Genomic DNA, 135,658 nt, shown 5'->3' with positions numbered 1-135,658 from the left:
CAATGTATATGTATAATTGCATAACAGCAGTCAGCCACCAATCAAAAAACTAACTTTCTGCACCATTTCTTGACCTGATCTTAGTTTCAAAGATTAAAGCTAAACATTGTTTTTAATAGATAAGTGAACCAAAACAAAAGCTAAGACAGAATCAACAAAACATCGCATTATTATCAGTGATTTTTCTCTAGTAAATACCAGTCCATATCTATCTGTCAGTATATTAATTAATTACATCAATTAACAGATTACATTTTACATTTGGGTTTATTCCAGAGAAGGTTACTGAAGTTAACTAATAATAGTAGTGATACAAAAGTTTTTATAGCGAGACTAGAACAATTATGAGATTAACCTATTATCTTAATATTGCTTAGTTGATTGCTCAGTTGACTTATACTAGGAGCCATCAAACAAAAAATAAATTGCAGGCACTGCCTGAGAGACTCAAGAGGTTCAACCAACTGTCCCACACAAGAGGCAGGCTGGCTACCAAATCTGGCGAACATACAAATGAAAAATGCTACCTAAACAAACAGTTATCACTCAGAAAGAATGTTTAAGTCATAGAGCCTAATGTACAATTCACAATAAGCATACTGTACACACAAACAAGTGTTTTCTGCACTGTGGTGTACGTGTTAAATAAAAGACTACGTACTAGTCTGTATAAGCAAATCAAACTTCACTGTGCATTGACAGAAGAGAACATTCCTTTTTATATTTTGGCACTTGACAGATAAAAGATGTATTGATAAAGTTTTGCACATTGATAGAACAGTATACCAGTACGAGTCAGGACCCAGGTGCAGAACAGTGATGCAAGGCATATGAAAGCAAGGGGTTTATTTATACAATAAACAAAAGAAAACACTAGGGGATAAATCACTAGGAATACTGGGAGATCTACAAGGAAACAGGTGACACAAACTGGCAAGGAACAAAAACCACAGGGGAGTATAATAGACACCATTATAATAGATACCATTGACGGTAGTTCAGTCAGATAACTCACAAATAGATTTAACCAATATTTATTATAGAATGAGAATACAAGTGTGAATATAATATGTTATCTTGGCGTTCGGCTCTGCTACATTTTTCTCCCTGCTCGGCACAATTAAACACCATCATTAAAAATTAAGAGCAGGGAGATAGATATATACAAATACAATAACAACCCCCCATGGGGAACATAAATAACAGAGCCCACCGGTGGTGCTGGGGTGGTGGTGGGATTAAACATCACATAACAACAACCAGGAACCATAAGCAGAAGGAAGGCAGGAAGAAGCATGCAGTAAGTACTCCACCCAATTGGTCAGCTGACATGTGGGTCTTGCACACACTGAGTACACCTGCGTGAATCTCGTTTACGTCCGAGCATAGGCATGGCTGAGGCATGGTAACGCCCCGCCTGCCTGTGATTGGCCTACCGACACTGCCCGTCTTGACTGTCGGGATGCAAGGTTACTCCGTGGTGAGATTGAGAAATAAATAATACAACAAGAGAATGACAGCTTGGCACGCGCGACAGAATGCAGCCTTGTAACTAACTTGTACGTTTTATTTTTGTAGAAGAGGCAAACTAATATTGTTTAATAATAATTGATTTAACACGTACAAGTTGTACTATGATTTGATTTGGGTGTGTTCTGTATGTTTACACATACAAACAAATTCCCCCATAATCAACACAAACACTTTATTTTAGAACACACCCAAATCAAATCATATTACGGAGTGCATGTTCAATCAATTATTCCATCAAAGCAAACAGCATAAACAATATTAGTTTGCCTCTTCTACAAAAATAAAAGTTACAAGTTATAGTTCTCTTGTATCATACCGTAACCGTACTTGTATTATTTTCCACCGCGGAGTAACCTCGCATCACCGGTAGCTATATCCACCTCGGAGGACAGTCAAGATGGGCAGTGTCGGTAGGCCAATCACAGGCAGGCGGGCCGTTACCATGCCTATGCTCGGACGCAAACGAGATTCACGTGGGCGACGCAGTACACCCACATAGTAATGCAGCAAATTAACCCCTTGAGTATATGTATGCGCCCTTGAGCACAGCATGAAACCCCTCGAGTATATCTGACTGAACTAACTCAATGCCTTTATTGTCACTACACAATAATTGAAAATTGTATAGACCCCTACTCCTTATGTCTTATTTATCCCTCCTAACTATTAGGAGTGTTTGGGCATGTAATTATAATAGCGATGGAACAAGTTGTGGGCTTGTAGATCAGCAAAAAACTGGAAAAAATCAAATATGAAGATTCAATGTATTTGACTGACAGCAATGATATAGAGGTCATGTTGAAAATGATGATCGTTTTCTTTGACAAGCAGAACCAGAAAGCACATCTCCTCTCCGACTAAGACACTGGTATGACCTACAGAAAGCACATCTCCTCTCCGACTAAGACACTGGTATGACCTACACATCTCCTCTCCGACTAAGACACTGGTATGACCTACAGAAAGCACATCTCCTCTCCGACTAAGACACTGGTATGACCTACTAAAGCACATCTCCTCTCCGACTAAGACACTGGTATGACCATAAAGCACATCTCCTCTCCGACTAAGACACTGGTATGACCTACTTTTGCCAAAGCCCAGTCATCTTTTTCTGAAAGTGTTTTGTGCAGTTGCTTGAAATAATATTTATAAAAGGTACGTACTCTGATTCTGTATGCAATGGGTATTCAAAACCATGGTGATTTTCTACAACTGGGTAAATATGGTTTATCATGTGACTAACAATGTCTGTGTTATGAGAAAACAATGCAGTCCTATATCCAGTTGCAGACAAAGCTTCATAAATGGGGCAGTATGGCAAGGACAACACAGCAGACTACTGTAGGGCCTTTAAGAAAAAGAACTGTCTCTGCTGATTCTGAAGAGCAAGAGCACAGTTATGCTGGAATATCGCTCTAGAATGAGGCTCCGTGCAACCTATAACACAACATTTTCATGCAGTATGTATTTGGCCACGGACCATCTGAAAATATTTTGGGCCCATAAGAGATTTGTGTTGTACTAGGGACCCAGTATACCCCAAGGACCACTGGGGGCCCCGGCACCCCACTTTGAGAACCACTGAATTAGACCAATGGGGACTCATAACAGTCAGTGGTGGAGCCAAATGTTCTGAGAGGTTACCAACTTATAGAGGAAGTTTGTATTATTTAATACCCTTAACGCAAAAATCTGGTCTCCGTGTGAAAGAGACTTTGAAGACTGAGAAGAGACTTTGTCGACAAGACTCAGCATCATTAGTTTTGACACAAAATCCAAGCAGTAACCCAGTTCAATCACAGATGTTCTCAATGTCTGGTTAGTAGCCTACATTTTGCCATTTCATTCAATGTTTCAATTTCTCCTAGAAGTATCTAAAATGCTAGTAAATCCAGATGTCACATTATCAGAAGGTAATGAGAGATATCTGACAACTAAACAGAGATTGTTTTGGTGATTATGTGCATGCATACAGGAGTACTTTATTTTCTTCTTATTTTTTAGGGGAGCTTGCTATGTCCAGTTTGAGGGGCTGTGTAAACACAAACATTGAAGACAAAAGTGTGTAAACACAAACATTGAAGACAAAAGTGAGGATGCAAATTGTGATTGGCCGCCGTGATTGGGTGGGAGATGTGCCATTGGTTGAGAATGAGATGATGTATGATGACATACGATGATAACACACAGGTGTGATTTAAAAAAAAAAATCACACCCGTGTGAACTGAGTGGTGTAAGGTCTGTCTGACGTAATGAAATCATGTCTGACGTAATGAAATCACACCCGGGTGAACAGGGTGAACATAGCAACCATGCTCATTTTTTCTGCACAGACTAACAAAGCCAGTTGTAGGAGTGGTTTACACCACTCAAAATAAGTGTAAACTATCCATATATAATCATCGCTATAGACTCAAGTTTATGTTCAGTAAACAAAAATAAATGCATTTTCTCGGGATATACATTTTATCCAATCAGGAGAAAGAACTAATACATGATATACAGGTGAAATGTCTCTCCTGGTTGGCTGGAATTGTTAATCTACCTAAAATCCACCTCTAATTATTACTAAACTCTATAGCAATGAATATAGAGCTTTAACGTTTGAATTTAGTTTTAACTAAAGAAAATCACTTACTCTGCCTTTAAAGATGACATTGTTGCTGCAGATAAAGCAAAAGACTGGTTCCACCTCATCAGCTAATGTCTGAAGACATCAGAAACTTGAAATCATACCAGCCTGTGACTTAAGGTGGAAAGAAGTACCGTATGCCAACAAAAACATCATGTGTCACTGACTGTCCCAATGAGATCATTTAAGGAACTTGTTTAACAGTGTAAATCTCTAAGGATCAACAACCCTAAGGTTTGGCTGCTCGTGACAGATGCTCATGACAGATTAAGTCGATTAGCTCCATTGTTAACTTCAAGTCCTCCATAAAGAGCTGCTGGACCTAATAATCATCAATTAGTTGAGTGGAAGCAGGTTCCATTTACAGTACCATGTTGTTGTTTTGCTATTTTAGTTGTCTAGTATGGTGGAAATTGTATGAATGTATTTTTGTGTTTTATCATTTAGCGAGTATGTAAAACTATAGGGTTAAGTTCATATAGGAATATGCATTTTTGTAAGTACAAAAATCACACCTGTCACCTGTATGAAGTGAGGGGCGCTCTGGTCATCATACATCATCACATTCCGGCCAATCACAATTGGTTTAAGGGTTAGGTTTATGCAGAGCCATAGAGTAAGACAGAGTTATGACATTGAGGGGGCAGACAACTGAGCCCTCGAGCACTGTTCATGCAGCCTGAACTGGGACAAGCTGGAGTTTGAAATATATTGTTTTCAACGAGGGCGGCGCAAATAAGAGCAATTTAAGGCATGTGTGCAACATGACAATTGTTTTAAAGTATTGTACAGTAACAACTAAAGTCTCTGTAATGTTTATGTTGTACTATTACTAAAAAAACAATCTAAAATAAAGGGATTTAAGATCATTAAAGCTGGGCTGTTGCCTATGAGTCCAATGCATTTCTGCCAACTTCCGGTCCAGGACTGTCCCTGTTCGGGACGGTCCCTACTCGCAATGCTCTTCGCCAATAGAAGTCTATGTAGAAGAGCCGCCATTGGACTGGCCCCATGAAGTGAACGGAGTTGTCAGAACTCTGTCTTACTCTATGGCTCTGGGTTTAGGAATAGTTTTACTGAGGTTAGGACGGTTTAGGGTTACGAAGTGAAGTGGCCCTTTAAGTTCATATAATTGGTCCTCACTCATTTTCATTTTAATGGTACCATTTTTGTCTACTCGGTCTGTGTCTCAGAGGAGGGCTGTGGACAGTTCAGAAACCTGCCTACCAGTGCTCATCCTCATTGCAGGGGAATCCAAGTCAATAGAAAGTTACTGCAGGTTTGGACAGTTAGTATGTTATAATGGAAGCCATTGTTCTCGTGTTAGTAAAATAGTAGATAATGAAAACCCGCCAAATGATGATATCACTGGTAGGCTGAAGTGTCCACAGCCCTCTTATGAGACACAGACCCACTAGATGACTAGAAGGCAAATTGTACCGTTTTAGTGAGGAGTCTGATGACCAATTATATGAAGATAGGTTGAAAATGGGTGAAGTTGTTCTTTTAATTCAGCTATTCTGCACCCAAAAGAGAGAGTGAGTACAAATGGGACCAGAAGGGACAATTGGTACACTCTCTGCAACTGCCACAGGTTCAATAGAATGTCCAGTTGTCCACGCATCATACAGATGTCTTTATCTTGGTTTTATTTTAACATGCATGGGCCTTTAATCCAACTCCTCCAAACAGACACCAAGACACAGTGAAAACTAAAAGAAACAAGGGTATGTCCCTACGATCTGATTAGTGAGTCCACACAGGTTCATCCAATTCTCAAACAAAAGTTTACAGTTCTACATTACAGCAACACACAACAAACACATCACAATCAATAAAGAACATGTACCATCTGTGCCTCTTGAATCATGTGCATGTGAATTATTATTGTCTCTCTCTCTCTGACATTCCCATAAAAGTGACTTCTCTGCAGCAACTCTTCACGCTTCTGACTGACAGGTGACACTCTGATCATGTGACTCCTTTCCAAGGGTATAGCAGCCTATATAGCCTTTTAAATTGTGATGTGACCTTTTAACATATTTATTGTCGTTTTTAATACTATTTATTCATACACTCTCACAGTTACACTCTCAGGCGGCAGTGACTCAGGGGTAGAGTGGCCTGATGGGAACCACTAGGTTCCCAGTTCGAACCCGTGCTCCCCAGTAAAATAAGCTAATTAGTAATTAGTAATCCACTTCTGTGGGTGGTGGGCTCAGCAGAGAGATAAGTTCAATGCAACATGCCATTTGAGCAGTTGTGGGAGTGGCTTGTCGAGCAGGCTAGTCTAACACACAAATGCTGTCTCAGCACCTGCAGTGCAGAACTGAGGCCAATAAATCAGAATCCATTACACCTGCCCCTCTGGTCTCCCTATCCGGTATCATACATTACACTGGGGGTGATGTAGTGGATAAATAGAGAAACTTAATCCAAAAAGCTAATGTCCTGATAAAGATTCACAAAATGTGTGCAATGCCTAAGCACCAGATAACAAAAATAAGAACCTTCATCCTTCATCAAAGAAGAGCCTTCATCATTCCACAACTGTCCTGCAACTTTGATTGCTTTCCCTGCTTCTGCAAAATGGATTACTATCCTAAAATCAATAGTGCAGCCCACCGGAAGACCAGAGCAGCAAAGTATCTTCCTGGAGGAGGATCTGACATGATGACTATGGCACATCTGTGTCATTCAAGTAAGTTACCCTTGTAAAAAAATAAAAAGAAACTACAAAAAGACACACATGCACACACGCACGCACGCACAAACACAACACACACACACACACACACACACACACACACACACACACACACACACACACACATGCGCGCGCGCGCGCGCACAAACACAACACAGATTTCAGAATTCTGTGATTGGTTGACCGTTGACAGCAAAGAGTTGTTTAATGACCATGTCACTTTAGATTTTCAACTGAATGTCTTCGAGCTATATATGACAAACCATATACTGCACCTCAGCAAGTTTAGTTCAGTAGGCTCTTTTTGTCAGAGGGAGGACAGCTGGGTTCTTAGACAAACTTATCTTCTTCCACTTGTTGGTTATGTGTTTATTTAGAATGAATCCTATCCTACAGTACACAACCGTCCCCAACAAACTCTGACAACAGTACAATCCATGTGGACAGGGACTGAGAGTAATAGTGCTGAATCCTTGACAGGAAGCAGGCTGCCTACTGCCATTACTTTCCATTTGTACAGTAAATGCTTTGAATGTAATGGTCACCTTCGCTAAGCTGAAGAGCCACAGCATAATACATCTGTGCATGTGTGTGTGTGTGTGTGGCCCTGTGTGTGAATGATGACATTCCTCGTTTTACAGAGACAATTCCACCCACAACCCACACTGCACATGATACCCATCTGTGGCCTGTGCTGGCTTTCTCATGCTCTCCCCTCTGTTGTTTACCCCCACTGCTTTTATTGCCGAGCCTTTATGCTATAAGATTTATGCCCAGACCTCCAATGCGCTTCCATGATGAGTACGCTCCCTTCCCCCATCCCTCACCCACCTATCCTCCACTAACCTCACTACCTGCCTCCTGGTATAGGCAACATGGTGCATGGCCTAGACCTTCGATCATCAACACCCCTTGTCACATCTGTGCATGTGACAAGGGTATAGTGCGAGTATAGTGCATGCCTGTGTGTGTACGTGTGCGTACATGCGTGCATGCTTACGGCTTCCATCCTAAGTGAAATTACATCCATGCCTGATTTCTGAACTGGATCACAGATCGTGATAGTAAATTATCTGTGGATCTCTGCTTACCACTGAACTGGAAACATAAAATATTGAAGATGAGTGAAAATGGAAGCATACGGTATAGTACTCCTGACCTAGCTGCTTCCATACTGTCTTCTTTGTGTACAGCAACAACAACAACCCACCAACCAACATGAACAGACTGAGAGGAGATGAGTACAGAAACCGTTACCACCATTCCTCTGTGTGGGGCCTACTGTACATATGGAAACTGTGCATATAGGGTCTTCTGACTATCTGATACAGTGTGTACATTTCACCAGCCACTCATCTACATTTGTATTATTTGCAAAGAAACACTGGTCTGTCACTCACTGCTGCTCAACAGACACATCAAACAGCATGTGATTCCTGGACATGTACACACACACGTGCGCACACACGCACGCACGCACACACACACACACACACACACACACACACACACACACACACACACACACACACACACACACACACACACACAATCCAACAAGGATTCTTGGAGGATGACTATGTCTATGAGTATGATCAAATCACATTAGAAATCAGTCACTCACTTCATCATGCTGTCGTGTTTGTGTTCCTGATAAAGCATGTCCTGCAGGCTCACACTTGACCCCAAACAGTAAAGCCAGTTAGAGAACAATCTATTGGGATGATGTGTGACTTTTCTTGCTTTGGAACAGAGTTTAGGACAGGTACATAATACATATTCTTCCTCAGGAACACGCGCCCACGAACACACGCACGCACGCGAGCACACGACACACGCACACTTGCTTGATTCACATTCACCTGCATATACTGTACAATTACCTCCATGCAGGTTGAGTTGACTACAGCGACTGCAGCTGCAATTACAATATAAACACACATTCTAAATACGGTATTTACAAGAGTGTGTTAATACGGAGATTTGTTTTAAAATATTAAGCTAATGCGACATTCAGCAATCAGCAGTGTCGACAGTGCTCCACCTTTCTAGTTAATTAATAGGCCTATATGCTTAAAAAAATCACAAATATGAAAAGCCCTCGACCAAACGCATTCTTAAATGGAAAACATTTACCTTTTACATTCAGGAAATCTGTGCGGAAACAGCTTCACGGCACGGGACTAGATCCAGTAACATCTAAGGTACCATAATGCAGCATCGGAAGAAAATAGGGAGGCAGGAGAGTCCAGGGAGAAGGCAGGGGGTGGGGGGTTTCAACGCCCTTCTGAATGTGAACATATATCGCCCCCTGTTGGTGAATAGTAGTACACACTGGCACACTCACAGCAGATGCAGGTGCAGAAACTGGTGTGATGGAAGTAGGAACATTGATTGAGCCAATAATGAAGGAGGAATTAACGACCAATGACTATACGTATATATATTATATTATGTTTATTATATTATGTGTTTTTTAATATTATGTATATTAAAAAAACACTAAAATAAACAAACAAAAACAACTGTTAAGCTTGCATTCAGCACAATATTAAATTGGCTATACCGTTTCCAATACAGTGGGGCCTTGAGAAAAATGAGGAGCTAATCATGAGTGTTTAGACACTTGTATCATATGTGCACGCAAAGGAATTCAGGTCCACTCCAAGCCATAAGTTTGACCCAACAGACATAACAGCAGAAGACTAAGCACGTTATGGCTCCTACATTGTGTATGGCACATATTTTGGATTCATAACAAATGCAGAGCATGACAAACTTTCAAGCACATTACAACAAATCAATAACAATATTTGTGCCATTAACTTTCCAGCATCATTTATTTACAGCAGGACTTCAACCTTGACAGGAAGACGATTAGTCGAGAATGATTGAAAAACAAACACAGAGTGCAAATAAGTGTTTTCATTTAGGTGTAACTGAAAACAAAATAGCTTCATTCAAGTTTGCACACAATTCAACTCCAATGAAATGCACAGCATCAAAGACAAAATATTCAAACACAATGGTCGATCTGGCTTCACTCGAATGCTGGTTACAGCAGGACAATGCCCATATTCTAAACTATACACACTCCAAAACAACAAATGGTGTGATGTTTTTGAATGACACATGCATGGTGGTATGTGATTCTATTCTGTGCTTGGACTGGAAAAACAAATATATTACATTCAGAAAACGTGTAGTACCCCGCTATACATTTGGTATGGGAGAACTGGCATTCAGCTCCTTCAAAGTATTCTTGGCATTTAAAAGAAAATTTTTTTTTTCTAAAGCTGTACATTAAAGGGAAAAGAAAAGAAAAACATGTTTTGTACAATAAAGTCCAAAACACAACAACTTTGCAAGCAATGTTGACACACCCAAATACATCCCAATGATAATGAAATGGTTGTCTTTGGTTCTTGATAAAGTACAATGAATCACCCAGTTACATGGCAAAAATGGCAACAAGCATAGTATTTACAAAACATACAAGCCATGATGAACACAGAAGTGTAACATTTATGTAGCAACAGCTCATTTGATTCAAGTGTTTTTACCACTAACCTTTTTTATGTTTTACGTAACTGCTTAGTCTCCCATGACTGAGAATGTTGTTATCCATAGACAAGTCTACACTTGCATTTTAAATAAATATGATATATTTATAATAACAAAGTTATGTTCATAATAATAATAATAATAATAATAATAAGGGTAATCATTAATAATAATAATAATACATTTTATAAATGAATTTGGCCTCTGGTTAACAAGATGAAGAATCATAAATACCTAAACAAAAAACAAAAAACGAATTGACATACCAATTAAACAGGGTTCATTAAAGACATACTTAACTTTAGTGTACCTTTTATTTTATTTTACTCCACACACATCCCTCTATATGAATTTATCAACAGAATTGGACAACTGCCATTTTATCATACTTCTTGAGAAGCATGACTGGCTAACATCAGCTTCCAGTATTGATTGACTCATAGAGAGATGTGTATGCAAAAGTACAACAAAACAAAAAAAAGGTAAAATATGTCCTCACAAAAAAAAGAAAAAAGAAAGAAAGAAAGAAAAAAAAAGCATTAAATACACAATGTACAGTATTTACAGACACTGTCAATGCTAGTCAGAGATAAAATAGTTTACTCTTTGGGGTACCGGCAATATAGAAACAAACAGGCACTTAAATGTTTGATCATAATATTACTTGACTTGTGTAATGCGATGGCTGATAATCAATTCACATTATATAACATAAAGCACAGCACCAGGATGTGCACTATTCTTTGGCAAAATTCTAGAGTGACAAATCCCTTGCCAGAACTTGACATGTGAGATTATATTAAGCCTGACCTCAAATAAATAAGCAGGTGATGGAGAAACCAGATAAAGTCAGTTCAGCAGCAACTCGATGCCCCCTCTTTAGAGCACCATGCAACATACAGAAAGGGGCATACATACTAGCATGTCACTATATCCCCATTTAGTGCATTGTTTCCAGACAGAAATCTGTATCTTTGAGTATTATGGCCAAGTAGTGCAACAGCATCACAAAAGGCAGTGTGCATATTACTAGAAGCTTGTGCTACAGTTGGGTGCCACCGATATTGTCCCTATCATTTGACCCATTTAGGCCTGACCTAATTTTTTTTTAAAATCCTTCTAAATCCTCCAGTTTTCTGAAATAAATATTTTCACGATTTTTCAAAAATAGCAGACCTACAAGCTCGTAGCGCGCCACTCGGTGGTGCGCTATGAGCTTGTAGATCTGCTATTTTTCAATAGCTAAATTATAACAATGTTTAAAACAACAAAAGGGGTTCCCGCCCAAAATGGGTTAACTGTCCTTTTGCGCAGATCACGCAAACCTCAGCAAAAAGAAAAGGACAATATCGATGGCCTCCAACTGTATTACTAGAAGCTTGTGCTATACTCATCAATTCTAAATATACAGTAAGGATTTTATTGATTGGGGGTACTGGCACAACAAATGGATGTTGACTTGATCATTCTGCATAGATTTTGGACACAGTGACCAGCACTGTGCCACTGGACTAGAAGACTACATTGAAAATATCAGCGACAGAGGACCTGGATCTGAAAAGTGATCCATCTGCCTTTGCCAACTGTGATAATATCATAGTTGACTAATGCACATTTTGAATTTGTTATTGTTAAATAATTTAACAATGTTATGAACGATTGGTGTTTCTTACTTAAATTAAATGTATATTTTAAACTAAGGATGCACATTTTATGAGATGAATAGAATTGAATGTTGTTGCTCATAGAAAGAGGCAAATATGGCTCATTTGTATTGGTTGTGTAGTCATGCACATAATAACAATTGAAGGGCAGTACAATAGATTTGATATATTATCTTTTGTGCTGCCACCCACATACTTACTTTTGCTATTCTAACCATATCAAAGTGCAAACAATTTAGTGAATACATATACCAATAAATAACGTACTGTACAGTGATGACTTAAAGCAACACTATCAGGCAATTATGGTAAATTAAAAAAATACAAATTTAGCCTTTAGATCAATTCAAGGACAATAGCAACCAAATGGTGGCACAGGTTTGAAAGGTGCAATGAACGCTTCATCATGAGTAACTTGGGTTTGTATTACGTCCGAGAGGCAAACACCTGTGGGTGTCAGTGACAGTGAGATAAGCCCAATTTACACTATGGAGAGTGACAAAGTATAAATGAAGCTTCATTCATAGTAGACACAGAGAAGAACACCGGACCTCTCTTAAGAATCCTCGTCATCATCTTCTGCGGCTATATTTCCACTGTGTAGAAAGGCCTTCTTCTCTATGGACATGGGCTGTCCATTGAGAGAGCAAGGTGGTTTGTAACTGTCAGGGCTGCTCCTGCTCAGTGCTGCTTCTGCACTGTTACGAATACCATAGCCAAAGTAGATAAGGAAACCTGGAAAGAGTACAGAAACATTACTGCTGACACATAAAAAAACCCAAAACAAATGCATCCACCCACTCCACTCTACAATCTGTCACAAGGTAACAAACTCTCTTTTTAACGTTTAAATACAGTACATTGAACTTGGCATCCTGCAATTTTGGACAATGTTTCCAAATATATATATATTATATATATGTTTTTAAATAGCGAGAATAGCAGATCTACTAGCCCACATGTTAGTACATGTTGCCATACGATGTGTTGTGAAGTTGTAGATCTGCTATTTTCGCTATTTGTCGTATATAGGGCTCAAATGGTCACAACTCACAAAATGTGCATTACCGTATTAAAAATGACAACAACAGAACGTAGAACCAACATTTGAATTGAGGCCCTACATTTATGTTATGAAAATGGTGTGGCTTTGAGAAAATAAACGTACCCAAGACCATCCAGATGGCAAAACGCATCCAGGTGCCTCTGTCGAGCTGCATCATCAGATATACATTGATGAGCATACTAGCTACAGGGACGAATGGCAACAAGGGAACCTGAGGAAGTGAGGTTTTAAAATGCAGTAGTTAGGTAGTACGGTTTATTTGTAACATACAAATAAACTTTCCCTGTCTTACTATTACTGTAACATTCACAACCTGGCTGCAAACAGCAAACATACAGTACATAAATATCAAGTTTACATTCAAGATAACATTCATCCGAGTCTTGACACAGTATGATAGATCAACTATTTTCCACCGCTTCAGACTAACAATTCAGACTCACTCAAACAACTTACACACCAGGGGCAAATTTTCGACGTGAAAATGCGTTTTCACGTCTGCATTTCTTCGCGTCGAATTTTGCGGACATTGGCTGGCGAATGCTACACCTGCTGTGATTGTGAACAGAGCAGCAGCCAGCCTGCAGCTCTGCGGGGAGCCTACTGCACCCTCTACCTCTTCTCCACGTTATTAAGCTAACCTCCACCACACTAGAACTGTTGGGGGGGAGCTGGGCACCGCTGTATGTATTTATCATTTTATTTTACAGACGGCCGTGGTGGGTGGCCGTGGACCACAAATGACTCTGGGTCCCAACGCAATTGCGTTATCTGCATCAACTACTCAGGAGGAGTGGAGAGGAGTGGCGAATAATCAGAAGCAGGAGGAGGAGAGGAGTGGTGAATAATCGCATATACGCATCACACTTAAATGTGTATAGGCAGCCGCGTCCAAATTCGCTGGCCAAATATTTTGCATTTTCGGGTCGTTTATTCGTGTCACATCACAAATTTGCCAGTGTGTAATGATCTTTACTGTATGATAACTGACATTACCTTGAATGACAGTTTGGCTTTGCTCTCTGGCTGTCTCCATACAATGAAGGTGATAACCAGGATGGCAAACATAAGAATACTTAGGAGGGCGAGTGACCAGGGTGCGAATCCCCCTTGCACGGCTATAATACAGAAGACACACACCAAAACACCTGTAGAGGAAAAGAGACACAGCAGTGACTAGACAAAACAAAACAACAAACTAAAACACATGGAGTGTCTCATCGCAGTGGTGGACGAAGTATATACTCAAAAATATTCAAAAGTACAAATTACGAAGTACATTTTCATTTTAATATCAATGCATTGCTGTATTACAAATTTGAAAACAAACAAAAAACAAAAACAAATCATGAATTGGCTAACTCATAATACATTTTGGTAAGTTTGGGTCCCAAGAGTCCCATACTAGAAATGCAGTGGCGTCGAAAGTAAGTGAAAGCTTGCAAAAAAACAATGTGTCTCACCAAGTGTACTGGTGCACATGCTTGCAATAAAACTGGACAGTTGAGAAGGTTCTGTGTTGGAAGGGAGAACTAGGCTCTTTATGGTGAAACGGTCATCTGCCTCTGGCAGGAAGCCAATGGTCCCCTCGTTAATGGATTCGGTTTCATCTTGCGTGTTGGCCATTTCATAGGCCACACTCTGGCCAACCAGTTCTGGTTGGTACCTTACAAGTGACAAGAGGTTATTTTACTATGATAGTCAAAACTGTGGTACTGTGTGCTTTAGCATGTGTGTTGAGATATAAAGCATGTGATAGAGTGGTCATGATAGGGGAGGCATACAGTACACAGACTTAAACTAGAAAAAGTGCTCCTTGGAGCACAGGACTCTGACGGCTATACTGACTGACGCTATAATATATCACATGACTATAGTGATAGTGTGTACAGATTTACGGGATTTTGGGATAGAATGTGAAGGAGTAATATAAAAAAAGATTGTTGATCACGACTATAGAGTTGGTGTATAGCGATTTGCATGATGTATGGATAAACTCTGTAGGAGTAATATAAAAAAATGTGTTTTGCAAAAATCGGCCTCATGGTGGCGCTATAACAGGCCATTCTGGAAATTTTGGGGCAGAGATTCAGAATTGGCATTCAGGGAGTGTGGCCACAGTTTCGTAGCGACCGGGCCAATGGTGATTAGCTGGTAACAGACAGAAGGACACACGTCACACACACGGACGGACAGACAGACGGACAGGGGTGAAAAAAGTATTCTCCGCTGCTATCGCTTAGCGTTAACAATGACAACCCCTACCTGAGGACTAGGACACAGGCAGCCACCAAGCTGTAGGCCAGTAGGGTGCCGATGGACATCAGGTCCACTAAGTCTTTCAGCTCAAACAAGAAGGCCATCACGGCTGCAGGACAGGAAACAGAGAAATACAAATGGTAAATGGTGCATTTATATAGCGCCTTTATCCAATTCACCCATTCACACACATACACCAATGGCGGCAGAAACCATGCAAGGCACCAACCAGCACATCAGGAGCAATTAGGGGTTCAGTGTCTTGCTCAAGGACACTTCGACACTAACTCTGGGGGAGCCCGGGTTCGAACAGGCAACCTTGCGGTTGCCATCCAGCCACTCTACCCCTGAGCCACCGCCGCCCCAACACATTTACTGCTCAAGTCCCACATTTAACAATAATGCACAAAACACAAATTTCAAATTTGAACAGAGTTGATCATACATACAAATGAAAACAATAAATTAAGGTATTTTGTGACAAAAAATACCACAACACAGAATTCATTAAAGCAAAATCGCACCTGTTCGTGCGAACTGAGCGGTGCTGTGTGTGTGTGTGTGTGTGTGTGTGTGTGTGTGCTCAACAGTGCCACTTTAGGTCACCCAGTGGTATTGCAGCTGTTCATACTCCAAACATACATAGGGACACACTCATACTCCAAACATACATAGGGACATAGGGACCAGTCCTTGGAGCCTCCGCTCAAAAATGGGAGTAGGATATTTTCTCAAAATGAAATGAATATTGGCTGGAAATGTAATCACTTTCACGTACACCTGGAATTTGGGTGGAAGTGCCTTGTTCGATTCTTTGCTACACCAAAGCAGAATGCTCCTTTCTCTGAAGGGGTGCTCAATGTTGGGGATAGAGCGGTTCTAAGGAATCTGGTCACTGGCATATATTTCTTTTTTCGTAAATCAATGCCCTACTTAATCATACAAAATTGTCACACAAAATAAGTGAAAATATCTGACAAACAGCTAACAACGCATTACGATGTGTAGATTGGCTATTTTCATTATTAATATATATATTTTTAAAAGGAACGGTTTTGGACACCTGACAGCAGAGTGTCCAGTAGTACAGCTCTTCTGGGCAGAGTTCCATAAAGCATTAAAAGCATACTTAATACTGATCTGCTGTTGCAATTTTCCATATTTTGGAACGTGTAGATTTTTAGGTCTTCAAGATAAGTTTCTGGACTGAAAATCACTGGCGCTTTTGGAATAATTAATTAATTAATACCTAACCAAGTTATTGGTTACTTCCAGAGGCCCCACTATGCAGGAGTGGATAGATAGTAAATGATAGTAAATGCTTCAGGAAGATGTGTTCATTCAGAAGGTCTATTTGGGTCAAATATGTAAGGCCTTTACAGACATATTTTGTAGAGCGACGGATGAAATGACTATAGGCTACTATTTATAAACAAGACAATATATTTCGTGTTCTCTCGCAGGTCTTCTTGTGGCTATATTGAATTGCTTGTATGTACACAATTTATCTCTCCCAATAGTATAATGTTTTATATATGTTTTCAAATGTTTAAGAATGTGTGTATAACAGAATAAATGTATTTTTAAATAATGTTTGGTTGTAATGCTACTGATATAAAAAGAAAAAAGAAATTAGAAAACAATAACTTGTAGACTGTTGCTTTGAGTCTCCATCTGTTCGTATTAGCTTTTGTGTGATCATGTCACCTTCCCGCCTTCCATATATGGACATATAAGCTCCTCCAATTCCACCTTTGGGCTTACCGGACATGAACCCTGCAGCAAAGGTGGAGACAATCGGTGTCTTCCTCTTGCTGATACTCGCCAGAAACGAGAAGAGCAGACCATCACGAGCCATAGCAAAGATAATGCGTGGTAGAGGGAACATGGAGCCAAGGAGACTAGGCCAAGGTCGAACGAAGGAGGAAGAGGAGGAGGAAGATATTTATAACCCAAATACACTGTTGCTGAACTCTGGCTTCACACAAGGCTTCAACTGACGGCCTTATCAGCCCAACAACATGGAAGACACACTATGGCACAACAAAGTGTTTCAGCTTCCACTTCCACAGGGAAATGACTAGTGCGCCCAAAACTATTTAGAATGTAGGGTTTCAACCTGGAAAATGTTCAAATAAATTCCCTCTACAAGCTCTCATCACATTGCATTGCGCGTTTTGAGGTTGTAGACCGGCTGTTTTTGCTGCACGACACCATCAAAGTATAGTATTTTGAAAGGTGAGGGCAAAACTGGATCTTGAGGCCTTGTGTGGCTAGAGTGTTCCTTTAGGGTTCTGAGGGGGAAGTCAACAAGTTAGTAGGTTTAAGACGTTACCTCACCTGCTACAACGCCAGATGTTATTGTAGCTGTTAGGGGGGTTTTGGTTCTCGGGCTGATTTTAGCCAAGCATTTGAAGAGCAGGCCGTCCTCTGCCATAGCCCATATTACTCTGGGCATTGGAAACATGGAGCCTAGTAAGCTAGCAGGGGAGAGAAATAAAAGCAAGCCGTGCAAGTAAATTGCACATGGTTAGATATAGCATATCGTTGCTGTCGGGTGTAAACTTAATATGCCCACAACTGTTACTTTTCAGGATACAAATTCAAAGGAAGCTAAAATAGCATGTTTTGAACTATAATTTACGAAAAAACATAATTAAGGAGATAAGAGGTTTCTTTCTTCCCGATAGCAACGATATATTGAAGGACATTTCAAACATACTCCATCTTAAGACGTTTCATCAACATTATGTGAACATAAACAATACTGTTCCACATCCAGAGAGGCCATGACGCTATGATGTTCTATTTTGACACGTTTGGGAATACAAAAAGACAGATCCAGCAGGCCAGCACACTGTCTAGAACTTGCAATATTCTTTCATTACAAAACAACTTTTTTGCACTGATGAAGGTCTAAGGACCAAAACATAATTCTGTAATAAAGATTTGTGCAAGTTCTAGGCAGTGCGTGGGGTTTTCTCATTGTGTGCATTTGGACTTTCTTTCAGTACGTTCATAAATCTAAACTATTTAATTACCCAACATTATACTATAAGAAGAACCAATGGTAAGTTTTCTTGGTGTGAATTTACTGTTAGGGGACGAATACCGTTAGCCATGTTCCTAATGCAAAACAAAATGTAGCTTAACTTTAATTGCATTATTCATTATCTGAAAAAAGCATGCTGAATCATTAGAAAACTATAAGTAATTGTGAGAAAGGTGTCCCATGCATCTTACCTGGTAGACAGGGCACACAAAGATCCAATGGCCACTGCAATGTTAGCCCCACTCCAGCCCACATATGTAAAGGCCACAGGAATTGGGCTGTTGGGGTCCAGAAGGTAATAAGGCATCATCATGGTGAGGGCTGCAGACACTCCAAAGTAGGCCACAAAGCAGATAAGGAGGGAGGAAACTATCCCGATAGGAATGGCCCGCTGAGGATTCTTAACTTCCTCTCCTGTGGGGGAGGTTAACTGGTTAATGTTACTGGTTAACTGATGTTAATGTACAGTTACATGTTTACTGTTACAAAAAGTTACAAACAAAAAGAGAGAGAGAGAGATATTTTGATTCTCACCTGTAGTGGCAATACAGTCAAAGCCTACAAAGGCATAGAAGCACGTGGCTGCACCAGAGAGGACTCCTGTGAAGCCAAAAGGCATGAAGCCCCCCTCACCAAGTCTCTCTGCTGATACTATCGACTCTGCTATGCTGGAACGAATATAACAAAGACATTTTAAATAATAATTTATGGTTGTGTGGAAAGTAACTATCATCATCACATCACATCACATCCTGATAAAGGCGAAATGCCACATGATATTATTAGTTATTAGTTTATGAAGGACTCACTACTCTTAATGTTTAATGCTCCTCAAGATAGTTGTGTGTGTGTGTATATATATATATATATATATATATATATATATATGACCTGATGAAGGTCTACAGACTGAAACTCCATGGACAAGTGTGCAGTCTATTTTCTTTGTGCATGAACAAGGAATGACCACACAATTGGGCCTACTGCATTTTTTATGCGAGTATAAATACTGCATAAAGATTTTACTAGAATAAAATGTAGGCTAGCTAGCCTATATTGTGTAGTATTGTAATTTGTATTTATGTGTTATGTTTATCTGTAGAGTCTGTGTGTCCCTCTCATATCTCAAGTCGATTGATTTAACACTTGGCCCAAGGGAGTGCTGTGTCGAGTGTCACATCGATCGGATGTTCCCGAGAACACGGCAAGCAGCTCTTTCAGAGGCCAAGCAATAGGCCCGCTCTGAACTGAAGATAGTTATGCTACCTTACCTTCACATTAGCACCGACAAAAGCTACAAAATGCCAAGTCGCCATTGAAGTGTTGCACAATATGCTTGTTGATGACATTAAACTTTACTGCATCATTGGAGTGCTGAATGAATTTGAAGCCAGCTCAACTGTTTTCCCCTGATTTGTAGCTTGTCACACATACAAAGCAAGGCTTTTGCACACCTACAAGGGACAGGAGAGGGACAGCCAAGTGCCCGTCCTATACTGAAAAAGGAAAAACTCCAGCAACCTGGTCCTGTTAGACCTTCATCAGACTATATTTATAAGTGTTGGGTGTGAGTTTGTATATTCATGTAGCTGACTTCAATTGAAAATGTAGTAGTAAGCTGTCGCTTTGTCGCTGCTAGTGTGAATGCAGCGTGAAAGTGCATAACTATACCACCAATTTGGATATCTGCTTTCCATTTGAAAACACTCACTTAAGGCTGGAGTTGCTGGTAACGTTTAGAATTTCACTGGGATTCAGATGCCAGTTTTTTATGGTTCCTTTGACCAGACCTGAGATGACCACAAACACCAGCACCAGTACATTGATGCAGGTGAACACTTTGTTAACAAGTGCTGACTCTTTCACTCCGAATGCAAGTAAGCCTGTTGGACAGTGAAAGCAAAACAAAATGTGAGAGAGGAAAATTACGTTTCAGAGACAGACGTGAAATAGCAAAACACTACCATCACATTGTAGAGCCGTCTGACCTGTCAGTATGATGATGATGAAGACTGCAAATATGTCCGGATACTGTGCCAGAATGCCTGGAGCATTCATGCTCATGTATTGTCTGCAGAATTCCTCTATATGTTTTCCAATCAGTTCATCAAATGTTGCACTCCAGGCTCTGGCTACACTAGCCGTTCCTGTGTGGATGAAAAGTACGTTTATTTGTGCCATAAAGAAAAAAAGACATATAGACATGAAAACAAACGTTACACGTTTTGCTAAACGTTTATGTTATTTTTTGTATTTTATGATGTAATTTGTTATATGGAAAGCACTTTGGGTCAACTTCTGTTGTTTTTAAAATGTGCTATATAAATAAAGGTGACTTGACTTGACTTGACACAGCTGAGGGAAATAACATACTTGTACAAAAATGTATGTAAAGTATTAAGATGATGACTGGCAGTTAAAAGAGGAAAGAAACAAGATATAAAACGAGAAAACAAAATATTATAATGATACAAAAGGACAGAGAAAAACACTTTTCAGTATATTCGTCTCCTACGTGTACACCACATACTGTATTATGTGGTGTAGCTCCTCCCCTTCCCTAGGATGAAGTATCTTACCGATGATATAAGCAAGGATGAGGTTCCAGCCTGTGATGAAGGCCCAGAGCTCTCCGACGGTCACGTAGCTGTAGAGGTATGCTGATCCCGTCTTGGGAACACGGGCACCAAACTCGGCGTAGCACAGACCGGCCAGGACAGAGGCCAGGGCTGCGATTAAGAAGGAGAGGACGATGGCGGGTCCGGAGTTGTCCCGAGCCACCGCGCCGGCAAGCACGTAGACGCCAGCACCCAACGTGCTGCCGACACCCAGGGCTACAAGGTCAAAGGTGTTGAGGCATCGGGACAGCCGGGAATCCTCTGCGTTACAGTCCACCACCTTCACTCTTAGAAGCTGCTTCCCGATGTCTTTTAATGTCGCCAGAATCATCCTGGCACTCGCTGGTGAACCTGACGCCAAGAACACCAAGATGTTAGGACTGTGACATTAATTTCCACGTGTAAAACTCCTGCTACATTACAGTATGTAGAAATCCATCTTGAATGTCAGAAGACAAAGGTAAAGCAAAGGTCAACAAATTAAGATTAAGAACAAAGCAAAGTCACCCTCAGTTGAATGATCTCATGATCCCATGTATAATCTATTTAATTCTTACAACAACTTGATACTATGACGTACAGACAGTCTGTATGACATAGTACCATACATAATCTGTATGGTACAGATACTGGAGGACAGGGGTTCTCAACCCGTGGGTCCCGACCCAAATTATTAAAAAATAAATACAAATGTTTTGTTTTTGGGTTTTTTTGCAACTGAATGGCTGGAAAATGGCCAAATCATTTCCAGGGGTCCCGAACGTTGAGAACCCCAGCTGTAGGACACAAGACATACACAATATGTTTAATGAATATATTCTTGATCGGACATGGTTGAGTCGACAACATTACCACCTTTAAAAAGCTCAAGTGTGTACAATAGTGAGAATGCGACTGAAAAACAAGGAACAGGGGTAATACAGATGTTAATAATTAACCCTTTAACTGTTAAACGATACTACGAATTTTGACAGATTAATAGAAGTCAGGTAATAGGCCTACTATCAATGAATTAAAGGAGCATTCAGTGATTTGGGTGATTTGGAAAAACCCCCGGTCCGCCCTGGTAACAAGATGTGCACATGCACATGCTCTACAGTGGGGGAAGTACAACAGACCAACAGCACGTGCACCAAGGTCCGCCCCACTCGATCATGATTGGAGGAAGGCCCCTCTCATCCTGATTGGATGAAGGCTTTGCCACCCAAAGTCCAAACCGAAACTAGGGTTTTTTGACCCCAGGGGCTCACTGGGGACAGGGAGGAACTCCTTATATGGTCAGCACACTTTATAGTAGGGAGGATTATCCAAAAAATAAGAAAAAATAAGTGATATTTGAATTAAGTGAAATCACTGAATATACCTTTAAAGTAAATAATAAAAAAATATAACAAATAGTCTATTTCTTAATTATAACTCATGGGGCGAGTTGATACGTGCACATGCCTCTGGAAATATAAGATATGTTAGCTTTGCATTGACCATGACATGGTATGGTAATGGTAATTTCGTACAACAAAGAACATACACAGCATTGTAGATGTAGCATATAGAAAACAAGCTACATTCTCCAGCATGTGTAGGAAATCATTTCTTTCCTACTGGCCAAATTGGTGGTGGTCTCTAAAATGTACTTAACAAAACTTAATTTTCCTGCATTTATTGTCCAGGGAAAAAATGCTACAATTACTGTTGTAGCATCCCTAAACCCAAATATTAGGAGATTGGTCATCAGTACCACTGCCACATCCAGAGGTTTATAGTTCCATGTTAATTTAAACCCATCACTACACACACTTAAAAATAGTGATGAAGTCTTAAACTTGATTTTGTCCATATCATGTACAGTAGGCTTACAAAATAACGCTATCTAAAGATCATGCTCAGCCTGATCAAACATCCTGCTTCAGTCTCTCTCTGACAAACCAATGCAGCCGTGAAAACCACAGATATCCAACCCAGGTACAGCAACAGGTCAATGTGACTCAGTCATTCAATAGAAAAGACAAAGCGCTTGGGTACTACTCACAAGATTTTTGCCTCCTGATAATATTCGAAAGCAAAACAACAAAAATCCTCCTTCCTTGAGGTGAACAATTTCTCCCCTTACGATGTATGAGCAATCCTAGAGAATGTTCTTCATAGAACAGAATATATGTTCATCAAAGGGCAGTTTACAATCCCACAAGGATGAACACAGTACTGTAGCTGAGAGAGCAGCCACAATAGCGTGCACTAGGTTGACAACTACAAAACACAGGTCTGTGGCACTACAAACCCCTCAGGTACCAGTCTCACAAATAGAATGGTGACACATCACATGGTCAGGGACTCAGAACAGCTGTGACGACAGCCATGCATTCTGTCTCCCCCTCAACCCCTACCCCACCCCCACCACACCACCCGCCAGACCAACTCTTGACCTCTCCAGCTGACTGAACTGTTGATCATGAAAACACCACAGCTGTAAAAGTATTAGGCTAGGTCATGGTAATGATGATCGAATCAAATATGTGTTTCATCTAGATGTAGATTAAATATGGAGAAAGTGACAAGTCACAACAAAATGTCAGGAATGCTCAGAACTTAAAAAGAAGACAACTGTCAAAATCAAATCCAAAATTCATACTCAACGTTTGAGTGTCACACATTATCTAACAGGGTTTATGACAAGCTAGGAGAATTAAAGCTTGGCGGATGCTATCTTTAAGTCTCTGGTACAGTACATCAAATGGAACCATTTGTGTTTAACACCTCTATAACACATCCCTCTATAAATACCTCACATACCCAATCTTCTCCACTGACTAAACATAATGCCCAAACTCCATTGTCTAGACTAGCCACTGTACAGCAAACCGAGTCCAAGAGTTGCATAGGCTAATGTGTTGTGCACTCCTAATGAACAATCAAACATGGAACAAATTAGAAGTATGGAAACATATGTCCTTGTGCGAGGGAGATTTGTAGCTCTAAAGGAAGACCAGCCAGGGGTTCAGCACTAAGCACAAAGGCATGGCATTGCACATGCATTCATGATGTGACATGCTGCAGCAGAGCTAAAATAGGCAGGTGGGCAGAGAGAGGCCCTGCCCTCTTCTGCACCAATCAGCTTGGCCGAACACCTGTGACACAGAGAGGGGACGTGGGTAAATGCGGAATGGCAGTCAAGTCACATGTACAGTACTAAACTTTACTTAGACAAAATACTGGCACTTCTTCAATGTTTAGAAGCCATAGCCGTACACAACTGGATATGACGTACTGTACAGCACAGTATAAATACATACAAACAGAGCCTTGGAAACAGGAATGGGAATGCCTGAAACCACATTATCCATTTAGATAATGGTCTACATTTAATGTCTATCTATAATGGCTTTGTAATGTATTCCTTCCATGTTCCAGAATATGTGTTGCTCTGCCATTTCCGTGTCATTACCATGCTCATGCTTAAACTGCAAAATATTATTATCTGATAATATACAGTATGGGCTCCTACTAGAACTGAATTTGTTTCAAATTCTACCAGATGACATTACAATAATGTACATTGTACATGAGTCAAACAGATAAAGTATAAACAACTGGCAAGCAGTGCTAATGCAGTTACAACACAATTACTGGATTTGGATCTGGATCTGGATTTGAGGATGTGAAGAGTCTATTTTAAATGTGGACATTCATTGAAGCAAATGTTTAAATGTCTTGTGGAAAATCTTAATTTTGAAAGAAATTGTAGAGTTTGTTATAATGCAAATCAGAGATCAAGTCAAAGTGAGGTCCGAACGTTTAGGTCCCCCTCTGCCCATGTGACTGGGAAAGTAAAAAAAAAAAGAAAAAAAAAAGGTGCCATGTGAGAGTGATCTCTTCGTGTGCAAAGAGACCTTGATCCATTTCTGGGATTCTGGTCATAATGAACACCTGTGGATTCTGCACTGACCTTGAGACAAAAAAGCTGCAGTACAACACACAACAATAACAATGTATCTGTATACATACACTACAGTACAAACAACAATGAAGTTAAATAAAACCAAAAGGAAATAGGATTATATGCATTTATCGGCATAAAACAGGGGTTCTACGAGCCTTAAAGCAAAGCTTAATACAAAAAAGACAAAAACAAAAGATACTTTAGACTAAGGAATAAGATTTCCATATAAATTATTGCCCCGAGATAAGACATCTTAGAAGGAATACTCAAAGCTATTCCAACAGTCAGCTATTCCAACAGTTAAAACATCTGACAATTGTTCTTGGGACACCTGGGATAGACAGTAAAAGGCAGATAGGCAAAAGAGGGGGGAAAATTGAAGCTGACAGACCTATAAATGACCACTAGGAGCTGAACATTTTCGAAACTGTATTAAGTAAGAATGTAAATATTAAAACAAGGTATGTTGTAAATAATATAACAAAAATAATGAGGCAATTAAAACAAACATCTACTAACATTCTTGAATGTGGAGAATCAACGAGAACACGGCTTGTATGCTTCTCATGGATTGATTATTTTCAAGCCTGATAAATATGTTGTGGTTAGTGACTTTAGATTGAGCCACAGTTCATGGCACAGTGGTCCATGCAGCTTCACATAGACAGACTGTAGTCTCACTAGCGTACCATTGCAATTGTTTCAACAATAATGTTTCATATTGGACGCACAGAGCAACCAGAATCCTAGCCCCATTTGGAACCTCTCTGTCATTATGTAGCATCTCAAAGCTATACAGCGGAGGGAGAGGTTCCGATTGGAGCTACCATAATGTGGTAAAGCACTAATCTGGAACACAATGCCTTTCCAAAAATATCTTGGACATGGTGATTGACCTATTAATAGTGAGAAGATTACAATTCGGACATGCAAGGTCCAGGGGGAAAGGAAAATAAATAAATATATATATAGGGATCGTGTATATATATATATATATATATATATATAGACCTGATGAAGGTCTGCAGACTGAAACTCCATGGACAAGTGTGCAGTCTATTTTCTTTGTGCATGAACAAGGAATGACCACACAATTGGGTCTACTGCATTTTTAAATGCGAGAATAAATACTGCATAAACATTAAAGTATAGAATAAAATGTAGGCTAGCTAGCCTATATTGTGTAGTATTGTAAAAAATGTTTTTAAAACTGATGTAGGTGTAGGTATATCCTAGGTGTATTTCCCTTCCTAAATACAAGTGATCTGACTGAGGGAACATGCAGATAGCCTAAATAAAGATGTCAACACTGCAGTTCATAGGCTACTTGCTCCTCCTTCGTTGTATTGATGGGAAATTTACATTTAGTTATTAGCTTGCCTTACATAGTTTGCTGATATTATTTATAAAAACAGTTTTCCCAATAATATTGGGAAAACTGTTTTTTATTGCAGTGGCATTACAGTTAGGTTAAGTACTTTAACTCTATATATTATAGAGTTAAAGTACTTAACTTAACTGTAATGCCACTGCATGGCCGAATGAGTAGGCTACAGTCAACCTATTACATTACTGTGTTGTTATTACTTAGTTATTACTGTACCTGACATATTGTTAGATTGTTCAGGAGTCAGGACAGGTTTTTATGTTTCACTGGCTTTTATTTGTAGAAAATGAAAATCGTAGTCTACAATACTGCAGGATACTTTTTCTCATTGGCTTTTAGACCATGATGGCATCATGGTCAGTGTGTCGCTATAAAAGGCAATGTTTGGTGCCCGCTCCACGCCATCGCCCTGGACCGTATCTCTGACTCCTGTTAAGTTCCCGAAAGTCGAAAGAGCAAAAAAAAAAGAGAAGCTCCTCAGCACAGCGGCCAGTTGAACTGTAGGCCTATATATAGTCACTGATGCGCCACACTAATCCAACTGTTTAATGGATGCGAATGCGATGGATAACATAAAAATTAGAAAATGCATTACGATAAGCACCAGTGCACCACGTTATTATTGCATCAGCAGGAAGATCGCCGAAGATGGTTCCTTCCTCCGAAGCGAGAGGCCATGTGTGTGTGGCTCAGTGGCTGTGCGCCGTAGCCTTACGTGTGATTGTGAAGCCCCCTTTATAACCCGTACGACGGTGTCGCGTGCCAAAATATAACTAATCTACAAGCTAACAACGCGTTGCTAACTTGTAGATCAGTTCTTTTTTGGTTCACGGGACACCTTCGCGCTAGGAGTATATTGTATATATACATTATGCTTTACTGTGTTTGGTTACATGGTGGTGATATCTATTATCGATACTAACAGACTGCTGTAACCAATACAGTTCCTTAAACATGTGGCAAGAACATGAGAAACAACGTAAAAGTGACTTACCTCTTAAAGAAAACGCTGTGAAATGTTGCGGCTGTGATCCAATATGCCACGTAGCAAGGGTCAATACCTTTACAATCAAAATAAATTGCAATCACAATGTAACTTTTTGACAGTTGATCCCGATGTTAAAAGAAGGAGACAGATGGAAGTCAACCTGCAGAGCCAGTCTTTGGCTCCACCCGGCTGTCGTTTCGGGCTGCTGTAAGGAATGAGCCACTGGAAGTAACCTATGTCCACCACAAGATGGTAGTGTTTCCAAAGGAAAGGATTCCCGCCGTCCCCACAAAGCACTCAGAAGCGCTCATATATTGCATACAATGATACAATTACAAATGCAACAATACAGTGGTGTAAACTGTAAAGTAATTACCGGAGTACCGTAAGTACATTTACTTAAGTAGGCCTACTGTATTCAGGTACAACTTTGAGGTATTTACTTGAGTATTTCCAACTTCCAATACTTTTACTTACTTAATTAAGTTGTAGGCATGCACTAGAGGCAAATTTTGTAGGCTACTTTACTACATTTATTTGAAAACCTTAGTTACTAGTTACTTTGATTATTATTACAAAACATATAAACACTTCAGCCTTATACATTTCGGCCATCTGGAAATAGGTCACAATGGTCACATCACATATTTTCAAAATATTTGTATACATTTGAAAACTTGAAATGAGACATTCTTTTGATGTCAATACTTTTGTACTTTTACTCAAGTACATTTTGACTTTCTGACTACAAGTTCTATATTGCAGTATTTATACTTTTACTTAAGTAAAACAATTGAGCCCTAAAAACAAGGCTCCAGACATGAGACATCCCAAAACAAGTACAAAACACCAGAGGGAGTTCAACAAACCACGTTCAACCCAGATTCAGCTAAAACAAGGGATTAAATTCATTTCGCTCCAATGCCACAGTTGCCACTAAAATGTGGAACACCCTACCAACAGTCGTTGAGAAATGTGAATCACTAGACTCCTTCAAAACCGCCCTCAAAGAGCACTGTACCCATTCTTCAAACTGTTAATAAAATGTTCAATCAATCAATCAATCAATCAATCAGTACAGTATATTCATCATTTATATTTTGTATTATTGTACGTATGTATTTATTGCGACGGTAGGTTGCAGATTACTATGAAAACCTGCAAACCCTGTTCTGACATTCCATATGTTGATCTGACCTCATCAAAACCTGTACACTCAATACACACTCCATATATAGCCAGACCTCATCAAACCCTGTACACTCAATATACTGCCCCAATATATATTAGCGCTCGCGCACGCTCACTCACTCACTCACTCACTCACTCACTCACTCACTCTCTCTCTCTCTCTCTCTCTCTCTCTCTCTCTCTCTCTCTCTCTCTCTCTCTCTCTCTCTCTCTCTCTCTCTATATATATATATATATATATATATATATATTGTTAACCCCCAAATTTATTTCTGAAACAGTATTTGCCTGGGTAAAATCATAAATATTAATTGAGTTCTCATATCTGCACTTGTCAGCCCTGCTCTGTAGTAGACTGGGTCAGTTTTCCAAAAAGTTTGACCCCTAAGGCAAATTGCGTACCACATGCTGTGGTTTTTGTGGAGTTTTGATGAAATTTAAATCGGCTGAAGCCTATGCTCAGTGCCTCAAAAAAAGGAAAAAATAAGAAAAAAGAAAAGCAAGACGGCCACCAATAGGTTGCAATTTTCTTTTTGACTTAACAAGGTAGAAACATGTTATTTTGTACGTTTTCATAGTAAATGGAGAATTCAATCCCATATTCTGACACAGAGTGAAGAAAAAATAGGCTATGCCTATATTGTGAAAATGATTTGTCAACTAAATAAAATCCAAAGCAGGGTGCATAACGTCATTACTGGAAGTGGTATTGTGTTCCTACACCTACAGTATAGGAATACCAAAAGGGTTAACCTGAAGGCAAATTGTGTTAAATGATGGCATACAAGGTTTGTAGTTGTACTGAGCTCAACTCATCTTTATGGAAATACATATTTGAAAAACAAAGTAAGGAAATTATACACCTAGGATCAACCTGCAGGGCTTACAGCAGATTTGAATTCAGCGCCCTCAATACCCCTAGAAAACCATATAGCCTATGACATAAATTAACACAAATTGCCTTCAGCACGTTAAATATGCACATATTCAGGAATACTACATCAAAGTCTACATCAGCGACCAACAAAAAGAGCTCAAAAAATGTAACAAAAAATATTTGGATTGAGACCTCTTTAGCGTTTGAATATAATATGCATCCAACATATATCATGGCAGTGAAGAGGTCCAGTAGGTCCATTTGAAAGTGCTCTGTCCCCCTATTTATTGGCTTTATTATTGACTTTGTGACGATTGGACAACATTGGTGAGCTGCATGGAAGATCTGAGATGATCCGACGTTAGACTTGAAGAAAGATACCCTATTGGTCTGAATACATTTTTTCCAAAGGAAATATCCTAAAAAACAGGGTCGTATTATAATCAGGGACTAGACTATTTGACATTCAATGTTCTTTTTCCACAAATGATTCTTGAACGAATGATTCTTCGGCACAATACAGTAAAATACCTTTTGGTCAACAGGAATAAAAACAAACAGGAATGGCGAGGCGCTGCCACTGTATGATGCCAATTTCTTTTGACTGACCACGTCTGTCTGTCTGTCTGTCTGTGTACGAACAGCTGCAATACCGCTGGGTGACCAAGAGTGGCAATGTTGAGCAGCCTAAAAGGGCCATTCACACTGAGCACTATAACTGCAGCCAGCCAGTGGTGTTGTTTCTCATTACTTAGTGACCCATAAATGGATCCTATGGCACCAATGAAACCATTCATGGTTATGGGGGATTGAAAAAAGGATGCTCACAAAACTATTTCTGGCAGATACTGTAGTGTTTATACTATAGGAATTGAGTTATGATGTTTAACATGCACCCAGCATAGCAGTCACAATCCATATTTTTCCACATATGAGAGGATTGGATCATTAATGAGGAGATTTCAGTATTCATCCATATTAATACATACACATTGTGAGAAATTGTTTAACCTTATTTTCCACATCTTGATTTTCCCATGCCCAGAAAATGCTGTACCGAGACTCTCAGTCTGAAGGAGAAAATCCCGGGACTACACATATATGGGGCATTCTATAATCTGTAACCTGTAATTCAGTGTTGATCCGTCAGTCGATCAGTGGGTTAGTCTGTCCACCACTTTGGTCCCAACAACTCATCTCGAAAATAGCAGGCTGGATTGGCAAGGAATTCTTTGTGCCATTTCATGCTTCTTGGAGGATGAACCGTAATGACTTTTGCTGACCCCATTGCCCTTCCTCTAGTACCACTCTTACAAGATAGCTCATAATTTAATTGCCAGATGGGAGGTTAAAGCCTACAGATTTTGGTGATCCTCTAACTCCACCCCCCGCACGCACGCACACACGCACACACACATGTACACACACACACACACACACACACACACACACACACACACACACACACACACACACACACACACACACACACACACACACACACACACACACACACACACACACACACACACACACACTTTTTTTTACCTTACATTTATTTTGTCCCATGTCAATGCCAACTATAGTGAGATCAGTTCAAATCACTTTAGTCTGTTGGAGAGTAAGGAGCAGCATTGCCTTCAGACACCACTGACGGGCTTTTAAACTCATATAGTCTTGTTAAATTTGTTCTTCTTAACAGCTTGAGCTGTTTCAATGCTGTTAAATTATTAATATGCTGCATTTTTATGCTTTATTTCTAGGTGAGTGCAGAGACAGAAAAGCAAGGGCAAAGAGAGGAGAGACATGCAACTGGGAGACAGATTCCAATTCGAGTCCTCGCATCTCATGAACACACGGTCTTTGCCGTAACTGTCTGAGCCACAAGGCACCCATGTACTCATATCACAAATTACACGAGGTGTGAATCCTAAACCTTAAATGTGTGATTTCAAGATATGTAGACGGTATGCTGTCCATCTGGACTGTACTGTAGCCTACAGTGTACACATAGGTCAGTCCGGGTCCTTGGGTTTATTGAAAAAGGAGCAGCAACATGAGGCAATGTCATCACAGCCAGATGGAATTCTGGGGTGCAAATGCTGAGATGGCTCCATATACAGCCTCTCAAGGGTCACCAATGACAGTGGGTTGGAAAAGCACCACGTCGTGCATGGCATACCCAAATTCTGACTGAAGAAAGAAAAAGCACAAATATCACAAGCAGGGTATGAAATATTCTGCAAAACTGCTGAATGCGTCCAATCTGTCTGTTTCTATAGACTGGTATACTGTGAGTCATAATTAATAATTCTATAGGGACACTGAAATAAAAGACAATACAATACAATAAAGGGCTCACACAATCATATAGTAAGTGTAGCGTTATCCAACCTTAACACTGCAGAGCTCAAGAACCTGATGTTGGATAGGAATTTGTGGAGGGCAGCGATCCAGGAATCCCGAGTTGGTGTTGGCTAGACCTCACTCTCACAGCAACAAACAATATACTTCATTGACAGAAGTCCCCCAGGGATCTGTAGTTAATTGTACTAAGATTCTCCGCCTCTATACCAAATCTTGCAGAAAATAGCCAATCTAAAAGCTCACAACTTTTCGCCAAATGTTCACATATTGTTGATTGCTCACCTATTATGACATGCCCATTGTCCAGAATAGGGATGCTAGGGTTCATGTGGTTAATGGCATGGTACTGTATACCTCTATTTCAACCTTTCAGTATGTCTGTTACTGTGACTTAGTTCATTCCCTGTGCACAGCCACATTACATTACTCAGTGTAGGGAGAAAAGAAACAATCCGTTAAGCAGCATACCGTCCTGCTTTGTCAGTCAATCCATTCATTTATATGCACATTATCTTTTATGTTTTATAACTTGTTGTAACAAACAGGGATACGGTATCCATGAATGAATAAATATGCTACAGTATAACACTCGCATCCCTATTCTAACATTTGGCAAAAACTGTGTGGTCTCGGAGCTCACGCGTCGCACTGTGACGTGCTGTGAGATTGTAGAATTGCTATTTTCTGCAAAGATATTTAGCGTGGATTGAAAACAGGAGGGGGCTTAATATAGAGCCTTTGGGTATCTTTGATTGATTGATATATTTATTAACAGTTTGCAGAATTACAGTACATTTCAAGCACAACTCAATACAAAAAACTGTTAACTGTGAGTGGACGACCAATAAAGCACTAATGTCCACCTTGACCTTGTTCAATTCATCACAACATTTAGAGACATACAAATATACACTACTATATAGCCAAAAACAGGAAATCATCATCATAAAGGAGTTAAAAAGGGAAAAGAAAACATATAGTGAGGGGAAAAAGGGGTGGGTGGGGGATTCAGATTTTACGGGGGCCAGTTTCGAATTGCAGCCATCCGTAGGTGCCCTTTGAGAGCGGTTTTGAAGGAGTCAAGGGATTTGCATGTCTTAATGACCGTTGGTAGGCATTCCACATTTTGGTGGCATAGGAGCTAAATTAATTTAGTCCCTTGTTTGTGCCAAATCTGGGTTGCACATGGTTTGTAGAGCTCCCTCTGGTGTTGTGGGTGTGGACTTTGTTGACATTAAGGAAGTATTTAGACAGGTACATGGATCTTGGTGGTGTATCGAATCTTGTGGACCAGACCCATTGCAAGATGCTGTACTCTGTCATCAACCCTAAGCCATTCCAGCCTGTCAAAGTGGACAAGTAGTAGCCTGACCAGTTTGTTTTGGGAAGTCTGGAGCCTTGTTTTAAGGGCCTTTAAGGTGCTGTGGTACCAAGAGGTGCATGCATAGTCGAAGAAACCTTGTACGAGGGCTTCTGTTAGGGTCTTCAAGATGTTTTTGTCGACCAGTGAGGAGATCCTGTATAGGAATCTTGTTCTTTGGTTGACTTTTTTGATTACATTGGTGGCCATTTTATCACCGGAAATATTTACCTCCAGGATGGAACCAAGGTAGGTAATTTCATCTTTCCGTGTGATAATATTGTCACCCACTCTAACCAAGAAGCCACCTGCCTTGCTGAGATTATGATTTGATCCAAAGAGAATGGATTCAGTTTTTCCCAGGTGTAAAGATAGTTTGTTATCAGCGAGCCAGGTGCAGATTCTTCCGAGTTCGGAGCTGATGGCCTTTTCAACCTACAGTTTGATCCTGTCCGAGACCAGCAGTGCTGAGTCATCTGCGAACAGGAACAAGTTGCAGTCACAAGCTGATGTCATGTCGTTTACATATATTAGGAACAGTAAAGGCCCTAGTATACTCCCTTGTGGCATGCCACAGCTCACTGGGAGGCGGGGGGGACGGAGTGTTCCGTTCACCTCCACCATCTGTTCTCTCCCCTCCAGGTAGGATTGCATCAAGCTCACTGATGTGCTATCAAAACCAATTGCTTTTAGCTTGTTAACCAGTATGGAGTGGTTCACGGTGTCAAAAGCCTTTTGGAGGTCCATGCCGCAGTATTTGCCAGCATCCACCTCGTGTTTGATGTGGTCACTCAAATAGAGGAGGCATGTGTCAGTGGAGGCATCTGGTCAATTAAGTATAGTGTTTAAGTGGTTAATTTATCCATTTCTAATTCCATTTGGTTCAATTTCTACACTCTCAAGAGTTAATGTACACTGAAGATTTGAAGCCCAAACCAAAGGATCGGTCAGGACAAAACGTTTTTTAATGTAAACCACACCAATGCAACTCCTTACAATGGTGTGGTTTACACTACAAAATGCTTCGTCCCAACCCTTTGGTGTGGTTTGGGCTTTACAGTATATTTTCACAGGGTGTTCATGGTACAGTCAATATCAATGTATGTGTATAATACAACTGAGGCCACTTAAGTGGTGGTGTTCTAAAAACCTATTCTTGTTGGTTGCAAGTGGCACTTCAGATCTTGAATGCCACAAGATCTGAAGCCTGAAATGACTATGCAGATTTAGTGGAATTTCTAAATGAGTAGGAACTCATGTCAACGTAACAGTTTTTTTTAACACTTGGTACTTGGCAGGAAAAGTGAGAGACAGAAAAACAAACTGTCCATGCATACCTGCTTTCAAGGACACTCAAAACCCTCACATTTCCATAACAGTGGGTTGAAACAGCACCGCTGGTGACTGTACTACAGGCCCAGTTCATCCACACAATGCACGTGGGCAGAGACACAGACACTATTTTAATACAATCAGTCACAATAAAAATGACATCACACGGCAGTTACTGTGCATCAGAGTCAGACATCAATTTTACTTTTAAGAATAAATACAGACAATTCATTTTGGCAGAAGAAAAACGACAGTGACACTGGGTCAGACAAGAGCACTGATTAAACACTCACTTCAGGCTCACAACTGGGCTCTTCCACTCACTTGAAATGTATGCAAAGTGTTCCTCTCTATTCTTTTCAGGTGGCAAAAGGCATATTTTCAATGTTTGTATTATACAAAAAGAAGTGGTGTGCTCCAAGATACATTTGTTTAAACACCGGAGAATGGTCCGGAATATAAATGCCTTTTCTTTCGCAGCAGTGATAGCGGATCAAATCGTGCCATATATGCTACATTACACTGGTGTAAATTGCTCAGAACTTCAAGCAACACAGTGGGTTTAGGCCACAGTATTACATCATCCATGGCAGTAAATCAAGACATTAGATTTTATATAGGCTTGTCTCTCTCTCTCACACAGTGTAATGTTGCTCTGATGAGCACCAAATACTTATTTGTCCAGTAACAATACAAGTTCAATGCACAGCCGACATCTTATCTGGAGGAGTAGCTTTCAGAAGAAAACATTAGAACAGATTTATTTTTCTCCAACATTAATGCCACAGTTTGCAATAACCTGAAAAGGATGAAAGCACAAAGCCCATATGAAAGATCACATAATGACACTTCTATTGTGCGTTGGGGGGGGGGGGGGGGGGGGTTAAAGCAGTTGTAAGACAGGATACAAAGTGACCTACCATAGCAGACATTCTTAGATAGTATTCTATTTTAAATCCTCCATGGCCTTATTACACACAAAGAAATCTTATTCCAGATAGAACAGCACTTCCAAAGTCCTCCAAGCATCATTCTCTGTGAATAGGATTACACTGAACTCAAACCGTCAGAATTATTTCATCCGTGAAAGCTAGTGAGATGTGACACACGAACACTACATTACCTTTTTGCAAAAGGGAACAAAGACCAAAAAAAGAGACCAAATCACAACCAGTGAAGCACACCATCACCTATCGGTATGTAAATGAGGTGATTTGATCAAATTGCTTTAGCAGCAAATTGCTGGCTTAATAAGTAGGCTTTAAACGACTACTTAAATGTTCCCTGTAGCTGCATAAATCTAAACATTACAACTGTTTTAATGTAGCTACCCACAGTGAAATATAATTCAAAGCAGCTCATTACTTTGTGCAAATTATAATATCCTTATTCTTACAATACCCCACAGTTTGCATTAACACTAATAGAGTACAAGTGTTAAATACCCAGAAATGTCTTATTATTTTCCAATGCAGTGCATTCAATACATACACATCTTTTTCCATCTAAGAAATAAAACAAAACATGTGTTAAGTGCCATGACATTAGCATTTTAAATACAACACAACCACATCCATGAATCAGTGGAAGCAAGTGCAAAGTTTTATATGTTAACCGTGACAGTTACTGGTCAAGCGCTTCAGGTTATGTGCCAATTCGACAGAGCCTGTAAAAGGACTCTGGTTTACGGTGGACGGACTCAGCAGGATTTGGAGCACAGTAATAGCATCTAGCCACTGGGTAGGTTGGACTCTTCCTAAATGGACGTACAAAAATGACCTGGATGTGTTATTAAAACAAGGTTGAATTTTGACAACTAGAGCTGACACAGCATTTACTGTAAAGTTGCCTATGGTGTTTTTGTAACACATGCAGAAAACAAATTCTAAAAACTAAAACAAATGAAACAAATCAGAATAAGTGCTTTTGTGCAGTGTGTACGTGGTTGACATGCAGGAGGCGGCGAATTTCTTGAACACTGGGTTTGAGGTTGTAAACCATTCTTGATCCCAGTGTCTGCGGGGGCAAACACCCTCTAATAACAGTAATCTATCTCCTCGTTGGCCAGAACAATAGCTGTTCTGCAGGGGAGGTAGACCTGGGGAAAGACAGAGAAGAAAGCAAAAGTGTAGACGAGAGTAAGTAAATGCATACAAATATATACTTTGAGAAACTTTGCAAAACTTTGCTCACAGTGTGTCGCAAGTGAGCTTGTAGGTCGGGAGCGTATGTTCCCCAGGTTCTATATTCCCCACCATGCAAAAAAAGTTCTTTGTTCCCCACTTAGAATAAACCTAAACCTAAACCAGAAACCTAACCTAGTAATTTTAGTAATTCTAGTAAGACTAAAAGTATTTTAGCAACTCTTAGTGTTACTTTTAGTAGCAAATTCTGATTTAAGCTTAGTCTTTGAACAATCCATTGCACTTTAGGCCTGACTAGGCTACTTAAACTATCTAGTCTTAGCCAACTAAAAATGAACACTGAGCAATTATGTTTTATTTTATTGTATGCCAGACTCTTCAACAAAGATGGCGAAAACAAACATTCTTTGTTCTGTACTTATACATACAATTGTATAGTACAAAACACTGAAGTCCTTAAATCAAAAACCTATAATGCTAACCCTAAACCCTAAGGTAAGTGGGGAACATAGAACCTGGGGAACATAGAACCTGGGGAACATAGGGATGACCCCTGTAGATCTGCTAGATGTTCCCCCCAGAATATGGACACTGGCGTTCAAGTGGTTAATTGTGTTAATGACAGCCATTCTCAGCATTCTTATTCTTTTTAAACACTTGTTATGCCTGTTATTACTGATAGTTTTGACATTTTCTGAAAATAAATGTTTTAGAAAATGTTTGAAAACTCTTATGACATAATGACCTAAATGGGGATGGCAGGTTGAAAGTGTTAAAATGTGCAATGTGGGTGTACCGTTGGTCCCTTGATGATGTGGGATGTTCATTTCTCACAATCAAGATACGTTTCACAGGTGAACAAAGAGCAGGATGTAGAGAAGAGAGAAGGAGAAGTATTGGATATCTAACATATTCAAATTAGACTGCAACAGCTGATTTCCGCTCTTTAGAGGAGTAATTTCATGGAAGAAGACTCTTAATATACAACAGTATAGTAGAAATGGTACAAGTCCCAAACCTTTCGGCAGTGACATGACTCTAGATGGCACAGGAGTTAAACAACTAAACCACTGTGTATAGACAAAACAACAATGACAATCTACTGCTGCAACCCTAGATTAGGTAAATGAAATGGAGTACACACAAACACACACACAATATATTCACGATCAATATAAAAAAATGTGTGAATCACCCATGTAGGCTTCAGCAACTCCACTTCCCTCAAGGAGGAAATAATGGTGTAGTAAAGTCAGTACAGATCAATGAATGAGTCACACATACTTTGGCACTTCATTTTCACATCCTGGCTATGTTAGAAATGTAAGGAATTATGAGAAGATAGCGCTCACTGCTCTGCCTACTGATAACTTCAGAAGTTACGCTGAAAGGAGAAAATCATGGTGGAAATGTCATGAAAGAAAACAAATATTCAACATAGTAAAGGAAATCTTCTCTGCAGACAACAACACAGTACAAATAATTCCTCTGGAGGAACGTAGTTCAAAGTAGTGCATCTAATCATGTCTTTGATCAATCCTATTTTTATTCACAGTCCAGAGTGTAGTTCAGAGGCAGGGGATCCACTATGTATATCGTAAATCGCTTTAAGATTCATGTCAAAGCACAAGTCAACCAGACACAAATGTTATTGCATTTCCCAATAGAAAACACAAGACTGAAAAGAGCTACACAGCTGTAAACAATTCAATCACCCCCTGAACTCCTCAAACCAACCCTCTGCATCAGTTGTTACGTGTGGGTTCCTACACAGTTTCCATTTTAAAATTCTGTACATTTCCAGACTCAAGCGTGGATGTGTTTCTCTGACTACTAAAGAGAGACTACTGTTTGGTACCGAGGGAGGGGAGCATCTTGCCGCTCAAACACTGACACAGACATTGGTGACTAATTAAATAGTCACAGTGGGACAGTCACCATGCACGCAGCAGCACTACGGAGAGACAGAGGGCCGCAATGAATCATTGCACCTGTTTAGACAAAAGCTACTGTACCACTGTGTCTAACCTGGAATATGTCAACAGCTTTTATTTCCACCAAATGGATAACAATAGTGACAAATTCTAAATCAATCTACAAATATAGGGCAGCACAGAGTCCCAAATGTTAGCAGTGCAATCCCATAACATACAATATAATTAACATTTTACTAGTCGCCATCATGAAAATGGAGTCACAAACGATCTAGGACATTTCAGGGCTCTCACACATACAACCTTGAACAAACCTTACCGGCAGCCTGTCCGTAGGTGCTCTTTGACCCCAGTCTAGGGATTCACATGTCTTAATGGCTGTTGGTAGGGCATTTTAGTGGCATAGGAGCGAAATTAATTTAATCCCTTGTTTGAGCCAAATCTGGGTTGCACGTGTTTTTTTTTTAACTCCCTCTGGTGTTGTGAGTGTGGACTTTGTTGACATTAAAGGTAGTGTAAGTGATTTTCTTTGGATAAAATAAGTGTTTAAAAGCTCTTGTGATAGTACTCATTGCTATAGAGTGTTTGTTCAGTAACAGGAGACTCCATGTCTCTCCAGCTTTTTATTAAACAGAAAATGCATTTTCAGAAACCAAAACTGAAACTGGGATAACAATTTTATCCAATCAGGATAGAGATCGCAGTTAGGATACTGATTAAACAAGTGGAATTGTAAGTGATGATGACACAGAGAAATGAGCAGACAAAATTGGAACTTGAACACTATAAAAATAGCTACTCTCTCCTGATTGGCTGAAATTTGGTCACCTACCTGAAAATGTAGTTTCTGTTTAAAGAGCTGGAGAGACAGGGAGACCTTTGTTACTGAATAAACACTACGGCAATGATTACTATCAGAATATAGTGATTTAACCTTTAAACAAAAACAACTTTTGTTTTAACCAAAAAATATCACTTACACTACCTTTAAGGAAGTATTAGACAGGTAAATGGGTATCTACATGGGTAACAGTACATTGGAGTAGGTTAAATAGTACTGTACATTCTTTCAACTGGACACAACCATTACTATTTTTTTTTATTGTGACAATTTGATAAACGGTACACTTAGTATACGATTAAACGGTTACCTTGAACCCCTACAGTAACTTAAGTGATGTATGTTCATTCACCAGTGAACTAGAAAAGTGTCCACTAACTTTACTTCATTGGCTGTTTATAAAGTAAAACATACGTCAGCACTGTTTAACAAATAATCAGTCAAAAGGGAGACATCGAAGAGGAAGGATGGACGGGGAAGGATCAACATATGGAATGTCAGAATAGGTCGGGTGCAGTACTTAGTTTAGACTAGTCATTTGGTTAGACCAGTCATTAGTCCTACAACTACAACCTATCTCAAACCCTCACCCTAACCCTAACCTCCCACGGGGCAGCACACCTAAACCTAACCTTAACCCATGTCTAACCAATGACTAAGTATGCACCCCCCCAGAATAGGTCAGCTCCATATATGGAGATCTAAGGGTTGGAGGTTTGAGGTCAGATGTAGAGTTGCTGGCCAATATTGATGACATCAGGGATCTCCATATATGGGCTTAATATTGATGACATCAGGGATGTCCATCCCTGATGATGTCACATGATGTCACGCGCTCCATCCCTGATGATGTCACGTGGTCACTCACCCCGACCACCATATACTGTATGGTGCCCGACACACCAACTGACGGGAAATGCGCGATTCCATAGTTAACTGCGACCCCTGGTCGCAATAAAACGTAAACGGTCCTATCTATAGTCCCCTCAATAGATTGAAAAAACAATATTGTTCTCCCCATGAATCTCTTTTCTAAATAAGAACTGAAAATGAGTGATGTTCGCACCGTCTGTGAAGCCTCATTTAGTGTCCATGGACATGGCGATAAATGAGAGATATTGCTGCATTTTCTTTCAACAAATTTGGTGGAGAGGATGGGTCAATAATATGTTAAATTGTGGAAACAATTATTTTTGTATAGTATTTTTTCTTATTTCCATACTTATCCAGACCTGGAAATGACTACAATCTAATTGTCTCCACCAGGCCGAAGGCATGGGGAGAGAGTATGTTTTGCACTCCGTCCGTCCGTGTGTCCGTCCGTCCGTCCGTCCGTCCGTCCGTCCGTCCGTCCGTCCGTCTGTGAACAGCTAATCTCTGGCACCGTTGGCTTGATCGCAGCCATACTCTGCACACACACTCCCTGAATGCCAGAGCTGAACCTCTGCCCCAAAGTTTTCACATTGGCCTGTTATAGCGCCACCAGGAGGCCGCTTTGTGCAAAACAAATGTTTTGACAGTACACCTACAGATTTTGTCCAAACATTACGCAAATTGGTACACAGTCTCTCTAGAGCCATTCAACGAAACGGGTCTTTCAGATTTTTCAGACTCCATCCTGATTGGCTAAGATTGGCTTCCAAAGTTCGCAGGAGTGCTCCGTTTCAAACAAAATGCTGCAAATCATGAACACATGGTGTGATTTCCGTGAAATGTTGCACGCACATTCCCACTAGGTCGAGGAAGAAATGCCACTTGAATATTTTCAACTCAGCCTCATGGTGGCGCTATAACTGGCCGATTTGTGTTTTTACCTATAACTGCACCGATCTGTGTAAAACCATGTATGCACACTCCCTAGAGGCCAAGGAAAAACCTTTGCCTGGAATTTTTCACATCTGCTCTTTATAGCGCCACCAGGAGGCCGACATATGTAAAACACATTTTCTAATATTACTCCTTCGGATTTTATCCAAATTTCACGCAAATCAGTACACATGCTCTCCATAGTCATGTGATTTGTTTGATTTCTCATAATTATCCATCCTGATTGGCTACGATTGGCTTCTAAAGTTTTCAGGAGTAGCCCGTTTTGTACCTGTTTTGTACAAATTGCCACAACTCCGCAACGCAGTGTCCGATTGCGGCGAAACTGTGCATGCCTATTCCCACTACTAGGCTGAGGAAGAAATGCCACTTGACAGTTTTCAAATCAGCCTCATGGTGGCGCTACAACAGGCCAAGTCACGTCACACACACACACACACACACACACACACACACACACACACACACACACACACACACACACACACACACACACACACACACACACACACACACACACACACACACACACACACACACACACACACACACACACACACACACACACACACACACACACACACACACACGTTTATATTACTCCTAAACATTTTGCCAAACATCACACACAATCCTATCCTCCTGGTGGAGACCTGTGCCCAGAAGGGCACTTTTTCTAGTTCCATGTGTTTCCATACTTGTGTAGGAACCATATTCTGAGACACATAGAGTGAAGACAGAAATGGTATCATCTTATAATGAACAGGACAAATTATATTATGTAGATGTCCATGGTAGTCTGTGCGGGGGTCCACGGGTATAGCGGGGGTCTCCGCGGGGGTCCGCAGTAGTCTGCGCGGGTGTCCACAGGTACAGTGACTCACATACTGTTACCCATTCACAGCTATCTTGTTTTTACAACAATTTCTACATTTTTATTGTTTATAACGTCGGATGAGTATGTTTATTCTTTTTTAATAGCAGATGTACAACCTCACAGTGGCTCGGTAATGAAGTTACAAAGATGTATGCACCCATCTCTCTCCCCATTTCCTGTCAGCCTACGGTCTGTCCCTCCATAAAAAATAAAGAATAAATAAATAAAGGCGAAAGCCACAAAAAAAAATTATATATAAAAAAAAAAAAAAGATGTATGCACTATGCACATAGTGAAAGCAGCACATGTTAACTGAGCCATGTATGTAATAGACGGATGACAGACACGCATTTGTGCAGGTTGAGAAATAAAAGTGACACGTGGTTAGCCACTCTCTCTCCATTTTGATATTCATTTTTTGATATAATTTGATATTGTGAACATGATTGGTAGGCTACTGTAGACACTTAACCACTTTAAAGTCAGTTATTGTTATGTTACTACTGTTGTTACTGTGTTAAGTGAGTTCATTCTCTGCATATTGTACCTTAGTAGTAGGACTTTCTGTAGTGGGCTTTGCTGTCTGTTGTGTGCACTGCAGTCTGCACATATAGGTTGGGTTTGATGCTGTCACATCGCACACGTTGATTTGTGTGGTTTAATGTCCGCATGGCTGTCGTGTCGTTTAATGTACACATGCCGGGAGCGTGTCGGAGCATGTTCATGTTGAGAAATAAAAGTGACGCGCTGTCCACTCTCTCTCTGTCTAGTGAGGCAGCCTTGACTGTTCATGCCGTTGCTTGTTGTCCCATAGGCCAGAGGACTAGAGAGGCAGCTGCCTCTCTAGTCCTCTGGCCTATGGGACACCTCTGGCTTATGGGACAGCAAGAGACGAGGCAGCCAATCAGGACTAGGTCGTCACTACGGCAGCCAATCAGGGACTAGGTCGTCATTACATTTTCTGAAGCCTTATACCAGCAGCTTTTCAAGCAGCTGGTAAAAAGATAAACAAAGAACAAGATTCCTTTATCTCCTCACTGGTCAATACAAACACCTTCAAGACCCTAACAGGAGCCCTTGTACAAGGTTTCTTCGACTATGCATGTACCTCTTGGTACCACAGCACCTCAAAGGCCCTTAAAACAAGGCTCTAGACCTCCCAAAACAAACTGGTCAGGCTACTACTTGGCCTCACTCCCCTCACCCACCTCACCCCGGCCCATTTTGACAGGCTGGAATGGCTTATAGGGTTGACGACAGTACAGCATCTTGCAATGGGTCTGGTCTACAAGATTCGCTACACCACCAAGATACCCATGTACCTGTCTAAATACTTCCTTAATGTCAAAGAAGTCTACACTCACAACAACAGAGGGAGTGCAACAAACCATGTGCAATCCATATTTGGCACAAACAAGGGACTAAATACATTTTGCTCCTATGCCACCAAAATATGGAACGCCCTACCAACAGCCATTAAGACATGTGAATCCCTTGACTCCTTCAAAACCGCTCTCAAAGTGCACCTATGGCTGCAATTTGAAACTGGCCCCCGTAAATGAAGTCCCCCCCCTTTTCCCCATACTGTATGTTTTTCCATTTTTACTTTCTAAATATGATGATTTTCTGTTTCTTTTTTGGGGGCTATATTCAGCTATAGTGTAGATTTATGTCCTAACACAAACATTAAATGCAATTGACAATGAAAGGAGAATTTACGTCGTATGTCTGAGCAAATTGACATTACTTTATGATTGATGCTTCCCTCCTTTCCAATTTCAGGCCCATTTCCCAGCTCCCCTTTTGGTCCAAAGTCTTGGAGAAAGTTGTCTACTCCCAACTGCAGTGTTTTTTATTATCCCACGGCCTGCATGAGAAGTATCAGTCTGGCTTCAAACCTGGCCACAGCACAGAGACTGCTCTTCTGAGAGTTTTTAATGACCTTATTTTAACAGCCGACTCTGGTACCCCCGCTGCCTTAGTCCTCCTAGATCTTTCGGCCGCCTTTGATACAGTCGACCACACTATTTTATTATCCCGCTTAGAACATCATATTGGCATCTCTGGCACTGCCCTTACATGGTTCCATTCCTACCTTTCTGAGAGAACCTTCTCTGTCCACTTAGGAGAATTCGTGTCACCTGCGGCCCCCCTCTCCTGTGGAGTGCCCCAAGGCTCAATATTGGGTCCTATTTTATTTCTCCTTAACCTCTAGGCCCTATACTAGAAAAGCATAACATGGCTTTTCATTGCTATGCCGACGACGTCCAAATTTATATACCGCTCCAATCCAACTCCAATAATGCATTCCAGCCATTCCTTAACTGTTTACACGATATCAAGTCCTGGATGAATGCCAACTTCCTCACTCTCAACGAAAATAAAACCGAAAATCATAATCTTTGACCACCATTCCACCACATCCTCCTGCACCCTAGGTGCTTTAAATGCTAATTTACATCCCTTTGTTAAAAACCTTGGTGTCATTTTCGATAAAGATTTTAAATTAAATAAACAAATAAGCTCCGTTGTAAAAACGAGTTTCTTCCAACTTAGAACTATTGCTAAGATCAAGTCATACCTCCCCCCAACAGCTCGAGATGGTCATCCACGCCTTCATTTCTACACGAATTGATTACTGCAATTCTCTGTACATTGGTATCGGCCAGGCGTCATTTAGGCGCTTGCAGTTAGTGCAGAATGCAGCTGCCCGTCTTCTCACCGGAACCAAAAAACGTGACCACATCACCCCAGTTCTGGCCTCTCTCCATTGGCTCCCTGTTAAGTTCAGAATAGATTTGAAGGTGCTTTTATTTGTTTTTAAATCACTTCACGGTCTCTCTCCCTCCTACCTCTCTGACCTAATTGTGCCCTACGTCCCATCTAGAGCATTAAGGTCTGCGGACAAGCTGCTGCTGGTCGAGTTCACGACTAGCAAGAGGAGCAGGGGTGATCGTGCTTTTGCGGCTGCGGGCCCCAAACTCTGGAACATGTTGCCCCACCACATTAGATCTGCCGAGTCAATTGGGGCTTTTAAATCCCTCCTCAAAACTCATCTGTTCTCCCTCGCCTTTAATTGCACCTGATTTACCTGTATATTGATTTCCAGCTCTGTGCTATTGTATGCTCTGTTTTATATTTTATTGTCTCTTTTCATCGTTTTATATTGCTATACTCTACTATCTTGTTTTCACTCTGTTCAGCACTTTGGTCAGCTTTGGCTGTTGTAAAGGTGCTATACAAATAAAGTTTGATTTGATTTGATTTGATGTACGATGATAAGAGCGCCCCTCACTTCACACGGGTGTGATTTTTTTATTAGAATGTATATTTGTACTTCTCTAAATGTTCACATGAATTGAAAATGGTAGACCCTGTTGTAAACAAGTGTAATGCTTTATCATGGTTCGTCAACAAGTATCGTTTTTGTATCGACTTGTCGGGATGTGTGACGCTCTTCACAGCGCCCCGTCTTGTCTTTCATAAAAAGGTTGAGATTTGAAACGGCCATAATTATGTGATCTTTCATCCATTTTTTTAAATGTAAAATTCTCCATATTCCTTAGGAAGTTTGCTTTCATTCACTGTATCGTACCCGATTCTATTGTTATTCAGTCAAACGATACATAACCACAAAAAGCAGACATCGGCCTACAAGCACATCATGCACATGAGGGCTGTCGACAGCTTGTAGATCTGTTCTTTTGAGGCACAAAGGAGACAGCAGTGCAATAGGAATAATGTTATGATTTAACCCAAATGCGACAAAAGTCATTTCATGTCTATGGTGCCTGCGTGCAGAAATAAAATGGCTCAACATGAGTTATTATTTGTACACCATTGTGTGTGGAAAAAAATTAAAAAAATAGACTATAGGGATTTGGCCTGCACCCCGGTCTCAAGTAGGCTATACCACTCGCACGCTATTAAGCAACGCTTAATTTGCGCATAACGTACCGGGGGTCAGCTAACTTTTAAAGGGAATGGCACCCGCCACGCTGATTGGGTTGATGGAGGTGACGCCCTAAACACACCCATGACTAATTCAGGGCCGTTTTACGCAAAGCACCATGGCGGAGAGCGCAGATTACCCAGCCATTACAGCAAAATGACATTGGTCACGCCTCCATCATTTAAATTATGTAATAAAACATGGCGGAGAATATGATGCGGATATAGTCTACAAAAAAATCTCAAAAACGTACTAAAGGTAATCTTTAGACTCAGAAGCATTTGTTTGGATAAACAGTAATTACTGTATCTGAGTTGTGTTGTATATGATGATAAAGAGAATAGGGAAATCTAGCATAGCTCATTAGTAAAATGTAAACGGCAAAGTTCTTGCCTATTAAAAATAATACCAGTAGACATATCACTCCTAGGATGAAAATAGGACGGATCAAAGCTCTAGTTTTGCAAGCTTATTTGAACCCGACAGTGCTGGCAGAGGATAAAGAGAGCAAGTGTATGAGTATAAATGTAGAATCCATTACCGTGTCTGTCTCCAGCCCGTAACATCATAAAAACTGTCCCCACCAGAGATGTGAAGAATTCACCAGAAGCATGGATGTTACAAAGTCAACTTGGGGCTATTAAATAACACCCAGAATATATTTTTCTAGTTACTATATTCCAATATAACAGCCAATTAAGAACTTTCAGGTCTCAGTTTCAAATACTGTCTGTAATCATTATTGCTGATCTTACCTTCCATATTCTGAGACTATGGAACTCAGAAATTGATCAGATGTTAAGAGTAACAGTTCTCTGGAGAAGTTTTCCTTGCCATCACTGGCAGATGTAGGCTACAGTTTGTGCATTATTTGACTCTTTAAAAATAAAAGAAGTTTGTGCCAACTTTGAAAGTTGAAAATATAACAAGGCTTGAATTGCCACCTATTTTGCACACCCCCACACAGCTGTGGTGTGCAAAAATAAAGCCTGACTTTGCACTCTCCATAAGCACAGGAAACAAACAGGTCTTAGCACCACGGAGGGTTAAACCACCCCTGGTTTTATTTTAAAATATACCACAATGTAGAAATACTCTGTTACAAGTAATTGTCCAACATGAACAGTTTGCAGAAAAAGGAAAGTACAGTTAAATACAAGGTATAGGTGCTGAGAGCTTGTTTCAATTTGGGTCCTTCATACTCAATTCATCAAACCGAGTGAAAGTACCAAAGTAAAGTACTCTGTACTCAAATCCTTTAAATTTGTTGAACTTTTTTGAAAAAAAGCTCATCTACAGTATAAACTCACAACGTGTAACACAAACCATTGTAGATTAGCTATTTTCGAAAAGATGAAGTATAAAATAGGGCTTAAATAATTATAATCTAAATCTACAAATGTACTACAGTAGTAGCTACAGCTAGTACATCATTGTAGTGGAGTAAAAAGTAACATTATTTGCCTCCGAGATGTAGTGGAGTAGAACTTTAAAGTATATAAAAATAGAAATACCGGTACTCAAGTACATGTCCCTCAAAATTGTATTTAAGCACAGTAAATGTACTTAGTTTAATTCCACCAGTGTTCATTTCTCATACATCCCTGACAGTGCCAACATTAGCAGATGACTTGTTAACTAAACTTCACAATTTGGCCGGGAGAGATGACGGGGAGGAGGGGAAAATCGTTGGTGCTTGAATTAATAAGAGAGTGAGAAAAGATGTAAGAGAATGTGAAATTTCACTCCTTCACTGATGAAAGCTGAGCTAATATCGTGGAGGGGAAAAGGCTTTTAACCACGGCAAACTGCATCTTAAATAATGCTGAAAATAATGCTCTTAATGGAAGTGCAGAACATTGCCAAGTATGTTTCTGATCCAACTCTAAATACAGAGAGATATTCTCTCTCCACTACAGCCAGCATTTTGTGTACACATCCCTTCAAGATCCCTAGGTGAAGTTCAGCTAAGGTTCAGATAAACACATCGACTTGCACTTTATCAATTCTGGCACTAAATCATACATCATAACCCGCCAATAATTCATAGACCAGTTTACGGATATCAATATCCTTAAATTAATTGGATTCATTAACATAAAAATCATCATCAAATCATTTTTGACCTTATTCATAAACATCTAACTGCCTTTGGGGCTTTCGGCATGAAGGGAAAAAACTATGTCAAGGAAAATAGGGTTGCAAACATGAGAAAAGTCCTGGAGCGCTGTGCTTAAAATGCATATCAGTGTTTCTTTCTACATTTTCAAGGACCAACCTATTTCATGCCATTAGCCTTCAGCAGTCTCTATGATGGAAGCCCAGTGGTTGCACTCGCCCTGATATTTTCTCCCCGCAGTGAAGCTGTGCAAGTTTCAAGAGTCATAGAGATGAAAAGGTAAGTTCTAACACTATGAATAATGCACATTGTTTGCTGGAGAAATCTGAAAGTGCACTACATATCAGATGCACCTCAGTCTCATGACTCCATGACGACGGCCAACTTGAGTAGCACAAAACATGCATGCAAAATGTTATTCACAGACACAGCCTCACAGCCTGTGGCGAAACCACAAACAATGGCCTACCATCCCCAGTTTCACACAGCTAGCCTTTATTTTTTATATACTGTACCCATACTGGATCGTTTTCTTGAGGCTACATTAAAAGCTAATCATATTAATGAGGAAGTCAATAAATTATAGAACAATGGTTGAGTCTCAGTGGCATAAAGCCAGTGCTGGCAGCCACAACCCCAATCTTTGTTTCCCCCCTTTTCTCACAATTTGTTGTTAAGCGAATTCCCAATTATCGCCACACTTGTAGTCCCCTGTCACTGCTAACACCTACATTTGGTCGTGTGGGAGGGTGTAGAGTAGACAGCACATTATCTCCTCTGATACACATGAAGTTGCCAGCCGCTTTAATATTATGCTGACAGTCGGGAGTTTCACCAGAAGGGTCTAACGCATTCAAAGGAACGCGCTGTCCCAGTGGTTTCCAAACAATGGGTTGGGACCCATTTTAGGGTCGCAGGCCCATTTGTATCGGTCGTGAGTAAATATCTTTATTTTTCCTACAACAAATATATTTATATATTTCAAAAGATTTTCCAAAGAAAATGTCACACCTTTTTCAAAAGATATATTTTTAAAATATTTAATATTTAAATCATAAATTTAAAGAAAGAAATAGTGAAAATAGCATATGCAACGCTATGTGAGCTTGCAGATCGGCTACTTTCACTATTTCAGAAACAGGGCTAATGGTTAATTCATAATGTACTGTACCTAACTTTTGGGTCTCAAGCTGAAATAGTTTGTGGATCTCTGTGCTATCCCTGTAGTTCTTCTCCCTGCTGAACAGGGGATCTCTGTGCTATCCCTGTAGTTCTTCTCCCTGCTGAACAGGGGTTCTCTGTGCTATCCCTGTAGTTCTTCTCCCTGCTGAACAGGGGATCTCTGTGCTATCCCTGTAGTTCTTCTCCCTGCTGAACAGGGGATCTCTGTGCTATCCCTGTAGTTCTTCTCCCTGCTGAACAGGGGATCTCTGTGCTATCCCTGTAGTTCTTCTCTCTGCTGAACAGGGGATCTCTGTGCTATCCCTGCAGTTCTTCTCCCTGCTGAACAGGATCTCTGTGCTATCCCTGTAGTTCTGCTCCCTGCTGAACAGGGGATCTCTGTGCTATCCCTGTAGTTCTTCTCCCTGCTGAACAGGGGATCTCTGTGCTATCCCTGTAGTTCTTCTCCCTGCTGAACAGGGGATCTCTGTGCTATCCCTGTAGTTCTTCTCCCTGCTGAACAGGGGATCTCTGTGCTATCCCTGTAGTTCTTCTCCCTGCTGAACAGGGGATCTCTGTGCTATCCCTGTAGTTCTTCTCCCTGCTGAACAGGGGATCTCTGTGCTATCGCTGTAGTTCTTCTCCCTGCTGGGGATCTCTGTGCTATCGCTGTAGTTCTTCTCCCTGCTGGGGATCTCTGTGCTATCCCTGTGGTTCTTCTCCCTGCTGAACAGGGGATCTCTGTGCTATCCCTGTAGTTCTTCTCCCTGCTGAACAGGCGCCCTGACTTTAAACCTGTAGGAGTCACTAATGCACCCTCACCGCACAGCTTCTTACCTTTCAAGTACTGTCATTGGGGCTGGACAATTAGCCGAAAATATATCGAACCCACTTTTCACACTTGAAACATAATATCGCCTCTGTTGCGTGGAAACCCTATACGGCATGTAACCTACACTGTTACTTTTCAGGAAATGGGGAAAAAATAACCTGCGTTCCAATCGAACCGATGCTGTTATTTAGTCACAAGCTCTTGTTAATACTTCATTGGTTCAATATTTATAAAATCGACAGACACACTTAACCAATCTCCCTTACATTTAAAATGTTTTAAAGATAGCGAAAATAGCCTCATAATAACATCGCTACTGCGGTATTGTACGTTGAAGTACAGTAGGTGGGTCACTAGGGATTTACTAAATATAGATACCGGTACAGTACATCGGTGAAATATGGAGAAACAACGTTTCTACCTGGCAGCAATGACATGGACCAAAATCACAGAAAGACACTTTCATGAGATTACTGTTACTGGAAAACTGTACATTTCAGCAGTGGCGGAAGTACTCCAACGTTTTACTTATGTACAAGTATCAATACTGCAAGTAAAAGTACTCACTTCCTACACCCAAACTTTCTGATATGAACAATAAGGCTAGCACTTTCAATATCAAATGACACTGATCATCCCCTGTATCGCTTCTTTAACCTCATGCCATCTGGACAAAGATACAGAACCTCGCCATGGAAAAAGGTTAGTTTTAGTATGAGTTTCGTTCCCTCAGCCATCGCGACACTAAACAAACTGCCCCACCAATAGGATGGTTCTGTATACAGTGGGGATGTTTTTGTATTGTCTTGGTGTTGTGTGCTATGTGTTGTTTTTGATGTGGGTGTTTGATTGAACAGACTGTGAAGATGAATATCATTCGGGACTATAATTATTATTATCATTGTGCAGAATGTCCCATTTCACAAATTCAAAATGTATAAAAAATCTTTTGAAATGTGACGCATTTGAGCTTGTAAATCTGCTATTTTCAAATGGCCACAATGTATAGGGCTGAAATGGTTAATGTATAGGGCTGACGTGGTTAATGTATAGGGCTGAAGTGGTTAATGTATAGGGCTGAAGTGGTTAATGTATAGGGCTGAAGTGGTTAATGTATAGGGCTGAAGTGGTTAATGTATAGGGCTGAAGTGGTTAATGTATAGGGCTGAAGTGGTTAATGTATAGGGCTGAAGTGGTTAATGTATAGGGCTGAAGTGGTTAATGTATAGGGCTGAAGTGGTTAATGTATAGGGCTGAAGTGGTTAATGTATAGGGCTGAAGTGGTTAATGTATAGGGCTGAAGTGGTTAATGTATAGGGCTGAAGTGGTTAATGTATAGGGCTGAAGTGGTTAATGTATAGGGCTGAAGTGGTTAATGTATAGGGCTGAAGTGGTTAATGTATAGGGCTGAAGTGGTTAATGTATAGGGCTGAAGTGGTTAATGTATAGGGCTGAAGTGGTTAATGTATAGGGCTGAAGTGGTTAATGTATAGGGCTGAAGTGGTTAATTTATGTCACTACTGTATGCTTTACAGTACTTCAGTAAATGTACTTAGTTACTTTCCACCACTGAATTTCAGTTGGCCTTTGAATGAAAATATATTTACCAGCATAGAGTTGGAGCGGCCGTTGAATGGCTGAGCCTCTGTGATGAACTCTGTGTTGTGGTCCAGTCGTCCATGACCGCCATAATCGCTCACATCAGTGTCCAGCTTGATTTTGTATCTGACAAGGGCTGGAGTTAAGGAGCACTGGTGTACAAGGGAAAAGAGCCAGGATGTTGCAGTGTTTTGTCGACAAAAAATAAGGTGAACAATGTGAACAATCGACAACCCTTTTGCACTGACGAAAACTAAATAAAATAAACACTAAGCTATTATGACTAAAACTATGACTAAATATATTAATAAAAACTAGACACAAATGTTGGGGGGGACTAATGGAGAAGAGATCCAGTAGAACTAAGACAAGTCATCTTGGTTGCACGCGGGTGTTGCAGCCCAAAAATAGGCAATCTACAAGCTCACACGTGTTGCGAGCTTGAAGATTGGCTATTTTTGGCATGCAGATCAGCCATTAAGACATCACATAAAATGAATTTTAGTTGACTTAATCAACTGTAGATTTAAGTTGACTAAATTCTAGTTAGTCGAGGGCATTTGTAGATCGACTACTTAAAAAGCAGAGACTGCAAGGACTTTTTGGTGCTATCCCTTTTGGACTGAGTGTTTGACTGTACTCTGTTGTTCTGACTAATAAACTATTCAATCAATCAAAACGTTTACTTTGGTACTGTATGCTTTCATACCAATATTTTTGTACGATTTGTAAAGGCTTTTTAATTATATTTTCATATTGTGGTTACAAATGTGAGTACATTTTCCAGCACTGCGGCTCAGCTGCTTTTTCAATTCAACACAAGCAGCACGTACATGGCACATTTCATGCTAATCAGGACACTCCAACGTGACACAGGATATGATGTCCAAGATGAACACAAATAGAAAACAAAACCACCGTTCATCCAAGGAGCGTACCGGTCTAATGTATTCAATTCATTACATAAATAATGCATTTCATCAAAAATGTATCGAACTAAACAAACTTAATAATTCAATCTCTTTCTTCTCTACGCAACCTTGGTTCGGCAGAAACATTGTATCTCCATATTTCATCTTTTGTTTTAAATGAATGGCCTATTTTGCAGAAGTTGCAAAACAGATGATCTTCAAAATCATAATGCGGCACGTTGTGAGCTTGCAGATCTGTGTTTTTGGCCTTTTTAGTCTTTTAATGGATTTTCTTTTTTTAGTTTTCACTTACAGTATGACAAGCACAAAATCAGATTGATATATAAATATTATAAATATAAATATTCAACCAATTAACAATATTAACAAAATGACTAAATAACTTAATTGGATCTATAGGAACACAGGTTCATTTTCCTGAAAATAAGTTATCCCCATATTCTAATATTGTGTTTTTTCCGTACATTAATACCCTAATTGTGTGCCATTACAATGGCACACAAAAGCATCAAAAGTAGCAGATCCACAAGCCCGTAAAGCAAGCTTTTGATCTGCTGCTTTGTATGCTTTTGAATTAGAATCCTGCAACGGTTTTGGACATATAAGGTTTCCACCCAACAGAGACGATATGTCATACTGTAGTAATTGCTTCCAATCATGCATGAAAAGAAAAAAAAAGAGGCATTATTAAAAAGAAACAAATTACATATATTTTGTACCATACTTTAGATTAACCATCCTATGTTTATTTTATGCTATTCCTTTTAATGTCATATTTAAACCGTTACATTGCTGTGTGACAATGGTTTGCATGTACAACATAAAATGTCCTTTTACACATGAAGCAAATTGAATTACATTAAATAATAATAATCTTTCAACCCCCACTGTACATCTGGAGGGCATACTGTGACTTGCATCTATCTACAGTAAATATGAAACAAGTAGCCTACGGTCTAATTTATTTTCATGGTTTGAAATCAAAATTAAAGAGAAAGAATCTACACATTTCATTCACACAGGGCTTCCATAGCACAATTCCGACACATCATATAGAGTCAGAAGAATGGCCTGAGTGCATGAAACATTCACTCTTTCTCTGTGCATGCAATCTAAGAACATTTGACTCTCTCTTGGATTCACCAACATTCTGTTCAGCAACTTCAAATCTGTTTATTTTATTTTATTTTCTTACCAGAAAGGTGAATGAAAGTTAATAAACCAACAAACAAAATGTTTGTACACACACTTGCTAAAGGTACAGTACTAATGCCCTCCTTATTCGACAGTCAATAATGTGCTGTGCCTCACATCAGTAGCTTGATGTACATTGATTTTAACTATAAGTACCCCTGAACATCTGTGTAGTGCATTATTTGCGTTAGGCTGGAGCAGTCAGGAGTGACAAAAACCATGAGAGAGAGAAATCAGACATGCAAAGAGACCCCTAATTGGATGGGTGAATAATCACCTCATCTCCCCATCGGCTATGCTCTGAGGTCTGAGTGAGATCGTCCAACATTGCCTCATTCTGCCCGTAGTCAGGGAAATTCTGCATTTGCTGCCTGCTTGTCTGCTTTGATATTGATGATTAAAAAGAAGTGCTGGTCTATGCATTGTTTCTGGCTGGGAAGAAGACCCGCCCCCTCCTCTCTTTTCTGCCTCGACTTACTGACAAAAATAGTTACAATTCCAACATGGACACAGTAGAAAACTGTGTACTAATTTGATAAAGCAAGGAAAGCCTAACGTTCATAACTTTACATGTGCCTGTGGACTAGAATTGAATTGGAGAATGTCTGCAGTAATTCAATGCTCCTTGGCAAACTACTCTGTAGTAAGGAAGTGCAGAGCTTCAGCACAAATTGGTAGTTGGCGATATTTTGACCATTGTGTCTTTGGTAGTGTACTGTACAGATGGCTGGTACAACAGCTTGCAGTTCAGCTGTAAAGTAATGTAATCAATACTGCCTTTGTGAATAAATTGGGATGATTTAAGAACACAGTCAATTGCCCAATGAGCTGAAGGCATGGGAGGCAGTCCAGAGCATGGTGATTGGAGGCATTGATGACCTGAAAACAATCTGGCCATGATTATGATTGCACACCAAGCCACCACTTAATTTCTCCATCAGGCTGTTTTCTTGGTTTTTCTCCCCTTGGTTTATCTCAGAGCACCCACTGCACATAGACAATGCTGCAGTAACCGAAAATTTATTCTATTTTATCAACACTTTCTTATTTTCACTTTTCAACCTATCTTCATATAATTGGTCCTCACTAATGATCATGATAAAATAGCACAATGATGTTCTACTCAGTCTGTGTCTCATAGGAGGGCTATGGGCAATTCAGAAACCCGTCCACCAGTGACATCATCGATGAAGCAAATAGAAACTGCAGGCTTTCTATTTCCGAAAAGTTGCAATGCGAAAATGGAAGCCATCATTCTCGCGATAATAAAAATCGAAGCCTCGGACATGCCCGGAACAGCATCCCAAGAAGTCACAATATGCATTTTGGGGAGTGAGTGCGTGTTCTGTTGACAGTATACAGTAGGCACCTCCCGCAAACTTGGAAACAAATTATAAACTATATAAAAACTGTATGATACATGTTCATCATCCTAGTCCAGACAGAGATGATGTGTAGCAGGACAAAAGCTGTAGGAGCAGCAAAAACTTCATATTCACTGTATAAATGGCTTCCAAGTTACATAATGGCAGCACTACTAAGTGTGACTTCTTCTGCTGTAATTCTGTTTAGGAAATTGCTATCGGAGAATCGTTAGCTGATAAACTTGCAGCTGCCTAATCGCACAGTGTACATCAAAGACCCATCTACCCAGACAGGTAAAGCCTTCAAGACAAGATCCAACTGGGCTTTCAAATACTCTAACCCGCCAGATAAAGCTCACTGCCTGAGGAATGTGTCCATTGAGAGAGAAAAGAATAGACAACATACTGATGGTTTGAGTGCCAGTCCAAGAGCTGATGTCGACTGAATTTTAATGGCCGACATTGGTGAGGTTACTCTTGCTTTCCTGCTACCATACAAACAAAAATGTTCTCACTAGGGGGAAAAAGAACACAGTGAGCTCATACAAATGAAAAACGAGACGCATGTGCGCGCGCTCGCTCACACACACACACACACACACACACACACACACACACACACACACACACACACACACACACACACACACACACACACACACACACACACACACACACACACACACACACACACACACACACACACACACACACACACACACACACACACACACACACACACACACACACACACACACACACACGAGAACAATGAAATGCATGGTCCCTGTCCGTGAAGTAATATGCGTGGAGGAACTCTACGTCTGCTCCTTGCTGAACAGGCACCCTGACCAACCTGAAGGAGGCGCTAGTGCTGCGACAAAGATCACAATTCCCTACAACAGAGTTCCAAATCACAAACCTGTTCGTTGAAGACTGTGGTGGGTGAACACCATTTACAAAATAAAATATAACCAAAATGCAAAATGCATAAAAAAAAATAATGGTTCTGTGATACCAACGTTTGAGAGAACAGGGGAAAAGAAAAACGTATTTCGGAGATCCAATGCATGAATGTTAAAAAAGGCAGACGGTAGCCCATCGGTATAAATTATGGCCAGTGGGGGAAGAGACGGTGAAAATGTTAGGTTCGTCCAACCAAATTATATGCATATGCCAAACCATAAAATAATGCACTTGCTGTGCCTCCAAGGCTCCAAATGAGGACAGCCAGACACGCTGAATCGATTCACAACATGCTCAGTCGCATCCAGTTATCTTTTTCAGAGGCAACCGTGATGAGGAGTATCCCAGTGACACGCCTGACCCTCGCACAGGTTTGAGCAAGTTTAAGGATGTGACGGCCGAGTTTAATGAAAAAGCTCTTTTGGATTCTTGGAGCTTGTCTTGTTTACCTCCCCTGCCTCTGAGTGGCACTTTCATCTGTCTTCTCCCCCTAATTGGATCCTCTGCACACATTCCCATCGGAGGATCTGCATCTCCTCGCACACACATGCAGCATTTACCTTCCTCACACATTTGCCTGTGTGTTTTCTGCTTCTCTGTATAATGACAGCCAGAGCTTTGCCCTCACATTTATTTGCATTTCCTTTCCTCTCACCCCCCAATGTGCGCACACACACACACACACACACACACACACACACACACACACACACACACACACACACACACACACACACACACACACACACACACACACACACACACACACACACACACACACACACACACACACACACACACACACACACACACACACACACACACACACACACACACACACACACACAGTGAGGCCTGTCTTTAAATATTTAAATAATGCAGTGGGAGGGGAAAAAGCAGCGAAACCATCTAAATGAGAATATATCCTCAAACAGGAGCAAGGCCATTAGCAGAGTGCCCAAATTCACACACCAACACAAGTCAGAACCTACAATTAGTGCGATTCCAACTGCCCGATGGATTAGGAATTGTATTAGATCAGATTGGAAATGATCAGGAAAATGCAGGAATCACATCCAGTATGTTATTCCTAGCTTGGCATTAAAACACTATTGTACCACCATGGTAGATGGTACAGCATCATGGTAGATGGTACAGCATCATGGTAGATGGTACAGCATCATGGTAGATGGTACAGCATCATGGTAGATGGTACAGCATCATGGTAGATGGTACAGCATCATGGTAGATGGTACAGCATCATGGTAGATGGTACAGCATCATGGTAGATGGTACAGCATCATGGTAGATGGTACAGCATCATGGCATAGTACTGTTTTAATGATTGGTCGACTGGACAACCTAAATGCAACTCAAATAAATGCAAAAGTCTTCCCCCAGCCCCCCACCCCTTAAGTTGCTGCCATATTTTCATCCAATTAAATGCACATCATTTTTTACATTTTAATTGTTCTTCATATGGGCTGATTTGAAAAAGGCAAACTAATAAAGTTTTGCCATGCCATCAAATTACCTGAGCCATAGCTGAAAAAGCACTGCAATTTCCTATCCATCCAGAATACAATGTATTGACATGATATATTGTGAGCACCAGTTACTAATGTGCTTTATAATAAATCCAAATCTGTCGCCTTTCTGTCCCCATCCACATACCTAATCATTAAGCCTGCTGTAATCACAACTATGGGACTCATTAAATTCCTCTGTGCTGCTCTTTGGGAAGACAGACAGCCTGGCTGCTAAAGAGAGTGCTTTCTGAATCACTGCCTTCTGCTATTATTTCTCTCTAATAACATCATGCCACTATAAACAACCGACTCATATCTCTGTTGACTGCTAAAATTGTATCACAAAAGGATATTCCTCAGAGAAAACACCCCATTAAAATCAGGGGTCAATGCAAGTCACATTTACTTTAAATCTAAATAAAAAGCCTGACACAATCTTTACATTTCATCATCCATTCCCAAATGCATACATCTTCTCAAAAGATGATTAATTGGTTCTAAAAGGCCACTAAAATCCTTTCTAGTTCATTCTACTCACAATCCATCTATTATCGTGTGGGCGGCATGGGTAGAGTGGCCGGTAGAGCAGCCGGATGAGAACAGGCTCCCAGTTCGATCCCTTGAGTAAGTCACTGAACCCATAATTGCTCCTGATGAGCAGGTTGGTCCTTGCATGGTGTGTGTGTGTGTGTGTGTGTGTGTGTGTGTGTGTGTGTGTGTGTGTGTGTGTGTGTGTGTGTGTGAATGGGTGAATGTAATGCACAATCTATGTAAAGCGCTTTGGATAAAAGCGCTATATAAATCCATGCACAATGATGATGCACACAAGTTGTCAAGGCGCACCGTTGCTCCAATCGACCTCAACTTGATTCAGGGGTCTACCATGACAATAGACACACCAGAAAAAAGAAAAGTACAAATATGTGACCAGATCTAACAAAATGGTCCTCATCTCGCCTATAATGAAAAGGCAGAAAATCTAAAATAAACTTGATTTTTTTTTGTTGTGATTTTCGTTTTTTTTTCATATTAACACAGCTTGAATGTTGAAGGAGGTTTTCATTCCAGATTATTGATTTGGGCAAATTAAATGTATACATTTATAAGTCAAAGTAGGCTAGCCAGCTCTATGTTCTAGGGGATTTTCTCAGCTTTGGGTAAAACAGCACAATCATTTTAAAATATTTTCCAATTTCATTGAATGATACATCATATGAAAGCTTACATTCTGTACTTTAATAATCTGTAAAAAACAGAAAAATTACTCTGGTCGAGATGAGGGCCTATTTGCCAGACCCGGTCACATATGTGGTGCTACAACATTGTTATAGCAGTGGTTAACACTTCATAATGGCCATTGGCTCTGTGACCATTGCTCTGATCAGTGCAGGACTCAATACAATATGTATTGCATATGTAATATGTATACAGTCCTGTATTGACTCTGATCAATACAGGACTAGATTTGAAGGCTGCGTAGCGCACTGCCAATTTATTTATCAATGTATATTCTCTTCAAATGGTCAATCTGTCTGAAACTTCCATCAGAATTTGGCAACTTTACAACAAGCTATAGGAAGGAAATAGTAACTTAATACTCAGTTCACTTTGGAAATTAAGAGAATATATGAAAATAGAAGTACAGTACAGTTTCTCGCCAATCCTAAACCGATTCCATGGATGTGGCGTCCTGATGTGGGTGTGTCAGCAATATTCTGTTTCAGCACAGTGTGCAAGTCTGACAAATGACAGCCATACTGCAGTGTCGTGATTTCTTTTTGTTATTTTCTGTCATCATTAATTCCCCCATGTACTCCGTTTTTGCCAACCACACTGTTGGCCAGGGGAGGGAACGACATGCCTCCTCTGACACACACATGGAGTCGTTCAGCAGAAGCATAAATGTGCGTGGAGGTTTGTACATGTATACTGTACTAGTACAAAGAAACATTCATGTTGTTAAAAAATGCTTAAGTCAATGTTGCTGTGGCATTAAGACTGAGCACTGTACGTAACCTATTGATACCCTAAATCTTTTATCTAATTGTCCCTTTATCACTGCTAAGGGTTAGCAGTGATAATGCATTAACCCCAAACATTTTACCTTACTACAAACTGCAGTGTGCATTGCAGGTTGACAATCCATAGCAAACATGTGATAAGATAATCAAATCATCAAACATGCATTCACATGTACAGTATAGATGCAAAAGGATACTTTCCAGTGGCCTCCACTGCCACCCTGTAGCCCTGGTAGCTCTTAGTGGGATGGAAGTTGAAGATAAACAGCACATTTGCCCTCTCAAACACAATGACTTTGTCTTCTTCATGCTTGGCACTGACAAAGGCCTAAATGGGACAAAGAACAAAACAAGTCAAGTTATTGTTACTTTATGAGAGTGGTTATCAAATCTTTTCATTTCCAGGACTGCCAAAACTATCTGTTTTTGGGCACTATGTGAAAATATATTTTGCCAGGGACCCAGGGCCACTGCTGAGCCTTTGGGTGCCCTACGCATGATATGTTATGTTTATAATGTTTGTGCACTTTGAGAACCACTGCTTTATAAAATAATAATCATCTTCCACTTTCTTATGAAATACACCTCACATTTCCAAACATTTTGAAACTATTTCAAAAATAGTGAAAATATAGATAATGGTGTCTTGCAGACAGACAAGGTATAAAATAGGGCTTACGTGGTTAAGTGAGGTGAAGGCTGCAGTACACATTGTGTTTCCAATCCAAATATACCGGCTAAAACCATCTATACACCTAATTCCAGGTGACAATCATCAGCTGAGAGCAGGTGCTCAGGGCAATGAGAGGCACAAGCTGTCAGCCTTGGACAGCTGCAGATGATGAAGCCACCATGACTCTCGTGTGGAGCGAGCCACTGTTAACGTGCCATTAGTAGAGATTATCAATGTCACACAAACCCCTATTTTTAGCGACTTGTTCCCCCAGCCAATTTTCAGTGGAGAATATTCAGGGCTGAATAGGGAAATATGCCCCTTGACAATTGGACTGGCAGAGTTTGGAGGTTACAGGAAGAGGTGGCAGTCTTCAATCTTCAAGTAAACTCTTCCACCGGAACACCGGGTTTTCAATGCATGGCCGGGTGTGTTTCATAACTGGCTAACTGCATCTGCAAAGACATTAAACCTCATGGAGTGGCCGCATCCAACTGTATAAAATGTACAAATGCATATTTTATTCGTTTAGCTAAATATATATATTATATGCTATTCATTCAGGTATTCATTAGCATAAAACCATCCTATTTTTGAGTTCATGTATCTAGTGATACATGAACTGTAGTTACTAGCTGTAAAAAAAAAGAAATGAAAAACATATATATAATAAATGATGAGACCAAAATTACTTACGTTTTCGTATCATGAATATTTTGAGATTTTCTCAAGTTGGTTCAAGTCAAGTAGTCAACTTCCAATAAAAGTTACTATAACTAACAGATTGTGTGGCCCTGGTTTTGCCCTAGTGGGACTTATTGAGGGTAGCTACTGGGACGTAAGTCGCCGTATCACCCCGGCTGGGTCGCCTGAGTGAGGGGTATGATGTTCGTATACCCGAAACCCCGTTGACCTCAGGATACATCACTGAGGATACGTCCCAGGTGCATCCATGCGATGTATTTTTTAGTTATAGTTCTTCTATTTATAGTGACTCATAGGAATAGACTATGTGACAACCAGGTATAGTCTGGTGACCACCGGAGAGACGGGTGACAGCCGGAATGTAGACGGCACCCAGGTGAGCAGTATGGGATTAGCCTGGCTAATAAGCCAGACTCAAATCACACTGTCGTGTGGTATTTGAGTCTGGAGATGCTGTGTATGGATCTTGTTTCCTGGGGGGCGGGTTCAAACATTTTCTCTTTGACGCAATTGGTCAGAGCTACTGTCAGTCAAAGGTCTCAAGCATTGAACGTCACTGTACCAAAGCCCGCCCATATTGCATACCGTGTCCCGATTGGCCACACCAGTTCTCTGGTGTAGGAAATGGGCGTACAATTGAGCCTCTCCAGACCGTAATCCGCCGGCAGGCAATTTTCTTTTTGCCAACGGCTGATTCGGTCTGGCTTATTAGCCAGGCTAGTATGGGATAGCGCCCCAGCCTGTGTCCTCCGTGAGAAGGAAACCCAAAAAACCTCGGCGAGGCCTTTAGGAGGGCCATGCAAGCAGCAAGCGGAGCCGCAGCACCATTGCCCTGCGGAACCATTGCCCACCACTCCTGAATGGACTCTGGTGCAACGCACAGGTCCTGGGCCTGGTGAGAGCAGGAGTGGACCTGGTGAGATGTAAGAGGGGCCCGGACAGGAGACAACCCACAGAGCCTAGTCCTTCCATGTGCCAGAAGTGTACCTCCCAGCCCCGGCAGAGTAGTTCTGGAGTAGTTCCAACGGATTGTGTGGCCCTGGTTTTGCCCTAGTGGGATTGATCGAGGGTAGCTACTGGGACGCAAGTCGGAACTTGATCACCCCGGCTGGGTCGCCTGAGTGAGGAGTATGATGTTGGTAGACAACCCCGTTGACCTCAGGATACATCACTGAGGATACGTCCCAGGTGCATCCATGCAATGTATGTTTTAGTTATGGAAATAAGTCAATATTATGGGTCAGCTGTTGACTGTTGAGTTCTATTGTGATGGTCACACTGACTCACACATCTAATTGTCAAGTCACAACCCACCTGCTGCGAAGCACCAGTGGTATAAATAGAACATGAGCATAAACAGAGGCCTCCAGATGCCAGCGACCGCTCAGAGAGAGAGAGAGCACAGTTCTGTCTAGAGTACATCACAGCAGGGCACTGAACGGGGGCTTCCAGTCATGTACATTTGCCCCTTTGAAGTTCACTACTGCACATCTTTTCATGAGGCCAGAGACTGCTCAGAGAGAGAGCACTGGTCTGTTTAGTACATCACAGCAGGACCACCAGTGATGTTATCTCTGAACTAATGGGGGCTTTGGTTCATGTACAGCATTTGCCCCTTTGAAATTCACATCTTCAAAGGGGCAAGTGCATTGTGCACTTTTACGTGACGTCACCGTGTGTTATACTATATTCTTAACCACTTAAGCCCCACTTGAATTGTTGTTGTACAATGAATTTTTGAAAACCTTTGAAAATATTTGACAATACAGAGACATGACAAAATAGGGATGCCAGGTTGAAAGTGGTAAATTCACTAGCTCCTGTAGCAGCAACATTTTCACTCAGTACCTCGCCCCCCTTTGAGCAATGCCATTTAAATATACTGTAGAATGAAGTTATAATAGATTATCCTCATGACAATTCGTGTTGGGTTATCTGATGTTCTGCAGCTTTAAAATGTTTATTTAACCATTATTTAAAAAAAATCCCATTGATATACAGGAGGGAGCTTGTTCAGGGTTGCAGCAGGACAAAGTTGCAACATGCACAACATAAAACATAAACAAACAATATGAAAACAGAAACAACTTAAAGAAGTGTATACAATGTCATAAGGCAAGAGAAATAAATAGAGTATGCCATCAGCTTTGACAGTAAACTCCTGGAAGACCTAAGTGTGATCAAGTCCTTAAGCTTCAGATCAGTCTGCAAGCAATTCCTAGCTGCAGGGGCAGCACACATGAAGGCCCGTTTGCCAAGTTAAGTTGGAGCTTTAGGGGCATTAAGTACTGTATCAGGGAGACTCGCTTGAACGCAAACAGTAGATAGGAGGGGCTATAATGGCTAGAGAGGCCATCTGGTAATCAGAAGGTTCGCCCTCAGTCAGTCCACCCAGTCTATTTGTCGAAGTGTCCCTATCTGACCAAGACAGGGACAGACAAACTAGTAACTGCTCCCCGGGCACTGTATCAATAGCACCCACTTCTCATAATATTTCGTTATGGTGACGCAGTGACAAAAAATATCTCACACGGTATAAATTACAAGATGTCAGAGTAGTTTCCACTGTAAAGACAACCTTCAATATATGCGACTCTTTTTGATACAAAGACAGTCATGGCGGCAAGACTAACTGTTTCAGGAGAGGAGAAAAACTGTTTTGTTTTTTTGTTCTTATCAAAAAATGAGTTAATAGCAGAGGCTAGACTCTTCACATACTAGAGCATGTCTGAAATAAAGCTGAAATCGACATGTAAATATGAAATAAATGCTTAAACATGTATCTAGATGTAATGTTAGAGACCACAGAAGTGAACCTTTCAAGCCTGTTTTCTCAACTCGCTGTTTTCTGCAAGACATTACTCTATAAGCCATATCTTCAAAACTGGTGGGTCAAACTGAACAACCAATATGTCAATTTGAAGCTATGATTCCCTGCTTTCACATGACATGACAAAACGAAAATTAAAAAAATCTCAATGACTTATCTTCGGTCAGAATCGGTCACATAATATGTGACCGATTCTGTCATTGAGATTACAACATTACAGTATATGTCCACATATTATGTGGACATATATATGTTGTAAGATGATGGAAACATTCCATTCCACACCTTACAGTATTTAGGTCATCAGCACTGGGGGAGAGCATGACCAGACAATGATATAAAGTACCCGTTGCAGTGCATCCATCTACTGTACATGGCTTCAGGTGAACAGTATGGAAACAGGCAGGAAGGAGAGCGCCTGAAGTGTAGCAGGGTCAGTAATGGTGCCAAATGTATGTTCATTTCCCGCCAGCCGCCTCCTTGGGGATGAGCTTTTCCCACAGGGAGAGTAGAAACCAGCCAGCCAGCCTGCCTGCCTCTCCCTTCCCCATACATCTAAGGTTCATCTTCACCCAGCGGTGAGAGGCCCCACACGTTCAGAGAGTCAGAGCACACTTTTGATTGATAGACTAATATGCGGAAATGAGCCTTGTGAACCAGACATGGTCCTAATTAAGTTCTCTGATACATTTCCCCCTCCGATGCGTCCGTCTGGCTGGTGTGGAGAAATAGGTCAAAAAGTAACACAGTAAGGTGAAGTACACATTACCAATCCTCAGTGTTATGTTATTGTATCCATTTGTAACTATAACCCTTTGGTTATAATATTTGTACACTCTCAGAGTTAAAGTGTGTGTAAATTATATATTTTTGTTAAAAATATATACCTACAGAATCTAATCCGATCATGAGAGAGAACTCGACAATGATAATTATCAGGTTCATTGTCTCGCGAAGACTATGTTTTTGACCCTGTCCGTCCGTCTGTCTATTACCAGTTAATCTCCGGCACCGTTCGCCGGTCCCTACGAAACCGGATTGCATTGCATTTGACGAGCCTCTGCCATGGGTATTTTTGAATCAATTACACAGACACACTTCTTGCATCATCCCATTGCAGTGCCTTACCACCAGCTACATGCTACATCATCAACACATGTATCAATCCAAGAGCCATAGAAAAGCTGAAATCCATTACTGTTCACTTTGACAGCAGCCAGATAAACAAGACATTTCCAAAAATGAAACCTCCACCTGTCTGAGAACTGCTCCTCAATTTAGAGAAACAGAAAGAAAAATAAAGGCTAAAGGTACTGTATACCAAACGTAGCCTGAGAGTAGAATTACAGAGAACATGAAACAATGTTCGATAAGCTGAAGCATTTATGGCCACAACTATTCTGGATGTAATTGAAAAAACGCTACAGTATGTGATAAAAACATCCACACCATGTCCTTACACAATACGAGTGTGTGTGTATGTGTGCGTGTGTGTGTGTGTGCGCGTGTGTGCGCGCGTGCGTGCGCGCGCGCGTGCGTGCGTGTGTGCGTGCGCGCGCACGAGTGTGTGTGTGTGTGTGTGACGCAGGGACGTAACAGCATACACCTCTTGTGGATGTGTGAGTGCATTCCGGTAGTATGTTGTGTGTGTCCTACATACTTACAGGCATGCCGGCCAGCCAGCCGTACTTGTCCTCGGTGCGGTTCATGTCCCGGTCAAAGGTATAGAGTTGAATGTAGCGGAGGTGATCCGTTTCCAACAAGTTGAACTGCCGCCGGGCGTAGTGGTAACTCTGATTGTTCCCTTCTCTGGGGAAATCTAACCACTCTGGATGGCCAAATTCATTCCCTGCAATATAGGAGACTATTAAAATATGTACATAATGAAACAATATGGGGACACCTTCCCTATCAATTAAGATACCATACTGTTCTGTGCATTTTGTACCTTCTTTACGGCATAGAGGCGAGTCATCTAGAATAGGACGTGTGTGTGTGTGTGTGTGTGTGTGTGTGTGTGTGTGTGTGTGTGTGTGTGTGTGTGTGTGTGTGTGTGCGCGTGTGCGTGCGTGCGTGCGTGCACGACTGTGACATCTATAGGCTACTATAATTTATAGTTTGTGTGTGTCTGTGTCACTCTGTCCCAGGCATAATTCGGAAGGCATCAGACCAAAAGGTCTCAATGGTCTCATATGACCCGAGGTGGCAATTCGGACAGACCAACGGTTTCTGAGAACAAAAAACACAAATACCACAAAGACAAGTTCTAACTCGTTTTCGATGAATACATTTAAGTTCAGTACTGTATCTGCATGATGAAGCACCTGCCACATGTCACCAAATATGCCCTTTAAATCCCCAAGGAAATTGATCTTTCAAGAACAGCTAATTAGACAAAACAAAACAACGGTACATTTTGCACAAATTAAACCCCAGGATCAAAATGTTTTCAAAACATTTATGCCAAATTAATTCACCAGGCGTTATTTTCTATAATATCTCTCAATAAGTTCAATGCTGGAACTTGGAAAAAACTGCAGCTATTCATAAGCCCGACACCAGTAATTAAAAAAGAAAATGTTGAGGAGAACTATCTTTTTCTCTGCCTACATTAAGACTGTTGATTGTACACGCTGAATCAAAAGAAACCAAGAAAAGAAAAGAGTACATATATAAAACCAGCAGTAAAAAACTGCATCACAGAAGGAGACAGTCAAAAGCGAAAAAGGAAAGCTCCCAGAGGTCTCCGAGACAACAGCAGTCATGTCATCCCAAGGGATGAGATAATGAAGCCGTCATCAGATGTCAAGACAACATCATAAAACAACAGTCAGGATAATTGAATTCCAGGGAGGGAAAGAAAGGCTTTGACAAGCGGAGGAAGTAGCATGACTGTATAGAATATAGAATAGTGTTTATTCAGTGCTATGGAAAAGCACAGGGATGAAGTGGAACGGACGAGTGACAGCTAATTCAAAAATAAGTAACAAACAATAAGCCACCATGGGCTGCCAGCTGAACAAGCATGCCGCAGTGCATGCCTAGGAATTAGGACAGCTATGAAGTGAGGGCAGGCATGGATGGAGGGAGGGAGCAGTTAAGTTAGTGAGAAAGAGAGAGACATTTTGTCTTATGACTGTATGCAAATAATACTGTATAACTCTCACACTAATTAAAGAAATGTCAAGAAGAGAATTAAACCTCAGACTAACAACCAAAACAGAGGGAAACTAGAAAAAGTGCGGTCTCCACCAGGTCAGGAACGTTTGTTGTGTGCGTACATTGTTTAGTATTGAGCAATAGGGCAATGTTAAAGGGTGGTATTTGTTCCTCAATGTAGTGGACATGTGTGTGCAAGTTTCACAGCAATTGGACGCTGCATTCATGATTTGAGGCAATTTGTGAGGCACTTTAGATGTCAATCTTCGCCAATCACAATAGAATGTAACTAGATAAAGTGCCCCTCAGGGCACAGGTCTCCACCAGGGCAGGTCAGGTTGTGGCCTCCTGGTGGCACTATAATAGGTCAATGTGAAAAGGGTGCCATTTCTTCTTAAGCCTTGGATGGAAATTGGATGATTTTGCTCCAAAAATGTGTTTTGCAAAAATCCACCTGTTGGTGGCACTATAACCGGCCAATGTGAAAAGAGTGGGATATATTCCTCAGTCTAGTAGGAAAGTCCGTCAAAGATTTCACGTAAATTGCACGCTGCGTTCATGATTTGAGGCTTTTTGTTCAAAACGGGCCAATCCTACAAACTTTGAAAGCCAATGTTAGCCAATTAGGATGGAATATGAAATATCGGCCAGATCCGTCTTGGAAAGATAATAAATATTAGAAGATATTTCAAGTAATTCTACTAATATTATTTGCCAGAAATTTATATTTCCATTAGTTGAAAAGGATGCATATTTACAATTTTAAAAAAAAATCTAGCCCACTAACGTTCAATATTTAGATTCAGGTATAGAGGCAGGTAATACAATGTGAGTGTCATACAGGAGCCCATGTTACAGCACATGCAGTATAATGTATGCAAATAACAGATTCAGATCCTACTGGAGTGATCATCTTGACTCAAGAGTAACCTTGAATAAGATGATATATTGTCTTAGCCCACTTGGAAAAGCAAGTAGGTATGATAGCGATTGTATTGATGGGATTGAAGGGATGTCAAGGACAGCGTGTGAGATTGACAACGTTCCCTGAAGAGACAAAACACATGAAGATTCCATAAGCCTGATTTATGCTTCAGCCACATGTTTTGTTGAGCGATCTCATAGCCCTTCGTCACCAAAGCAAAGATCAGGCTTTAGAAATTGTTCAAAATGTAAATATGCTACAATACTGAATTATTATACTGATATTGTACTAATGCAATATTGGCATACTGGCATAGTAGCATACCTGCACATATTTGGTAAAGGACTCCACCCGTAAAGTACCACCTAAGGTTATGAGCCCCCTGAGGGGCACGCATGCACGCTTTGATAAAAGCTTTCAAAAGAACTTCACTTAATTGGCTGTATAAATTCACTAATCTCTAACTTCTGTGTATTTTCACTTCCCCAATGTTACAGTATGTTAGCCACCTGGAGTTGATTTCCAGTCATCCAGTCCATTTAGTCCGTGACTGTTTGCTCCTTGGTTCAGCTGTCAAATGTGCCATGCACACTTCCATTAGCTTTTACCATTTCCTTAAGCTGTGGCCATAGTTGAATGGGCAAAGAGGCCGTCTGGGAATCAGAAAGTCCCCGGTTCGCCCTCCGGTCTATTTATTTATTGCAAATTTATTCGCACAATAAAAAAACAGTACAAAAAAGGCAACGTTATTAAAAGACAGAAATAAGCGCAGGTGAGACCGTGAGAAAGGAAACTCATATAGGTCTTATACAAGGTTCTCACCTAAAACAAGTAGTAACTTAAACATATAATCAAACATATAATATAGCTGGAAGCTGCAGGGCAAAGCAATAAGAAATAAATCACACCTGTGTGAACTGAGCGGTGCAGGCTGCAGTTACAGTGCTCAGTGTGAATGGTCACCCAGCGGTATTGGAGCTGTCTGTACCCCAAACAGACCCGCTTATAGTGTGTATTGCATAGTCTTTTTGTTATTGTTGCATTCCTTGGCCCCTCTCATCGCTGCTTGCAGCGATGACGTTCTCTTCAACTAGGATTTCAGGTAATAGTCTATAGATTGTGTGTAGAACGTTGCATGCAAATTGCTCAAAGATCCCAGAAAGAAAATCTGGTTTAAGCTTTTTTCAAATTTATCAAAATGGGGGAAAATCTGAGGGCGGCGCTTACTGGTCAAAGTGACAGATGTGTTCCGCATGAGTCAAGGCACATGGCTTTTGGCCAAACGAGGCATGAGTTATGCCTGTTCAGTTTTTATTTTCAAACGATTGCTATAGCACCCTTTAGCAAATTGGAGTAAGACTGGTTTCAGCCCCTATTTGGCATTATCCTCTACCATACTGTAAAAAATAAATACAAATCATAAAAATAAATCATAAATATATACGTAATATGTATTATACGTAAATAATGTACTCCCGTGTTCAAGTGTAGAATTTTTGGTGCATTTTGATCAACAGTTTTCAAACAAGGATAACTGTTGAACGCATGCTCCAAATGAAATATTTTTTTCCCCGTGAACACAGCACACTCTCCATATCGACGATTGACTGGGGGAGCAAAAAAAGCCCAAAAAAACGCTAAACGGAACATGTCTTGAAAAGGAAACTGGCAGGCAAGGGGAGAACAGGGGCCGTGGGAGGGCTGGGGTGGCGTTCAGACAGTTTTGCAAGCTGGCTAAACCATTACTCCCCTGCACAGCTCTGCATCAGATAAGCACCAGACGGTGACACAGGCCCCTCAGTAATTAGCAGCACAAAAAGGAGCCATGGATCAATGTGCTTTCCATTGGTGGTGGGTTTCTAGCAAGGCAAAATCAGTAGATATTTTAAATACTGTAGTACTTTTGAGATTTGTAAAAATGTAAAGTGCTTTAAAATATAAGGGGGGGAGCAGGCAGAGAAGGCTTTAAGCACTGTGGAAGGTCTGCTAAATAGATTTTCTGTTACTTTGACTACACTTGTAAATTCAAAATCCAAGGTCTGCACAGTAAATAAGCAATTCTGGTAAATGTTATGGTAAAAAATAAATGTTGACATTTTCATCAAAAGCCAAATAATTGAAAACATTTTCATCTATTTGGAATGTCTGAGAAAAATCATTGCTTCATCCATTTGGAATGTCAGAGAAAAATACTAAAATATAATGGTTGATAGTTGCAATATAGGTTTGTATAATCCTGACAATCTTATTAGCTCGATAATGTAGACTGTAAATCTGCAAGGTTATTTTACGTCTGTGTGAGCTCTGAAAGTCAGGAGGTAATAGTGCTTCCTTCCATTGTATCCCTGCTGACGTAATGATAAACCCACTGAAGCGTTTCATTACTGCCATGCCTCTTGCCACTTTTATGTCAATGACACTCCAACAACCTTTACAGTATCCATCTCTCGACATCACACGTACTGATGCTCCCTGTGTCTTCTTGCAGTCTGGTGTTTGCTATTGGCCATGAGTAAATAGATGGGTTTCTGTAAGCTAGGCACTTCAAATTGATTTGCTTGCTCAAACGATTTGTTCTTGCTCAGCACTGGCTAAATGACTAGTAGTCATTGATCCATTGACATGGCGTGTCATCTTGTATTTACTTTGATTTTCTTTCTTTGTTGAAGCACTTCCCTAATGCTTTGCTTAATGCACAAAACTTTGCCATGTCTGCTGTGTTGAAGTTTTTTTTCTTCTTTTTACCTTTAAAGGCGAATTCCATACTAAAAGGCTTTCTTACCTTTCTGTGTAGTTGTTACGTCCCCACCAAAGAGGTCCAGGTGTTATTTTGTGCAAAAGCTCCTTATTGGCTATTTCCCCTACCATAAGCCCTAAATGAATTGCATTGAATGGGAATTGAATGGGGCTATGGGGTATATTTTTTTTGTATATATCATCTCTTCATAATGTAAATAATATCCCAAGCGGCACAATTTACTACTTATTTCGATGGAAATAAGCGACCCCATAGCCCCATTCAATTCCCATTCAATTCAATGCAATTCATTGAGGGCTTATGGTAGGGGAAATAGCCAATAAGGAGTTTTTGCACAAAAAAACACCTGGACATCTTTGGTGGGGACTACAAAGAAAGGTAAGAAAGCCTTCTAGCATGGAATTCTCCTTTAAGGATGTACATGAAAATGTATCAAGATTCTTGTTTTCCTTTCAGTCTGTTCAGAAAAACAGGGCGGCTGTGGCTCAGGAGGTAGAGCAGGTCGTCCAATGATCCATGGGTCGGCGGTTCGAATCCCGGCTCCTCCTGTCTACATGTCCTTGGGCAAGACACTGAACCCCAAATTGCTCCCGATGTGCTGGTTGGTACCTTGCATGGCTTCCGCTGCAATCGGTGTATGAATGTGTGTGTGAATGGGTGAATGTAATGCACAATCTATGTAAAGCGCCTTGGATAAAGGCGCTATATAAATGCACCATTTACCATTTACATCTTAAGTAAAGTTTGTCCTTTAGTTGCTGTTTAGTGTTATTGTTCTGCCAGACAACGCCTGAAAATAGATGATATACTTCAAGTCCTCCTACACACTGTTCTGCTTACCATATGCCGTCTCTTCTTCTTGTTCAAACCACTAACACAAGTTGACATTCCGAGTGATGTGACACTGTATATTATATGATTTGAAAATCATATATAAAAAAAATCAACAATTTTTAATCAATCAATCAGACCAAATCATTAAGGCTCTCCGGGGGGGCATGGAGGTGCACTGCAAATTTCACTGCAATCCTGTCAGTGTTTTGTGAGATATCTCGTAGAGGATCAAATGGACAGGAGGGAAGAACGGAGCTACATCCTTAGAGCCACTATCAGGGCAATTAAATGCAATTAAATGAGCATTGACAAAGCAACAGTTGAGACAGAGGGGAGGGCAGCAGACAGAGGGGAGGGCAGCAGGCAGAGGGGAGGGCAGCAGGCCGAGGGACAAGCACCACCTACAGTATATAACGGTGCAAACATAAACATATTTAGACTTCTACCAGCAGGACACCATTGATTGATTGATTGATTTAAGTATTTATTTACAGATTGGAGAATTACAGTACATTCAAGCATTGGATTTGAAAATAGCCATTCTTGGCAGTCAATGTGTAACTGCCTTCTTAAATTAGTCAGAAATTCAACCAGTGAAGAGGGAGCATTTCACACCATACAGCAGGCTACAGCAGAGCCTAACATAACCTAGGGGACTGTCCGGGGACAGTGTCATGTGTGTGATATAGTATCACTAAGGTCCTTCAGGGTTATTGGTGAAATTGAGCTCAACAAGTTTAAAGGCCACTATGTGGTTCACCGTTGTATTTTTGTCCCAGGCCGAAGGCATGGGGAAAGAGTATGTTTTACACTCCGTCCATCCGATAGTGTGTGTGTGTGTGTGTGTGTGTGTGTGTGTGTGTGTGTGTGTGTGTGTGTGTGTGTGTGTGTCCATCCATCCATCCATGTACAGCTAATCTCCGGCACCGTTGGCACTTAAATAATTTCAAATCAGACTCACGGTGGCGCTATAACAGGCCAATTCCTGTTTTTACCTATAACTGTACCGATCTGCGTACAACTTTGTATGCGCACTCCCTAGAGGCCAAGGAAATACATTTGCCCTGCATTTTTCACATCTGCCAGGAGTGCCACCATGAGGCCGATTTTTACAAAACACATTTCTTTAGATTACTCTCATTTTTAGATTTTATCCAAATCTCACACAAATCGGTACACTACTCCTTCAGAATTGATCGAATGATCACACAAGTTGGCACACATGATCTTTATAGTCGGTAATTAATTAATTAATGTAATTAAGCCGGATCCGTCATGTATAATGTATGCCAGCCATTTATTGAAAACACAACATGCATTCATCTTCATTTTTTATATAGTTGGTGTGAGCTCTGCCATCCACTTCACTTTTCACACGATTTTCAAAACTATATTTTCATAGTTATAGTGATCAGTACACCAGTCTTCATTGTGGTACATTTGGTATTCAACCAGGTGACATCTTAGGGCCGATTCATACTCCTATTTTACCGTTGTTTCGGCGCTGTAGTGCCGAAATGATTTCGGCTCGTCAGAAATTTTCAGTAGCACCGAAGAGCCGACTTTAGGACGGTACCCGCCCCCCCGAACCTCAAATGACGTCACATTGTAGGCTCTACAGAGCCGAACCGACTTTTATTCGGCTCTAAAATAGGAGTATGAATCGCGCCTTAGATCTGTGAGAATTCTTCCTGGTTTGGTGAATATGGTGAATTCTTATACTGGGTTAGACTACAATCCAAAAAGGGACACTGAGATTATTTTTCTTTTACTGTTCTACTACTATTCATACCATTCATATTCATGAATCATCTTGTCAGATTATTAGGTAAATAAATATATAATATACACTTTGTGTTAAAGCCAAGACCTTTAACACTGGTTGGAGAAATAGCACTACCATTATTGTACTAGCTTCTAGAGCTTTAAGATTAGTATAGTGAATGTGCTGCAGCTTCTACCCTGTCAATCAAAATTAAGTGTCTGTCACAGAACTCAAGTGGCTGAAGCACTAGATGGCAAAGGTTTGAGAGTAACCCGACCCAAAACATGTATTTCTGTCTTGGAATCAGATATAACTGCAGTCAACTGTCTAATCATTTCAGGCAGACAACTGAATGATATCTTGTTCACTGTGATCTATCCCAGTGGTTCTCAACCTGTGGGTCCTGACTTTTAAGACCTTTATATTAGGAGGCCACGTCCAGCCAGATGACCCAGATGACTTTTAAGACCTTTTTATTAGGAGGCTACGTCCAGCCAGATGACCCAGATGACTTTTAAGACCTTTTTATTAGGAGGCTACGTCCAGCCAGATGACCCAGATGACTTTTAAGACCTTTTTATTAGGAGGCTATGTCCAGCTTTGAGGGTGTGTGTAAACACAAACATTGTCCTAACACAAACATTAAATGCCATTGACAATGAATGGCCAGCTTTGAGTTTGAGTGAGGACGCAAATTCTAGTTGGCCGGAATGAGATGATGTATTATGATGTATATAAAGATGTGATGTGATAAGAGCGCCCCTCACTTCACACGGATGTGAAGAAAAGAAGGAAAATAAAAAGTTCATTACTGCAACAAAAGTAATCAACACACTGTACTATAAAAATCACACCCGTGTGAACTGAGTGGTGTAAGGTCTTATATAGACTGATCAGCTGTGGTCTGACGTAATGTCTGACGTAATGAAATCACACCCGTGTGAACTGGGTGACCGTAGCAACCATGCTCATTTTTTTGGCACAGACAGACAGACAGACAGACAGACTAACAAAGCCAGTTGTAGGAGTGGTTTACACCACTCAAAAACTTATCAAAGATTGGCCACATTGTTAAATAGTATAAGAAAGAGACAAAAAATGTGAAAAAGCGAGCTCTAAGCAAGCTTGTAGATTGGCAATATTTCACAATACTGATCTGTGGAATTGAGTCAAATTAAATTGAATGCCTCAAATGCCTGAAACATTATTTGGGGGGGTCGCAGCCTGAACAGGTTGAGGACCACTGATCTATCCCCCTGTACAGGGGATGTATTATATCTCAAATCCTACAATAGCAAACATACTGTAGTTTGGTGAGAACACCAAGTCACCAGGTGGAGCTAAAATGCTGTGGATACGACAGGCTATGCCAGGGGTTCTCAACGTTTTTGGACGGGGACCCCTGGTAATGCTTTGGCAATGTCTCGGGACCCCCGCCCCGCCCCCTCCCGACCCCCAATATAAATTGACTGCTACAATAACCTTAAACCATTTTGGGCGGGAACCCCTTTTGGTGTTTTAAGCATTATGTTATAATTTAGCTATTGAAAAATAGCAGATCTACAAGCTCATAGCGCGCCACCGAGTGGCGCGCTACGAGCTTGTAGGTCTGCTATTTTTGAAAAATCGTGAAAATAAAATTTAAAAAAAAAACTTTTGTTTTTTTTGAAAATAATTTGGGGACCCCCTAAAATATTTTGGCGACCCCCCGAGGGGTCGCGACCCACGGGTTGAGAACCCCTGGGCTATGGTATGCAGTATTTAAATTGATCACGAGACCACCAGTGTGAAAACACATTCAATTCAGCCAAGGTCAACCTCCAACATCATTAATTATCACTTTATTATCCTTACCAGCAGGTGTCAATGCACCCAGAACAGCTTAACTGTTGTGTTGAACATAAAGAGAGCTTCAACGGTGGCTGAGGACTAGCTGCTATTGAAAAAGCCTATCCGAGTCTAGACTGCCTTTGCCTTGAATTTCTACTTCAGCTCTGGAGATTGAATATAAACCAATGTCGATTACTCTTCAATACAGTTTCTTTGATACACATTGGAATCACAGGTCACAATTCTATTCAAGAGACATTTCCATGTTATTGCTATTATTTAATTATGTTTATTTATTTATTTATTTGAGTGGTGCAGCCACTCCAATGGTGTGTCCCTGGCTGGCTGGGTCCGAGCATGCAAATGGAAATAGCGGTTTTTTACAAGCTCATCTACAAGCTCACAACGTGATGCCGTACTGCATGCAGTACGATGAAGAACTCGTACTGCATGTTCTACAGTAGTACGAAGAACAGTAGTACAGTAGTACTACTGTACAGTAGTACGGTAGTAGTACAGTAGTACGAAGAACAGTAGTACAGTAGTACTACTGTACAGTAGTACGGTAGTAGTACAGTAGTACGAAGAACAGTACAGTACAGTACTGTACAGTACTATGATGAACACTACAAAGTACAGTACCATGAAGAACAACAGTTCTACAGTAGTACGAAGAACAGTACAGTACAGTACAGTACAGTACAGTACAGTACAGTACAGTACAGTACAGTACAGTACAGTACAGTACAGTACAGTACAGTACAGTACAGTACAGTGGCTAGTAGTAGTAGTAAGGTGGTGGTAGTAGTAGTAGTAGTAGTAGTAAGGTAGTAGTAGTAGAAGTAATATTTCATTGCATCGCAGCCTTCCAATCAGCCTTGTCTTATTATTCAGCCTCATCCTGTACGTCCACTTACTTAGTTGGCAGCAGCTAATAATCACTGCAGGTACTCGACCTGTCATGTCACATTGACCTGTGTTGTGTGGTTGTAATTGTTCCCACTTCCCAGTGTGTGCACTCACTGCACTAGCAGCGCTGAGAGTTGCGATTGCATCATTTATAGCCTATGCTGCCTTCCAGTTATACCTTAAAAGTAAAAAATTGTTTAATCAAGCTGCTGTTGTGTATTTTTCTACTTGGCTGTGTATGCTGTTCATGCTTTGAAGTCCGATAATACACATACAATTTGATTTTATTATTATTTTTTAATAATTATTAATTATTAAAATGATGACGTCATGAACGGGGCCTCCCGATCCTTAAGGCCGCCCCTGAGTACAGTACAGTACAGTACAGTACAGTACAGTACTACGAAGTACAGAACCAATAGTCAGACACTTCAGACGGTTCTGATTTTTAATAACATTTTTGGTATTCATTATTTTTTGTCAGTGAGTAAGGGGTGGAGGGAGAGACTAGGGAATGGGGGAATTACTTTGTACTGTGGGCCATGTATCTGCTGTACACCTGCTTCTCAAATAAAAACAAGTTGATGTTTTCTTTCTCCATAAAAGTAAAATAACACCAGATCACATTTTCCTCAACTGAAATTAAATAAATATTTATTAACAATTCAAAAATGTAAAAGTTTTTTTTTGTTTATTTGTTTTGTCTGCCAGTCAGTTTGGTAAAGTATGTCTTTTGTAAAGGTTTGTAAAGTAAGTAACTGTACGTGACATTTTTTTAAAACCAATACAAATATTAAAACAACAAAAATGTAAAAACTCTTCAGTAGCAAAGTAAGATGATATGGTGGCCCCCAATGTCAATGCATAACAATAAATGTGATCTTAGCATAAAGACATTTCTGATCTATTTGAAGGTTCACAAACAAGCAATATGAGATAGGATGACCTGATATCTGATGTGATGCAGAACTGTAGGAAATGCTCAAGGCTATGATTTAATAGATGGTGGTCTTCGATATTATGTTTGTCTACTTGAACTTAGCCAAGGTGGGGTCTCTCTGTTTTTGTTACCATGACGACAGACTCACCAATGAAGTTGAGGTAGCCCTCTCCGCCCAGGCCGTGACAGAGGAGGCGGATCATCTTGTGGAGTTGGATGCCGCGATCGATCACAGGTGTCATGGGCACTAGGGAGCTCATGTTGGTGTACATCTCCTTGTCCATCAGCCAGAACGCAAGCGTTTTGTCCCCAACCAAAGCCTAAGCGAAACAAACGTTCACACAGGTTTTATGATCATCAGCTGGACAATGGCTATGCTATAAAACGTATTGAGATGGCTTTACTCTACCTGGTCGTGGCTTTCAACATATGCTATGCACTTCTCCCCGTAGCGTCTGTTGGTCAGTGTGTGGACAATATTGCCCATGTCCCAGTCCTCATCCTTTAACTCCTTTATGATCTGTGCAGACAGAGGGGATGATAGATGGTCAGCTGGGAGAGCCTTTCTGAGTCTGACTGATGGCTAAAACTCATCATTGTGTTCTGGCTGTACACTATGTGCTCCTTCCACGACAAGTTCTGTCTAGGTTATACTTTCTTCCCTAATCCATCTGTTTTGACATCTCTATATCCCCACTGTGAGTTATGTCTATCTTTGAATGGTGGTAATGGAGTTTTTAATAACTTCCCTATGGCCCATGGATAGTCATACAGCAGCCCCCCACTCCCACACCTGCGATGGGCAAGGTCAAACCCTCTCATCCAATTGGGAGGACTCAACAATAAATCCAAGCCTGAAATCAATTCCCTGCTGTGGGCCCAACTACATCCATACTACCAGCCAAAGGGTCATCAGCAGAGGTCAGAGGGATATGCAGGATTGTAAGAAATGCATCACATCACCCGTCTACACAGTGCATTATTTCGGATAGTGTTGCAATCACAAATGCGTGCTATTTCCTCAAACCTACCGTACACAGTCAAGTGGGGGTACAATACACAAAAAAGGACAAAACCAGAGGATCAAGATCGACCTGAAATTAAAAACAACATGCGTAGAAGAGCGGGTGTGTGAACCAAGTTGGGAGGTGAGAGGGTTGAAAACTACAATATGTCCAGAACCAACCTTGATAGACAAGAAGTCTGTCTGATTGGCAGGAAGCTTGACTAGCCACTCTCTCTGACAGCCTGAAGCCTGCTCAATGGAGCAGGTCTTGACAGATGATTGACATGTGAGGAAACCTTTATATTACTTTACAGGACCATAATCCTTTGAGAAAAGAGGGTAAATTGTGCGGATCGATGCGGTAAGCTGAACTCTCTGGTTGGCCTAAATAGAGGCTATCTCTATCTAAATCTTTCTCTGCTCACAGTCATCACTAATGCCGCCAGCCAACCTCAATGCAGTGGTCATCACCTGCAACCACAATCAACCACATCCGATCTTTAAAACCTATGTGAGCAGTGTCTAGGGCCAAGCTTGGTATGCATATTAGGCCATGGACCCACATTGGAGTCCCTTTGGTTCCATTTGTACACTCTCTGAAATACAATCATATAAGGGTCCATTTGGTTCCGAATTATCATTAATTTAGCTGGGCCCCCCATAGAACACCCTCAAGGACCCCTGGGGGTCTCAAAACCCCACTCTGAGAACCACTGATCACTAACATAAAGACAGCACTAGGGCTCTGCCAGATTTGTTTATTTTCTTCCAACATATTATGTTTGCAGTTCCTGTCACTATCTTTATTAATTTATTTTTGTAGTAATATGAATGGTGTTATTTAAACTAGCAGTGTACTGTAAGGAGCATCCACCTAGTAGTGAGGAGCAGTGACTCTAGGAACATTCTATGTAGATAGAGATGTAGATATGGTCACACACTCAACAATTCCATGCAGTTTAAAGGGCCAGAGGTTGGGTGTTATCATCTGGGTGTTATCGTGTGGCTGTTATTCTTTGTGGTTTGTTGTAGCAGACCACATGTCCAATTTACAACACATTTAGCCTAAATGTATCATGGCTGTAGCCTTTGGATCGTGTCATTTTAATTGTTCCGTATACATTTGTTCTTTGGCCCATATTTTCGCTCAGTAGCACACCACTCCATCATGACCAATATTACGTTGCCGTCATTTTCGACCCGGAAGGGCTACGGAGGGAAAGACAAACGGTGTCTGGGCCTGGGCTGTAGCTCAACGGTCCAGGCACCTTGGCTGATAATCCAGTCTGGCAGTGTGCCGCGGGTTCGACTCCTGATCCCGACGGCCTTCACTGCATGTCACCCCCCCATCTCTCTCCCCATTTCCTGTCAGAATACTGTCACCCTGGCCTGGGCCATGGCTCAGTGGTCCAGGCACCTTGGCTGGTAATCCAGTCTGGCAGTGTGCTGCGGGTTCGACTCCCGATCCCGACGGCCTTTACTGCATGTCTTCCCCCCATCTCTCTCCCCATTTCCTGTCAGCCTACTGTCTGTCCCTCCATAAAAAATATAAAATAAGGCGAAAGCCACAAAAAAAAGAATACTGTCACCCTATCCCTCTATAAAAAAAGAAAGCAAAAAAAAAGAACACAAAAAAATGTCTGTCTGTGAATGACAAGGTGTGTGTGTGCGCGACAAATTACTTTTTTTTTGAGTGTGTGTATGTGTGTGTGATTGAGTGTTTCTGGGTTACTTCATCGACGTGTATGTGTGTTTGTGATGACGTGTAAAATATTCACTTGCGCGGCCAAAATAATTGTTGCGACTGTAGGCTGTAGATTACTATGAAAACTTGCAAAACCTGTCCGTCAGTCAGATCACGCCTCCATATATGGTTGTCATTCCATCATGACTCGTGACACGTCACACCACCATATATGGCCATCAGTCATCACGCCTCGTGATACGTCACACCATATGATCACGACACTGACCTAAAAAACCCTGTATAGCCATACATGGAGAAGACTGGATCATCACCTAGATCTGCATATATGGAGCCGGCCAGCAACTCTACATCTGACCTCAAACCTCAAAATCTGACCTCATCAAACCCTGTACACTCAAGACACGCTCCATATATGGCCAGTACAGAATTATATGCGAGGGCTATGTAGCGGCCCGAACCTCTAGTTTTATAAATTGTCAAGGTTGCACAAGAATAACAAAAATAGCCAATCTTCAAGCTCAAAGCGTTTCACATTGTGTTACGTTGTGAGCTTTTAGATCTGCTATTTTTTCAAAATGTTCCCTATAACGATGTGCCAAAAATATGGATGCCAGGTTGAGGTTGATATTGTTTGTATTTTCCACGATGTCATGATTGTCATCTCTCTGCATCATTTTAAGTGAAGATCCCCCTCAATGTTCTCACATTATCTTAAATAAAGTTGGAATGAAAAGGCAAAAAAAAGAACAAGCTTAATACAAAAGTTTATCTTTTCAACTCTAGTAAAACATCCATTTGATTATCCAAGCCATGTCTGTTTCCATGCAGTCAAATGCTCTGCCTTTCCTTATGAATCATTATGGTTCACTTTAACCACATAAGTGGCCTGGGAGCAATTAATCTAAGAGTGGAAGCATCTAAGCAGAGAGAGCCATGACTGGGCTAGCACCGGCTCACCCACATCAACCCAAACCAGCCAAGCTGCCTGCCACTACTGACACTACACTTCATCAATGATAATGAGCAGTGCACAAATCTTACTTTACAAGCCTGCTGTCAGCAGCCAACCAGAGAACCCGGATTAATTAGGCAGAGCCAGGACCAAATAAATAAATAAAATGCAGGTCCTACTGTTGACCTACTCAACAGCGTTCTCTACCTTTCTCACCTGGTACGGAGGTGGTGGAAATATTATACAGTGAAGCAAGTGTATTAGGTGTGATGACTGGCCTAGGCATGCTGACTCTCTTGCTTTTAACATCCACTTCTGCAACAGCGCATTGGCTGCTATGAGGACATCCAACTCACACGTGACGTAGGTGAGAAGAGAGAGAGCAGAATTAGACAATCCCATGGATCTAGCTAATGCCTCTGTATGTGTTCACTGTTTTTGAGCTACATGAACTTTCTGCCCACGCAACTGAGTCTGCCTGGGGCTTAGCTCTACTGAAAGGCACTGCCTGCCTGGCCCTCCTCGCTGTTTGCTTGCAATAAGCCAAGCCGAAGAAGCTTGGTGTCTAAATCGTGCACTGGAAGTTTACTCAATACGAGGAAGGCATCGGAGTGCAATTAGCTAATAGAATAAAGCAGGCTGAAGCAGAAATGCCTCCGTTAGAGCAGGCGAACTGAGGTTGACATAGGGCGAGGGGTGAAAGTGAGTTGGAGCCGCTCTTGGGCTACTAGCAAAGCCATGAGCACGTGCAGTCAAGGTGACATTTTGTATTCTATCATTACCTACCGGCAGTCTGAATGTCAGTAAGCTATAATTGAAAGGTTTATAATGCCAGTGTGATAGACAGACTAAAGTATCAGGACCAAAATTTCCTTTTCATCAAACTCATACAGTAGATGGAGATAATGTATAGGCTGATATTTTCATGGATTTGTAGTGAAAATCACACCTGTGTGAAGTGGTGTACGGTCTTATATAGACTGATCAGCTGTGGTCTGACGTAATGTCTGACGTAATGAAAACACACCCGTGTGAACTGGGTGACCATAGCAACCATGCTCGTTTTTTGGTACGAACAGACAGACAGACAGACACGTAAACTAACAAAGCCAGTTGTAGGAGTGGTTTACACCACTCAAAAACATCTTAATTAATAATTCTAGAGATTGCGTCCTCAAAATATGGTGGACAGCATGTCTGATATTGCACGTGGTGATTGGCCGGAAGGTGTCATTCTGCGCCACGATTGGCTGAGCATCGCTGAACGGGTGCGCCACAGAGGTTGGCTGGAAAGTGTATCACTATGTGCTATGATTGGCTCAATTCCACTCAAGAGAGGGCGGGAGAGGCGGAGAGAGAGTGTGCAGGCCTAGGTTGCTAGATGTGAAGGCCACGTAGCCCGTGAGAGGGAGGCTGAGCTTTGCATAACGTTTGTCACATGAGCCAATATAAGTGGCAAAGAGAAGGGGGGAGAGAGGTAGGGAGAGAGAGAGCAGAGGTCATGAAGCAGGATTCCCTATCCATTCCGATCCGACAAGCATTCAATTCAATTATGAAATTAAAGCTAAATATAAAAATCACACTTGTGTGAAGTGGCCACCACACAACGTCACAGTGTGCATACCGTCTAAAACGTCAATTTCCTTCTTGTGCTTTAGTGGTGTGTAAGTAAGTACATTTAATTGATATAGCACCTTTCACAGAGGTCTCACAAAGTGCTTTACATACTATAATCATACCCGTGTGAAGTAAGGGGCGCTCTTATCATCGTACATTATAATACATCATCTCATTCCGGCCAATCACAATTTGCGTCCTCACCTTCGTCATTAATGTTTGTGTTACGCAATGTTTAATTTGACGTAATTTGACTATGGCGTAAAATTCTCCATTCATTGTCAATGGGAATTTAATGTTTGTGTAGGACAAAGTTGGTGGCTTCCTCCTGGGGCATCCCGAGACGTTCCAAGGCCAGTGAGTCGATGTAATCCCTCCATCTGCGCCTTGGTCTGCCCCGGGGTCTCCTCCCAGTGGGACATGCATCGAGGACCTCCCTAGGGAGATGCCCGAGAGGCATCCTAACCAGATGCCCGAACCACCTAAGCTGGCTCCTTTCCAGGCGAAGGAGCAGCGGCTGTACTCCGAGTCTCTCCCGGGTGACTGAACTTCTCACCCTATGTCTAAGGGAGATGCCAGCCACCCGTCGGCGAAAACTCATTTTGGGCGCTTGTATTTGCGACCTTATTCTTTCGTTCATGACCCACACTTCATGACCATAGGTGAGAGTAGGAACGAAGATTGCTCAGTAGACAGAGAGCTTTGCCTTCTGGCTAAACTCTCTTTTCGTCACAACAGTGCGGTACAGCGACTGCAATACCGCCCCTGCCGCTCCGATTCTCCGGCTGATCTCCTTCTCCGTCCTCCCCTCACAAGACCCCGAGATACTTAAACTCCTTCACCTGGGGTAATGCCTCATTCCCTACCTGGACTGCACAATCCACCGGTTTCCTGCTGAGAACCATAGCCTCAGATTAGGAGACACTGGTCCTCAACCCAGCCACCGTACACTCGGCTGTGAACCGCACTAAATGACGACATGAACTGGACCGGTTCATGTCATCATTTAGTGCTCTATACAAACATTAAAAGTCCATAGACTTGGCTGCCACATGACATAATTTCGGTATGCTATTGGAGGGGCTAGCGCCTCTCAAAAATATATACAATATCTAAAACATAATGTGAAATAAAATGCATGGATGTACTTCCTTACAAGCAGTCTACAGGCAGAATGCACAAAACAAAACATACTACTGTATGGTGTTCAGTCCAGTATATTTTGTGAGATTAGCCTCGGACAAACAAACAGATTGACAGACTCACAGACCTATTTGTAGACTTGTTTCTTGCAGAGCATCACCATCAAAAAGAGATAATGGCTAATTCCCTACCTCCTCCACATCTAATTGTTGCAATTACGTCTCAATCTATTGTAGCTAGAGGGAAGGGCACTTGTTAATTTAGAGGGCTTTTGTCACATTATCCATTAGGAGTGACAGCATTTTATGCTTGTAATCAGATTGAATCATCCCAAACTTGATCAGGTTCTCTCATTAAGGTATCTTCATATTTCACAGCTAGTTGATCCTAACAGATTGGCACAGGCAGGAAATGAGTCATATGAATCAGTCAGGCAAAGGACAAAGCACAGCATGACACCCAGCTCAAGGAACCAGCAGGCTGTTGATTTGTTCGCACGTACGCACAATCGCACACCATGATTCTCTAAATCTACACATGGCTCACTCTCTGTCTTTGTCTCTGGTTTCCCTCGCTTACTCTCAAAGGCACACACCTCAGTCGGGGCTATACTTCAGCCCATTCAAAACCCTCCTAATTGACACTGTGAGGAGAGTCTAGGCAACCCTGAGTGCACTTCACTGGAAGCACATGAATGCATCCCTGCACAGAAATACATGAATAACACTGCTCGCTTGCTTTCCTCTGGCTTTACGTTTCACATGGCGTGGCCTCCTCAGGGAAGCAACACATATAATCTGAGAGGGGGAGAAGCAACCCAAAGAACGATCTATGTAATGAATATTACATTGCAAGCAATGTTGTTGCCATTTTTTTGTTTTTTTTTAAAGAATGAGCAGCAACTGCCTCTCCAGAGGCATCCAAAGGATTATCCCATGAACCTTCTGGGTAACTGTCAAGAAGGCTGCGCCTCAGTGGTGTACAGCAATGCTCGCTGCACAGCTAGCACAAGCGTCGCTGAGGAAGGTCAAGTCTGGGACTAAACCCCCTCTTCTTCTCCTCCTCCTCCTCCTCTTTCCATCTCGCTCTGCTACCGAGTAAAAACCACTGCTGTGAGAGACAGACTTGATTAACGATGCGTGGATATCCCCCATCGAGAGACAAGAAACACTGGAGTGTGATAGGATGCATGCAGTTACAAGGTCACACACTGTAGCTTCTCATGAAATCAAGTAAATATAACTTGTGTTGTAGTTGGTAACTTGGATTAAACAAGAAAAGAAAAACACTTTTAAGAGACATTATCCAGATATCCTTCAAGATCAAGTAAATATAATATTTGTTCTGTTTGATAAAATAAAAAGGTGTAAAAGAGACATTTTCCACATAACTTGTAGGCCATTCTGTATCTCAAACAGCATATTGCTACCTTTACCAGAAATGTAGAAAGCCAAAATAATGAGAAGCCTGTATCTACCCAGTCCCAGATACAGCAAACACAAAGGTTATGATTCAAGCGATCCGCAGCACCCTCGTCACCCAAACAGATACTCAAAACCCCCCAGAGAGAGGCCGCTATCTGCTTTCCCACAAACATTTTTTTCTGAGGAATCTAAAAAAAAAAAAAAAAAACAGCACACACACGTGAAAAAATTGATGGCCTGGATATGAATGAATACATTCAACATTCGAAAACCCCAAGGGATGAGAATATAATCAATTATGAATTATGTTGGGGCTCCTAACCAGAGTGCACACCAGTCTTCATTCATTCAATCATACAGTAAGATTGCAGATAGTCTTACAACATCCTCTCGAGTGTAGATGGCATGGGCAAAACAACATGTAACTGCACTGTGCACTGTACTGTATGTTAACTGTGATTTATCTAGGGATGTTTTGCAGAGGCTGGATATTGCTCTTTTACTGGAGCATGTTATGGTTAAAGCTGCAATCTGAAACTCATCTCAATGAATAAAATCTGCATGGATGAGTATGTTAAATAATGCAATATAGCATAGCTACCCCAGCAAGCACGGTCAGGACCTGGACGACTTAGTGACGTCTCGATTGGGGCCAGATCAAGTCAAAGCAAGACTAGTCAGATCTGGCCCAGAATATCACCTTATTTCAACAAACATAAATTCTGCCCACTAAGATGGACGTCCCTGGATGAATCCGAGAGACTCCGATCGAGGCCACATCAGCTTAAGTCACCATAACTAGTCAGATCTGGCCCAGAATAAGCTATATTATTTCAACTGGTGAAGACATACTGGAAATGACATAAAGATCATCCCCATATGGGCTGTGATCTGGCCTAGTCCTGAACGTCACCAGAGTCGTCATTTGGCTAGCTGGGACTGATTCAAAGCAGTACTGCCTGAAGCTCGTATAAGCTCAATATCTCCCCATACATATAGCGGGGATGCCTTACTGGAAAAGTGATAGAAATATTGTCTCTCATGCGGGTTTGAATCCGTGGTCAGATTCAAGCTGCTTTTGTTTCCCTAAACCATAGGCTGTAGCTGCCCCATATCTCACATCTTAGTCCCCTAAGTGCCACCCAACATGGAAAATGTAAAAACTACAGTAGTCAGTTTGGTTTGACTAATTTCTACTTATTATGATTGTATAAAATATTATACAGAAGTGTATGACAGAGTTCAAATGACAACCCCCACCTTCTTCTCTTTCCTCACAGCAGACAGTCAAATTCAACAGTCACTACTCCTCTAGCTGAAACAATTAGACTGGGGCACCACAAGCATCTATCATGCATCTCACCAGGCCTGTTTAACCTGCACACAGATGACTGTCAGGGCGATCAGACCCTGAGATATTGTACATCAAACTAGTAGGAAAGTCTGTGAAAGATTTCACATAAATTGCATGCTGCATGATTTGAGGCTTTTAGTTCAATCCTGCAAACTTTCAAAGCCAATGTTAGCCAATTAGGATGGAATATGAAATATCGGACAGATCTGTCTTGAACACATGACTATAGAGATAGTGTATAACGAGAAAAAAGTCGGCCTCCTGGTGGCGCTATAACAGGCCATTCTGGAAAATTTGGGTCAGAGTTTCATCGTTGGCATCCAGGGAGTGTGTGCAAAATGTGGCATCGACTGGGTTAATGGTGCCGGAGATTAGCTGGTAACAGACGGACGGACGGACACACGAACACACACACAGACTCACACACGGACGGACGGAGTGCAAAACATACTCTCTCCCCATGCCTTCGCTACTGATGGAGACAATGATCAAATAACACAGTTATGACTGACACAACTCAATCCACATTTTTGCGGAGTGGTGTGAGAACACCTGGACCTAAATTCCAGCAACACCAAAGAAACCAGCCCATTCGCCCAAGCCTGGAGATAAATGGCCAACATTACAGCGCATTGAGCATAAACCTGTCACGAGGAGTATAAACTTCGCACGACCATCGATCACAAGCTCACTTTTAAGACCAATGGCGAGAGGATACATTTCAAGTGCCAACAAACGCCTGTTCTTCCGCAGGAAGATGAGGTCCAGGTCCATCTATTGCCCAGAGCTACATCTGTGGCTTTTCACCTACCTCTGACTGCTGAACACTTCACTTCAATATCCCCTACTTGTACAATGTACAGTACACATGCATGCATACCGGTATGTTCATTATTGTGCACACACTCGGAGACAGTGTATGTAGATGGGATTTTAATTACTGTTACAGCTTTTACTTATTATTACTTGCGCGAGCAGAGTGGCGCAAGTACCGTTTTCGGCTGCGTATGTCCGTGACTGCTTCGGCCAATCGGGGGTTGTGAATTTTCGGTGACACGCTCGGCCAATCAGGGATTGTGTATTGTCTTTGGTGGCGTCGCTTGGCCAATCAGATCGTAAATTGCCAGTTTGCTGCGTATGTCGGTGGCCCCTCGACCGATTGGATTGGGTCCATGTGTTGGTGGCATCGCTCGGCCAATCAAGGATTGGGTGATGACGTAACTGTGTATGTTTATCTAAGAACGGACATACAGTATGTGGATGGCGCAACAAATTTGAGTTTCAAAGTTATATATAGGGGACTTAAAAAGTTCATGGATGCTAATGGTGTCCGTTTCTATTTACGCATTTGGACGGTAAGTTGCAGACAAGAGTCAGAGATAAGTTGCGCGCTCTGCTCGCGCACAAGTAGGCCGGCCATTCATGGCCAACTTGTGTGCGAAGCGCAAGTTGGCAGCTTGACAGAGTGCATTTCTAGTTGTTTTATGTATGGGAGCTTGTAGAGTGTCTATTTTTGAATAGCAGATGTATAAAACGAATAATCTAAAAGGAGACTATGTTGTCCATCTCTGTGTCCGTCCTTCTGCCTGTAGGTCCAACTGTGAACAGCTAATCTCCGGCACTGTTGTGAAATCGCTGTGAAACTTTGCATGGACACACTCCCAGTAGGCCAAAGAAGAACCACTCATGGTGGAGCTAAATCAGGTCGAGACATTGTGTTTTATTCAAAACACGTTTTGCTGCTACAGATGTAGTCCAAACTCATGCAAATCAGCACACATTGTATCTGACGTCTTGTGATCAAAATGTGTGGGCCCTGTGTAGGCCACAAGCCTGGCAGAGACCGCTTTTCTTGTTTTATTATTGTATACTATAGAAGTTTACATTGTCATGGTGTGATGTTTTGTTATGCAAATCGGTTGTATTTATTATACATGCCTGAAAGAGTCCTTCTTTTGGCTTAGCATCTCCCGGCCGACAAAGAGAAGTGTGTGTGCGTGTGTCAATTGAATTAAGCTGCAGAGCATCAGTAATTAGCAGAGTGAGAGACGTGTTAGCGCTCCTGTATATACTACAATTATTGAAGGGGTTCTCGCCCAGGCGTTTCCTTTTCTTTTGAAAGGAAAATGCATATGGTCTCTGAGGCTATTATACATGCCACAATCAAATGTCTTTTAACGAACATGTATGATTAGTGGTTATTTGCAGTTCAAATCAAACCACCTTTTGGAATGCATTGTGAGCCAGGCCTAATCACGCAACATCAGTGTCTGACCTCGTCACTGGGTCTAGTGCCTAATGGAAGCAAATCATGAGCATTGATATGGAGTTGGTCCCCCTTTGTTACTATAATATCCTCCATTATTCTAGGACGGCGTTTCACTAGTTGGAGCATTTCTGCTGCAATTTGCTTCCATTCACCAGCATTAGTGAGGTTGGACACTTCATGTTGCTACCCCAAGAACAGCAGTTTCAGAAAGAATAATGAAGCAAAGAAAAATCTTATGGTGAATACTGGTCTATTGAATTGCCTCCTCTTAAGAAGGCACGACAAAAGGCCTTTCAACCAGACCAGTGACTAGACTGAAAGCTTACTTTTCCCACTCTCGTTCCTTTTGATTTATTTTCTTTTCTTTGATTTCTTCTTCTTTGTGTCTAATAAAAATCTACATCAATGCAAAAAAGATTATTGTCAGTTTTCATAATTACTGATTAATTGACGATTTCCAGATGAATAATGAATCAAATGCTGTTGTTTTTCAATAACCATTATATGACTCGCTCTCTTTCATTCATAAATGAATGTCACAAGGCATAAATAATAGCTGGTTATCACCTTGACATTACGCTCTAGACAGCAGGATTACAGAGAAATACACTACTACACAAATAAGCAAAAGGAACAAAAGTGTATATACTGTACTAACCTCAAGGCACAAAGCAAAAAGAACCAGGGACAGCTTTGATGCACACACAGCTTAAGTCATTTAGGCCTGACGTCGAAATTTAAAAAAATGTTCGCTCTGAAAGAATATATACCTATTCAAAGATTTGTGCCGCATTTTTACGATTTCTCAAAAATAGCAGACCTACAAGTTCATAGCGCGCCACTCGGTGGCGCGCTATGAGCTTGTAGATCTGCTATTTTTCAATAGCTAAAGTATAACAGAATGCTTGAAACACCAAAAGGGGTTCCTGCCCAAAATGGGTTAAGTCATTCAGTAATTTCAACCCCCTTCACAACAATCCAAAACTCTGGAAAATACATTTGACTGTGTACAGTATGATTCTGACCGATTTCATGGACTATGAGTAATGTTTATTGGATGCCTCATTTCACACCAAAGGGCAATAAATTCATAGATTTGCATTGAAATTCATCTCCCTGCCTTTACCCTCCCTGAGAAACTCAGGCTGCTTTCACATTAGGTATGATTACTTCTTACTGTGCCAGAGTACGATTGCCCCTCTCCGGTAACAGTAAGCTTTCACATTAGTCATGTTATTCCGTATCCGAGTAGTTGTGATTGTATGCTTTCATCTGGCAAAGATTTAAGAAAGCATTTAAAAGTAAATAACAGTCGACGCTTTGGTAGCATTGGCTTTCACAATTCACACTGATACATAGTGTGAATATTACTGGTGTGAATGTGCCATGAGATACACTACAGTACACAGTAAACTCCTCAGTGTTCATTTATCCAATTTGTACAGAGTGTGTGCAAATGGACCTGTAACATTGATGACATCATCAAGATGTACTTCACCATGTTAATGATTTTTTTCAGACCTCCAGTTATAGGCAACACAGAATGGGGGGACTCTACAGCTCTAAGGTATATAAATGACATAGTAATGTAATGTTAAAATGAATGGTATTCCCCTTTAACACAGTGTATTTTACAGTCTGACCAAGGAGGCCACAGGTTCAGAGATACAGTGCTGTTCCACTGCTGCAGGCAGCAGATTAATGCAAATACGTTTATACCCAGCCTCAGGTTAAATGTTGGTCTGGAATCTGGATATAGCAAGTTTGTATTACCGTAAGTCATTATTTTCCCATCTCAATTATCTCTACTGTATGATATATTTATAATAAATACAAATACAAATATAATAAAATGATGAAAAGGACTAATGGCTTGTGTTTTTTATTTTTAAATACTAATAACAAAAATGTTAAATTTCCTATTTAAATGTATTTAACCCATTTTGGGCGGGACCCCTTTTGGTGTTAGCATTATGTTATGCTTTAGCTATTGAAAAATAGCAGATCTACAAGCTCATAACATTAATAACTTTGGGGCGGGCCTGTCTAGAGTTTGAATGGACAGGTATCAGTCACAAGGGAGACATTGAAGGGGAAGCACGGATGGGGAAGGATCAACATATGTAATGTCGGAACAGGTCAGCTCCATATATGGAGATCTAAGGGTTTGAGGTCAGATGTAGAGTTGCTGGCCAATATTGATGACATCAGGGATCTCCATATATGGGCATTCCCATATGGAGGCGTGGGGTGACAGACGGACTGACGGCAAATGTACGTTTTCATAGTAAATGCGACCTGCGGTCTCAATTAAATGAATCATTTAACAAATGTGTTGAAGAAATATTGAAATATTGAGTGAGCTTGTAGATTTTCTGTATTTTTTAAAGTTTGACACTTTTCACCTACAAGGACATGACAAAAATAGAGCATTATGATCGATTATTTTATCAAATTATCGATACTTGAATGTTTTTGTATAATCCAATAAATCAATTAGTTTGATTAATTGTTGCACCCTTTGTTGAGCTATTTATGGTCAATTTATATTATTGCCTTTCTCCAAACATGCTCACCTGGATCCACTTGTCTGGGATGGCCATAGCCAGACGGTAATCAAAACCAAGCCCTCCCTCTGCCACTCCTCTGCACAGCGCAGGCATTCCTGACACATCCTAGGATGAGACAAACATTCTAATTACATTTCCGTGTGTTTGCATCTGTGAGAGTGATTTCTTTAATAATTATTTTTTATTTTGCATTTGCATCTTTATCTGTGCGACAATATGCTAAAAATTACATGTTTACTACATGTACTACACTTGACAGCACACATACCAAAAAAAATGGTGGCAACCCCATTTACCACTGCACCATATTTTAATTAAACCAATGACAACTGGTGTGAGGGGTAGAGTGTTAGTCACTGTGCTCATTAATCTTAACAGTGGTCGGTGTCAGTGAGACATTACTGAATATTAAGTTTACGTGTGTGTGTGTGTGTGTGTGTGTGTGTGTGTGTGTGTGTGTGTGTGTGTGTGTGTGTGTGTGTGTGTGTGTGTGTGGTTGTGTGTGTGTGTGTGTGGTATGCGCGCAAACATGCAGGATTACAGTACACAGTTAAGTCCTCAGTGTTCATTTATGCATTCATAACTCTGTGAGTCGAAGATAACCAGATGGGCCCGGTTACATTTGTGTACTTACAGAGTCAAATGAACACAATTTTTGACAGAGTAGGTCGTCTCACCTCTGCGATGGTGATACAGTCAGGATAGAGTGTGTGCAGAATGTGGTTGGCCAGCATCAGGTAAACCAGAGAGTCCTCATCCACCTGTAGGCCGAAGTACTCACTGTAGTCCCCTGAGAAGCCGCTACCTGAGTGAACAGTCGTGCACACAACACACATCTGCCATATTACACCTGCGGATTGAACAGCCGTGCACACTACACACATCTGCTATAGTACGGCTTGAGCAATTTTCGCACGTCAGCTTATCTCGCTGCTCCACTTTCTATTCAAAATGTCTGGAATTCCCCACAAAAGAAAGAAGACTAAAGAATGTGGCCTTTCTCCCTGCAACACATCAGTTCTTTCACAGGAACATTGATATGAAGCACCAATGCATGTTCACCAGATCAAATAAACCATTCTTGTGAAGCCCGCTGGAATGGCACCGTTCAGCCCCGTCAGCCAAACCCTGCTGGCTAAACCCAACGCTTCAGCTGCCTTGCATTGCAAATGAAATGCTCAGTGCTACAATGCGTGTTGGACTATGGGATGAGCTGGCTGATATGCTTTGTGCACAGTGCACATCACTCCAGTCCTGTTAGCTAGCCTTACTGAAGACATGGTGGTGGTGCATGACTCCAGTCCTGTTAGCTAGCCTTACCTATACCATGGTGGTGGTACTGTACAACATGATTCCACTTCCGTTAGCTAGCCTTACCTATGCCATGGTGGTGATACTGTACAACATGATACTGTATATATACTCTCAATAGCATACACGTCATGGTGGGGGGTACATGCTTGCATGACTCCACTCCTGTCAGATAGCTATACCTATGCCATGGTGTTGGTTGGTACATGACTGTAGCCCTGTTAGCTAGCCTTACCTATGCCATGGTGGTGGTACAGCATGGAGGTCACGCCATCAAAGCGGAAGCCGTCGAAGCGGTACTCCTCCATCCACCAGCGCAAGTTTGACAACAGGAACCGCAACACTTCCCAGCTAGAAAGGAAAGAGTGCACGCACACGCACGCACGCGCACGCATGCACACACACACACACACGCACACACACACACACACACGACTTCAAGGTCAGACAAACAAGACGTTGTGAATTATTCACACATCTCTTCACACAGGTTGCAGGCTCCAGAGATTAATTTTCACCACTACAGGACATTCCCATATTGATAGGCAGAGCTGCACTATGTCAGAGATGGAGTGTGAGTGGTAAAGGATGGTGTTTTCATTAACTAAACTGTAGAGGCGAAGCCAAGCCATCCCTGATGTGTCCAATTGTTAGCACTGTCAGGAAGAGAAATCAATGGCTTTACAGTATACAGCCTTGTCTGGTTTCCATCAGCATGCCGACTCACTAAATGTTAAGTATGTCTCTGCGTGTTTGAACCGATATGTTTTCATGTAACACCTGGGTAAACAAAGACCATGCTGAGGAAATGGGTTCCCTCTCACAGTCAAGGATAAGATCAGAGATAATACTTCCACCTGCTTTTGGCGCCATTAGCGAAGTGTGACTGACATCTCAGTCCACACAACCAGGAAGACAACAACTCTGACAGATAACGTTGTTAACTAACTAGTGAGACAGAGATGGAGGGCCTTTCTGGCTGTTCTATGTCGGCACAGAATTTAGGAGTTGATTTTGATTGATGGTGTATTTTAGCCCCTATCCTTGAAGGTTGAAGAATCTGGGAAAAGGTGTCATCCCGACATGAACAAATAACTAGACACGTCCAGTCTATGTGATCAAGCACATGTTGCCATAGAATCATCAGTTAAGTGCTGGTCAGTGCTGATCATGTTGGTCTGGACATTCCAGAAGCAGGCTGCTGACAACAAAATAAATATTGTATAATTTTATTGAGTAATATCATTTAACCATTACTAGTATGTAAGTGCTGGTGACTATATGCAAATGATGTGTAATGAAGCAACATCCTTATACACATGCTGAAAATAATTTTAGGTAACAGTCTTCAAATATGATCTGGAATTGTAGTGACAGTAAATAAAATGTTTTACTGTGTAGCATAGAGGATGCAAGGCACATGCTATATTCATGACCACTGATCTACTGTAGTGTAGATCTGGCAAATGCTTAATAAATACTTAATAATAAGCCCTATATACTTCGACATTTTGTGAGCTTGTCGTACAGCGATGCAACTTGTAGCTGCAATTGTCACTATTTCAGAAAATCTTTGAAATTGAAAATGTTTGCTTATAATGACATGCCTAAAATAGAGATGAAAGATTGTGGTTAAGTGCTCTCTGTACTATACTGTATAAAGTTGCCTCTTCTCGTGTCTTGTAAATGGAGATGAGCATGAAGAGCATACCGTTTGGAGGCCATAAATCTACAATACATAACTTTCAAACACGTGTCTCCCCTGTGAGAGAACAAACCTCTACTGATCGGTCAAGAGCCAATCCCGGCTTGGCCAGGAGAGATATTGCACTTATGAGCTTCAGGCTGTACTATAAGTACATGTCAACCAGTACAGTAGGTGTCCTGCCCAATACCAGGATCAATATTTCTCAATGGAAGAGTAGGGTAAACTATAGGGGTGTAACAATACATTTTAATAGCGATACGATAAATATCACAGTACATGGTTGACGTACATGGACGATATTGGTTCATGATTCATGATTCAATGATTTAAAATCGTTACAGTAACTATTTAGCAAAGACATGAAATATGTGTGAAACATGTGGATATAGCAGGTTTTTTAGGGAAACATTTATTAGTATGCATATCAAATAAACAGTGTTTCTCTGGCAAATACATGGACATTATATTTGAACACATATGGACAAACCTGCACCTTGACATGAACACAGAGAATTCACACATGTACGTGCTTAGTATTGATACTATTATTTAAATTGCAAAACGATTCGATACCAATTATTAGCATTTCAAAATGATACGATACAAAGTCAAACGATACGATATGTTGAGTTTCCATTTCGATTCTTGAAATTAAAATGGATTTTTCGACCACTGCAGATGTTCTAGTTATATTGTATATTAACATAATCTACCATACAGATTGTTTAAGATATTGCTTTAGTGATTCAAATAAGATATAGACTGCATCTTTAATTGTCAAAATGACAAACAATGTACACAATATTGGGGCATATCAGAAAATCCCAAATTCCCAACGACATTACATTATCTAAAAATACATTTAGATAATGTGATGTTCCACGCTCCGTATTGTGGGGGCGGGAGGGAACACCCCAGCGGCACTGTTTGATAGGTGTAAAGCTGCATGCTTCCCCAGAGGAAATGCAACATGGGATCCTTGTAGAATCCGATATAGCAACCTGGCTGGGTGGTCACACAGCTCCTGTGATAAATAGATTAGGTGCACCACTCCACTGCACAGAGCCAACAAAGGCTCAGACACAATGTATCCTCACGGGATAGAGATAATAGCCAGCGAGAGCCAGCGGCTCAAGATGAAACCATACTGCCACATTAAGATCCACAATGCCATTCATCACCAAGTCCAATTACAGCGGGAAGTTAGATCCCTACACCTGATGCAATACGCTGCGTGGTGCTTATCTACCCTGTGAAATCCTGAGTGGCAATTCAACTCAGAGAGTGGACAAATGTAACCAAATGCGTTCATTTTGTTGTATGTGTACACTCGCTGAGTTACACTCTTTTAAAGTGGTGCATGCCGATTCTACAAGTGACTGCGTGTGTGTGCATGGCACAGCCACACGCGTTGTCTGACTCTGTATGTGCATGTGTAACGCCCGGGATTCGAACTCGGGACTCCCGCGTGAAAGTCCAACATATTAACCACTAGTGTTTAAGATGTTGGACATCCCTATGGACCGGGGGAGATATTAGACTTTTGAGGCCATCAGGCAGAGGCTCTGAGCCACTCTGCTACACTCACCCCCCCTTTGACCTCCTCCCACGGGGAAATCCGATCCGGGTCACAGCATTTTTGTGTACACTGAAAAATGTTACCAGGCATGGCCAGACCACTGCGTAGATATATTAGTCTTGGATCTGTGTGTGGAACCTGCATTTAGGGCCAGATTTTTAAAAAATGCCTCCGTTAAACCTGCCCCATATTTGCATGGTGGGCCTGATAGGTGCCTCACAACTTCAGGGGCAGGGAAATCCAAACACAACCGAGCGGGGCCAGACCAAATCTGCCACAGGCTTTTATTTTCACTTTTGTTTTGCACTAGACTAGCACATTTGTCTGGTTTCCAGTAGTGATGGGAGATTAATCGGCAAACACATCGGTATCGGACGATTTTAGTTGTTTTTAGATTAAACCGGCATTGGTTCGATTAATCAATCAGGCCGATTAATTAATCGGTCCGATTAATCGGTCTGTCTTTACAGATAAACAAGCCCAAAGTAACAGCTTGAACAGATCTACAAGCTCACAATATTAAATATAAAAGGTATTTAAGTTAAATCTGACCTGCCTGAAGTGCAGATACCCTGTTACATGTAATTTTCAGAATGGACAAAATTATCATAATTTTCATCGACATCGGTAATATCGGTTATCGGCCATAACAGCAATTAATTATATCGGATATCGATATCGGCCAAAATGTCTCATCGGCACATCCCTAGTTTCCAGGCTAAGTTAAATTAACATAGATTATTTTACAGGGTATGCAGTTAAATTAATTCGACCTCTGGTTTGTGATATTATTACGAAAGTGGGTCACACTTGCGGCTGTATTCATCATGCAAAACCTCACCAAAGGAAATATAGCCAATTTGTTTCTAACCACTATTGGAGTTGAAGTGTGAATGTTGTGAGTTTGCATGCAGCAACATTCAAAATAATATATTGACATGATCTGATAACAGTGATATTTGATATTTTAACTATAAGGCGTACCATGTTAAATGAATGTCAAACGGAGATAAACTAAGTGAATCTGCATTCATTCATCTTTTGTAAATCAGTTCGTATTTCATCTTCTCCTACTAGGCCTTATCAGAAGCTTATTCCCTGTGTCCATATTCTAGAATTGATGTGACAATTACAGCACAAAAACCTAAACATGCTGTGTTCCTGGATGTCCGTTTTATATAAAGGGTCAAGGTAACTTGTCATAGTGGCAGAGAGGAAGATTTAAGTGCCTGTAGTCACAACATTACAGTTAAGCTCCAGATAAGACAAAATAAATTTAAAAAGCGGACAGGTCATTCCACAAGAGTTGTGATGCTCAAACAACAACACTAGACAGCCTGATGGATGGTGTGCATTTGTTAGAGCGAAAAGGACATATAAGGTGCTTCATTTAAGGCATTTCAGGCTTTTCCCCGGTCCCCTGGTATTGATGCATCCAGGGACAGTGGCATTGACCAGAAACACAACTGCAATACATTTCAGTCCCAGTCACTTTCTGAGGCTATTAATTAGAACACCAGATACCAGCAATTATACTTTTTGAAAGGTAGGAATTGCTGGTGGTGTATAATCTCCTTAATAGATTTAATCTAAACAAGTGTGTAAGATCGACCCGCCGGCGGCGGCCGGCTATGACTTTCCCAACTAAACTGCGCACTCACAACTTGTCTCAAATGTAATAGATACAAAAATAAATCATATTATTAAATTAAGAAAAACTGTAACCGGGCACCATGACATGGTGGACATATGCTCCAATGGACTGTTTTCCTACTGGACTGTGTCATAGCAGGATCCAAACAGCTGCAGATAATAACATTCATAATGAGTCCGTTTGATTTAGATGTGCCTAAGAATTAAGCATCGACAACATAGAGGCTATGAGCATACCTGGAAGTTATGCGAAGATTATATGAAAATGGCTTGAATGTTATCTTTACTAGATAGATACAGTGTAATACTGTAGTGGAGGACCTCTACGTTCCTGTCCATTGGTAATGTGTGGTATGTAACAAAAGCTCATGCACGCACACGCACACATGCACACACACACACACACACCTGGAGCTACAGTTGTTGAGCTCATTACCTGGAGCTCAGCTCACCAGAGGCTGCAAGCTGTGGCAGGAAAAACACCTCACGGGTACAGGAATTACAGGCTTTTGGACTAGACTGGCATTTGAACCCTTGACCGTTTATTTTTGGCTTCTTGATTGATTGGTCAGCTGGATAGTGGCCCAGTCTTTCGAGGGACCGATGAAGTAAAAGGTGAAAACTCCTAGGGGACTCGGGAGCCTGCCTGGTTGTTTTGTTTCTATCTTGCCAAATTTCTATTCTATTCCCTTTTTCTTTGTTTTGTTTTGAACACAATAAAACCCCCAGGCCAGTCACCAGCGGGGAACTCTATCTCTTGCCTTCACATGTTACTCTTATACCTCCCCTTTACTGTTACATAGTATGCTGTGGAGAGAACCAGGAAATAAAGGGAACACAGAAATGACATGTAACGTTTGGCAAATTCACACATTGCTAGACACCGATTATGCTGTAAAATTTGTATAATTCTAGAGATGTACAGATAAAAGATTTTTTTTTATATCAATTTTGTATTTATTTTAAAATAAAACAGATGAAAGATTTGATATAAAATGAGATTGGCTAATTAGACTGCCAGTAGTCTACAATACGTATTTGAGTTATAATAAGGGAACTTTGATGAGATGATTAAATGAGATTATATTCACAAAATCCCACTGAGGAACCATTTTATTAGATTTTTCTTATTGGTTAAAAATATATTTTAACCATTGCACCATGGAGTCAGGTTACATAATACCAAACTGGCCTCTTTTTCACCATGGCTGGAGACACTCCATATACCACTATTGAAGTCCTCAGGCAGGTTGTACCCGAGTCTAAGCTCAAGACAAAGTATGACTGTGAATTTGATGTCAGGGCTCCTTGACTCTGAAATGACCTGCCTGAGGCTTGATAAATCACTGTTTTCTTACATTTATCAAAAGGCTGTTCCATAAATTTAAAGTGTGAAATTGTAATGCTCACTTCATCGTTATGGTATTTTTATTATGTTGCTGCATTTATTGTATTATTTCTTCATCGGTTTTATGTAAAGCAAACACAACAATGACTTTTAGAAGACATTAATACATGCAGTGCATGTCAGCATGCATGCTGCGGTGTGCAGTAATGTCAAAAAGAAAATGATTTCATTGACCATCAAACACTCTACCCTCATAAGATGGAGAAGAATTGAAACGATCTTTTTCACTCAAAAGCTTGGCCTTGGGCCTATAGTCATATCTAAAGAATATATACAAAGATACATGAAAAATGGATTCAAATGATTCTACTAGAGCCACAGTGTGAGGATTACTGGGGAAGCGAACCTCAAAACTGTCAGAAGTCTCACATCTGAAGGGCCTGATCTGCAGAAAGGTCTGCCATCAATGGCTGGAATGAGATGATGGCTGCCTGCCCCTTCAAACCATGAAATAATATGGGCTACATTAATTTACTCACTGTCTCAAGGTGTCCTTGCCCTCTTTGAAAAGGCTTATTAAAGCAGCAGTAAAAAAAGAAGAAAAAAAGACAAGACACGGGTCCTGAATATCCCAGAGCCAGTTAGTGTTCATCACATTGGGAGCACCATATGGACACAGTATGTATACTGTACAATACAATAAAGTATATGTTACCGTAGAGAATAAATAAAGTCAAAGAATGATGGTCTTGTGTGTGTGATGTGTGATAGGAACTATCAGCAAGACTGAAAGGGAAGGTGTAAAAGACTGTGGTGAGACCAGCTATGTTGTATGGTTTAGAGACAGTCGCACTGAGGAAACGTCAGGAAGCAGAGCTGGAGGTAGCAGAGACCATTACGTTGAGGTTCTCTCTGGGAGTAACACAGATGTATAGGATCAGGAACGAGTACATCAGAGGGACAGCGCATGTCAGATGTTTTGGAGATAAAGCCAGAGAGGCCAGACTGAGATGGTTTGGACATGCACAGAGGAGGGATAATGAGTATATCGGTAGAAGGATGTTGACGTTGAACTGCCAGGCAGGAGGTCTAGAGGAAGACCAAAGAGAAGATTTAATGTATGGATGTAGTGAAAGAGGACATGAAGTTAGTTGGTGTGAGAAAAGAGGAGGCAGAGGACAGGGTGAGGTAGAGGCAGATGATTCGCTGTGGTGACCCCTGAAGGGAAAAGCCAAAAGGAAAAGAGGAAGAAAGAATGATGGTAATAACTCCCGAGTACGCAATCCATGCATGGTAAAGTTAATTTACCTCAGGATTTTACAGATTAGAAGCATCAAACCATAAACATATGTCTATCAACCTTCATTGCGACCATAGGTCGCAGTTTACACTAAAACCTGTCAGTCAGTCAGTCACGCCTCGTGACACGCTCCATATATGGCCAATTCATTCCATTATATTCATCTGACCTCATCAAACTCTGTATACTCAAGACACTGCCCCCGCCGCCACCCTTAGATCTCCATTATATGGAGCTGATCTGTTCTGACATTCCATATGTTGATCTGACCTCATCAAACCCTGTACATTCAAGAGTAGTAAGACACTGCCCCCACTGCCAGATAGTAGTATTTTTCATTGTGTATTTTTTGGTCAAAGTTGATCCCATGTCAAAACGCCAGCGCTCGCCCAGCAGTCTACGGCAGAGGTTCTCAACTGTGCCTTATTAAGAAGCTCTGTTGTTTCAGCGCAACCTCGCCCTTTAGAGCGAGGTCACTTCTCAGTTCTCACCCTCAGGGTGACATGGTGGACATGAAACAAGGTGTTCTTTGACAGAGATGTTGATGGGGACAACTGAGAGAACAAGCCAGCAGCATGCAACCTGTATCCGCCTGTATCAGTGTCTGCATAATGATTCTTATATTACGGCTGCTTGGTTAAAAATGGATATCATTTTAGGGTCCTTGGTTCCTGACATCCTTCTGGGGTCTGTTTCCTCCAAAAAGGAACGTGTGACACAAAGGACACATCCAAACAACCGGTGAGAGTGGCTAGGGAGGAAATGAATCCATGTGATATGAGGAGACTTCAACAGCGTGTAACGCTGTCCTTATTATAGCCTCTATGCCTCACACTAAGCATTTTATAATGCATTAGAAGTTGCACATACTTATTAAACGCAAGTTCAAAGGGGTAGTTGATAGGTGCAGGTTCCCGTTTCCTTTTAATGTGTGGTGGGATCATTTCCCAGTGACAGACAGCAGAGGAGAGATTAATTAGAGGCGCAAACACAAACACCAATCAATGGCTTTGGTATACAGTGCACAGTGACAGGGTCAGATAATAACCACCTCCAACTTAAGTGGATTTGCGTGCACAGACTTTGATGTTTTTTCCCCCATCATGCTTCTATAATGATCTGAAAATATGAATATCACATGCATTGCTCAGAGCTGCCAACGTAACATCGTATCATGATTCGCAATTCTTTGAAATTGAACATCCATCTGGCCATGCATTATTGTATGATCTAAGAGACTCAGAGGAAGCTTACACGTACCATTAACACTGCATTCTAAGCCTTGGGAGTATCAAATCATCTTGCTACATAGCCACTAAGTTGAAAGATGTAGTCTGCCATCTCAGGAACATGCCATATCTTTGACCATCATGAAATTATGCAATATCAGTTAATCTCTGAAAGTGTGTTACATCAGATCACTCGTAGTTGCACACAACTGGGAAACTTTGTACTTTCTGTCTTATCACTTGATGTACCATTTCATTTAAATTAACTTGGCCAGTAAAATATGAAATGTATACACATTAGTGACATCACTGGCTGTGAGGAAATGCATACTGTACATTTCCATGTAAAGTTGTCTTTTGTATAGACATTTTGTATAGAAATTGCATAGTGCAATATTGTTGGCTGCTTGCAGCCAGCGTGATCAGTGACAAAATAAATAAACAAATAACAATTATTTTGCATGACCGTAGGAACCCCATGAACACATCCATCTTATCTATCTAACTATAAATGCACCAAGTCTCCAAGAAGGCCAGTGCCCAACCGGCACCGCGCTAGTGCACAGTACAATTTGATGTGTCAATTTATCCAGAGTGTGTACATGTGTGGACAAGAGTGAACGGAGAATACCTGGAGTAGTTGAAGAGGCGACTGTCCCACATGGCGTGTTCCCCTCTGGGTGGAGAGTGGAAGAAGCAGGAGTCTGAGCCATCGAATTGGTTGAGGCCATCGTCTGAGTTCTTGGAGGCGTGACTGTGGACCACGTCCAGCAGCACCACAATGCCCATGGAATGAGCCACGTCTATCAGCTCCTTCAGCTCCTCTGGCGTCCCATAGCGACTGGGGACAATTGCAAGGGTGCAGTGGTGGAAACATTTACTTACTAGGCATTTGTACTTTGCTTGAGTATTTCCAATACCATTACTTCTACTGCACTACATCTCAGATCCAAATATTATACTTTTTTTAAATACTTTATTTGAAAACTGTAGTTACTAGTTACTTTTTATTATTATTACAAAACCTACATTTACCACTTCAGCCTTTTACTTGTAACGGAGTATTTCTACATTACAGTATTGATACTTTTACTTAAGAGTGACATGTGAGTGAGTACTTTGTCCACCACTGCAAAGATGTGTAAAAAATACACACACATACACTACAGTACAGTACACACACAGTGTACGCATCATCGCATGCACACATATCAATCTTTTTCATTGCATATAAAGGTGCTTAAAACAACAATGACACTGTTTGTTGGTATATTAAGTACCCAAAGCCTTCTGAGGTTATTAACTGAACTTCAATTCATCAAAAGTACCACCTACATTTATTACATTAATTGAATACCATTGGAATGGTCATACGTGTAGAGGATATTTTTCATCTAGGCCACACCCTGCAAACCACAGACTATATTAAACACCATTATATGTACGCATGGGTACGGGCACGCACACACACACCTCCATGTACATTTCTCATATTGTCCTATGATGTCTCATCTGTCCTTCAGGCTATCATAATATCAGTTTCCTTGCAAACAGAATACACAGCAGAAGTATTATCCTGCTTCCCAGTATCCAACTGCTCAGGTTTCAAATGACTATGAGAGATCAATCATGGGTGAAATTACACTGTATACATTACAGTTTGGGCTTATGTGCCCCTCCAAGCAAGGGAAGGAGCCCTTTGGAATAAGGGATATACTGTAGATAGATTTCCTGACTAGTCCAGCTTTATCTGCTCCTCCTCCCTGGATTAACTGCAAATGTGCCTAGAGGGAGATTATTGCTGCTGTCAGAATACCTCACCTTCATTTCCAAGCACCATCCAGATAACTAGTTCCATGATCATGTAATATTTTAGAGTTATTCATTCAACCCAGATGAGCATAAACTTTCCCCAGATGTTCCTAAAACTTTGCCACGGGAGAATACCAAACAGTACCTGGGAGGTCATGTGGGATGAATTTCCAATTAGGCATTTAGCAGAGGTTTTTATCTAGTGTGACTTACATTGAAAGGTAGAAGTTAGTTCCAGGGTGGCCGAGGAACATCAAGTGGAACATCAATTATTTGTAAACAAATGCAAATCATTTTCACAAATAATCACGGAATTACCTGGAAGCAGCAAAGAAACTTGTAATCTGATATCCAAAGCAAGCATAGTAGGCATGTTCCATGATAGCCATCAATTGGATACAGTTGTAACCTGAATATAAAGAGGGAGTGTAAAAATATATTGATCTGTAAACCTCCAAAGTTTCTGAAAAAAATGTATTAGAAAAATAAAGTAGATACTTCAACAAAGGAATATTTGTATAGCTTGCCTACTACAACAGGATCAATTATTTTAATTCAGATAATATAATGTATACAACATGCAGTTATGTGGTGGCAGTTTGACATGTAACATGAATTCCTGTTAATATAATTCAAGTGGATAATTTATTTTAATTCAGATAATATAATGTATACAACATGCAGTTATGTGGTGGCAGTTTGACATGTAACATGAATTCCTGTTAATATAATTCAAGTATATTTCCCCACCCAACAGTGTACCTTCTCCTGTCTTAAATGTATCAATTCTCTTATGCAGTTAGGTTGTTTTTTCAAAAACAGAAGAAGTGGTTTCAATTAGCTATATGTACAGTAGGTCCCCTCATGATGCAGGAAAAATCATGTACAGTAGATTCATAGAATATAGTGAAATATTTCAAAGTAAATGTCACCTTTTCTGTGGCTGACAATTTACCTGACCTTAATTCTGCTCCAAACATTAGAACGATTTAAATGTATAATTTAAACCTATGTCAGTTGTACATACTGTATGAGCTCCAGGCATTTTCTGTTTTAAACCAGCTGTTGAATCCCCAAGACAAACATCTATGGTCAAACACACGCTGTCAAAGTCATGAGGTCATGTGTGAAACATCAAAACAGGTACTGTATAGTACAAGTTCCACAAATAAGAGAACATCAGGCATTTAAACTGACAATGAAGTCTCAGGGGGGAAAGCCCAGACATGTGAAGCAGATTTATTTATTTATATCTCTTCTTTTCAGACTAGTGAAATAAGGCATCCAACGGAACTGTGACAAAACAGAGGGGTGAGAGGATATCTCTCTTTAATATGCACTCATGTCTCTGCAGTCGGAAACAGCAGGCAAAAGCAGCCATCACTGGAGATGGGGGAATTTAGTCTCTTGGGGAATCCTATTGTGCAGCTTCATTCAACTGCAGGTAGATTTTCCTGACAGCATTTTACACTGGCAGTTTCTTTACCCATTAAAAAATGATGGCACAACACAACCAAGGAAACATTATCTGATTACATATCACTGCCTTGGTGCCTTACTGTCAAAGAAGCAGCTTGTACTAAAATGATAAATAATACTCTTGAAAAACTAAAAGTTGCATACAATGATGCATTACGGTTGCTGGTGAGGGTACCAATATGGCACAGTGCCAGCCAGCTGTTTGTGAACTTGGGGGTGCCTACCTGTCAAGTCCTTTTAAGAAAACTGAATGTACAAATTCTTGTGTCGATTAGAAGAGTCTGACAACTGTGTCATTGTATTTTAATCAACCTTGTGAAGTCTAATCAGTTCTCTTCCATGATTTGGAGACATTGGCGCAACAGGCTCTACAGACTGAGCATATTTTTATTATGTTTTTCAGTTGTAGTTTTGGTTTTTATTGTGCATTATATCATTTTGTATGCAATATGGACCTTGAGTCTGAAATGAAGATTGAATATAATTTCAAACATGCTGACAAAATAGTGTTCAATATGCGCATCCTATTGTAGTTGTTATGACATAGGATATACAGTAGGACACAACACACGTGTTGCAGGAGCATTGAAGCTATCATTTGTCTTTGTCAAGATCAAAGAAACAAAGACAAGCTGGCAGGTTTGCAGTCCAGGCTCTCAGAGCTGGGTGTGACTTATGCCATAGAGCTGCCCTGACAAAACCTGTCCAGTAGTAATGACCACTGCAGGTCATAGACCGTCATACTAGTACAAAGGATGTTGCCTTGTCGAAGTGGCGTTGCACTAAGCAAATGTGACAGGTCTGCCACTGAAAATACCTCTTAAAAGACTGGTGGCACTCAAAATCACATACCGTGAAAGAGATGACACTGGACACTGGCAGGCAGAAAATGGGTGCTGCAGCCCTGTCCTGACTAGAACTACTGTTTTTCAAATGATATCATAGGATCAGAATTGATAGTTAAGAGAGCTATATATAAAAAACAATGTCGCAATGCTTCAACCTGCTCTTTGTACTAAAGCACTTAAGGTGGCCTTACACTAGCCGATTTTTTTCAATCTGAAATCTGATAGCACCACACACTACAGGATAATCGGAGCGGGGCAGAGCAAATATCAAACATTCTTGATGTTGATCGGGCCGATCCCGATCGCGCTTTGAGCGGTCGGGCACCCCCCGAGCGTCAAAAATGCCCGATTATCGGCTAGTGTAAGGCCACCTTAAGTTGCAATACAACTTACAAAAGGATCCACTGACAGAAATGTTTCCCTTCTATGAAAATATTCACTGCACGATCATGCACTGCCATTTTGCAGACACAGCAAAAAATCACAGTAAATATCATGCTCCATAACAAAGGGTTGGTAAGTATAAAGGAAAAGGAAGTATTTAGACTTTAGGCAATTCTCTGTTGGAGGTATCTTACCCAGGTCTTTTATTCGGGGCAATACATTGGTTGTAAAGTTGGTATATGATGCAATCTTCCCTTCCGGTGAAGCAATGCCCACATGCGACTCATAAATTCTCAAACTCTTGGGCTTCTTTGGCCTGGGGTGGATGTGCTGAAGATGACAACCAAAACAGATAAATCATGGCATCTGAGGCCAAATTTTTGTCAGTGCTGAAATGACATTAATTCAGTAATCATACATCACTATTCCAGAGGTCTACAGCATATATTTGTATGTGACCCCTATGATCTATGAATCCCAGCATCCACTGATCATTAGAACCACTCAGATTTATTTACAGTGACAATCCAATGACAACTACCAACCAGGCAAGTCTGAAGTGCATAATTGAGTTTCTTAATAACAAAGTGAATATTCAGCTGACAGAAGGGTATACTTCTCAAATAAATAGTAAAACAGTGTAGTCATTATTACTCTCTTATTTTTGCAGACTTGTGCAAGGATATAAATAAACATCACAATCAAGCACCCTTATTAAGAATAGTCAAGATTTGATTTCAAGGTTTGGATGTCTCCATCAAATGCAATGAGGGTAGAATTAGGGATGCCAGAAAGTGACCATCAGCCAAATCGAATAATCGACAGCTCTGCCGATTAATAATTGATTAATTGACAGTTTTGATGAGTAAACCTTTGTGGAGATCTTCTCAGTTCATAAGGGGCTGGTATGAAGTATTGATATGTACAGAAAACGTTCAGTTCACTAGTCTACACTCTACTCTACAACTGCCTTCATTTCATCTGATTGTCTGTCTGGCAGGCACTTAACAAGCGATCGTTAACTGTGTCTGTTAGAGAGAGGGGCAGAGAAGAGTTAGCCTGGTTAATAAACCAGACCGAATCAGCCGTTGGCAAAAAAAAGTTGCCTACCAGCGGATTACGGTCTGGCGAGGCTCAGTAGCACGCCTCTTTCCTACAGCAGAGAACAGGTCGGACCAATCGGGACACGGTATGCAATATAGGCGGGCTTTGGTACAGTGACGTTCAATGCTTGAGACCTTTGACTGACAGTAGCTCTGACCAATTGCGTCGAAGAGAAAATGTTTGACGGGAAATGAAATCCAAGTGGAGCCAGCCCAGACTGATATACCGCGACAGTGTTGTGTGATATTAGTCTGGCTTATTAGCCAGGCTAGAGAAGAGTGGCTTTGCTCAACTTGATTTATACTTATATTCTCCACTCTGATGAAGGTACATGTTCGATATATCATGCAGCCTTACTTATTAGCCTATATTTTGTCTATTACATTTTTTTTCCCGATTTTCGATTATGAAATATTAAAATCGGAGACTCCGATGATTAATCGGAAAATCGATTAATCGGCGGCATCCCTAGGTAGAATGTGGATATGAAGAATCGTTGACTGGTTTCATCATGTATATTCTAAGTAATCCATACTGGGCATAACATATTGAGAAATTAAAATATTGGTGACAACACAGGGAAATAAATTCATCAAAACTTGTATTTTTGTGATCATACTGTACCATGCCAGAATCATGATGAGAAACTTACTACATAAGGCTGAACAGGGTCCCAGTGCACCCAATCATAGATGACTCCGGTCTCCGGTTGGGTCACATATTTTGCCCAGGGGGACATTCTGTACAGCCGTTCGCCTTCTGAGGTGTGGACTACCACCTGGGACAAAAGACACATGTTGGATTATTTTAGGGAGGGCACTCAAAATTAAGGTACAGAAAATAACCATATGGGGAAAGTAAAAGGTGTGTTCTGAGTAAAATATAAATAAAATATAATAAAGTTAAAAACAGAAACACTGTATAATGGAATTGGAAATTATGCCATAAAGCGTATAGGAGAGTACTTAGCTAAACCAAACAGTATTCAAGCATTAGACAGATGGTCATGAATCAGTAAATGCTTATTTCGATTGAATATTAAGAAGTTGTATAAGCGTGGTGTGCAGATAGATCAGACCGGACAGTGTGTCACCGACACATAATCACATCCATGGTTCCATTCACAGCTGTGTTGCATGTCCTTCCTCATCTCTCTTTCCAGTTCAGACCAAAGGTTTAAGTTTTAAGCATGATTTATCCTACCTTCCTCCTACAAAAGGTTACACAGGTTACAAACTGATTTGTTTGCTGATGCATGATCATGACAACACTACATATTTGGGCGTAGCCGTTACAGCTGTTAAGCCAAATTTAATTATACGATAGGATATTAGGAAGACTTTTTGTATGCACATCTTGTGTATTCATTTTGTTTATATGCTCCATCCACATTAATTTGGACCGCAGACAGTTCAACCAAACATTTTAGAGGGGCGCTAGCCCCTCCTATGTACAGCTTTGTGTGTAGGTGTGTTTGTAGCACGGAATGTGATGATTTGATTGGCTGATATATGATGATGTATGATGATAAGAGCGCCCCTCACGTCAGACAAGTGTGATTTTTCAATGCCATTACAGCATCAGAAGCATCTCTCTTGCAGCAAACGGTTCTCTCCTCTGCTCACAGCTTTTACGCTAATATAGTGGCTCAGAGAGCCTTTGAAAGATGATGGGGCAGTGGCCAAAGATCCATTGATCACAAGATGGAAGAAACCATTTAATACTTACTATACTATACTATACACTGGCAAGTCTGATTTATGGTAATCTTTTTCCTATTAACGTTAGTTTGTGGGGTGCCGTTATGTGTGGGAGGTGCAATTTCTATATATTCCAATTGTTAGAATGCAGGCTTAACGTCAGTTTGTGGGGTGCCGTTATGTGTGTGAAGTGCAATTTCTACATATTCCAATTGTTAGAATACAGGCAGACCCTATAGTATTTAAAGATACCTTAGGCCTGGGCCATGGCTCAGTGGTCCAGGCACCTTGGCTGGCAATCCAGTCTGGCAGTGTGCCGCGGGTTTACTGCATGTCTTCCCCCCATCTCTCTCCCCATTTCCCCTGTCCCTCCATAAAAACAATATAAAATAAAGGCGAAAGCCACAAAAAAAAAACATTTAAAAAAAAAGATACCTTAGCCACCAAGCCAAGCCACCAAGATACCAAGCCAAGATACCAACCAAGCCACCAAGATACCAAGCCACACAAATGACGGCCACAGCCAAAACCTTCCTCACAAACACACGCACGCTTACATGCCACCACATTTCACACGACACTTGCTAAGTACTCCGGCAAGGTTTGTGCCCTATCATCCCCCTCCTAATCTCTCCACAGACTGTACAAACAATATAAAACCGTTCTAATCTGGCGCCATGCAGCCACCTTTCTTGCCCATCACCACATCATCAACACGCACACAAGCTTCGGTCCGCAGCACATTTCTGCAGGTCACCAAATTCACCGTAACACCGCCATCCCCACAAAAGACAACAGAGAGCAGATACGTGGAATATATTTCACTTTCCCACCACCACAACTTCACAACGCATGCAACGTGCCACACAGCGGGACGCTAATATATTGTATTCATAGGCGACCATTTCCAAGGGTGCGCTCGTTTTACCCTGAGGAAAGTCAAGGAAAGCGCCACCCGCACGGGCGGAACTTCACCTTCTAATACAAACTAAAACCCCATTCTGACAGCTGCCTCATTAGCCTAGTGGACTACTACGCTGACTTGCAATCCATGGGTTGTGTGTTCGTGCCCTGCTGCTGCCACTGTTCTTTACAACCGCAGACTTTAATAGTTTTTGGATAGGGGTACGTTAATAGTTTTTGGATTAAGGTTGGTGAGGGGTACGTTAATAGTTTTTGGATTAATGTTGGTGAGGGGTACGTTAATAGTTTTTGGATTAAGGTTGGTGAGGGGTACGTTAATAGTTTTTGGATTAAGGTTGGTGAGGGGTACGTTAATAGTTTTTGGATTAAGGTTGGTGAGGGGTACGTTAATAGTTTTTGGATTAAGGTTGGTGAGGGGTACGTTAATAGTTTTTGGATTAAGGTTGGTGAGGGGTACGTTAATAGTTTTTGGATTAAGGTTGGTGAGGGGTACGTTAATAGTTTTTGGATTAAGGTTGGTGAGGGGTACAATAATAGTTTTTGGATTAAGGTTGGTGAGGGGTACGTTAATAGTTTTTGTGGTGAGGGGTACGTTAATAGTTTTTGGATTAAGGTTGGTGAGGGGTATGTTAATAGTTTTTGGATTAAGGTTGGTGAGGGGTACGTTAATAGTTTTTGGATTAAGGTTGGTGAGGGGTGCGTTAATAGTTTTTGGATTAAGGTTGGTGAGGGGTGCGTTAATAGTTTTTGGATTAAGGTTGGGGGGTGAGGGGTGCGTTGCTCCCCTGCTTGCGGTTATGTTTAGGTTAGAGTTAGAGACAGGGTTAGTACTAGTAGGCAAAACCACTTGTGTGCGGTCCAAATGAACACAGCACAGCACTCCCTACCCCACTGACAACGAATCACAAACCGAGTTTTGAAATGGTCGCCTATGAAAAGAAATATCGCCAGCGGGACGCTGCGGGAGAGCCCAGAGCCGCCCGCCGAGTCTTTCCAACACCCCGGCTACCTCACACAGCTGTGCTAATTACATCATGCCAGTCTGTTAGGGGCTAGGGCATGCAAACCTCGCACCTTTGGGGGAGGGTGCGCCATTTTGAATGTGATAACTGATAAGTCACTATACCTGGCCAACAGATAGGCATATATATAGCAGAACAACAGTGCATCTGTGGTATGATGGTATCTAGAGGAACCACAATTCACAATTCAATTCAGCCTGTCTCCAACTTTATTCTCCGTATTTCTGCTTGAGTATAAGTCAACTTAGTCAAGTCTTCAGACTTCATGTTTGTTTGTGGGCTACAAAGAGAAGAGAAAGCAGTCTCCTTCTCTGTTAGCTCATTTACTTCACATCAAAAGTATTAAGCCAACAATGTTATGAGCAAGCTTCAAAAACATTTGTCTTTAAAACAAGGCACATTTACATGTTACTGTACATAAAAAAGGAACACACCCTAATATATATTATATAAAACTAGTCGCTACAGCGAGAGCATAACCTCAGTATGTTATGCTGTATGCAGAATAATAGCATTTTTTTATCTCTGGGACCCCCAATTTATATTGTAAAATCTATAATTAACTCTGAGAACGTACAAATGGAACCAGGTCCATTTGGTTCCATTTGTACACTCTCTGAGTTACAGACCCATAAGGGTCCATTTGGTTCCAAATTATCATTTAGCTGGGTCCCCCCTGGAACTCCCTCAAGTACCCCTGAGGGTACTCACTTTGGGAACCACTGCCATAGGCTATTAAGATCTTAATAACCAATATAACATTTTAACTCTGTTGCTTTTCTGTGCTAATATGTGTAAAAGAGTCAAAGACTGAACTCTCTAACGCAAGGCTTGGAAGTCTGATGAGGCTGTGTGTGTGTGTGTGTGTGTGTGTGTGTGTGTGTGTGTGTGTGTGTGTGTGTACATAACGCTATGGTTAAACATGTTTACAACAACTAGCCGAGTGGAGTTGGACCCAGTCAATGCATTAAGCTTGGCTATAGGTGGCTAACAACAAAGTCACTCTTGTGGTGTTTTCCCCTCTCCCCTTTCAATAAGGATATGTCCGCGTGAGGTCCACGTTGGTCGGAGATATTAAATAATTAAATGACCGCGTGGTTGTTTCTGTTTGACACTGACAGACAGATGGAGCAGCAGCAGGTAGGAAACAGGTCGTAGTACTGCAGTATGAATCGGCCCGTAACGTATAACGTGTGAGATATGAGAGAGAGAGAGAGAGAGAGAGAATAGAGTTATATACCATAATATAGCGAGAGAGAGAGAGAGAGAGAGAGAGAATAGAGTTATATACCATAATATAGCGAGAGAGAGAGAGAGAGAGAGAGAGAGAATAGAGTTATATACCATAATATAGCGAGAGAGAGAGAGAGAGAGAGAGAGAGAGAGAATAGAGTTATATACCATAATATAGCGAGAGAGAGAGAGAGAGAGAGAGAATAGAGTTATATACCATAATATAGCGAGAGAGAGAGAGAGAGAGAGAGAATAGAGTTATATACCATAATATAGCGAGAGAGAGAGAGAGAGAGAGAGAGAGAGAGAGAGAAAAAAGTCACACTCGGAGGAGGAGGCGGCAGTGAGAGGAATGCAGTGAAACGTTATGTTAGTCCATTATCTATTTTATCCCCTTTATTCTGACCTTGTTTATGGTGAGAAGCCAACTCAAGTAGGCTTAATAAATCCCATTTTGGCGAACTGAAAGAGCTCTAGCACTGTGCACTAAACACTCAAACACCAACTTTATACACTTGACGCAGATCTATGTATGTATGTATGTATGTATGTATGTATGTATGTATGTATGTATGTTTAGGGTACCATGTCAGTTTAGGGTACCAACGGGTGACACAGTGGCGCTGTGGAGCTTCACACTGTGCACAGGTGCATGATGGGAAGCTGAGTTTTTGGGGAAGCTGAGAGTTTTTAGAATCAATCCATCCGTCACGCAATCAGGTAGGCTATCTTTGCCACGGGTTGCCAGATTTTACAGCTGAGACAGAAACAAGCAATCAGGTCTATGCTTATATTCCCCACACTCTTTGAGCTGCACGTTTTTGAATTACAATATTTACCTTCTACAAGCCACATGCATGTTTCTGCATTGCACATGCACACGCACACACACACAGAAACCTCACCATTAGGAGCAGCACGCACCCAGGGAGCTGTTAGGGGTTCAGTGTCCTGCACAGGCCCATTTCCACACAATGACAACAATGTGTCAACCGGGTACCTTCTGCTCCCTATGGCCTCCATTCAGCTCTGTATACATAATTAACCACATATTCCCTGCCCACCACTTTTTACAAACATCCTATTCCTCTAGCCAACTTCACTACATTTTAAAAATATTTATATTTTAGACATCAGACAAACTATAATCAAGAGTAAAACATGTCCCCATACCAGGGACGGATTAACAATCACATTTAATGACCTTCATATTCAACATCTTTGTCATTGCCTATGCTTTGCACTGTTCCCCTGATGCAACATACAATTGCACTTCACTGTTAATGTTCATACTACTGCTATTCAGCCTTCCTTACATTTCTTTACATATTGCTACAAACATTCCACGTACAATATGACAATAAACCATGTAATTACACAACACATGCCATCTTCTTTCTATGATCTTCTAAACGAGACTGCCTTTTAATGTCTTGAAAGGATAATTATACCACAGGTCGTTTCGAGGAAGCAATCTGATTGGTTGAAACAGCCTTCTAGCCGTGGGTTAACCAAGCACCATTCACCACCTAATCAAAACAAAGAATTCAGCTGCTCTGTTCTCCCAGAGTGCTAGCAAACTCGGTGGCTAGGCTAGCTAGTTTCTTGGGACATTTGTGGTCGTAGTGACTACATCTGTCATTAAAAAAATATATTCTTTCAGCGATTTTCTTAGTTTTAAGGGTAACTGTTGTATAATTGCAATATTACACTCGAGGGTGTGGGTTAACGTGATTATTGCCACTTCAGTGATGCTTGCGGAACTCGACTTCGTCTCGTTCCTCACCGCATCCCTGTCGTGGCAATAATCACGTTAACCCACACCCTCTCGTGTAATATTGCTTAAGTATCCATTTGTAATGCATTTATTTTGGGATAAAAAATGTATGCAAACACCCGTCTGCAGTGCAACATCGCACAGACAGACAGACTGACAGACAGACAGACAGATCTAGATAGCATTCTGACAGCGTTGCAAGGGAGCCAATGACGCGTGGAACTAGAATCGAGGCCGGTCGAGTTTCTAGTCTAACCAAGTTAAGAATCTAACAAAATAATGTTCTATAGCCACTTCTATAATGTCTTCTACTCAGTTGAAGGCAAAAACGAGAATCTATTTGGTGTAGTTTGGAGTTCTAATTGCCTAGTTACTTTCATGCCTTCGTTCAGAGAAGAAAAGAGAAAGCCGCAGAGAGAATCAATTCGGTAGCCCACAGTATGAGTGCGCCTGGTTCTGTCCCCTGCAGAAATGGGCATTTGAACACAACTAATTCTGTTGTGAGGTACTGACTGTCCCATCACCACCTGCTTGTGAGCCACTGGCAAGACCCCCCTCTGAGACTTTTTCATTACCGCCAAGCCACCTGGGGGTTAGAGACCTGTGCTTTATACTTTATATAGGATTAGGAAAAGATAGCTGGATAATTGGACTGCTGTAGGTTCTGACAGAGTGGTCGTCCTTCTGGCAAAATGAACAGACGTCTGAGCTGAACTGAAAGCTAATACTACAATAAATAAACATCACATGCAATGTTAAGATGAAGTTTGGACAAAATGTTGGGCACGTGATTACTTTAGCAAAACGTATGTAATGCAAATTTAAACACTGAACCTGCCATGGACATTTCACCCTTTGTCAAGTCCCGCCCGTGGTTGTGCCCCTCTTCGCACCATTGGTTTCCGTTTCGTGGTTGGATAAAAATCCTCTCTCCATCCGTTACCATTGAAATAACATGTTTTTCAGTTGCTTCATATTGATATTCTGTGCACTCAATACTTGGTGTCAGTAAAAAGGAACAAATCACAGATGCAGCATGGTGACTGGGCATATCATGTTTGTCTTTAGTTTTTTTCCCAAAAAGATGTTTTAGCAAATTCAACATAAACAAGACCGAACCAGGGCGGAACAAGAGCCTGCTGGTTAGTCAGTCAGGGACCAATCAGAAGGCTGACAAAGGGTGAATTCAATGCTCTGTCTGAACACAAAGCATGCAAGGGCAAGCTCAATATGAGAGCGATCGTAGCTAGGCTTTTGCTTTCACGAGGGAGTGCTGTGGAACTAATTCTAAAATGGAGCCCGCAGCAAGACAGCCATTCATAGGCTACAGGGGTGCCCAACTAGAGGCCATGTGCCAACATTTCCATCTGCTTCTTATCGTCCTTAGACTGACCTCCGCTGACAATGGGATTGCGGATGGCTGTCAATGACAAAGGTGTGTGCCAATGATGACCTGGTTCCAAGGAGATTGATATAGTGTCATTCTTTCACCTTCATGGCATCACATTCAGGCTCATTTCTCATCCATGCAGTTTGGGCCTGGGACTCTGGGAGACGCATTATGGGAGGTTGCTTCTTTGCATTTAACCCTGATGAATAATTTACTAGAGCTAAAACACAATCTTCTGCACACACAGTGGGCTGTGTTGTGTGAAAGAACAACACATCCTGAGAGACACCGGTCAGAGAGGGAGTTAAATTTGAATGTAACCAAAGGGACGTAATTTACAGAAGCAGGTTTCTCAGGAGTGCACTGCTGTGTCACATCTTGTACATACAGTAATCTCCCTCTGGTGTGCTGTGAGTGTGACATATTGTTGACGGCTACACGGTGGGGCTCCACTTGGATCATAATAAAGGACACCATGCATGAGAGCTAATCTCCATCACACATTACAACAACAAGGCCCCATGCAGCCAGACTGAGGTGACACCAACTGACGACATAAAAATAGACACTAAACTACCGTCCTGTACCTTGAGTTTGGTGTTGTGATCCACAGCTGGAGACCCATCAGGTTTGGGTGGCAGAGTGAGCTCCCACTTCCCGAATTCTTTCTTGTCGTAACGGTGAGAGAATTTGTCCCAGCCATCTACAAGTGTAAAGCAAAATGGGTCCAAGATGGATACCAAGTTAATACTGCACAACAACAAACAATCAGAGAATTTCTGCTTTATTGGAATCAGAAAAAGAATCGCTTCTTGGTCGACAGCAGTATTATCCAGCCAACCTGGCGTCCCTGGCATGTCATTGTAAGCAAATTTATTTTAATATTTTAAAACATTTTAAAGCTTGTACTGTAGTTTTTTAAACTTTGATCAAATCTAAATCATAAACATTGATTATGCACTTTTTGACTGAAAAATCGGAATCGGCATCAGACCCAAAGATCTGGCATCTGTCAGACTTTAAAAAGGGTATCTTTGAAAAACAAAGAAAAGGTCCCGCACACTGTCAGACACTTGCCAAAATGTTGCCCTTTATTGCAGGGGTTCTCAACCCGTGGATCGCGACGCCTCGGGGGGGGGTCGCCAAATTATTTTGGGGGGTCCCCAAATTATTGTCCCGAGACATTGCCAAAGCATTTCCGGGGGTCCCCGGCCAAAAACGTTGAGATCCCCTGCTTTATTGGGTCGACGTTTCGGCCGATTAGACCTTCATCGGGACAGACTTTAATTGTCCACCCAGGTATGTTCATATAATATATTAGGAATTTGACTTCATTGCTCTTACATAGAAGAAAGAAAGGAAAATATAATACGGTGAGGAAAAGGGGTGGGCAGAGGGAAGGTAACATCATGAGCCAGGCTCAAACCCAACACGGCCTGTGCTCACTCTGTGATTGACTCTGATGAGAGTTGTCCCCGTTATGGGCATGTGAGTAGGTGAATTGTTTTTTTGTAAAATCTCAAAACGTTTTAATTTTTTTCATATAAATTGTTCACAACGATGTAAGCAATGTGTAATTTTGTACTAAGTGTCTAAACTCACTTAGGCTACATATTCTTTATCCTCATCTGTACAGCTTACCAGTGTGTAGACAACAGTAATCAGCAATGTGAAATACAGTACTGTACTTCACTGCTCATTGAATATTTTATTTCATATGATACCACAAATACAAAGGAGTATATGTTATGTAACCAATTGATGCCACATTGATTGACAGGGGTATATTAGGACACAGCAACAAACATTATTACAAACAGACCATCTTTGCATGTCACTTTATTGTGTTTATTATACAGCAAACCGTTTCCGTTTAGTATTCATGAAACAAAATAAAAATAAATTGCAGGATGCAAAATGAATCACCAGCGTTACACCAGAAGTGACCAGGCTCAGCACCAACACGTTTTCACAGACAGACTAGGTCTTATTTTTCACAATTTATTTATCTTGCTTTGCTTAAAGGGGGTGTATTATGCATCCAACCTGCACCATATTCATGACTAGGGCTGCTGGGCTGTTTCTACATTTGCTATGAAATTGAAATCAAATAATATGACTGAGCCGTGTCAAAATGTAATCTCTTGCAGAATTGAATGTTGGAATTGAGCCCCTGCCCCAGGTCGGGAAGATAATTAAAAAAGGAAAATAAATGGAGAAGCGTCTAAAGGAGGAATAGCAGTAGTACCCGCAGACAACTGAATAGTGACAATAAACAAATTGACAGACCTTTGGTTTAGTACACAATTTTAATCTGAGTGTATTGCTGTTATAGTTTTTATGACATTGTTCCTCAGAGGTGAACCGTCTAGAAGAGTGTCTGCGTGTGTGTGTGTGTGTGTGTGTGTGTGTGTGTGTGTGTGTGTGTGTGTGTGTGTGTGTGTGTCTGTCTGTCTGGGGATAATCTAACAGCTGGACTGATCAGCACCATCGGTTCGGCAGTTCTGGACAACCACCAATCAGACTATGAAATTAGCTATGCCAACTCCAAACAGCCCCATAGACACCATGCCGGCACTATTTAAACCCTAAAGTCTCTGAAAACGAAAATCACAAACTGAGCAGTGCAACCACCTTTGATCTACACGCAGAAAACATTTTGACGACGTATGCGCACTGGCGCATCGGTTGTGTGCCCCCCTGATTATTAATAACAGCTAAACACAACATGAACATAGTACTCTTATTATTATGCATATCGCATTCTCGCCTAGAAATATTTTCGAGTTAAAAAGAGGGAAAAAAACAAAAAAACGAATGGTTCAAGCCCATTAATTAAGATTCGAGTGCCAACCCTAACGAGCGAAGGTTCGAACCCCGAATGTTCGACACACACACACACACACACACACACACACACACACACACACACACACACACACACACACACACACACACACACACACACACACACACACACACACACACACACACACACACACACACACACACACACACACACACACACACACACACACGATTGAAATGTCTAAAAGTCTATTATAAAATGTCAAATGTGTACCAACTCAAAGGGGGTTTTCTAGAGTTAGTGGTTAGTTATGTGGTAACCTGACAATTTGTTCACACTCTTGTTTGCACTTGATCTCAGGTACAACATGCTGACAGTCTTTTGCACCACTAATCTCATGTTACAGCTGCTACTTTGTGGACCTACCAGTACTACTACCTTTGTGTCTAACCTTATGCACCTTATGTCTAACAAAATGTACATACTGTACCAGCTATTATGCTATGTACTGTATATTGTGTAAATATATTTTTGACAAATCAGAGTTAAATTAACTGTAAACACTTTAATGTGTTGTTAGATGACAATTGTAAGTAGCTCTTAAAGTCCAGATTGTACTTTATAATTTTTTATATAAGGGAAATTCAAGCTTACATCGTCTCATTCTATTATGGCATAATGCCTAGCACCTGTGACTCAGCAGCGTATTGACCGTGCATGTCACGATTACATTCCATTAGTTCATTCAAGATGTTGTGGGGAAAGAATTTGTGACCACGAAAGTCACTATGGTAGTCAGCTGGAGGACGTTTGATCCTTATCCTCATGTCCCCTGACAAGCCCCTTGTTTCTGCACAATACCATGTCTCGCCTCTCAGCATATTGCGTTATGCAGCTGGAAATCTGTCCCTTGCATGAAAGCATTTATGAATGTTTTCTCGTGGCTGTCCACGAGAAAACCTGTTAATATCTTGCACTTATTAACAGGTACATATACAACATCCTGATTACTACTGTACATGAGTTTGGAACTACTTTTCAAAATACACATTCATGCATTCCTGTTTGATGCAATCTAATTTCTTTGCTACTTTATTGTGTAAATTACAATGTGTAGTTTTGTTAGAGCAGAAATCCATTTTTGTAGAAGTTTAAAGGTGTATTTCCCTACTTTTGAGGGAAATAATTGCAATTGAACTGGGCTAACCTCACCATGCAACTGCAACATAGCATTAAAGTGAATAAGAGGGCAAAATGCATTCATGAATGGCCTGGGCCGGCCTAGCGGTCCAGGCACAGAGGCTGGTAATCCAGCCCGACTGCGTGTCGCAGATTCGAGCCACACCCCCCCCCCCCCATTTCCTGTCACACTACTGTCTACCTCAAGACACTGGGTCAGTAGGGAAAATACGGTAGCTAAATTCGCCCAAAAAATGTACTACCCATATAACTATTACATCATTTGACAGATGCAACAGTAAAGTATGAACAAAATAACCACAGATCCTCAACCTGATCCTCAACTACCTTCAAAGTTGGACACAGAGGAAAAGGAGATTTCAGTAAAAACAGAAAGCTTGCACTCTCAAAGTTTCTACATAGAGATGATGAAATAACTAGCCACTAAAATATTAAACACATATCCTATAAATAAATAATAAATAACCTTTCAAATGTTTTCATGTGGAGTCACTATTGAGCGTTGTTTATGTCTGGGTTAAGTCGATAAATCTTTTTTTAAATCATTACTGTTAAAGAACTGGAGCGGGCATACTTTATCAAACTGCTGCACCTTTCAGCGAAAACACAGAGCCAGCCATGCTCAAAATATATAGTAAACGTTTTGATAACATATGAGAAGGCCACAGAACTCAAAGCTTCCCTTAGGAATCCTGGCTTATACATTACGCTGACAAGTTTGGTCTGGAGCTGACAGCTATTCTTGTGCTGCAAGCAGTCTACTTACTGAAGTCACCGGTGAGGAAGAGGGCTTCGGCTGCTGGAGCCCATTCTTTTAGGAACAGGCTGTTGTCAGGCTGTCGCGTAATGCCAAAGGTCCTGTAGCTGCGTGTGAACTGGTCAAAACCTCCCTCCGCTTCCTCCAGGAGGAAGAGGTGCTTTTGCAGCAGTCCATACCTTCAAACCCAAAGGAAACACAATTATCAATTATCACACCTAATAATTACTGGATAAAATAATCTTCAACATGATTAATCCAGATTTAGTATGATGATGATGATTTAGTATGAGCGTCAGTAGCGTTTCCAGGAAATACATTTTGGGCAGGCAAGATGTGTTGCATCACGACGTCACTTCACGTAGTCAAGTATTCTATATTAATGCGTGTTAAGTCTGTGAACTACTTTGAAGTGGTACATTAATGCCACTCACACACAATGTTTTTGATTCTGAAATTAAAACAGCTTTTGATTAAACTGTCAATTGCTGTAGAAAGCACTTAATGTAAATGTATATGTTTAACTATGTTTAAATTTAGCCAGCATGCTTTAATGTGCAATTAAATAGTTACAGATTCTCTTTTTTTTTGCAATACTCCATATTGCTTATATTAATGTAACAGCATCAGCTTAATGGCAAGTTTTAAAGAGGTGTCTACTGTATGATGTTCCAAAACATAAAGCTTTGTATCACCTGTCCACAATTACCTCCTGGCACCTATAACCTGCCTGGATATGCAAAACATTAAAATTGCCTCTGTGCCTCCAGAACATGTGACTATGGGCACATCCTAGAGATAAACCTCTGTCTGTTACTTTCAACTTCGGGAGGATAGACTAACTACTTTGCAATTTATCTCACTTAAGTTCCAGCGGCCAGCTGGTGTCCATATCAGATTCCCCTGGTACAGGGAGTCTCTCAGCCAACTGAGTTAAGTGCACTCTCCTCCATACAGCCCTGCAGCCAAGCTCAGACTGGCTGGTGAATGCCCTGGGGCTAGTAATGATGGGCTGAGGTAACAGTGCGATTTCTCAGCAGCTGCTCCCTGTGTAAAGCACAGTGGATACAGACAGCATTTGCCAAACGTCAACCTTTAAAGTCCAACCGATGCTGCCGTAGAAACCCTCTGACAGACTGACACTCCATTCAGGAGAATATTCCTGAAATTCCATTTCAGGAATTCTAAATCTCCCCTTGGTTAAAAAATAAATAAAAATAAAAAAAACTTAAAGACAGATGCTTAACAGTAAAAATTATGATTCCAAGAAATTATTCTCCAGTGGTAGGAGAAGAATGGTTAGCTCCGTAGGGGTGCAAGATCCTCTGCATCTTTAGACTGTGGGCCTAGTCGTGATTACAATCCAGTCATGATTACCACAAGCAGATTACATCAGGCTACGCAGCAAAATCACAATGTGACTAAATATGCAACTGATTTCTCATACAGTTAGTTCCAAACTTGCTTATTATGGAAAATCTGCCAGAAACTAAAGATGCCTCTATGCCCTCTGTTCCCCTTTCCTACAATGCCATATGGCTAATATACATGTCTGAGCCAGAGTTCGGCACAAACAAGGGACTAAATTAATTTCGCTCCTATGCCACCAAAATGTGGAACGCCCTACCAACAGCAATTAATGCCTTGACTCCTTCAAAACCGCTCTCAAAAGGGCACCTACGGACGGCTGCAATTCAAAACTGGCCCCTGTAAAATCTGAATCCCCTCACCCCCTTACTGTATGTTTCTTTTACCTTTTTACCTGCTTACACTTACATTTCCTGTTTTTTATATAGAAGTGTATACCGTATTTGTACGTCTCTAAATGTTCTGATGAATTGAAAATGGTGGACCGTGTTGTAAAAGTGTAATGCTTTATCAGTGTGTCGTCCACAGTAACAGTCTTTGTATAGAGTTGTGCTTTCATGTGAAATGTACCCATTCTGCAAACTGTAAATACTCCAATCTATATTTTTGGGGGAGTTAATCATTCAGGGTCCACTATTGAGAGTATTCTCTCTCTTTGATTATAGCAGCAGTATTTCTTTTAGAAGCTAGTCCTCGTATCAGTAAGTCTGTGGGATAGATTCTAAGTACCTATACTGAGATATACAGAAGGGGGCGGTAATGCAACTATTAAGGATGCCAACTGCCATAATACCCCACGAAGAAGAAGGATCAGTACATCTGTGCTCCACTGCATGGTCTACTGAGGAAAAGCCAGGCTGTGGCGACAGTCCTCAAATATTTGGAATCAACATGGCGGCAACGCTTTGTCTATGCAACACCTCAAACATGCACGTAAACATGCACATGTCGCACACATGTGCACATGCATGCGCACACATGCACCATTGTGCATGAATGAATATGTTACTAATTGATGCTTTCATCCTTTCATAAACATGATAAATAAATGAGTAAATCAATATACGAGTGTAGAATAGGATAAGACAAGTTTTTGTTTTGTACAGCATGACTTTTTAATGTTTTTTAAAGTAACAGAAAGTTGCATCATCACTCCAATACGGCGGAGGCACAGGGCGCTGGTTGTTACTATGGGACTTAATGGGAGTGTCGCCTCTTTATATAGAATCTCTTTGCTTTTAGCCAGTCTTGATAATCCTGACTCGCCAAATCCGCCCAGTCTCAGCCTCACTTGGCTTTAGTGGAACGGAATAAACCAGGCTGTACAGACCAGAATGAAAAAACATTGCATGCACCTGGGACGTATCCTCAGTGATGTATCCCAAGCTGATTCATAATCAATAAAGTCCGAAAATCTTCTCACCACTATAGCCACTATACTAAAGATTTAGTGTGATTTTAGGCTCTCTGTCTGTTATAATGGGGAAATCATACAGTAAGTAGTAAAGGCTTTCTGTAACTTATTTAAGGTGGTTTGAAGCGGTTCTACTGCTCAATGGCAAGGTGACTTTCAAAGATGTTATGAATGCCTTTTTTTGAGAAAAGTACATTAACGAGGCAAAACAGGTGCCTGAGCATTTTCAGAAAGGCTGATTGATGAAGGCTAAATTGTCATGCAAACAATGATTTTGCTGACCCTCAACCAAGGTGACAGAAAAGTAAACTGTCAATACTACCTTGAACATGCACAAGTATTATAATGAACTTTGATATTCTTTCACTTCCTCCAATTTTGAAGATGACTGGCTGCAGTTTACAAAATATTGGGGGATAATCTTCGAAAGGCTAAAAAAGTTATTAGTGTGGTTGCCCTAACAGGGCAACCAGACTATTGTTATTGAGTGTGGTTGCCAACCAGACTATTGTTATTGTAAATGAGCGATACTTTGCCGCACTACTCCTCCCACAGTTTTTGCCGCACACACTCAAGCCATATGTCAAATCGACCGGCTTCATCGGGAATCATGTGCTTGTATTTTGCTAAGAGATCCGTTGTATAGTTTCATTGATATTAATTAATTAGTTCTCCATAGGCTTATAATGGGAAGAATTTAAGTATTTTTTCTCTTGGAGACCGTAAGCGCCATATTTACAAGACTTGGGGGAGGTTCATAATAATTATGAAAATGAATTGAAAAGGAATTACATCAGTAGGCCTCATGGTGGCGCGCTATAATACAGCCCACGTTTTTCCCTATAACTCTTGAACCGTAAGTCGTAAAAAACAAAATGTTTTCCATAGATTCCTTGGGGCACTCATGACGCATCTCCCCATATAGGCCACGTCCATTTCCGTTGGGAAAGAATTTCCCCCCCAAATTTGAATTTTCTTCAAAACACACTTTTTGCTCCACTTTTTGCTCCTCTCAAAAAGTGGTACACTACACTACACATGATCTCCGGACCTATCCTATTATGAACCAAACGTCCAATCCACCCCAAATTTGAATCAGATGTCGATGGTTTAATCAACCAAGAGCTAAAAGCAATTCCATTTTCATCCATAGGGGCACCGCAAATGCAAAAAGTGTAACAGTTTTGGGGGGATAATTCCCCTCCAAATTACTTACACATGATCACAGGGGTGACGTGACATTGTAATTGACAATGACACCAAGTGTCACTGTTGTGCAGCCACACACACACACACACACACACACACACACACACACACACACACACACACACACACACACACACACACACACACACACACACACACACACACACACACACACACACACACACACACACACACACACACACACACACACACACACACACACACACACCCGGGAGGAGAGCTTGTACAGTACAGTACAGTACAGTACAGTACAGTACAGTACAGTACAGTACAGTACAGTACAGTACAACTCATTTCAGATGTCTGAAGGCAGTTGAATTCGTAGCACTGAGCTGCACAGCAAGAGGACTCGGCATGACATCAAAGTCTGAGAAAGCTGTTGAGTTTCTACGATTGTGTTCATGAAATCTTTGTACTCTGGGGGTTTGCAACTTTGTACACCGGGGGCTGTTCAAAAATTAACCTTCATACAGCAGTGCATCTATATGTAAAACTATTTTTGTGTAACTTTCATCTGTGAGACAGGTGTTGGAGACACGTCTAGGGCTCAGTGAAGCCTAGCGAACCCAAGCTGTGTTTGAGATTAAACTGACATGCTCATCTCTCTGCAAGGTTAGCGCGCCACTCACATGGTTCAAATACAAAGCATGTGGTCCCTTACATGCCGTCACATTACACAAGATCTGATGTAGATCAGGAGCCAAAGATAAAAAACAAGAAATTATGACATTCGTCATATTATTACCATTTGCGGCGGTGGTGGTCCACAGTAAAAAAAAAAATAGCAGATCTACAAGCTCCCAACGTGTGAAGATATGAATAGGATGCAGTGTGAGCTTGTAGATAGGCTATTTTAACTATTTTATGTATTTTTGATTATTATATATTTTGTAAAGGAATGGTTTTGGTCATACAAGGTTTTCACCTGACAGCAATATATCTGACTGTATCAGTATCAGTCAGTTTGACCAGATTGCATTCAAATTGGCTTGACAGCACTCACGCAGTTGGTTTGATTGACACCCGAACACATTGACATGTCAATGTTTCCTAAAACGAGAGTCAAAAATGTTGTAGAGTAGGCTACAGGCGTGGAGGTCCCCGAGGAGTTCGGCGCGGGGCGGAGGGGGTCCGTGGTAGTATGCGTGGGAGTTCGCGAGTACAGTCACTGAGACTCAAATGTGTTACGGTCTGTTGCCCATTAAATCAGCGAGTCTGCTGCCACGTTTTAGCGGCGCTCCGCTGTTATCTGCCCCCTCAATGTCGTAACTGTTGTATTAGTTGGCTCTGGGACAGGTTGAAACCAGTGCGATCATGGCTAATGGCTGGGAAGGTGCATCACAGTGCGTCGCATTGGAAATGGCCAATGTGAACTGTCTAATCGTAATACATAGGCACAAACCAACTATTGTCGAAGAACAATATTGATGTAACTAAGAGATGAGCTATATTTTATATACAGAGATTTAGAAGGAATAAGCAAAAGCGTGATGCAATTCCTCCTCCTCCTCCGCTGTGTCTCCTGCATGAGTAGTCGAGACTCGAGAGCACACTTTGTGGAGTGGGCGGTGGCTTCCTGGCGTGCGTGCGTGCGTATGAGCCAATGGAGAGGGGCTGCAATGTTGCCAGGTCCGCGAATTATAAGCGAGTTGGAGTGCGTGTAAGTAACCAGGCAAGCAACTGTGAGGGCCAAATCAAGTATGGCTGGAAATATGGGGACTTGGCAACCCACTCTTCAGCAACTAGCGGTGTGAACTAGCGGTGTCAGTCTACCGGTCGCACGTTTCCCATGAAAACATTAACCAGCTGCTTTAGCAAGCTGCTGGTAAAAAAAACATAAATCACACACACACACACACACACACACACACACACACACACACACACACACACACACACACACACACACACACACACACACACACACACACACACACACACACACACACACACACACACACACACACACACACACACACACACACACACACACACACACACACACACACACACACACACACACACACACACACACACACACACACACACACACACACACACACACACACACACACACACACACACACACACACACCTTTAATTTCTAAGGTAAACAATAGACTTCACTGAATGTATTGGCAAATTTAAAAACAAACAAAATAGCAACAACTTAGTGAGGTCACACAATAAACTGTTATCCGAGTTAGTTTATTGATAAGCCAGGACATGTGTATTTACAGTACTTCTAAAGAGTAGTGTTGGCAGGAAGTCAGTATGTTGACCACAAACGACCCCAGTTCATCTTAGGTCTCGCTAAAGAACCCAACGCTGTGCTTTTCTGCTTTACCTCACAAAACGTAATGTAGGTCTAAGCATACACGTACAAATAAATGCAATTAGCCCATGTACTGAAGGTACAAAAAAAGAAAAAAAGAACTGTATTGCTTTTTCGTTTCTACAAATTCTGACTCTACTCTAATACTCCTGGCACCTTTTTGAGTGTTTAGAGGGCTAAAGACCAATAAATGGGTCCAAGGATTATTGACTTGGACTGGGTAATTACTAGGGACACAAGCATGAATCACACTGACAGAGAAATTGGGCACCTTAACACTGCAATTTCAGCACTGTAGAACTGCTTGCAGAGACAGCTTTACATTGTCTACTCTACAACCATATATATGCATAGTGCATCCTAGCCCTCTCTAGACAAGCCCAACACAACCTGTGCTGTGTGTACATGCATCTAAAAGGGATTGCAAACTGTACAGTGAACAAGTAAACAATATATGACATACTGTCAATTTATAACAGCCAAATGACCACACAATCACTTGCCAAAACACAATAATACATTTAGGCCCAGTCACTATGATGCAGTGTTCCATATACAAAATGGTTTAGTGGCGTACTGTATATGCAAATACAATAGCCACAGTATCTGGAATTATCACAGTGAAATATGGTAGCCGTGATTTTTGTATTTTCTTTTTCCAGTTTTTCATGTGTTTATGAGGTGACTTCATTAGACTCCTTTGTGTAATAAGTGCAATGATGTCTTCCCTTTGAATTTAGGGTTTCTTCCTGGAGGCTGAAACCTTGACAGTCAAACGTGCCAATGAAAAAAGGTTATATAGTGACATCACAATATCATCCCCACCCTAACCCCTCCCCCTTTATCATACAACAGCTGTGGGTGCGGAATCAGTTCAGGTCGATCACCACCCCCCAGGAAAACCAGGCATACTTAATGAACTGGTGGACATGTCCACAGTAACATAAAAAACGATATTTTAACAAATACTGTACAGTTTTTGGAGGAAAAAAAATTGTCTCCTTAGAATACTGAATTGATGATCATGTTTTAGGGTGGAAATAAATCACGGCACTCCATCTTTAAGCCAAAGTACTTAATAATATTGGACATCACATCACTGGAAGATGGAAGTGTCCATGCAATATAAATTATGTATAATACCACCAAGATACAGAGAACACTATAGTACGCATTTATTGATGAGCTCAGATACACTTATTGCCAATATAGAACATGCATGAAATGGTTTTGGTTGTGGACCAACATGAAAAATAGGATACAACTATGTTTATGTTTGTGCAACTGTAGTGTGCAGGTATGCAGGAGCAGCACGACTGACAAAGAAGTACAAATGTGCCATATATTCGAATAATACAAAAAACAAAAAGCAGTATTTAGTGCAAAACAGTGCAATCAGTTCAGAAGAGTTAAATAGTACTCAGGCTTTCCTGCACAATGTTATTGCGCCATGCTTGAAATAAATTGCGCCATGCTAAGCTGCAAAGTTACCTGCCCCAGTGCCACCCCAGTGTCTGCCCAGTGCACCCCTGAGTGCCTCCCCAATGTCTCCCCAGTGGCTGCAGTTTCTCCCCAGTGCCTCCCCAGTGTCCCCCTGAGTGCCTCCCCAGTGTCTCCCCAGTGCCATCCCAGTGTCTCCCCAGTGTCCCCCCGAGTGCCTCCCCAGTGTCTCCCGTGTCTCCCCAGTGTCCCCCTGAGTGCCTCCCCAGTGTCTTCCCAGTGCCTCCCCAGTGTCTCCCCAGTGCTTCCCCAGTGTCTTCCCAGTGCCTCCCCAGTGTCTCCAATAGCAATACAAGAGCAATAATACAAATTAATCTTAATTTATTAATCAAATTAATTAATTAATTAATTAATCAAAATTAATTAAGAAGGTCGCCCCGTGCCCAGCTCCATGCCAAAGCTTTTTCCTGCAGGAAACACTGGTACTACTGTGACTGTTTTGACTGTGTGTGTGTGTGTGTGTGTGTGTGTGTGTGTGTGTGTGTGTGTGTGTGTGTGTGTGTGTGTGTGTGTGTGTGTGTGTGTGTGTGTGTGTGTCCTCTCGCATGCGCGGACACTGGGCAAGGGGATCTACAAGTGATTGTTGAGGAGCTGTATAGCTCTGGAGTTGGCATTTTGTATGCATGGTGATGGACCTGTCCTGACTGTACTGCTGCAGTCCGTTCTTGGAATGGGGGGAGATGGTCTCATCGCTGATAAGAGATGAGACCCACTACAGATCCACAAACATCTGGATTTTGATGGATTTGTCTGGTAAGGCAGTACAGTACAGTACAGTACAGTACAGTACAGTACAGTACAGTACAGTACAGTACAGTACAGTACAGTACAGTACAGTACAGTACAGTACAGTACAGTACAGTAATCTTGTGAAGAGTGGGGTGAGGGCCGGGGACAGTGGGACACATCCCTGGGGGGTTTCTGGACAAGGGTCAGACCTGGAAGGTAGTGTTCTCAATGGGCCTGAGAATTAAGGCCTGGCCCTAACTGGGCCCTAACTGGAGAACTCTACTGTAAGGGCCCAGCCAACCCAGGAAAAGGTATGAAGAGGTAGTTGTTGTTTGTCAAACTGGCAGTGGCTCAGGAGGTAGAGAAGCCGTTTTGGAACAGGTTCAATCCCTGGATTTGTGTTGAAGTACATACAGTACCCTTGAGCAAGACACTGAACCTCTAACTCCTATGTCAGTGAGGGAATGATGTGAATGGGTGAAGGTAACACATAAAAGGTGCTATATAACTGCAGACGGACTGTTTTTTTGTTGTTTCTTTTATAATTTTTATCCCACGATTTTGTAACCCATTTTTCACCCCTGTGTTAATTATCTAATGTGATCCTGGGCTCTACACACCCTCCGCCAACCTAGTCCCCATATATGGGGGACATGGGGAGAGCAACGGACTTGAACTCATGCTTCCTTCATGCCTGAGTGTCCAAGTTGCTCCTTTACACATGACAGGGGGGAGTTTCCCTGGTTGGACGTATAGTGCGTGGAAGGAACACGTTATTCCAACCAGTTCCTTTCCCCTCCATCAGACGCCCCGGCTGGTCAGGGGGAGGCAGTTTAGAGACCAGGATTACTGCATGTTTTTTTGTGAGGGTACCTACCCTAGGGGACACGGGGAGAACATGCAAACTCCACACAGAAGGGCCCTTTCGCCAACCCCGCCTCGGGTATGGGCACTGAAAAAAGACGGACTGTTTTAACTGGAACTAACCAGAATGGGGAGGGGAGACTTAAGAGCAGTTCTTATAAGAAATTTGCCTAATGGATATATGGTTGAAAAAGAAAATGCTGAGCAGGACATTACAAATTATGTTTTTAGATTAGAAGAGTGAGCCGTTTACACCCCTTAGTATTTTTTTCCACCCCTTTCATATTTTTTGAGGCAATATGAACATTGAGTGGGACGTTCTGTTGAGATTTAACACTGGCCTGCAGGGGCATGTGGTTTCAGAGATACAGGATTTAACCACTACATCATCACTGGCCACCAGTGGGTTTTTTCCATTAATTAAATTTGGAGCTAAAAATTATCTAATGCCCTGCTAGGCAGATACCTCAATTATAATGGTAACATCATGTATTGAGTATGAAAGATCCCAATGGAAACAAGCCATAGGCTTTCTTGAGTTTAAATCCTCTTAGCAGACTTTGTATTGAACTGCACTTTCCTGGGGGGTTTTTCTGCAAACTGTTAATAAAGTATTCAATCATTCAATATGTCATCATATGCTTAATGCTAAATCTGCCTAACTTGTAACAGGGTTCTTACTCTTTTCATTTTCCCAGAAATAACCCACAGCTATATAACCCATTTAGACCTGATAAATCTATACGTTGTTATACCTCTCAATCTGGGACAGCGTCTGTGTAAAGCAACGTACTTTATTATTGAAAATGTTAAGTGTTTAAGAGAACTGTTAGGATTTAGGATCGGCCTCAGGTGAAAATGGTTCCGAATCGGCTTATGGGTGGACGGTGAAGATGTAGGCTAGATGTGAATTAGGACAGCCCGGCATGAACGCACACGCACACGCACACCCCTTCTCTGAATGAATTGACAGTGGGACTTTGAAAACAAACAAAATAGCAACAAGTTAGTGAGGTCAAAAACAAACTGTTATCTGAGTTTCTTGATACACACACCCCTTCTCTGAATGAATTGACAGTGGGACTTTGAAAACAAACAAAATAGCAACAAGTTAGTGAGGTCAAAACTGTTATCCGAGTTTCTTGATAAGCCAGGACATGTGTATTTACAGTGCTTCTGAAGAGCAGTGTTGGCAGGAAGTCAGTATGTTGGCCACAAACGACCCCAGTTGTAGGTTCATCTTAGGTCTCGCTAAAGAACCCAAAGCAGTGCTTTTCTGCTTTACCTCACAAAAAGTAGGATTGTATGTCTAAGCATACATAGAAATAAATGCAATTAGCCTATGTACTGAAAGTTTTTCCTTGCCGTTTCAACACTCACATCTTGTACTACTACTCTTGTTTTTTCATTTGACAAATTCTGATAATGTAATTCTATGATAATCCTGGAATTTTTTTGAGTGTTTAGAGGGCTAAAGACCAATACATGTATTATTGACTTGGGACTGCATGAGTAATTACTAGGGACTCGGGAGTGGGGACACAAGCATGAATCACATTGACAGAGAAATTGGGCTGCAATTGGGCTGCAATTTTAGCACTGTAGAACTGCTTGCAGAGACAGCTTTATTGTCTACCAATATGCATAGTGCATACAGTCCTCTCTAGACAAGCCCAACACAACATATGCCGTGTTTACATGCCTATAGGGATTGCAAACTAGTACAGTGGACAAGTAAACAATAATATGACACACTGTCAACTTGTTAGTTAGTTGAAAGGACTAAGGAGACTATCTCTGACCATATGTTACAAAATATCTCATCAGTGCAAAGATTCAAATCTGACTGATGCAATATTGCCTATTGCCCTATCTAATGGACAATTTCTATCCGAACGGAAGACAAAATCAGGACAAAGTATGATCTAAAGTAATTCATGGTTCTTGCATATTTGTCGACATGTTCGCATAATGTTTCCATTAAATAAACTCTCTACTACTGTGTCGACCATGCAGCCTCAACCTGAGTTCCTGTCCCAGACTGAGATGCAGACAAGGACCACATTCCCCAGCTGAGGTCTGGATAGGATGTCCCCCCCCCTTCCCTCGTTTATCCTTTTATCTTTTTAACCCTGTACTGCTATGTTATGTTTTGCTTTGTTTTTTTTTCTTATTAAAGTCTGTTCCTAGTGTTCCTATGTAAAGCGCTTTGGGTATTTAGAAAAGCGCTATATAAATTTGAGCTATTATTATTATTATTATTATTATCTATTGGCCTATTATGTATGCCAGTGTCACACGACCGTGACTACCCTACAAATTATGAATGACGCCCAAGCACCCGGAAGTTGATAATAACGAGTAGCATTCTTCACATAAACATGAATAGAATATGTGTGTAGCAAGATGGGGAAACCGCAAATCTGTCTCTACTAACATGCAGCTTGCTATGTGAAAGTCCAAAGGAGGAGACCGATCGATCGAGGGGACGAGAAAAGCGCGCGCACGCGCACAAAGAGGAAAGAACGCGACCCCTGCCTAAATGTCATGACCGTTATAGATGCTGCCTCGTCATCTGAAAGAAACGATGTTTTTGGTCGCTTGTTGTGCGTTTTACTAACAGACATTGATGCCAACGCAAGCCCCGGTGCTGTCCGCAACATCCGGATTTGACTTGGTGCGACAAGCTAGGCATAATGCTACCGTTTGGAGCTGTTTACCTCCTCTTGAAGTCCTTCTCGAACGGTTTGAGGTAGGGGTCCATCTGGAGAAGGTTGCTGAACTCAGGAACTGTAACATTATCCTCGGATGTTTCTGCCATGGTTTCTCTCCAGTCCAATCCAATCGAGTACCGATTATTGCAGCCCTAGAGGAAAACAAATATTATAGTGATGTGAATAGTGCAACGATGTGCGCGAATCAGTGACCAGAGACAGCACAGCGATGCAGCGAATCAGGATGTTCTTGGCCAAGCCCATCCCATCATTTTTATGCACGGATTGGATTATTAATGGAAGAAAGAGTAATGATGAAACGAAATGATAGCGATCGCGCAGCGCTGCAACAGGTTGTGTCTTTAAGATGACAGAAAACATATGAACGTCAGAGGAAGGACAAGTGTGCAGGAATCAGGATGTGTAGTTTTAAGACACAATTTAAGCTGTAGGCTGTCTTAACCAAGATTTAATATAGTTTGTATTTGTATTTTGAGTATACCTTTTAAAAAATATGTTTAGTTGTAGTCTATAGCCTATTTTACTATTAGTTTTAGTTGTTTTGTTATGTTTTAGTCATCATGGGCAATCGCAAAAGTAGCAGATGTGACAGTTATCAATCATAGTCTAAAGAAGCTTAAAAAACCCACCAATTTCAGCTAATCAGAAAATAATTTCATTTATCAGCTTCATTGTATAGTGTTCCAGTTGCAACAATAAAAACAACGAAACAATATCACTTATCAGCACCTATAAACATTATACATCCTAGTTTATTGTTGTGTACTAGAAGGTAGAAAGTGAAATATATTTCGTATAAAATGGCATCACCACAGATAGATATAGGTTTTAATGCTTAAATAAAAACAACTTTGCTGAACAGATTATACACGGAGGCAAAGTCAAGTCAAAGTCAAAGACAGCAAGCAAAAACTGGCAATAATTTGTAATGAATGCTGTACCAACAATTATTGAATGAGACTATTTAGCCAATTACAAACAGAGCATTTTAGAAGGCTGTTGAGAATTCAAACTCAATGTGAAATATAGCTACAAGCAGCAATAAGAAAAATCACCCGTGTGAACTGAGCGGGCAGTGCAGGCTGCTCAACAACACCGCTGGCTTCTGCAGTTATAGTGCTCAATGTGAATGACCCTTTTGCTTAACCGTGCCACTTTAGGTCACCCAGCGCTATTGCAGCTGTTCGTACCCCAAACAGGGCCCAAACAGACCTGCTTATTGTGCATATTGCATGTAGTCTTTTTTTATTGCTGCATTCCTTGGCTCCACTTATCGCTGCTTGCAGATTTATTATTATTATTATTTTTACAAATTTCTTCACGTACAAAGTGACAGATGTGTTCCGCATGTGTAAACAAATTCCATGGCTTTTGGGCAAACGAGGCATGAGTTATGCCTGTTTAAAGGACAACTTTAGTTTTTTTCAACCAAGGTTCATGTTTTAGGTTGTTATTAGAGAAAGTGTTATTTCTTTTTCATTTGCTGCTTTCTTTCGTTTTAGGGATTTTAGCTGTTGACAGGAGGCGGGGGCATTCGAACATGGGGCTAAATATGTATTTTTTTACACAATTTTATAGCAATTTATTATTTTATTATTTACTATAGACCCCAGGAAATTACATCTGGCCACAAAAGATCACAGGATCTACTGAATGGGAAGGAGGGTACTATAGAGGTATGCCATACTGTGCTGTATGGCTCAACATGTCAGTTTGTCACCCCTTCACATTCAGTAGATCCCGTGATCTTTTGTGGCCAGATGTAATTTCCTGGGGTCTAGTAGGACTACAGTAAATAATACAAAAATAAATCGCTATAAAATTGTGTACAAAAATACATATTTAGCCTCATGTTCGAATGCCCCCGCCCCCCTGTCAAAAATAGCTAAAATCCCTAAAACGAAAGAAAGCAGCAAATGAAAACAAATTAACACTCATCTTTTACTTTCTCTAATAACAACCTAAAACATGAACCTTCATTGAAAAAAACTAAAGTTGTCCCCCAAGTCCGTATATATACGGACGTCGACGCTAGGTGGCGTCATATCCCAGGTCCTTATATATACGTACCCCAACGTATACTCCGTCTATATAATGGTTGAGGCCTACGGAAGCTTTTAACATTGGTCCGGTTCCTATAGCAACGCCCCACTATTCCAACTATGGAATTGCAAATATAATCTCAGTGCAAACCAGTTGAAAGGAGGATTTTCAAACCTCTATAAATCGGACTCCAGGATCGCTGTCCTTGGTGGACTTTCTGCCATCCACATTTCGGATTGAATTTGTGCCTTTGTACCGTGACGCTGCCGCCATGTAAAAGCTTCTGACGAAAGGTAAACAGTGTGTGCTTGTTCTAATGATACTCGAGTGTGTGTAGCGTGTGTCTGTGGGGGGCGAGGGGTCGGGCAAACTCCGACTTTCAAAGTGAACGCGTGTGCTGGCACTGGGAACTGGGAACGGCTAGCGCTAGAGATAGTTAAAGTGCCCTTTATTGCTGCTTGCAGCTATATTTATTTTACAAACTTCTCTTCAACTGGGATTTCAGATAATAGCCTATAGATTGTGTGTAGAACACTTCGCGCAAATTGCTTAAAAATCCTAGCAGAAAATCAGGTTTAAGCGTTTTTAAACTGCTCAAAATGGCAGAAAATCTGACGGCGGAGCTTACTGGTCAAAGTGACAGGTGTGTTCCGCATAAGTCAAGGCACATGTGGAAACAAGTGCCATGGCTTTTGGCCAAACGAGGCATGAGTTATGCCTGTTCAAAGTTTTCATTTTCAAACAATGCCCCTTTGGCCAATGATTGTGGGCTTCATGTCTAAGCAGGGTGACATAGTCCTCTACCATATTGCCACATTTCGTAAAAAATAAATAAACAAATAACGCACGGTTTGGCCTGGAACACCAACATAAGAAATTATTTATAATTCAAAATAGTGGGTGATCTAAAGGTCAGAGTTCAAAAGTCAGAACACAAAAATTGTTTGGCATGAGGAGACGCATAGGCCCATGTGTATCGAAGTTTTATTGCTGACGGTCAAACGGTTCATGAGCTTTGCCTGTTCAGTGTTCAATGTTTACATTTTCAATTGAGTGCTATAGTGTCACCCTTTGGCCAATAGTTGTGGGCTTCGCGTCCTCACCGTTTGGCATTGCCCTCTACCATACAGGACTGCAATGTTTGGCGGAAGAAGAATAAAAACAGACAAATTAAATAATTGACGATCGGTTCGGGCTAAGCTCCTTAATAAATTCTGTCTGTGATTCTTACAAGTGCTGTCCTTGTGTCTAAGTTAAACTGTCCTCAGTACAGGTCACATTGTGGCCGTCATTCCAAAGAGCCATCTGTTGGTAATAAATGGAACACGTTGGTTTCTGTCCAGTGCTCCAGCCTGCTATGTCAATGCCAACATTACCTCTATGACTTACAGTGAAGTCAAAAGTATTCACAGTGGAAGCCAACACTTTATCCTATAAAGCAGAGGTTCTTAACCTCATGTCAAGGACCCCTAAATTAATAATATGTATTCATTTAGGGGTCTGAAAATGTTTTGTGCCTTCTATGCAGTGCTGAATCAACCCCTCCGAGGGCCCTGGCGCTACACCAAATCAAAAGGCCCCATGCACGCGCGCTTGCATGTGATTCGTGTGCACGTAACACAATCAAGAACAATTATATTATAAGAACGACACTTTTTGCGTTCAGGCTGCT

General features: G+C 41.1%; 2 protein-coding genes across 7 annotated transcripts; both read right to left on the bottom strand.

Moving 5' to 3' along the window:
* Positions 1-9,697: 9,697 nt before the first annotated feature.
* On the bottom strand, positions 9,698-27,560 carry LOC306932268 (high affinity cationic amino acid transporter 1-like). Of its 6 annotated transcripts, none has more exons than XR_013791094.1 (13): positions 26,640-27,068; positions 21,061-21,450; positions 20,470-20,628; positions 20,193-20,364; positions 19,016-19,149; positions 18,673-18,895; positions 17,770-17,909; positions 15,436-15,538; positions 14,634-14,836; positions 14,167-14,318; positions 13,273-13,381; positions 11,831-12,839; positions 9,698-11,476 (listed from the first exon to the last, which is right to left on the bottom strand). XR_013791094.1 is itself a non-coding variant. In XM_079514011.1 (13 exons), the coding sequence occupies exons 1-12, from the start codon at positions 26,644-26,646 to the stop codon at positions 12,661-12,663; spliced, it is 1,971 nt and encodes a 656-aa protein (XP_079370137.1). In that variant the 5' UTR covers positions 26,647-27,069; the 3' UTR covers positions 11,813-12,551; positions 12,656-12,660. The 6 variants fall into 6 exon arrangements, 5 of the variants coding, with proteins under 5 accessions (XP_079370137.1, XP_079370140.1, XP_079370136.1 ...); XM_079514011.1 differs by lacking the exon at positions 9,698-11,476 and having other exon boundaries at positions 11,813-12,551; positions 12,656-12,839; positions 26,640-27,069; XM_079514014.1 differs by lacking the exons at positions 9,698-11,476; positions 26,640-27,068 and adding an exon at positions 27,418-27,560 and having other exon boundaries at positions 11,813-12,839.
* A 7,148-nt stretch (positions 27,561-34,708) lies between these two features.
* gbe1b (glucan (1,4-alpha-), branching enzyme 1b) lies at positions 34,709-132,231 on the bottom strand. The gene is made up of 16 exons (XM_079514829.1): positions 131,929-132,231; positions 119,778-119,947; positions 115,590-115,705; positions 107,609-107,734; positions 106,047-106,182; positions 103,460-103,550; positions 101,961-102,170; positions 92,748-92,863; positions 91,879-92,006; positions 91,208-91,306; positions 77,568-77,678; positions 77,307-77,478; positions 65,703-65,887; positions 60,028-60,158; positions 51,833-51,950; positions 34,709-36,636 (listed from the first exon to the last, which is right to left on the bottom strand). The coding sequence occupies exons 1-16, from the start codon at positions 132,027-132,029 to the stop codon at positions 36,574-36,576; spliced, it is 2,073 nt and encodes a 690-aa protein (XP_079370955.1). The 5' UTR covers positions 132,030-132,231; the 3' UTR covers positions 34,709-36,573.
* Between the last annotated feature and the right edge of the window lie 3,427 nt (positions 132,232-135,658).

The sequence above is a fragment of the Electrona antarctica genome (assembly GCF_951216825.1).
Source record: "Electrona antarctica genome assembly, chromosome: 11".
NCBI classification, from domain to species: domain Eukaryota; kingdom Metazoa; phylum Chordata; class Actinopteri; order Myctophiformes; family Myctophidae; genus Electrona; species Electrona antarctica.
Note: the sequence above shows the minus strand (reverse complement) of the source record. Positions and strands in the feature narration are given on the sequence as shown.

Coding starts and splice junctions, on each gene's coding strand:
- LOC306932268 (XM_079514011.1), bottom strand. Junction 17,910..18,672: donor TTGTGTGCCCTGTCTACCAG/GTAAGATGCATG, acceptor CTCCCCTGCTAG/CTTACTAGGCTCCATGTTTC. Junction 12,840..13,272: donor TGCCATCTGGATGGTCTTGG/GTACGTTTATTT, acceptor TACTCTTTCCAG/GTTTCCTTATCTACTTTGGC.
- gbe1b (XM_079514829.1), bottom strand. CDS start 132,029: ATGGCAGAAACATCCGAGGATAATGTTACAGTTCCTGAGTTCAGCAAC. Junction 106,183..107,608: donor ACCCTGTTCAGCCTTATGTA/GTAAGTTTCTCA, acceptor TGTCATCTTCAG/CACATCCACCCCAGGCCAAA. Junction 92,007..92,747: donor GTACCACCACCATGGCATAG/GTAAGGCTAGCT, acceptor CTGTTCACTCAG/GTAGCGGCTTCTCAGGGGAC.